The 144179-nt window shown below is 45.0% G+C and overlaps 1 protein-coding gene across 1 annotated transcript; it reads right to left on the reverse strand.

Moving 5' to 3' along the window:
• Positions 1 to 47642: 47642 nt before the first annotated feature.
• Positions 47643 to 110433, reverse strand: LOC117368155 (deoxyribonuclease-1-like). The gene is made up of 9 exons (XM_033961525.1): positions 110293 to 110433; positions 94162 to 94250; positions 89547 to 89630; positions 83903 to 84018; positions 72815 to 72927; positions 72587 to 72744; positions 66987 to 67083; positions 52555 to 52606; positions 47643 to 47993 (listed from the first exon to the last, which is right to left on the reverse strand). The coding sequence occupies exons 1-9, from the start codon at positions 110431 to 110433 to the stop codon at positions 47785 to 47787; spliced, it is 1059 nt and encodes a 352-aa protein (XP_033817416.1). The 3' UTR covers positions 47643 to 47784.
• Between the last annotated feature and the right edge of the window lie 33746 nt (positions 110434 to 144179).

Here is a 144179-nt window from a genome sequence, read left to right on the forward strand (position 1 = left end):
CTTTTTCAGTAGCAGGATCATTGATGTGGAATGCGTTTCCAGGTACTTTAAGAATGTTAAGGCACAAAGAAAATTTTAAGACATTTTTGAAAACACATTTGTGTGTACGAGCATTTTATGCAGTGTAGAGGCAATTATTGTATTTTTTAGATTGTGGAAGAAATTGGTTTTTGATTTATGTTTTTAGATTAGTTGGTACTTTTGTAGCCTGGGGTAAATAGTATGCACTGAAGTATGAATTGCATCTATTTGACCAGAGCTTCCAGTTTAGTGTTTTAAAATGATCAGTGCTGTCTGTGTATTGGTGTATGACGGTCAGCCCTAGCTTAGAGCTGCACAGTTTGGCAGGTGGAGTGAAATAATAGGTAGAATGAATAACAGCTAGGGACCAAGGGAGTTTGAATCAAGTTCTCCACGGGAACTACAAACTATCTGTCGACAGGCAGGCTCCTCTAAAACTACCAGGAACTCAGAACAGCAGTTTCCAGAAGCGTAAGTCAAATCTATACAGAAGCCCAGCCAGTTCATGGAACTTCCTAGAAGATGGGCTCAGTTTGTGACTCACTCCAGAGGACTTTTAAGGAATGGATTTGGGTGGCAGATTTGTCTTTTGATCAGAACCCACCAACTGATCAATGTAATTGGATTAGGAGATGTTTGGTTTTAGGAATAAACAGTAGATTTCATCAAGCCATCTCCATAATGGCCTATGGACTTCTCTTTTAGGAAACTATTGGAACATTTTTTAAACCCTACTAAGCTAAATGGTTTCACCACATTCTCTGGCAACAAATTCCAGAGTTTAATTATACATTGTGTGAAGAAATATTTTCTCTGGCTTGTTTTAAATTTACTACTTAGTAGATTCATCACATGTCACTAAAGTTCTATTATTTTTGGAAAGAATGAACTAGCGATTCACATCTACCCTACAGCAACCAGAACTGCACATAGTATTCGAGGTGCGGCCGTACCATAGAGCAATACAAGAGCATTACAGTAAAACCTTGGTTTGCGAGCATAATTCGTTCTGAAACCATGCTTGTAATCTAAAACACTCATATATCAAAGCGAATTTCCCCATAGGAAATAATAGAAACTTAGACGAATTTCCACAACACAAAAACTTTAATACAAAGTACTATACGTACTTGTATTGCAAGACCTCGCTCATTTAAAACAGTCACTACACTCCCATAGCGTCAGCGAGAGAAGAACCATCGGCTCAGTTGTGATGATGTGATGTGTGTATACTATATGTACTTGTATTGCAAGACATTGCTTGTTTATCATGTTAAAATTTAATAAAATGCTTTGCTTGTCTTGCAAAACGCTTGCATACCAACTTACTTGCAATCCAAGGTATTACTATATAACATTTTTAACTTTGTTTTCCATTCCTTTCCTGTTAATTCCTAACATTCTCTTTGCTTTCATAGCAGCCGCCGCACATATCCTCACCAGTGCCACCTAGATCCTTTTCCTGGGCAGTGACTCCTAACACAGAACCCAGCATCACATAGCTATAGTTCGGGATCCTCTTTCCCACATGCATCACTTTGCATTTGTTTACATTAAACGTCATCTGCCATTTTGACACCCAGTCTTCCAGTCTCACAATACCTCTTGCAATTTTTCACAATCCTCTTGCGATTTAACAACTTTAAACAACTTTGTGTCATCAGCAAATTTAATTATCTCACAAGTTATTACCATATCTAGATCATTGATAAATGTTAAAAAGCAGTGGTCCCAGCACAGACCCCCTAGGGAACCCCACTATTTAAAAATTATATATACAGGAAATAAGAGAGAAGAAAAAATCTTTTCAAAAATATCTCTCTTCTGGAATCTTTAAATAAACTTTATCTTGGAGAAATGGTGGTGAAAAGTCTTCTTCCCCACTTCGTCTCTGATATATCTTTAAAGTATATAATCAATCAAAAAGGGGAAGGAGCCTCAGATCCCCATGCGTTGTGTAGTATGTTAACTGAACAATCGCAATAGAAAGGGAAAACTCCTCACTGGCTCCACCCCCTTCCTGTCGTTGTTCTGTGCCAACTCTTTAGTATGTTGATAAGTTAGTATATCATGCTACTTCAAAACTTATACAGTCAATGACATGAAGGTAATACAAGGAACTTAGCTTAGGCAGGGTTCAAATAGAATTGCAGGCAGCTTATTAATTCTCCCGCTGTCTTGCCGGTCCCTGCTGATGGAAGCTAGCTGGCGTTTTGCTATGTAGCTGCGTCAGGACTATGGACTGCTGAAAAAAACAGAAACAGCAGGGTCAGAGTAGAAATAAAGAGAAGTATTGCCACCTCCAGTCCTCCAGCTCACCTCGGCGTTACTTGTCACACTCAAAGGCAAAAATGGCCGCCGCTATGAACTGCTTGCTTAAATAGCATTGGTTACAGCTGGTGTGAAGCTGACAGCTGATCTTACGCCGCCAGCTCACCATGATAGTTAGTGTTAGGAGCTCCACTATTTACCCCTTTCCATTGAGATTATTGACCATTTAAACCCACTCTCTGTTTTCTGTCTTCTAACCAGTTCTCAATCCATAAAAGGACACTACTTCCTATCCCATGATTTTCTAATTTCCTCAGAAGTCTTTCATGAGGTACTTTGTCAAATGCCTTTTGAAAATCCAAATACACAATGTCAACCGCCAGCAGCCTGGTTCCACTCTGGTTAAGATGGAGCCCATCTTTGCGGAATAGGCTCCACGTTCCCCAGTATGTCGCACAGTTCCTAACAAATCTAAAACCCTCCTTCCTGCACCATCGCCTCGTCCTCGCATCCAGAGCGCTGCCTGTCTTTTGGGACCTGCGCATGGCTGCCTTATTGGAGCCCATGGAGGGGAGGAACACAGTTGGAATCATTGGCAGACCTGAGTCCATCGGTCGTTCTTGGAACAAAAGAGCCCATGTTGTCTCAGCTCTCCTTTTTGCCACTGTATACAGGAAAATGAAACCTCGGAGTCCTTGAGCAACAATAGAACAAACTTAATATTGTTTCCTGGCCAAACATGGAAGATGTTGATGTTGAACAATTCTAGGTGTATGTTATCAATTATACAGATGCAGCTGGTGAGTATGAGTTTAATGAAATAGGGTGGCTTGCCTTATCCTTGTTGGCTCTCCCGTTCAGTAACGCAGCTGTGGAACGGACATTCTCTCAAATGAACCTCATAAAGACTAAACTCAGAAACAGAATGCAGCAATAACTATTTGAATCAATATTGAACATCCGTGTACTCATGTCTCGACACAACTTTTGCTGCAACAGTTTTGTGCCATCTGCATCAATGTTGTGCCGTTTTTCATCGGACATCGATAGTACCTCAGATAATGAGCTTGAAAATGTCGATTTTTAGCTTCATGTAGACAACAAGAAGGCAAGGAAGGCGTCTTTTCAACCAAATGTTCAAGTCTTTATTCAAAAAATGTTAGTCCCAACAAGGATCCCAGTTTCAACGTGTGATGTACGCCTTCCTCAGGGGACAAGAACATAAATAATGCAACACATGAAAAATACATTTAAAAACAAGTCAAGATATCAAAATTGCAATAAAACAATGGATTTTTAGCCTTAGCCAGTCACAGCTCTCCCTTTTACGTTAAGTGCTTGTTTTTATTGTGTTTTTCCTGAATATTTTGTATTTGAGTTTTAGTCTTTTGTAAACCATTATGGACTATTTGGGATATATGCAGTGTATAAATAAACATTTGTATTTTTATAAAGCATTTGTTTGATAAATTAGAGGGGTTTCCAATGACAATTGTTTGGGCTACTTTTTGGGCTACTCTGAGCACAAGTTGGGCTACTTTTGGGCTACTTATTGCCATTAGTTTGGCTGGAAATTTTTTTGCCATCTGGCAACCCTGGAGAGGGCAGAAGCCTCACACCACACTGGGAAGAAAAGCAGCTAGGAAGCAGACCTGTGCCTGTCCCAAGGCCTAGCCATCTGAAGGAATTGGGTGAGTTCAGATATCCTTTTAATCAGGCTAGAAACTATTCAGAAGCAGAAGCTTTGGAGAGTCATGCATATTTGTGTTCAGAGAGAAATTCTCATACAGAGGATGAGACAGAGCCCATGGACTGTACAGAGGTTTACCCTGAAGGCCCAGAAGCTGAGGAAATGATATGGGATCCAAATGTTTGAGAGAAAGAAAAGTGAAGTAGTTTGGTTGTAACAAGCTGCCAAAGCTAAGACTGCAGAAAGCTACAAATGTTAATCAGTGGGTCTGCTAACAGGCTTTGAAGAAGCAAGAAGCAGTAAGATGTATGAATGATTTAAAGTCAATGTAAAGCTAGAATTCCTGAACTGTGCCATGTCAAGTGAACTTGTGCATTGGTGACATCAGAAAAGGGGAATGAAATGCTATGCTTAATGAACTGAACCAGAGGTGCTTGTGATAATTGCTAACCCTTTTGAGAGAATTGGGGGGGATTGAATACTATCTCCGCTGGGCATTAGAGTTGCCAAAGCACAGTGGTCCAAATTAGGGTTACACAATGATTACGTGGTGAAAAAGTGAGAAACCTAAAATGGAAAAATAAACTGTTTGTTCTATGGGGAAAGGCTTGGGCCTAGCAGAGGTGTGGGCCTAATGTTGAAGCAATGTTTTGTTTGAAGAAGCTCCAATAAAGAAGCTGAACTGAGGTTATAAGCTGGAGGCTTATGGAAATTCCTGACTGAGATCAAAATGCTTTATTTTTGTTTTTGAGCACCAAGAAATTGTTGCCATGCTTTAGGCAAAATATTAAGCATTGGATGAATTATAATCCAGAAATAAACCAGTCCGCATGAAAAGCTGGACTTGTGTGAGAACATTGACCTTTTTATTATTATTATTATTATTAAATCTTTTTTTTATTGGTAAAGAGAATAACAACTCACAACCACAGAACACAGATAAGGATTGTAACATTTCCAACAACAGGCAAAAGAGGGACACCTCCCCCCCTCAAAGAGGACTGGACTCTGATGTCCTCTCAGGGAACAAAGAGACCCAAACACCCCCCCAACAGACCTGTACACCCATCCCCCCAAATCCCCCTACCCCCTACCCCCAACAGAAAAGGAATCCCAGGTCAGACAGGTGGAGCAGAATACAGTTGCAATCTGTTCAGAATTCGACTACGACTCCTCGGCGGCAAACTGTCCAAGTAAGGAGACCAAGTGTGAATAAAGTCTCTACTCTTGTGACGAGAGGAGCAAGCCAGCCTGGCCTCCCAGCACATCAGCTCATGAAGTTTGTTCCTCCAATACCAAAAGGAGGGAGGAACATCGGCCAGCCAATGGTTCAAAATACACTTCTTCCCCAAAATATAACATTTGCTCAAAAACAATTTTTCAGCAGAAGAAAAAACAGAGAATACAGTGAAGTGAGCAAACAGCATGTGAAAAACAGAAAGAGGGACAGGAACCTGAAGAAGGCCCTGAAGGAAGGAGGCCAGAGCCCCCCCAAAACCCTGAATACTCTCACAACTCCAAAAGCCATGAAAGTAAGAATTCACTTCAGTGAGACAGGTGAGACAATACTAGGTATCCACACAGCCCATATAGAAGGCCCGGCTCTGGGAGGTATAGGCCCGCAACAGGGTTCTGTAATGGCACTCATGCAGCTCCGCATTATATACTAAGGCCGGAACCTGGCGGAGAGCGCGGAGCAACCAGTCCGCCCCAAGCTCCCTCCCCAAATCCCTCCGCCAAGCCTCCAAGTCAGAGGAAAAATCATGAGGAGGCCCCAGGGCTGCAAGCCGCCGTTGAAAAAAAGAAACCGAGATCTGAGGTTCCAGAACCTCCCCCCCCCTCCATAAAAATAATCACGCTCGAAGGAGACGTCAGTATACAGAGCGGTACCCAAAGCCCAATCTCGAATATGCCGCAATAGACAAGCCCAGTTATACAACATGATATTCGGCACTCCAAAGCCTCCCCGGTCCCACGAGCCCACCATGAAGCGCCACCGCATTTTAGGCTTCCGGCCCCCCCCAACAAAACCGCGAGAGCAAAGAATAAAAAGTCCGAATGTCCCATTGCAAAAGACACAGTGGAAGCGTCTGCAGAACGTACAACCATTTAGGAAATAGTACCATCCGAAAGAGATGCACTCTCCCCATCAAGGAGAGCGGCAAATCACACCAAGCAGCCAGAACTGAGCCCATAGAAGACAAGAGGCGCGTAACGTTCAACCTGTAAAGTTCCCGCACATCCATAGAAAGCCGGATTCCCAAATAGCGAAAGGAAGACTCCGCCCATTTCAACGGAAAAGTCCCTCCCCAAGACTCCCGGAGCCTCGCCGAAGAGGCCAACGCCTCAGATTTAGTCAGATTCAGTGCAAACCCCAAAAAGTCCCCGATCAGTCAGAAAAACCAAAATATCATCAGCAAAAGCTGCCACCTTAAAATGAGTGGCACCCAGTTGAAGGCCACAGATGTCCGCATTAGATTGCAGCTCCCGAATCAACGGATCCAAATAAAGAGCAAAAAGCAGCGGCGATAGAGGGCAGCCCTGGTGGGTACCCCTCCGAATTGGAAAGGGGGCCGAAAAGCCCCCGTTCACTGAGATCTGCGCCGCCGGATCACTATACAGCGCCTGAAAAGCATTAAAAAAGAAAGGCCAAACCCGTACGCACGAAGCACAGCAAAGAGGAACCCCCACCCCACTCGGTCAAAGGCCTTTTCAGCATCGAAACTAATAAGTAGGGTGGGGGTGCCCTCCACGCCAGCTCTTTCCAAAGCCAGCAGGATACGACGAAGATTTTTAGACACCGGGCGAGCACGCACAAATCCCACCTGCTGGTCAGACACCAGAGAAGGCAGTACCCGGGCCAAACGGTTGGCCAGCACTTTAGCCATCAATTTTGTCTCAAAATTCAACAAGGAAATGGGTCAATAGGATTCTGGCAAAACCGGATCCCGACCCGGCTTCGGGAGAACGATAATCTGCGCAAGGTTCAAATAATGGGGCAAAAAACCCTTAGCCACGCTCAAATTAAAGATCTCAGACAAAACCGGGGCAATCTCGGAAACGAGCAACTTATAAAACTCCCCACGGAAACCATCGGGCCCCAGCGCCTTGCCCAATGGGCTCGCACGAATCATACATTCCACCTCCTCAGCAGTAAGAGGGCACTCCAACATATCCGAGTCACTGATCGACAGGCGGGGCAGATCCAAACTGTCCAAATAGACCTTATCATCAAGGAGGTCTGGGCCAGGCGAATCATACAAAGCGGCAAAAAAGTCACGCAAAATACGGCTAACATCCTCAGGCTTATGATGGAGAACGCCCCGAGAATCTCGCAACGCCGCCACACCGGACGCCCCACGATGAGAGCGGGCCAACCGAGCCAACAGCCGGCTACTCTTATTGGCAAACCGAAATAATTGGAACCGATAATGATCCCGATGCAGAAGTTCATTCAATTCCTGCTGCGCCTCTAAAAGCTGCGCCCGGAGCCCCAAAGAAGCACTACCAGCACAGCGTCTCCGCAAAATCAAAACCCGACGCTCCAACGCCAAAACTGCCCGATGACGCAGTTTAGTTTCGTGGGCCGCAAACGCCAGGATCTCCCCGCGTCACACAACCTTCGTCGTTTCCCAATAAAGAATGGGATCCTCTCTATGCTCCTTATTGGTACATTTAAAATCCCCCCACTTACGCAACAGAAAATCATGAAAACAAGCATTCCGGTACAAATGACAAGGGAATATTCACTGGGTGTCACCCCCTCTAGAGGGCCCCCACTGCCAATCCAGGCCCACCCACGCGTGATCGGATATCTCAATGGGGCCAAGCACTACTTCCTGAACCACAGGAAGCAAATCCCTGGACAAAAGAATCAGGTCAATCCGAGAAAGCGTACCATGGACCCTAGATAGGTGAGAATAATCCCGTTCCACCGGATGCAAAACCCGCCAAACATCCAACAAATCAAGGGAAGAAGCCAAAAGCTGAGCCCCCGTACAAGTCTTGAGGGCCTCCCTACCCGCTGAGGAAGAGTGATCCAGCCGCGGATCCGGAACCTCATTAAAATCCCTCCCAAGCAACAAGGGAATATCACCAAATTGTAACAAGAGAGTACGCAGTTTCCTAAAAAAATTTGGCAGAGGGATTATTAGGAGCGTAAAGGTTGCATAAAAGCAGGGGCCTATTGTTAAGAGTAACCGAAGCAATCAAATAACGGCCCTCAGGATCCTTTAGAACCCTATGCAGTGGAAGGCCCTTACGAAAGAGAATCACGACTCCACCCTTCCCCCCCAGAGCCGGAGCCTCCAGATGTTCACCTACCCACCATGTACAGAGGTCAACCGAGTTTCCTGTAGAAAGGCCAAGGAAGCTCGCCTCCGATTTAGCTGCTGTAAAATTTTTAAACGTTTAAGTGGAGAATGAATACCCCCCACATTCCAAGAGATCAGTTTATATTCCAGGAAAAACAAGATAGAGAGAAAATAGCAAGTACAATAGAACCCATTGAGCAGAACCAGAAGAGTGTCCCAGCCACCACCCCCCCAGCCATATCAACCACCAAGGAGCCCTCCATACCCCCACCAGTCTGAACTCAGGAATACCCCAACCCCCTGAGAACCCACCCCTCCCCCTCCCAAAAACCTCCCACCCTCCCCACCCATCCCTTTTCCCCACTACCCACCGTCCACACCACAACCCAATGGTTGCCACTTCCAGAAAGCAAGATACGCCCACCACAAGAGCTCAAGGATACCCAGAAACCATCCCCCCCCCACAATCTAACTCCAAAGAAGGAGCAGCTCTCCCAAGAAGAACCACCCAGAGCCCCTAGCGGAGGAAGGCCACAGTCATTCAACACTCGGCCCACCCACACCCACCCACCAATTCTCCAAACCAAAATGAACCCCCAACCAACAACCCACCGGAACCACACGCGCACTCCCCCCTTTCACACCAGAAATTATCAAAAGCACCCCAACAACACATAGCTCACGCCCCAAAGGAGGCTAAAGCAAGTCCAATAAAAGTCCAAATATATGCAGAGAAGACGGGCCTCGGGGTCATCCCCGGAGGCACAGGTCCCAAAGGCCAGAGCTCGAGGGGATCCCCAACAAAGCATCAGCGAGGTCAACAGAGCCTAGGAGGAGGCAGCAGGGAGCTGCTCATCCACAAAGCTTTGAGCGGCCTCAGGAGAGTCAAAATGGTGAGCTGTACCCGAGTACATCACCCGCAGGTGTGCCGGGTACTGCAAAGAAAAGGAGATATGGCGACGAACCAGAGCAGAGCAAAGCGGATTGAACTTGTGGCGAGCCTGGGAAACCTCTGCAGAGTAGTCTTGAAAACAGAGGATGGAGGTATTGTTATATTGCAGCTTCTTCCCCTGCCGCAAAGCTCAGAGTACCTCCATCTTATGCCGGTAGTTCAAAATCCGGCAGATCACCACACGTGGACATTCCGCGCCGTCTCTCCGCCGCCCCAAGCGATGGGCTCGTTCAATATGCAGGGGACCCAATTTTTGCGGGAGAGCCAGAGACTCCGTCAGCCAGTGCTCCAAGACATCCCCCAGATCACTCTCCGCAATAGTTTCGGCCAGGCCGATGAACCGCAAGTTGTTCCGGCGGGACCGGTTTTCAAGGTCCTCCACCTTGGCCCCAAGCGCTGCCAGGGAGGTAGCCTGCACCCCCTGCTCCTGAGCCAGCCGGTGAACTGAGTCCTCTGCACTGCTGACCCGCTGCTGGGTGTCCCGGACCTCGGAAGTGAGCACAGCAAAACGCTGGTCTAAAGAGTCCAACTTATCGAGAATCCTTTGAAGTTTGGCGCTGAGCGTTCCCTCCAGTGCGGCCTGCACCTCCGCCGACACCTCCGCGATCCAATGCGAACTCGGGGACTCCGGCAAGGCAGGAGCCGCGGGCGCCGCCATCTTGGAGTCCAGCTGCTTCCCCCTCTCACGGCTCTTCGCCAGCATCTTAGCGGCCATCCCTCTGCCACTCGCGCTAAGACCGGCCCGAGATCCGACAGCAAAAGTCCCACAGCAGGGGGAGCGGTTTCCGGGCAAAATCACCAATTAAATAAAGGATCTGTGGCGGGTGTATCGGAGCTGCAAAGCACCCAACTTCACAGCCCCATGCTTCCGCCGGAAGTCTCTTGACCTTTTTATTTTTCATGTCTTCACCCCTCCAACAGACGTTCAGTCTTTCGCATGTGTCTGCGCTGGGTGATATGACCCACTATTAGGTCACCCATGCCAGCCACAACTGACATAACTCCGCCCACACACAGCCCACAAACCAGTTGGTTTCGGCACGAGCAGTTATAAGTGATATTCAGAGGCACTGTCCAGCTATGTGCCACAGAATATCCTGGTTAGTCTCAGACAAGCAATTTAAACAGCCAAGAGCCTCACCTGACTGTTGAGATCGCTTTGAATATCGACCCCTGTATATTTACATGTGCAAGGATCATGTAAAGGTAGATGCTTAGATTATAGAATTGTTCATGTACACAGTGGCGTACTTAGCATATGTAAAGGATAAGATGATAAACACTTTCAATATAGTGTAAACTGTAGTATCCTAAGGTAAAGTGTAAGACAGCGTAGGCTACACACCCAATTAAAAAATGACGGAAAAAGCCTCAGAACAGGCCCTCCCACCTCTACCGAAGTGGTTTACAATGGTGGTCAAGCGATAACCTCATTGGCAAAAAACCTTCAAAATGTATTGGAAACTTGAGTCTTAAGCTGTGCTTCACTCATAAATAACTGATAGAAGAAAATATTCAACTTATCTTCTGCTGATCGGTAACACCAACGGTGGCCAGCGTTTCACAAATAAGCTGCCTCAGGGTGTATCCCGACCGATCAGACTTCTCTCAAACAGGGACGCCAAACCGTCTCACTCATCTGTGACACCCGGGGCCCATCATTTTTTTGACACCCCCCTCATCTATATGAAAAACATGATTTTTAGTAACAATCCACATATCGCACAAGAAGAGTGTACCTACCATGTTTCCCTGAAAATAAGACATTGTCTTATATTCATTTGGGGCCCAAAAAAGGCACTAGATCTTATTTTCGGGTTGGGCTTATTTTTTTTCATCTCTCCCTTCTTCTCCTTCACCCCAATTCTTCCTCTTTCCTTTCCCCCACATGTGCAACATCTTTCCTCCCCTCTCACCCATCCCCGTGTGCCTTCCCTCTGCAGCATCTTTCTATCCCTCCATCCGTCCCATTCCCCTGTGTAGCAGAACCCATTGCCCAGCTTCCATCCTTCCCTCCCTCCCATCCCTCATGCAGCAGAACCCTTGCGCAACCACCACCGCCCCTGCCGTGCAGCCAAACCGCCGAACCCCCGCTGACCCTCCATCCTTTCCTCCCAACCAATCCCTGCCAACCACGACCATAAATACCTTCCGGCAGAGGAGCGTCAGGCCATCAGAACTCACAGGCTGCTCCGCGGCCTTCTCGCTGGGGCCTTCTGTGTGCTACGTTACTAATGATGTCATCAGTACACAGAAGGCCCCAGCGAGAAGGCCGCGAAGCAGCCTGTGAGTGCAGCTGGCCCGACATTCCTCTGCTGGAAGGTATTTATGGTTGCGGTCGGCGGGGATCGGTTGGGAGGGAAGGATGAAGGGTCAGCGGGGGTTTGGCGGTTCGGCTGCGCAGCGGGGGTGGGTCGGGGGAAGCGCGGCTGCCTACAACTAGGGCTTATTTTCGGGGTAGGTCTTATTTTCAGGGAAACACACTAGGAAAAGGCAACATCTGATATACTGCAGTGAGCAGTAGAATATCAATACACCCACTGTAAAACTAAACAAGCCAGATTAGTACAGATTGATCCTGCACAGTCAATGCTAACAGAGAACCATGTCTTTCGTACACACAGAACACACCTTCGCCAAGTATGGAATATGTAATCACAAATTACCCCCCTCCCTTTTTTTTACAAAATTGTAGCGCGGTTTATAGCACTGGCCACAGCGTAACAGCTTTCAAGCTCATACAATTTCTATGAGCGTCAGAGCTAATATCTCTGTGGCTGGCAATAAAAAAGCTTGCTTCTTCCCCCTCTCTCCTCCCCCCTTCCATAAAGTAAGGGCCGTTTTGAGTCCAAAAGGGGTGGAGAGCTGACAAATATGTTCCTACTTTGGGCCATGACACCAATAACGTTTCTCGTCATTCATTCCTACCAGAACATCTGGCCCTGATCATACATGCAGAACACAGATCAACCCTAGGCAAAAACAGGACCACAAATTAGAAGTCCTAATATACACAAATGAAATCCTAATGCCAGACACTGCATGCATGTCATACAACACCAGAGAAATAGAAACAAATGCATAGACAGCAGATGTCAATTCTCAAAGCCAAAATATTTCAATCTTTAAGCTGAAAATAAAATCATTTTTCCTACCTTTGTTGTCCATCGTTCTCCTTCCTTTTCTCCCTTTTTGTGGTTTGTTATCTCCTCTTCTCTCCTTCTCCTATTGCCTGGTATTTCTGTTCTCCCCTTCCCTGCCTCAGAGGTCTGGCATCTTTCTTTTTACCCTCTCCATCCCCTTAGTCCAGCATTTCTCTAATGCCCCCCCCTAAGCTCTCCCCCATCCCCCCCCCATTCCTAATCTGGCACTTTGCAATTAATAACCACCCCCCCTGGCCCTCCTTTTACTTTAAAAAAAAAAAAGCAAACAAACCCAGTTAGTCCAAGCCCAGCATTTTCTAACTTCTCTCCTGTCTGGTCCGGCCTCAGCAGTGATTCAGCGACATTGCCCATGGCTCCCCTTCCTGATATCCATTTGCCGCAGTCCACCTGGGTGGAAACAGGAAGTTGCATCATCGGCAGACGCAGAAAGCAGGATGGTCAGCTGCGGGCAACGTAGCTGAATCACTGCCAAGGCCGGCAGTGTTTTCAGTATGACGGAAGGTAAAGGGACATCAGACCGGACAGGAGATAAGGGCTGTCAGAAGGGGAAGTTTCCGGATCATGACTCCAAGGCCAGGATCACCCCCCCTCGTGCTTGCACCCGGGGCGGTCCGCCCTTGGTATGCCACTTCATGTACATGTGCCTGCTCTCCTGTCTCATACTGTATATCCATACAGCCTGGATGAGTTTTATGCCCCTTGCTCCTCTATAAGTGCCTTTAGAGGGGAATTCATCAATGGGAGCTACCGTGTTATATGTTAAAGATGCCCATTATATTCCTATAGGTGTCTTTAGTATTTAGCACGCGGTAATTATTAGTTCATGCTAACACAGTAGCACCCATAGTAAATGAAATGACGGCAGATAAAAGATCTGCATGCTCCAAAAATTAATTTAATTTAAATGGTCCTTTATCTTAGATATTTATGGGCCAGAACCCCAGAGCCCTGCCCATCAAAGCTCACTCCAGCCCATCTTAACCATCCCAGCCATCGAAGCCCTCCCTAGCCCGTCCTCACAGACCGTGCAAGCCTGCCCAGTACAGGCCTTAGTTCCTTCAATATGTACCCATTATTTTCTGATTAGGGATCCTCTGTGCTCATCCCACGCTTGTTTGAACCCATTGATGAATTCCCCCCTTAGTGTCTTTGTGGGCAATTCTATTAAAACAGGTGCTAATATTTATTAGAATTCTAGTATAGACACGTGTGTGTATAGATATGCCAAATTCACACCTAAACAATTTTCAGTAAATATACACCTATCTTGCAGAACCCGTAATTGCAAAGGAGACAGGCACTTTGGTGAGGCATACGCACATGTACTCTTATAAACAGTTGGACGTAGGTTGACCTGGGGGGTCTTCTATTTTGCCCTCAGTCCCACCCAGCAGCAAATGGAACCAATCACTTAGCTAGCAGGTATCCCCAGGCCCCGCCAGTCACAAAACAACAGCGGTCATTAACTCCCCCACTCTTTTTTTTACAAAAACGCAGAAGACATTTTTAGCACCGGTCAGCAAGCTGAACGCTCTGCACTGATCCAATGCTCAAAGGAACTCTATGACTGTCAGAGCAGCGCAGAGCATTCAGCGCACTGGCTGGCGCTAAAAACTTCTTCTGCGCTTTTGTAAAATAGGGTGGGGATAAGTTTGCATTAGAAACTATGTAATCTGCCATTGCACATGGCTCGAATACAGGGGTGCCCACACTTTTTGGGCTTGCGAGCTACTTTTAAAATGACCAAGTCAAAATGATCTACCAACAATAAATTTTTTTTTAAAAACCCACAAAGCACACTGAAAGGCAGAGAAAATGTTAATTATCATTCATATTCTGGTTTTTTTTCAAAGAGGTCAAGGCAGATGACTCTATGCAATGTCACCTCAGTAACAACCATACAAAAATAGACACATAAACCCCCCTCCCTTTCTACTAAACTGCGATAGCAGTTTTTAGTGCAGGGAGCTGCGATGAATGCCCCATGCTGCTCATAGGCTCCCTGCGCTAAAAAACACTTTTGCGGTTTAGTAAAAGGGAGCCATAGTGCAAAATATAGACAGCAGATATAAATTCTCAAAATGGACACATTTTGATCACTAAATTGAAAATAAAATCATTTTTCCTACCTTTGTTATCTGATTTCATGAGTGTCTGGTTGCACTTTCTTCTTCTGACTGTGCATCCAATATTTCTTCCCTTCTTTCAGCCTCCTGTATGTTTCCTCTTCTGAGTCCAGACCTCATTTTCTCCCCCAACTTTTTCTTTCTTTCTCCCTGCCTCCTTCTTTCTTTCTGTCTCCCTGCCTCCCTTTCTTTCTCTCTCTCTCTCCATGCCCCCTTTCTTTCTGTCTCCTTTCTTTCTTTGTCTCCCTGACCCCCCCTTCTTTCTGTCTCCCTGCCTACCCCCTTTCTTTCTTTCTCCCTGCCCTCCCCCAAGCCACTAGGTTTGCTGCCGCCGCCATCGAGAAACAGGCCTCCAAGCCACTAGGTTTGCCGCTGCCATCGGGGAACAGGACCCCAAGCCACCTCCACCCCAAGCTCTCCCTGCAGAAGCATCGCACTGACCAGCATTCCGCTCCCCAACGTCAATTCTGACGTCAGAAAGAAAGTTCCGGGTCAGCCAGACAGCAATTGGCTGGCCCAGAACTTCCTCTCTGATGTCAGAATTGACGTCAGAGAGAGGAATGCTGGTTGGTCCGACGCTTCTGCAGAGAGAGCTTGGTGTGGTGGTGGGGGACATCGGGGAGAGGAAGGCTGATCGGCCCGGTAGATTTGGACAACAACACGAGTCTATCACGAGATAGTCACATTGCCTTCCCGATCTACCGGTTGATCGTGATCGACGTATTGGGCACCCCCTACTCTAATACACAACTTTCTGCATCGGCCTCTCTATTCCCAGCTGGCTCAAGGGGATCCCTTGTAGAGAGTGCCAAATCTTCCTGTTTCTGTTTCTACAGTGAAGATACCTCCACTTAATCTCTATCCAACTTATTGCAAATGATGCAAAATGCGGCAGTCAGGCTAATTTTCAGGTTGAAGAAATACGATCATGTAACACCTTCCTATCGAGTGCTGCACTGGTTACTGATGGAGGCACATGTAAAGTTTAAGTTTGTTTTTGTTTTAAAGTTTTATTTGGTTTAGCTCCTAAATACATAACTGAGCTTTTCTCTTTTGCAACCAACAGACATAAGAGAAGCTCACATCTGAATTTTGTTTTTCCACCGGTTAGAGGATGTAAACTTAAAAAACATCATCAACATCTTTTTTCATATCAGGCAACATTATGGGGCAAAGATTTAGAACAATTGCTTCTGCTTACTGATACTTATGGGGAATTTAGGTGACATCTAAAAACATATCTGTTTTTGAAGTACTTAGGTAGCTGATTTGTAAAAATTTTTATGTAATACTCAGATCTTTTTAGGGGTTTTAGTTATTGGCTTCTAACTTTTTAGTTTTATTCAATTTTATTGTATTTTTAATTATTGTAAACCGCATAGAACTTTATGGTCTTGCAGTATATAAACTGTTTTATTATTATTTGTCTTTACTGGAGGTTTATAGAGTCAGATCTTAATATAACCTCAACCCAATATAAATTAAACTAAACCTTAAGTTTATATACCACATCCTCTCCATAATTATAGAGCTCAGCATGGTTTACAAGAGCTTAATATAGGAAGGAACAGCATAATGGGCTTGGAGGATGATTATAGGGGGGGGGAGAGAGCATTACATTTTTGTGAATAGCCTAGTTTTCAGGTTCTTTCGGAATAGTTGGAAGGAGCCCAGATTCTGTAGTGGGGCAGTAAGATTATTCCAAAGCTCTGTGATTCTGAAGAAGAGAGAATTTCCCAATTTTCCCGCATAGAGGATACCTTTTGGCGAGGGGAAGGATAGTTTAAGTTTTTAGGTGGACCTGGTGGTATCAGAACTCGAGGAGTTCCAAGATAGTGGAATTAGGGGAGGGAGGATGCCGTGTAGGATATTAAAAGCTAGGCAGGCACATTTAAAATGAACCCTGGAAATTACTGGAAGCCAGTGAAGTTTAGACAGAAGTGGGGGAAACATGGTCAAATTTGCTTTTTGTGAAGATCAACTTGGCCGCGGTGTTCTGAATTAGCTGAAGTCTTTGAAGACTTTTTTTTGTTAACAACTACCGAAAACACTACCATACCAGGATTGTGTTTTTGATAGTGATCTGTAGATCATACCAGAGTATGTGAACGTTCCATTTCCCCTCTCTAAGATAACCCAGAGCGCCTCCTCTATTCTCTAAACCTTCTGCATTTCTATTTATTTTTCACATAAGAACATAAGAATTGCCGCTGCTGGGTCAGACCAGTGGTCCATCGTGCCCAGCAGTCCGCTCACGCAGCGGCCCTCTGGTCCAAGACCGAGACTAGCCCTATCAGCGTATGTCCTTGTTCAGCAGGAACTTGTCTAACTTTGTCTTGAATCTCTGGAGGGTGTTTTCCCCTATGACAGACTCCGGAAGAGCGTTCCAGAACTTCCTTACATTCGTACAGAATCGATCCCCTTTCAACTTTAGAGGGTGCCCTCTCGTTCTCCCTTCCTTGGAGAGGGTGAACAACCCGTCCTTATCTACTAAGTCTATTCCCTTCAGTACTTTGAATGTTTCGATCATGTCCCCTCTCAATCTCCTCTGTTCGAGGGAGAAGAGGCCCAGTTTCTCTAATCTTTCGCTGTACACTGTACGGCAGCTCCTCCAACCCCAGCATGAGGTGCTCCTCCGCCCCCTCCCCCACCCACTTGGCTTGTTAGCTTAGTATGACTAAATCCCAATTGCAGAGTTCATTACCCCGGATCTGCTCCTGCCCTGTTAATATACTGGAATTGCTAACAGTGTTGCAAGATGCTTTGAGCATTACTCTATTAAGATTTACAAACTGAGGGTTTTATTAGTTAGTAATTTGATCATTTGTATACACAGCGTTCCAAATATTTGCTTTTTCCCTTCTCACTATGCAAAGATAGTTCTGAGTAAGTATGGACCATTCTGTACTCTAACATCATCTAGGAAGGCCAATGTTTATGTCATCTATCTGGCCAAGACTTGGGGCATTCTCTGCTGCTGGCCCCCTTCTTTGGAACTCTCTCTCCCCCTTGAGATTTGTGAAGAAATTGCTTTTAACATTTTCCAAAAATGCTGAAACTAAAGCACATTTCTTCAAGTAGGTTTTTAGGATGGGTAGATATATTTTGTGGGTTGTCTGTGCTTGTTTTAACAACACGTTTTTCTGTATTTTTCTGTTTATTTTGGTAATCACTGAGAGCAATGCATTCAGGCTAGCATAAATAAAATTAGCCAAAATAAATAATGAAATTTCTCCATTCATCCTCTTGCTGACTTTTCTTTCTTGGTAGGCTTTCCGCGTTCTTGTGCCTCCAGACTTAACTCATTTGTTATGGATGCCAGGTTTATTTAACCAGACACCCCCACCCCCCCTCATTTGCTACCAAACCACTTGTTAGTTTATTTTTTGTTAATGTATGATCTGAACAATTTACCCAGGAACATGATTCTCCTCTTAGACAGATGCAAGGTCATCCCTTCAATAAGGATTTTGTCTCTCCAGATTAATTCCCAAGAAATCAAACTCCCTTTCCTCACGCAAACTCTTTAACCATGCTCTGAGGCGAGCAGGATAAAAAAGTGTGCTAGTCATGTTAATCCACATTTAAAGGTTAATGAATAGAAATAAAATAAAAAGAAAATGGTACCTTTCTTATTGGACTAACATTTCATTTTATGACTAGTTTTCAAAGTTTCAAGTTTTATTAAAATTTGATTGAACGCTTATTAGTAATAATAATAATAATAACTTTATTTTTCTATACCGCCACAATCTTGCGACTTCTAGGCGGTTTACATTCAAGAGAGCTGGACATTCAGCGAGTTACAATATGCAGAAAGTTAGAGGAAATACAGAGTACATCAACTTTAAGAATGCGAAAGTATAAAGTGTACAGTACGCTAAGATATTTTCGAGAGGACCTGTTAGGAAAAGGTCACGAATTGCAAACATACATCGAAAAATTACAATATACAGTTTAGGAGTTTTCAGAGGGGCATATTAGAATTTATGTCCCGAATTGCAAAATGCGGTTTGATTAGGATGTCAGAGGGGGGGGGGGGGAAGGGAACGAGAAAAGAGAGAAGTGTTCGGTGAGGAAAATATTTAGGTGATATATTTGTCGAATAAGGCAGTTTTTATGAGTTTTCTAAAAGCGTTGTAGGTCAGTCTAGCTTTATTAATGTAGTTGTCGAGCCAGTGTTGTTGTTTGTTTGCTTGGTATGCGAAAGTTCTATCTAGAAAAGTTTTGTATTTACAATTGGTAATGCTTGGGTGTGCAAAAAGATAGCGGTTTCTGGTTTGTCTGATAGGGCTGTAGAATATGAAGTGAGGTAGCAAGTACGTGGGAGTTAGTCCCCAAATTAGTTTGAAACATATGCAGGAGAACTTGAAAATTATTCGTGCCTCTACTGACAGCCAGTGCAGTAATTTGTAGTAGGGGGTGACATGGTCGCACTTTTTTAATCCAAATATCAAGCGGACCGCTGTGTTCTGAATAATTCTGAGTTTTCTCAATGTTTTTTTAGGTATACCCATATAAACGATATTGCAATAGTCCAGAGTAGAAAGCACTAGTGATTGCACTGATAATGGGTCAAAGTATTTTTTGATGGTTTTTAATTTCCATAATATCAAGAAACATTTTTTACCACCATATTCGTGTGTTCGACCATTGTCAGGTGTGTGTCCAATGTGACTCCCAGTATTTTTATTGTATTAGTAATCGGATAATCGTGGTCTTTTATACATAACGTTGTGTTGGTATTTCTAAGCGATGTAGAAATAAAAAAGGGACACAGTAATAATATAAATATAGGGCTCCTTTTACTAAGGTGCGTTAGGGCCTTAATGCGTGGAATAGCGTGTGCTAAATTGCCGCACGTACTAGACCTTAACGCCAGCATTGAGCAAATCATTTGCACGCAAACTCCGACTCAAAATCGATTGAGTCGGGGCAGAGTCTTGACAGTAGTGACAGGAAAAGCAGCCTCCTGTCACTGTTGTCAGGGCTTCTGCTTGCTTTTTAAATTTTTTTTTTTAATCGGGCAGAAATTTTGCGTGTTTTACACATGCAAAATATCAGCCCAATTTAAAAAAAAAAATTGAAACCCCCTCCCTCTAAGTCACAAATTCTGTAATTCACTGTTTTGTACAGTCTCTTACTTATATAATCCGCATCAATCTGGAAGGTTTTGTGGTCTATAAATATACTGTAATGTAAAATAATGTAATTTGCTATTTAAAAGGAAGTACAATTTTTCTATGTTTACAGTATATACTGGTTCTTTCCTTTGTATAAATGTCCTATTGCCTTGTTGTTCCAGTTTTTAAGTTAAACCCAGTACCTTTCAGTAAAATTATTGTGAATTATACACCAGCCTCTCCAATTTTTTTGTGTGCAATTGACAGAGAAATTGTCCAAGCAGCCTGTTTATATTTATCTATCTTGATTCAGTCAGTGGATCAGTGTCCCAGAACCCTGTTTTCCAGGTATGGGAGGAAGTGTTCTTGCCTATTCACACTCCTTCTGTACCTGACTGCATCTTCTGGCCTACCTCCTGCAATCATAAATTGGCACAGGGAACCATAGGAGGCCAGGGGTTACATATGGAATAGAGAGGATTCAAGCAGTCTGAAGAGACTCAGCAGTGGTGATTTTAGTAGAGTTACCATATGGCTCCAGAAAAAGGAGGACGGATTGAGACATCTGGGTTTTTCTTCTGTTGAAAGCAATGGAAGTAAAATCCGGATGTCTCAATCCGTCCTCCTTTTTCTGGAGCCATATGGTAACCCTAAACCTTAGGACTTTGAAGTCTCCCTCCTCCCTCCTCACATGACCTTGGGATCCTAAAGAAAAGTTGATGATGTAGCCCCAGAATCCATCTCCCCAGTTGGGGTTTACTGGAGGTCTTACATTTGCTTGCTTGCAATTCAAACTCAAACTCAATTCTGATAAAACAAAGTTTTTCGTTGCATCACCCAGTAAAATTCTTGAACCCTCCATTAGTATAAATTCAACATCACATATAATCCATCCAAAGATTAAAATATTAGGAGGTTTTAGATCAGCAACTTACTATGAAAACTCAGATAGATGCAGTAGTACGTAAAATCTATTATACCTTATGGAGACTACGAACAATCAGATCTTATTTTGAATTTACTGCCTTTAGTTCAATCATTATTACTGAGTCTTCTTGACTATTGTAACATTGTCTATTTGACAATCACCAAGAAAGAACTTGTGAGACTTGTATTAATCCAGAACATAGTGGTTAGACTGATCTATGGTTTGAAGAAATATGACCATGTCACATCGTTCTATTGTGAACTGCACTGGCTGCCTATGGAGGCACTGGTGTTATTTAGGCTGTGTTGTTTCTGATATAAGGCTTTATATGGTACAGCCCCCCTTTACTTGGTAAATAGATTCTCTATAGCTTCATACAAACACAGTAGAAAAACCCATGCCCTGTTTAACTTTCCTTCTGTACAGGGTTGCAGAAGCAAGAAATTTCTTAATCATATCTTAGCGTTACAGGCGGCTTTTCAAGATAAAGAATTTCGAACACTGTTGCTCACAGCTTGCTCTTATAAATATTTTAGAACACAGCTGAAGACCTCTCTTTTTTCCAAACACTTGATTAACTAACTTATTCTATTCCCTGGATCACGTTTACTGTTAATAATCTTTTGTAAACCGCGTTGAACTTATGGTTGCACGGTTAACAAGTACAATGTAATGTTAATCCATGGCAAGGACTGGGGGAGGGATGTGCCATCCGTGATTTTCACTCAGGGTTCATTTGCTCTGCAGCTGCCCCTAAGGTCATGAAGCACACAAGAAATCTTTGGGTACACCGTGGATGGACTGTATCTTGGAAGTCTCTTGTGAATGGAATCCTTGGTTGGTGTGATTTTTTTTTTTTCTTTCCTTGAACTGGGTTGAGGGCAGAGCCAGGAGGCTGGCTGGCTAGAAAGCACATAATCCACACTTTCAGCGGTTAGTTCTTTCCATCTACTCACAGTAAAATATACTTAAAACTACAAAGGTTTTACTTTAAACTGGAATAGTTCAACACAGGGTCACTTTTATCAGCATAAATGTTTACAGTATTATTTATTTATTTAGTCAGATTTCTAGCCCGTCCTCCAAGAAAAGCCCAGAACAGGTTACAATTTCACATACCGCAGATGTATAGAATAACAGCCTAGAAGAATGAAGAGCTGTAGTAGAAATTCCTATGGACATGTTTTGGGCACTGAGCTCAGTAGCATGGCAAATGATGGGCAACAAGGATGCAAATTCACATATATGATATGCAGAACAACCGATTAAGGGGAGAACAGCAACAGAGGGATAATAATTATGAACTACAAGTAGAAATGAATACAGTCAAACCTTGGCCTACGAGCATAATTCGTTCCAGAAGCATGCTTGTAATCCAAAGCACTTGTATATCAAAGCAAATTTCCCCATAGGAAATAATGGAAATGCAGTCGATTCGTTCCACAATCCAAAAACTTTAATACAAAATACTATACGTTCTTGTATTGCAAGACCTTGCTCATTTAGAACTGTCACTACACTCCTGCAGCGTCAGAGAAAGAAGAACCATCGTCTCAGTTGTGATGTGTGTATACTGTATGTACTTGTATTGCAAGACATTCCTTGTATATCAAGTTACAATTTAATGAAATGTTTTGCTTGCCTTGCAAAACACTTGCAATACAAGGTTTTACTGTACATGGTTTGGGGGCTCAGCACAGTAGCGTGGTAAACGATAGGCCCTAAAGGGATAGCAGCTAGAAATACACTACATTCAAAGTACAGGACAATTTTAGGCATTCTTAGTGGTACATGTAGTAGGGAGATAAGATCTTGCATAGTTTAGCACCGAGTGAGCTACTAGGGGCTTAGTTTCACCTGTAAGTCAAGTGGAGGGCACATTTAGTGAGGCAGGAAAAAATTTGCTGGGGTAGAAAATAGAGGTTTGGGGTATGTTCAAGAGACTCGGGTAAAAAGGTGGGTTTTTATTGCTTTCCTGAAGTTTAGTAGGCCTGTCAGTGATCTGATGGTTGGTGGGCTTGAGGTCCATAATTTGGGTAGGAAGTATGAGTAGGAGTGTTTGCAGGCACTTTCCAGAAGGAGGGTTGGTGCCAGTGGGGTGGACAATCTACTCTCTGCATGTGATCGTAGGGGTCAGTTGGGAGTGTAGACTGTTAGTTTTTTTGCCATGTAGGATGGGACCATTTTGTCAAAGAGTTTGAAAGGTAGTGTAAGAGCTTTAAAGATGCAACATTTCCGGATGGATAGCCAGTGTACAGCAGCCAGAGCTGGAGAGACAGGGTCGCGAATAGACAGGTTCTTCAAAAGGCGAACGGCTACATTTTGTATACGTTGCAATCTTTATCCCAGGACAAGCAGGCAGCATATTCTTTACGCATGGGTGACGTCACCGACGGAGCCCTCGGTACGGACCTTTTTAACTAGAAGTTTCTAGTTGGCCGCACCGCGCGTGCGCGAGTGCCTTCCCGCCCGACGGAGGAGTGCGTGGTCCCCAGTTTCTTCGTTTCCGCGGAGCGAAGAAGACGTGTATTTTTCAACTCCGTTGAAATTCTCTTTTTGCCTTCCCGCTCGCGTTAATTTTTCGTTTTATTCACCTTCGGGTGCTTTTTTTTCTTTCTGTTTAAAAAAAAAAAAAAAAAAACTTTTCTTTTTTGCTTTATTTTTTCGTTCCTGCCCCAGCGGGGCCTGTTGTCACGATCCAGGCCTCGGGGTTCGATTTTGCGGAGGCCGTCTTCCCATTCATGCCCCCGCAGGCCGGTTTTAAGAAGTGCCAGCGGTGTGCACGCCCGATCTCCCTCACTGACCCACACAATTGGTGCTTACAGTGCTTGGGACCAGAGCATCGGGCGGACTCCTGCACCCGCTGTGCCACTCTTAAGAAACGCACTTTGAAGAATCGTCAAATCCAACAAAATCTGCTTTTCGGCACCGGCCCGACTATGGATTCGACCTCTTCACCTGCGGCACCGTCGAAATCGGCACCGACCACTTCGACGACGCCTGAAGCGACTTCGGCGCCCCCGGCGCCAGGTAAGCCGGCTAAGAAGCCTTCCACCCTTGAGCGCCCTCCCACCTCGGTGGCGACACCAGTCCTTTCGGCTCCACACCGCCCCAAAAAACGCTCCGCTCCGATATCGGTGAGTGCCTCGTCATCGGCCTCCTCATCACCGGAGCGTAGAGCGGCACCCATGGAACCAAAGAAGAAAAAAGTGGTTTCGGTGCCTCCCCTGGATGACCGCATTGCGGCCATCCTCCAGGACAAGTTGCAGGAACAACTCCAACAGCAACTTCAGCAGCTCTTACCCTCTATCTTGGCACCGCTGCTCTCGGTACCAGACCGGCCCGAGCCCCGCACCGTCCAGCCGGTATCCACTCCATCGGTACCTCTGGACTCCTCCATGCCTATTCTCTCGGCACCACATCTCCATACCCATGCCGAGACTATCGCCTTGACGACGACCGATCCTCCTCGGGACCGAGCAGGGCACCGGTCTTCCCGCGACCCTGACCAGCACCGTTCTTCCCGGGACCGAGACAGACACAGGTCTTCATCCCCCGGTAACGTCTCGGTACGCTCAGGCAAGTCTTTGTCTAAAACTCACCATACCGAGCCTTCCACTCCGGTCTCTCGACACGCACACACCGATGTCAGAGATCCGGACCTATGGGAAGAATCCCCTCCCGGTACCGAGGAGGATGCATCGTCGTCGGACGAAGAGCCTTCGGCCCCCGATACCACATCTAAACCTGAACAGTCTTCCTTCTCTAAATTCCTCAGGGAGTTGTCGGGGGCCTTATCTTTGCCTCTGGAATCTGACTCTAAGAAGTCACAAGCTTTCCTGGAGGCATTGGATTTCGATCAACCTCCCAAAGAGTTCCTAAAGTTGCCCATGCATGATATCCTGCGGGAAACTTTTTATAAAAATTGGGAGAACCCGCTGACTGTCCCTGGGGCCCCCCGTAAACTGGACAGCCTCTATAGGGTTATACCAATCCCAGGATTTGATAAACCCCAACTGCCTCATGAGTCTCTCCTGGTGGAGTCCACTTTAAAAAAGACTCAGGGCTCTAGTGTTTATGCCTCCACCCCTCCTGGCAGAGAGGGCAAAACAATGGACAAGTTTGGCAAGCGACTCTATCAGAATGCCATGCTTGCCAACAGAGCTAACAACTACTCATTCCATTTTTCATTCTACCTGAAACATCTGGTCATGCAACTCTCCGCCATGCAGAAGTACCTGCCAGAACACAAAGTTCCTCTTTTTCAACAGCAGATCTCCAGCCTGCTCCAACTAAGAAAATTCATGGTGCGCTCTATCTATGACTCTTTTGAGCTCACCTCCCGTGCATCTGCCATCGCTGTAGCTATGCGCCGCCTGGCCTGGCTCAGGGTCTCTGATTTAGATGTCAACCATCAAGACCGACTTGCCAACGCCCCATGTCTTGGGGATGAGTTATTCGGAGAGTCCCTGGATACCACCACGCAGAAACTCTCAGCCCATGAGACCAGATGGGACACTCTCATAAAGCCTAAGAAAAAGGCTCCACCTGCTCGCCCTTACAGACCACAGACCTCATATCAGCGCAGGTTTTCTGCTAGGCCGCTCAATCCACCTTCACAGCAACCTAGGCGAGCACGCCAGCACCAGCACAACCAGGCTCGTACCCAGTCAAATCATCCTGCCAAGCCTCTTCCTCCTGCCAAACCATCTCAGCCCTTTTGACTCCTCTCTCCAGGGCTTAGCCAGTCATCCACCCTCATTGCCTCTTCCACAGCCAATCGGAGGCAGGCTCCACATTTTCCTCAGCCGTTGGGAGGTCATCACATCGGACCAGTGGGTCCTCAACATCATCCGCCACGGCTACTCTCTCAACTTCCAGACTCTTCCACAAGACAATCCTCCCGTAGAGTCTGCTTCTCATTCAGCTCAAACCCCCCTCCTCCTGAGGGAGGTCCAATCCCTCCTTCTTCTCAATGCCATCGAAGAAGTGCCTCCGGAACAAAGAGGCCGGGGATTCTACTCCCGTTACTTCCTAGTTCCAAAGAAGACAGGAGACCTCCGTCCCATTCTCGATCTCAGGGACCTCAACAAGTGTCTCGTCAGGGAGAAATTCAGAATGCTCTCCCTGGCCACGCTTTACCCTCTTCTCTCTCAACACGACTGGCTATGTTCCCTGGACCTCAAAGAGGCCTACACTCACATTCCAATCCATCCAACTTCACGTCGCTACCTGCGATTCCAGGTGCACCATCGCCATTATCAGTACAAAGTGCTGCCTTTTGGCCTCGCTTCCTCACCCAGGGTGTTCACCAAATGCCTCATTGTGGTGGCGGCCTTCCTCAGGTCTCACAACCTCCAGGTGTTCCCCTACTTGGACGATTGGTTAGTGAAAGCACCTACGTCTCCACTTGTGCTACAAGCCACTCATCATACCATCTCTCTCCTCCATCTTCTGGGGTTCGAGATCAACTACCCCAAGTCGCATCTGCTTCCCACACAGCGCCTTCAGTTCATTGGAGCAGTGCTCGACACCACACTGATGAGGGCGTTCCTCCCCTCCGATCGTCAACGGACTCTGCTCCACCTTTGTCGTCAGGTGCTCCTTCATCACTCCATTTCTGCCAGACAGATGATGGTCCTCCTGGGCCACATGGCCTCGACGGTGCATGTGCTTCCCCTGGCACGACTCCACCTCAGGACACCCCAATGGACTCTAGCCAACCATTGGTCACAGACCTCGAATCTTCTTTCTCATCCCATCTCTGTAACATCGTCTCTTCAGCGATCTCTACAATGGTGGTTGAACTCCTCAAATCTTTCCAGGGGTCTTCTCTTTCACCTGCCCCCTCATTCCATGATCATCACCACGGATGCCTCCCCTTATGCATGGGGAGCCCACCTAAGAGATCTACGCACCCAAGGTCTTTGGACCCCACAGGAGCGTCGACATCACATCAATTTCCTCGAACTGAGAGCTATGTTCTACGCTCTCAAGGCCTTCCAGCACCTTCTCTGCCCTCAGGTTCTTCTTCTATGCACAGACAACCAAGTCGCCATGTACTACATAAACAAACAAGGCGGGACCGGGTCTCGCCTCCTTTGTCAGGAGGCTCTCCGCATTTGGACCTGGGCCACGGCCCGCAGTCTCTTCCTCAAGGCTGTCTATATCCAGGGCGAACAGAACTCCCTGGCCGACAATCTCAGCCGCATCCTTCAGCCTCACGAGTGGACTTTGGACCCTCCCACGCTCCACTCCATCTTTGCTCGCTGGGGCACTCCGCAGGTGGACCTCTTTGCAGCTCCTCACAACTATCAGCTGCCCCAGTTCTGCTCCAGACTCTTCTCTCCTCATCGTCTGGCCCCGGATGCATTCCTGCTCGACTGGACGGATCGGTTCCTCTATGCCTTTCCTCCACTACCTCTGATGTTGCGGACTTTGTCCAAACTCCACAGGGACAGGGCCACCATGATTCTCATCGCTCCTCGGTGGCCTCGCCAACACTGGTTTCCTCTCCTGCTTCAGCTCAGCGTCAGGGATCCCATCCCTCTTCCTGTGTTTCCTACTCTACTTACGCAACAGCGTCAGTCTCTACTGCATCCCAATCTGTCTTCGCTCCACCTGACAGCTTGGTTTCTCTCGGGCTGACCTCTCCAGGAAATCTGTCTCAGCCTGTACGTCTCATTTTGGACGCCTCCAGGAAACCGGCCACACTCCAATGTTACCATCAGAAGTGGACCAGGTTCTCCTCTTGGTGCCTCCGTCATCATCACAACCCCACCTCTTTAGCGGTGGAGACTGTTCTGGACTACTTGCTCTCCCTGTCCAACGCAGGCCTCAAGTCTACCTCTATCAGAGTCCATCTCAGTGCCATCACGGCATTTCATGAGCCTATCCTAGGGAAACCTCTCACGGCTCATCCTCTAGTTTCCCGCTTTATGAGGGGCCTCTTCAATGTCAAACCACCTCTGAAGCCTCCTCCGGTCGTCTGGGACCTGAATGTGGTTTTATCAGCCCTCATGAAGCCTCCTTTTGAGCCTCTTGCCTCAACTTCGCTCAAACTTCTGACATGGAAGGTGCTTTTCCTCATTGCCATCACCTCTGCCAGGAGGGTTAGTGAGCTGCATGCACTGGTCGCAGACCCACCGTTCACTGTTTTTCACCATGACAAGGTGGTTCTGCGTACCCATCCTAAGTTCCTTCCCAAGGTAGTCTCGGCTTTTCACCTCAACCAGTCTATTGTGTTGCCTGTTTTTTTCCCGAAACCTCATTCACATCCTGGGGAACAGGCATTGCACACTCTTGATTGCAAGCGTGCCCTGGCTTACTATCTGGATCGTACAAGGGCTCACCGCTTGTCCCCTCAGCTCTTCCTGACCTTCGACCCTAATCGTCTGGGTCGACCGGTCTCTAAACGGACGCTATCCAACTGGCTTGCAGCTTGCATCGCGTTCTGTTATGCTCGGGCCGGTCTGTCACTGGACGGTGCTGTCACTGCCCACAGGGTGAGAGCTATGGCCGCTTCTGTTGCTTTCCTCCGTTCCACACCCATTGAGGAAATCTGCAAGGCGGCCACCTGGTCCTCAGTTCACACATTCACTACTCACTACTGTCTGGATGCTTTCTCCAGACGGGATGGGCACTTCGGCCAATCTGTACTTCAGAATTTATTTTCCTAATGGCCAACCATCCCTCCTCCCTCTTTGTTAGCTTGGAGGTCACCCATGCGTAAAGAATATGCTGCCTGCTTGTCCTGGGATAAAGCACAGTTACTTACCGTAACAGGTGTTATCCAGGGACAGCAGGCAGATATTCTTACGTCCCACCCACCTCCCCGGGTTGGCTTCTTAGCTGGCTTATCCTAACTGGGGACCACGCACTCCTCCGTCGGGCGGGAAGGCACTCGCGCACGCGCGGTGCGGCCAACTAGAAACTTCTAGTTAAAAAGGTCCGTACCGAGGGCTCCGTCGGTGACGTCACCCATGCGTAAAGAATATCTGCCTGCTGTCCCTGGATAACACCTGTTACGGTAAGTAACTGTGCTTTATAGGATCGTTGCAGATAGACCAACTAGCAGCGCGTTGCAGTAATCCATGTGTGATAAGACATAGGCGTAGAGCAGTTGGGTGAATTCTCCTTCTGAGAAGTATGGACGAATTTTCCGTAGTTGGCGCAGGTAGTAATAGTAAGTTGATACTACCTGTGAGACATGACTTGTTAGCGATAGGTCTGCATCTAGGGTGACTCCAAGGCTGCGTACTTGATCCATAGCTTTGAGGGTCGTATTATCCCAGGAGAAGACTGAGCGAGGGTGGGGTGCAGTTTTTCTTGCAAATCCAGAGTAGTTTGGTTTTGGATGTATTTAGTTGAAGCCTATTTGTTGCCATCCAGTCTTTGATTTCGGAAAGGCAGCCTTGTAGATTTTTTATTTGGGTGTCCCGGTTCGTACCTAGTGGGGGTAGAGTTGAATATCATTAGTTTACTGTGTTGAGTTATTAAACATGTTTGGAATATGTATTATCTATACCTAATGATTACAGCAATAGGCTGAGAAACAGGGAAATCAGGGTTAAAATCCTACTGCCGATCCTTGAGATCTTGGACAAGTCACTTAATTCTCTATGTATAAACAGAATGAAAGCCCACCCAGAACAAGAAAATACCTATTGTGCCTGAAATATAACTTGCCTTGAACTACCACTGAGGCAGATGTGACCTAAATCCAAATCCAAAATCCAGTGCCAGGCATTAGTGTGAAGTAATACAAAACACTACAAATGTCACTGAGGACCTATAGAGCAATCCTACTATACCATAATAGCTCTAACCTCCTGGTGTCACACAACCAGGGCCTACCTAGGAAAAGGCAGCACCATAAACATTCCAGTGAGAAGTAGATCATCAATACTCCTGCTGGAAAACTATACAAGCTGGATTAGTATAGAATGATCCTGAACAGACAGGCAATGCTAACAGAAAACCATGTCTCTTTCACATATCCAGAACACAGACAGACCCTTATCCAGTATAGAATGTTACATAAACTTAAAATAGAAATATGTACACACAAATTAAATAGAAATCACATGAAGTCAGACTGTGCACACAGAGAAAAACCAGAGATATAATGAGGCATGTTCCCCTGTACTGTCAAAATATAAAACCAGCAGACATAAATTTCAAAAAATGGCATATTCCAATCGGTACACTACAAATTAACATAAATATACAGTAATAAAAACTGGAAAATAAGGCTACCTTTTTATTGGACTAACTAAATACATTTTTTAATTAACTTTCAGATTAGCTATGCTCCTGCATGCCAAAATCTGCTCTTATGGTATCCTCTCCTGACCTGAAGAAGCAGGTTTTAGTTTCTGAAAGATAATTGAAAAATATCTTTTATATTGGACTAATTTTAATATATCACCTTATCTTCCATCTTGTGTTTTATTCAAGTTTATTAATACAGCTACCAAATTACTTTATTCTAAATTAAAAATAAAATTATTTTTTCTACCAATGTTGTCCAGCCATTTAGTTTTTCTAATTTTGTTGGTTTCAGTCTCTGGTTTCTGTTTTCTGTCATTTTTTCTTAACTATCTTTCCAGGGTTTCCTGTTCATTTGTCATTTTTCTCTCTCTACCTTTTTCTTTCAGTTTTCTTCAATTTATTTTTCTGTCTCTCTGTCCAGATTTAATTCATTCTTACTATCCTCCTTTCTTCTTTTTTACTGTCTACCTGCAGTATTCCATCTCTTCCTCCCCCTTATTCCCCTTCTTCTTATTCTTCAGGTCTTATTCTGTCCTCTCCACCCTTTTATCAACATCTCCTTTTTGTCTCCCACACTTCCATCCAATATCTTCATCTCTTTTCCCATCTTTCAATCCCGCCTCTCCCTTTTTTTCTCTTCCCACTCTTCTATTCAGCATTTCTCTATCTCTACCCCTTCCCATCCACTGTCTTCTCTCTCCCCCATCCTTCCATTCAGTGTCTTTCTTTCCCCACCCTTCCATCCAGTGTCTCCATGCCTCTCTCTCTCTCTCTCTCTCTCTCTCTGACCCCCTCTTTCATCCAGCATCTCTTCTCTAATTTCTCCCTCAGTCCATTCAGCATCTCATACCTATCTCCTCTGCTCTGGGATCTTATATTCCTCATGCCTGTGGTTACTACTATAGAAATATAGAAACATAGAAGATGACGGCAGAAAAGGGCTACAGCCCATCAAGTCTGCCCACTCTGCTTACCCACCCCCTGTCTATGCCCTAATGACCCAATTTCCTTATCTTGATCCTTGTAGGGATCCCACTGGGTATCCCATTTATTCTTAAAGTCTGGCACGCTGTCTGCCTCGATCACCTGCACTGGAAGCTTGTTCCAATGATCAACCACTCTCTCTGTGAAGAAATACTTTCTGGTGTCGCCATGAAATTTTCCGCCCCTGAGTTTGAGCGGGTGCCCTCTTGTGGCCGAGGGTCCCTTGAGAAAGAAAATATCATCTTCCACTTCGACACGTCCCGTGAGGTACTTAAATGTTTCGATCATGTCTCCCCTCTCCCTACGTTCCTCAAAAGTGTAGAGCTGCAATTTGTTCAGTCTTTCTTCGTACGAGAGACCCTTGAGCCCCGAGATCATCCTGGTGGCCATCCGCTGAACCGATTCAATTCTGCGCACATCTTTACTGTAATGTGGCCTCCAGAATTGCACACAGTACTCCAGATGAGGTCTCACCATGGCCCTGTACAACGGCATTATGACTTCAGGCTTTCGGCTGACGAAACTTCTATTGATACAACCCAATATCTGCCTTGCCTTAGATGAAGCCTTCTCCACTTGATTGGCAGTTTTCATGTCTGCACTGATGATTACTCCTAAATCTCGTTCTGCTGAAGTCCTAGTTAAAGTTTCTCCATTCAAGAAGTACGTCCTGCATGGATTTCCGCTTCCGAGGTGCATGACCTTATATTTCTTAGCATTGAAGCCTAGCTGCCAGGTTGAGGACCAACTTTCCAATGTAAGCAGGTCCTGCGTCATATAATTCTGTAAAGTGTAGTTACTTACCTGTAACGTAGGTTCTCCGTGGACAGCAGGATAGTCAGCCACATATGGGTGTTGTCCCAACACCTCCCAATTTGCGGATAAGCTCTCCAATAGCTCAGAGAGATTTTTTTTTTTTTTTTTCTCTGAGCATGTGCAGTGCCCGGGCCCCACTGGGCATGCCCGAGCCCTACCCATTTCCCCCTGCTTCCCCCTAATCCCCAGGATGTTCCTAGCTGTGGCCGGGTCGGCCGTATGGGGAGGCGGGTGGGTTGTGTGGCTGACTATCCTGCTGTCCACGGAGAACCTACGTTACAGGTAAGTAACTACACTTTCTCCTAGGACAAGCAGGATGAGTCAGCCACATATGGGTGACTCCCTAGCCGAGGGATGTACCGACTGGACCTGCGCCTTAGCGCTTTGTGCATCCCTCGCCTGGCTGTGGAGGCCGAGCCGGGCAGGGTAATCAGGCAAAGCAGGTAAGGTTGTGGAAACAAGGTTTTAGATAAAGTGCTGTGTTAACTGAGCAATAATACTCACAGAACAGTGAACTGGTCAATGACAATCAATGAACAGTGAGAGACCAACTGGTCCAAAGTGACAATTCTTAACTGGTCAATAGTGACAATTCGTACTTGCATATGAGAATTCATACTTGCCTATTCCACCTTCAGACTAGACAGGATTGCTGGAAGACCTACTTAACTCACAGAACAGCGAAACTGGTCAATGACAATCAATGAACAGTGAGAAAACCAACTGGTCAACAGTGACAATTCTTAACTGGTCAATAGTGACAATTCGTACTTGCATATGAGAATTCATACTTGCCTATTCCACCTTCAGACTAGACAGGATTGCTGGAAGACCTACTTAACTCACAGAACAGTGAAATTGGTCAATGACAATCAATGAACAGTGAGAAACCAACTGGTCAACAGTGACAAATCGTACTTGCATGTGAGAATTCATACTTGCCTATTACACATTCAGTCTAGAAGGAGTGCTGGAAGACCTACTTAATCAATATCTATAACACCCTACTTGAACAGTGTTTGTCGATATTTATAACACCCTACTTGATCAGTGTTTGTCAAGGCTGTGCTAGTGGTTGCTGTCCCTCCTGGGAGGGAACCTGTGCTTGGTGAAGGTGTGCATGGAGGACCATGTGGCTGCATCGCAGATGTCCCCTATTGGTGTGTGGTGCAGATGTGCTGTTGTGTTGGCTATGGTTCTGCGCTGGTGGGCGTTGGCTCCCACCTGCGGTTGATGCTGCGCTTTTCTATAGGTGAAGGGGATGCACTCTTATATCCAGCGCGCGCGCCTGCATTTGGTGGCCGGAAGTCCCGGTCTGTTTTGGTCGTAGGAGACGAACAATTGAGGCTTGTCTAATCTGCTGCATAGTCAGGGCCCGCACACAGTCCAGGAGGTGTTGCTGAGGTGGCAGTGTGCCTCCCTGTGGGGAGATGTAGAGTGCCAGGAGGCCCGTTGAAGCCGCCTTCGGCAAGAATCGGGGATGGGTACTGGGTACCACCCTGTTCTCATGAGGGAGTGTGTCGGTAGACACGATGATCAGGGTTTTCCCAGCCAGGAATACGGGATCTGCCTCCCCCAAAGGTTTGAAGGGGTCGAGGTGAGATGATGCGGCACCAAGTTGAGGTCCCATCCGGGCGGTGGTGGTCTGACCGGTGGGTGCAGATTGGACAGTCCCTTCATGAAATTTTGTGATTACTGGATGCCTCGACACTGGTTTGCTGTCTAGGCCAGCGTGGTATGCCGTGATTGCACTTAGGTGGACCTTGATGGAAGTGGGTTTTAGGTCCCCCTGAGATAAGCTCAGTATGTACTGCAGGATGTCCGGTATGGGGGCAGTTGTAGGGGTCTCGTTGCGTGTCTGTGCACTGGTAGCGGAACCTTCTCCCTTTCAACCCATAGCGTTTTCTGGTTGAAGGTCTTCTGGCTGCCATAAGAGTGTGCTCCACGTCTTGTGGTAGGTTCATCCTCTCATCATCCATGCGGTCAGGGCTAAGGAACGCAGGTCGTGGTGGAGGGGGTAATGAGAACTGCACTGATCTGGAGCGGGGAGAGGTGGGTGAACCGCTATCCCTTGCCAGAACGGGAACCATGGTTGCAGGAGCCCGATCAGGGCAATCATGATCACCGTTGCTCTGTCCTGAAGAATCTTCTGCAGGACTTAGGGTGTTCAAACTCAGAGACAGACCGTCGGGGCTGAGATGGCGATGGGTTGATCTCTTTGCGCAGAAGGTCGAGTATTTTTAGTTCGGTTCGGTTGCAAACAGGTCGATGCTCGGTGTGCTCCAGGTGCTGAAGATCTTCTTAATCGCCGCTGGGTTGAGACACCACTCATCGGGATCCAGCTGGTGGCTGAGTCTTTCTGCCAGGTCGTTCTGCTCCCACAGGAGGTAAGTTGCCTGGATGGTGCATTGAATGGAATTGGAGAACTCCCACATGTGGCAAGCTTCCTTGCATAGCGAGGTTGACCCTGTCCCTCCCTGTTTGCTGATATAGTGCGAGGCCACCTGGTTTTCTGTTTGGGTGAGGACTGCCCTGCCTGTTTGAAGGTTTCGAGGGCATTCCCTAAGGCCCTGAGCTCCAGTGGGTGGGTGGTCAGAGGTTGGGTACACTGGTCTCAGTGATGTCTGAGGTGCCCTTTCAGGGATCACATGAGTAGTCTGGTGTGCTGCACAACAAAGACCAGAGCGTGCTGACGATGAGCTGCTGGCAGGGAAGCACTGGGCCAGGGATGTCATGGCGTCGATCTGGTAGTCCCGTAGGACGGCCTTGGTCTGCGTGGTGTCGATGACTGCCCAGATGAACGATATCCCCTGGGTGGGTATCAGGTTGGGCTTCATGTAGTTGATGAGGAACCCCAGTTCTTGGAGGAGGGTTATGGTGGTTAACGGGGCTGCCAGCTGTCGAGATAAGATATGACGCGCACCCCTTGAAGGCGAGGATGTGCCACTGCCACGCACTTTGTGAACGCTCTTGGAGCCGTTGAGAGTCCAAGGGGCAGGACCTTGTACTGGAGGCGTCTGTCTTGGCTTTAGAAGCGACGATGCCTCCTGTGGGCTGGGTGCATGGGATACTAGCCAATACTCGGGCTGTAACAGGGCCAAGACTGTACCCAGAGAGTGCATCTGGACCTTGTGTATGTATCTGTTGAGCTTACAGAGATCCAGGGACGAGCGTTGTCCTTGTCCATGGTGACGCGGGGGTTCCCGGAGTAGAAACCCCTTGGTGATCTCCTCTGTTCGTCACCGCATCTATTGATTCTGCCGAAGCAGGTCCTCTCCTTGCTGCAGGAAAGTTGGGTTGTCAGATGGAGGGTGCCCCGCCCACTTGGGGGGGGGGGGCGGGAGTGGAGACGAATTCGGAATCCCTGCTTGATGATGCTGAGGGCCCATTGGTCGATGGTGATCCTGGGCCAAGTCTTCGCAGACAATCTGATCCTGCTGGGCCGGAGGGTGGTCAAGGTTCTATTTTTGTCTTGGGGAGAGGGCTGCCCTTGGATGCCCCTGCCCCTCGGGCGGTGCTTGTTTGCGTAACAGTTATGTTACTGTTGCGAGTGCTGGGGCACAGACTGCTGTCAGTGTGGACTGGCTCAGTTGTGAGCTGGAGTCTCTATTTTATTTTATTTATTTATTTCCTCTCACTGGCCTCCTGATAAAGCCGCATCTGGAACTGGAGCGCAGCAATTCGTGCGCTCAGCATTGCGCCCTCGAAGGTCTTTTTCCCCGTGGAAACCAGGGTTTTTCAGGTCCTTCCCTGACGGGGGTTGGAGGGGGGGGGGGGGTCGTGCTGCCCTGTTTCTCTTAAGCTACCGCAATGTCCATGTATGGCTGCTGCGGGTTGTCGAATCCCTGGGCTGGAAAGATCTGGTACTTCAATCCCAGTCTCCTTGATGTTGGTTGCCCTGAGGAGGGAGTCAGCCAAATCTTGTCTCTGCAGTCCAGGAGGTTCTTGTGGACTGGAATCGCCACTGCCTGCGTGAAGTACTGGTACTGGTAGTTCAGGCCTTGTAGTACTCTGTCTTGGATACTTGTTGTCCCCCCATGTGGATTTTTTTAGTAAATATTTATTTATTTTTGTGGGTGGTGACTCGGGGCGTGGCTGGAGGCTGGTGTGTAGCTTGTTCCTCCGTTGCTTGGGTGCATGGCCTGCCGCTGAACCGCGCCATGTTGTTGTGCGTGGCTCCCTCTAAAGGGGGGCATTGTGGGGAGTGTAGCCCGCTGAGAGAGGAGTGGGTCAGCAGGAGGATTAACTGTGGCTGCTGGTCCCACCCCTGGTGGTTCGCAGGTTCATGTGCTGCTCCACTTGACTGGTTGGGTGGCTCCATGTACCCCACCACCCTTCTCTGTCCTTCTTGAGAGGGGGGGAGAGCCTGCAGAGAGGGGGCAGGATGCACCCCTTCATCTGTGCCAGTGCTCCTGGCTGCGTTTCCCACTGTGCCTGGAGGCAGAGAAAGAGGAGTGATAATGCCTCTTGAGTGGGCTTCTGCTGCTGTACTGCCTATTGTATATTAAACTGTACAGCGCTGCATATGCCTTTCAGTGCTATAGAAATCATGAATAGTACAGAGTCCCTCATGCTAGCTGGAAAAACACTCTGCCTAGGTTTTATGAAGAGCAAACAGCTTTTAGACTGAGGAGTTTCAAACCCCCACCCTTGGAGAGGCATGGTCTGACATGCCGCATCTCTGAAGATATCAGCACCCTGCTGAGAAAGGCAGACTCCTCGTTCCCAACCTGAGAGGGGGAGGGGGGAGGGGTGGGAAAGGTGTGAATTGTAGACTCTGCAGGACCCCAAGAGGGAAAGAAACATCGAGTTGGTTTTTTTTTTTTTTTTTTTTCAGCATGTCCTTTATAAGCTGAACTCTGGGGCAGCATGTCTCCTACTGGGGGGAGAGGTCTGCAGGTCCCCTCCAAGGGAAAGAAGCATGGGAGATTCTTTCTCCTTAAATTCAGATTGGGAGGAGGGTGGGGCAGAGCCCTCGGGGCTGCAACAGATTATCAGAGGTTTTCCCAAAAACAAGCAGATAGGACTTACCTTTGAACCCCAATCGGCTCCCTTCAGAGGCCGGCTGTAAGAGGCAGCATGCCGTCTGGAGGGTGAAAGCCCCGATCTGTTGCTTGCAGAGGCTGTGGATTTACGCAGCAGCATGCAAGACTCCTATCGGCTGCCCTGCAGAGGATGGCTGCGTGGCAACATGCAAGGATTCCTGGAGAAATCTCTCGGTCTGGCGAGACTCCTATCGGCTGCCCTGCAGAGGTTGGTTCTAAGCGGCAACATGCAGGGACTCCGGGAGATATTTCTCTACCGGGCCAAGTGCAGGCGGGGGGATTAGCTGAGCCAGGGCATCCTGGAGGCTCCTTGCCACTGTAGCATGTGGATCCCCCGCTGCTGCATTCTGATGAGGATGGCTGCTGGAGGAAGATTCTCGGGCCTCACTTCTCTTCATGCCCTGCGGAGGCTGGCTGTCAGCAGCAACATGCAAGAACTCCTGGAGAGATCTCTCGGTCTGGTGAGACTCCTATCGGCTTCCTGCAGGGGCCGACGGCTAGCGACAGCATGCAGGACTTCCGGGAGAGATTTCTCGACCGGGCAAGTTGCAGTCGGGGGGGTTGACTGAGCCAGGACGTCCTGGAGGCTCCTCACCGGATTCGTCTGTGGATCCCCCGCTGCTACGCTCCGATGAGGATGGCTGCTGGAGGGAGATTCTCGGGCCTCACTTCTCTTCATGAAGTCTCTCAGTGCCCTCTTCCTTAGCTTGCGTGCACGTGGTGACATGTGCGCACAATGCAAGCCACACGGAAACCTCGAGCGCCGGATCCAATCAGTGGGCGCACAATTCGTGAGGATCCAGTGTGTTCATCCTCCTCCTGCATCCCAGTTGTTTCTTTAGATGATTCAGGCATCTTCAAGTTGATGAGTAGAAAAGTTGTAATGGAGAGCTGTAGAAAATCCGACCGATGGGAACGGGCGGAAACTAAAGACTGGGGATTAGGGGGAAGCAGGGGGAAATGGGTAGGGCTCGGGCATGCCCAGTGGGGCCCGGGCACTGCACATGCTCAGAAAAAAAAAAAAAAAAAATCTCTCTGAGCTATTGGAGAGCTTATCCGCAAATTGGGAGGTGTTGGGACAACACCCATATGTGGCTGACTCATCCTGCTTGTCCTAGGAGAAACTGCATTCACTTACTATATTACATAGTTTGGCGTCATCGGCGAATAGTGTTATTTTACCTTGAAGCCCTTGAGTCAGATCCCCTATGAATATGTTGAAAAGGAATGGACCCAGGACCGAGCCCTGCGGCACTCCACTGGTCACCTCCTAACCAACCACAAAACAAGAAGCAGGCGCAGGGCTACAGTATCTATGCACACACTGTTGGCATTGCCAGTTCCCTGCTCTAAAACAAGAAGTTGATATCAGAGAGGGCAGGAGACTAGCATAGCTGACAATGCATGCATGGATGCTACAGCCCCAATTCTGCTTGTTGTTATTTTGCCACTGCTGCTGCTGGTCAGGAAAACAGCAACAGCAGGGGTTGTAGGAAAAGGGAGGTGGGGAAGCTAGTCTCTCATAGTAGGTGCTTATGCCTGCCTCCTACTTCTTCAGCAGCAGGGCCTGGGGAACCCTGTTTGTAGCTGGTCCTGGGTTTAAAAAGGTTTGGAAAAGCTCCTAAAGGAAATGCCCATTAAAGTACATTTGGGGGGATAATCAACATGAAATCTTTTTTTTTTTTTTTTTTTAATTCTTTATTCATTTTCAACATTTTCAATAAGTGCAACATGGAATCTAGCTATCCATTTTTTTTTTAGATTTTGCCAGATACTTGTGACCTGAATTGGCCATTGTTGGAAAAAGGATACTGGGCTTGATGGTCCTTTTGATCTGACTCATTGTGCCAGTTCTTATGTGCTTATACTGTGCTGCTGTTTTGGTCTGTCTGAACATGTAAGATCTCCTTCAATTGCATGTATTTCAAATACAATGTGTGCCACCGGTGGCATGGTTGGGACTCACTGGTCCTCAAATCCCATGTGCCCAACTGCTTACACGATCACTGGGACCTCCAAATGCTACAGCAGCAGAAGCAACGCTAAAAGGCTGTCGCTTTGACTGGTGGGGTCTGTCAGTGGCAGAGGAAAGACCCTGCCGGCCAGAGAGGCAGCCTTTAGCACTGTCTTTGGAGGACTTGGCAGCCAGATAAGCAGCTGGGTGTGCGGTGGGGGATGGGGGAAAGAAAGCGGAAGGAAAGGAGTGTTCAGCTGCAGGTAGCCTTTACTATTGGGCAGTCCTGGATATTTTGCTGGTCTTCCTCAATGGTAGCTATGCCCCTGCGTGCCAACTTGTAGCTTGCTGACTCAGCTTCTTCTTTCAACACTGCAACAAGTGAATAAGTGGAAGGTAGAGGTCCAGTACTATTTTTAATTTTTTTTAAGGAAATTTGCACTGATCAGGGTCTCTCTCTGGATACGCTCAGGGGGAAGGGGTGTCTGTACACTAAATTTCTGGATATATTGGATGATCTATGAGTACTTTGGGGGTTTCTGGGTACACTGTGGATCACTGGGTAAATTAGAAGATTGGAGTTTTCTGGATCAATTGTAGGTCTCTAAGAGTCCCAGGATATAGTGAGTGAGTTTGTGCCTGTACTGCAAAGCTCTAATAAAAAGCCCTGGAGAAATTTTGAATTCTTTGCAGGTTGTGACTCTTTGTATTGGAACAGTATAAGAGTTACCAAGCGATGATACAGCACCATGTACAGGCTGTGGTTACAGATGGAGCATTTTCATTCTTCCTTCCCCAGCATCTTTTAATTCTAGTCAAAGCCCCCTCCAGCTAGCTATCACAGATTGCCCTCATCCTCTTTGAACACCTCTGCCTGTCTCTCTGCAGCAGGGACTCATCAGTCTCCCTTTCTCCCCCCCCCCCCCCCCCCCGAATACCTCAAAAGAAAGGATGAAGAAACTACATTCCTTTTTTTCTTCTCTCTTCCTTTCCTCCCACCCTCCCTTTTCCTGTTTTCCTGACCCAGACATGTTGAATAATAAAAAGAAAAACATTAAGCTTATTGTTTTGTGATACTGAGCTTACAGTGTCTGCAGTCTGGTTCAAATTAAGTCCTCTTCCTTTTTTGTAAATGTTTTTCTATGTATATATATCATGTTTTTTCCCCTAGATCCTGGTCATCCCCTGCCAGATAGATCCAAACTTGAACTGCAGTATTTCGACACAGCCATTTCCTGCCCTTCCCCATTCAATGCTGCTGACCTGACACGAGACCCTGGCTTCATTCCATGCCTCAGGGGAGAATAGGGGGAGGGACAGCTCCAGCAGGGGTCAGACACATAACACCTTGTGTCAAGCATTCTGGGAAAGACTAAATGTTCCTGAACAGACCCCTACCAGATACCTGGATAAAGAAGGGCTTGAGAAAGGTGGCCCCATATTTTTCATGAACCTTCAGAGTCTTGCCAGAGAGGTTTCAGTAATTTTGTAGGCGTTTTGGATACAGTATAATGCAGATTCTTATATACAGATTCTTATATACAAAACATACTGGTTCAAATACAATAGAGAAACACTTGGTAGGCAAGAGCCTGGCAAAATGTAGAGGAGACTCTATACAATGCAGTGACCATAAAGGATCTGAAACTGTTCCTGCATAATATATGGGGCTGAAATACTGGATAAGAAATTGGCAAAATACAACAACACACATCAAGGATGATCATGAAGTCCACACTAATCAAAATGTCCGAATCTGAAGTCCCCCTAGTGCTTTATAATGGAAGTGGTTGATTAAATCAGCACAGAAAGCTACTGTATATATCTACTTATCTGTATGTGTGTATATACCCATAGCAAAGGCACCAGCTCAAAGCTTCCAAGTTACCCTGTTACAAGAGGGAGATTTTTAGGCCAGCCCTGAATTGCTGTCAGCCTCATCCTGATGCATTATGGGACATGTAGCACTGATTTCAATGGGTAGAACCAGGGACTGCAAATACGTATCGCACTGCCTTGGGATGTTAAGTTCAAAATCTGGAGTGAACAAAAAATCTCCCTCCTGGAATAGGATAACCTGGCAGCCCTGACTGAAAGAGGTCAATGAAAGGTAAAGGATTGCCATCTGGTTCCCTATCATAAGGAAATAGATAGACCCAGTTCTGGTTGTATCCTAGTGGTTGCAAGCACTTGTACTTCTGTTTTCTTAAGTCCATTTATACACATGGTAAAATCAGAACTGCATCAGCCTATTCATTATGGCATGGAGCCAGGTGCCAGTAGGGTTACCTTATTTGTGAGGACAGAAAAGAGAACACATGACCAAGCCCCTGCCCACATCCTGCCCCTGCCTCCCACCAGTTCCACCCCACCACCTTTCACTCATTTCCTTAGTCCTCCTTTTTACCCTCTGTACTCTTTTAGCCCTCAACTACCCTCCACTGCATCTCATCACCCTATCAGTCTCAGCTTCACCCCTATCTCTCCTTTTTTCCTTTGCTTTCAAGGCCATTCTTCTATCCCTGTTCCCATATTCTGCCCCGTGTCCAGCTTCTCTTCCTTCTTTCCCCTTTCTCCTGTAACATCACACTAGGACCAATCTCTCTCTTTTCTCCCCTGCCCCCTCCCCCGTGGTACTATAGCTCTCTCCCCCTCCCTGGATCCACCATCTTTCTCAATTCCCCTCCCCCTCCATCCCAACATCTGCCTCTCTCTCCCTCTTCATCCTCTATTCCTAAGGTGACCATACATCCCATATTTAGCTCACCTGTCCCGTTGTCCCGATGCACAGCTTCGGGACACCAAAATGTCCCATTTTCAGAAGGAGTGGGGTAGGCGAGCTAAAAATGGGCCACTGCTACCTATTTGTCCAAGCCACCGCCGCACTACCATCATCTTTGTGCAGCGACTGCACAAGCTCCTCTCCCCCCTCCCCCAACATCAATTCTGACGTTGGAGAGGAAGTTCCGGGCCAGCCAGGCAGTTATTGGCTGGCCCGGAACTTCCTCTCCGATGTCAGAATTGACGTCGGGGGGGGGGGGGGGTAGGAAAGAGAGGAGACTTGTGCAGTCACTGCACGAAGATGATGTTAGTGCGGCGGTGGCTTGGACAAATATGCGGCAGCGGTGGCTTGGGCCGGGCCAGGAGAGAGAATGAAAGACGGGGAGGGGGTGGGAGAAAGAAAGACAGAAAGCGTGTGATGAGCTTATGGATGGCGACATTATAGTGTTTCAGAAAGATGACCCAGAAAATGATAACAGTGAACTACCAACAGCAAAGGAATAGTTCAGAGACCTGTATCATTGTGCTAATGTCATTTTCTGTGATAAAACTCTTCCTAATAATCCTGGGTTTGTTGTTACATTGTCAAATAGAATGAATTACTTTCCAAGTTGCAAAGACAGTTGCACAAAGACTTAATACAGATGCAATGTTACTACAGTTTTTCAAGTCCCAAGGTTACAAAGATGGACCAGGTAACCCTCTCAGACATAATTATTAAGGTACACTAAGAGATCTACTACAGTTTTTCAAACCTAGACAACCCAAGAAACTACTACCAACAGCTCAGAATGAAAATTACAGATTTTGAGAAGTTTTAAATGCATATGGCTAAACAGCCAGTTTAGGGAAGAGGACATAACGCTATACAGTATCCAGACAAACATGGATGTGTACGGGACTTGTTAGAAGAATGTAAAAAAACTGTAGAACTCTCTGAGAAGGGGTCAGGAAAATTAAGGCTACTAGAAATTGTAAGCTACAAAATAATTGGAGTGCATCAAGAAGATGAACTGTTGTAGAGTGTTTATCCCCTGCAACAAGCCAGACCTTTTGAATAGAGGAAATACCTTTGGATCAGGTAGACATAAAGAAAATGAAATGCTTATTACAGTGGCACATTTCCACAAAGAGGGATTTGGGACGTTTGGAATTGGATACACCAAGCTGAACGTTTCAGAGAGGGGATGAAGTGGATTCAAGTGATGCAAGACATCCATGAAAAAAAATTTGAGAAGTTTAAGTTTGCCATTATAATGATGGGTTGACACCAATACATTAGTGAAGATGAATATGAAGTGAATTTGAAAGACTTTGAGCCCCAGCCTGGTAATGTCTCATCCCAGATCTTGGCTAGGACTGGACCATTTCAATAAAGCCCCAAAGAGAAATCGCTACACTTACCTTGAGAAAGCAATTAAAATCCATAACTGATTTGCATAACCAGTTTATTCAAGGCAAGGGACAAATAAGTGTGTGTGTGCACCTTTTAACAACAGTAGAACTTTGGTACAAGTGCACTATATCTGAAGTCTTCGGCAAGAGGATTTCCTGCTGATGTTAATTTTATTTTGTTGAGGCTGTTCAGTTTGGCTTCTCTGTATCTACTGACTGCCCTTTTTAAGCATTGAAGGTGTTTTTATAAAGCTTGGATGCCAATGAGAGATTTTATGATAAGCATAATGCGGGGCAACTCTCAGCATAAGGAGGGAAACGTTTAGTAAAACAATGGACATTGGCACAAAAATATGTAGTGCGTTTGTAGATGACATAAGATGGCTTGCTGCTCATCCTTGTGTGGTTATCCTCACCATCACTTCAGCTAGTAAGGCTTATGTTTACATTCACAACAGATTTCTTTCCTTCAGTTATACTTTAAATGACCTTTGTGTGCATTTGTAAATGCAAAACTCTTACAACATCAATAAATAGCAATCTCTGAAAAAAAAAGAAAAAGAAAGACAGAGAGAGATGAAATAAAGAAAGGATGCACAGTCAGAAGGAAGTGCAACCAGAGTCTCATGAAATCACCAGACAACAAAGGTAGGACAAATAATTTTATTTTCAATTTAGTGATCAAAATGTGTCAGTTTTGAGAATTTATATCTACTGCCTATATTTTGCACTATATTTGTCTATTTTTCTATAGTTACTGAGGTGACATTGCATATTTTAAAGTCATCTGCCTTGACATCTTTGAAAAAAACCCAAAACTTGTAAATGATAATTAACATTTTCTCTGCCTACAGTGTGCTTTTTAAAAATTTTATGGTTTACCATTATGAATTAATAAGATATTGTGTGTATATGAAAACTGAATGGAAGAAATTGGGGGTGGGCTGGGGTGGGGTTAGAGAAGGATTGGGGCGGGACTGAAAATTAATAGATGTCCTGTTCTGATGAAAAAAATAAATGGTCACGTTATCTATTCCCCAAAAGCTCCCTCATGGTAGCATCTTTCCCCCCCCCCCCCCCCAGCCATGAGTGCTTCTCTCTCTCTCTCTTTGAATCCAAACCCCACCCCCTCAGGTGCTTCTCTCTTCTTCCAACTCCCCTTCCCACGGGTGCTTCTTTTTTTCACCCTCTTGCCAAACCACCCCCGCTTCCCATGGGTACTTTCTGTTTCAGAGCCCCCGCAGGATTCCTGTGGCATGGCCTCTCTCTCCATCCACCCATCCTGGAGTTGGGTATGACTTTCCCTTATCTACCTCCGTGCTGCAGTTCAATCCTTCAGGCCACCGGCAGCTCAGCTAGATGAACCTGTTGCCTTCAGCCTGCTCCAGAAGCCTTCTCTCTGCTACAATTGATTTCCTGTTCCTGTGTAGGCGAATGCTGCAAAGAGAAGACTTCCGGGGAAGGCCAATGGCAGTAGGGTCACCTCGCTGAGCTGCCAGTGGCCTGGAGATGATTGAACTTGCAGCGCCGAGAAGGTTGAGTAGGGGTAGAGCCACTGGATTCTGGGGTGTAAACTAGACCTGCCAAACTGGGTGGGCTTGTGTGCTGGCTAAACCCACACAGACTCCCCCACTTTTTTAAAAACCCATTCAGACACCCAGACTATCCTCTAAAAAGAGGACATGTCCTGATTTTCCTAGATGTATGGTAACCATAGGTGGCAGGCCTATCTTTGGTTCTGAAAAGCAAGCAGAGAAGGGGACTCACAGGTAGGGTTACCATACCTATACCATACCTATACAGGAAGACGGACTCCACCTCAGCAGAGAAGGAATGAGGCTACTTGCAAGCAACATCAAGAGAGAAGTTGAGAAGTTTTTAAACTAGGAAGAAGGGGAAAGCCGACAGTCGACCGAGAGAGAGAGAGTCGATGGTTCAGGAACCAGTATACCTGGAGGATACCGTACAAGAAGATAGAGGGAAAGACTCACTGGATCACAGGCAAGACAGATCGAAAAGGACACAAGAGGGAAGGAAATGCAAGAAAGGAACAGGCCGCAAACTCAAGTGTATGTGCACAAACACAAGGAGCCTTAGGAATAAGATGGGTGAATTAGAAGCTATGGCACAAAAAGATAACATTGACATCATAGGCATCACAGAAACATGGTGGACTGAGGAAAACGTCTGGGACACTGTGCTACTGGGATACAAACTATACCACAGAGACAGAGTGGTCCAAAAAGGTGGGGGCATTGCCATATACGTCAAAGAAGGAATTGAATCTACCGGAGAGAACACGCCACAACTGACAGATAAGTTAGAGTCTCTATGGGTTAAAATTCCAGCAACAAATAGCCTGGAAACGAAGATCGGCATCTACTACCGACCCCCCAGAGCAGTCCGAAGAAATTGATGGAGAAATGACAGACGAGATTAAACGCAACTGCAAGGGAGGCAACGCAGTTATCATGGGTAACTTCAATTATCCAGGGATAGACTGGAACCTAGGCACCTCCGGCAGCATTAGGGAGACCAAGTTCTTGGATGCTGTAGGCAATTGCTTCCTGGAACAACTTGTCAAGGAAAATACTAGAGGAAATGCAATTCTGGACTTAATTCTAAATGGCCTACGAGGACCGGCCCAAGATGTAGAAGTAGAAGGGACCCTGGGAAATAGCGATCACAATATGATCTGCTTCGATCTGGATGCAGGGGAGAAACATCAGTCCAAAACGACAGCCACGGCACTGAACTTCCGAAAAGGGAATTACGAAGGGATGAAACTCATGGTAGGGAAGAAGATTAAGAAGAGGATAAGCACTGTAAAAACAAGGGATCCAAGAGGAAAAAGAACAAAGAACCGGCATGGCTCACTGTAGAGGTGAAGGAAGCGATCAGAGACAAGAAAACTTTGTTCAAGGAATGGAAAAGGTCAAAAATGGATGAAAACTGGAACAAGCACAAACAACATCAACGCAGGTGCCATAAGGTGGTATAAGGGGCCAAAAGGGACTACAAGGAAAAAATAACCAAGGAGGCGAAGAACTTCAAGCCGTTCTTTCGATATATTAAGGGGAAACGACCTGCGAAGGAAGCAGTGAGACCGTTGGATGACCATGGAATAAAGAGAGCGCTAAAGGAGGACAAAGCAATCGCTGACAAACTGAACACATTTTTTGCGTCTGTATTTACCAAAGAAGATTTACACAGCATACCGGAACCCATCAGGCTATATCCTGGAAACAAAGACGGAAAGCTGACAGGATTGACGGTCAGTCTAGAGGAGGTATGTGGACAGATTGATAGGCTTAAGAGCGATAAATCCCCGGGACCAGATGGCATCCATCCGAGGGTCATCATGGAACTGAAAGGGACTATAGCTGAACTGCTTCAACTAATAGCCAATCTGTCGATCAAATCGGGAAAGATTCCGGAAGACTGGAAGGTGGCGAATGTTATGCTGATATTCAAGAAAGATTCAAGGGGTTGATCCGGGAAACTACAGACCGGTGAGTCTGACTTCGGTACCGGGAAATATGGTAGAGTTGCTGATAAAGGACCGCATCATTGATCACCTTGACGGACACGGGCTGATGAGGACCAGTCAGCGCGGTTTTAGCAAAGGCAGGTCGTGTTTGACGAACTTGCTGTACTTCTTTGAGGGAGTAAACAGACAGATAGACAAGGGCCACCTGGTAGACATTGTGTATCTGAATTTTCAGAAGGCGTTTGACAAGATTCCTCATAGGAAACAGCGAGTGGGGGTAAATGGACAATACTCGGACTGGAAGAACGTCACCAGTGGGGTGCCGCAGGGCTCGTTGCTTGGACCCTTGCTCTTCAACATCTTTATAAACGATCTGGACATTGGTACGATGAGTGAGGTGATTAAATTTGCGGACGATACGAAGTTATTCAGAGTAGTGAAGACGCAGGGGGATTGCGAAGATCTGCAGCGTGACATAATCAGGCTCGAGGAATGGTCATCAACATGGCAGATGAGGTTCAACGTGGATAAGTGTAAAGTGATGCATGTAGGTAACAAAAATCTCATGCACGAACACAGGATGTCTGGGGTGGTACTTGGAGAGACCTCCCAGGAAAGAGACTTGGGAAGTTCTGATTGACAAGTCGATGAAGCTGTCCCCGCAATGTGCGGTAGCGGCGAAAAGTGCGAACAGAATGCTAGGAATGATAAAGAAGGGGATCACGAACAGATCGGAGAGGGTTATCATGCCGCTGTACCAGGCCATGGTGCGCCCTCATCTGGAATACTACACGGTACTACTCAAAAGAGTCCAGAGAAGAGCGACTAAGATGGTACAGCGAAAGATTAGAGAAACTGGGCCTCTTCTCCCTCGAACAGAGGAGATTGAGAGGGGACATGATCGAAACATTCAAGGTACTGAAGGGAATAGACATAGTAGATAAGGGCAGGTTGTTCATACTCTCCAAGGTAGGGAGAACAAGAAGGCACCCCTTAAAATTGAAAGGGAATAGATTCCGTACGAACATAAGGAAGTTCTTCTTCACCCAGAGAGTGGTAGAAAACTGGAACGCACTGCCAGAGTCTATCATAGGGGAAAACACCCTCCAAGGATTCAAGACAAAGTTAGACAAGTTCCTGCTGAACCAGGGCTAGTCTCAGTTAGGACTAGTCTCAGTTAGGGCGCTGGTCTTTGACCAGAGGGCCGCCACGTGTGCGGGCTGCTGGGCACGATGGACCCCGGGTCTGACCCAGCAGCAGCAATTCTTATGTTCTCATGTCTGCAGAAAAGCAATGGAAGTAAAACCCAGATGCCTCAATCTGTCTTCCTTTTTCTAGAGTCGTATGGTAACCCTATGACAGGCAACATAAAAGGGTTGATGCTTGGTACATACATTTTAATGATTTCAGAACAAATGCAGTCGGGGTAGAAAGTGATATTTCTGATGGGTAGCAGTTTTAACAGTAGGATTTGTAGTCAAGGCAGCAGCTGGAGTATTTGCTGCAGGAGGCATTGCAGTGACAGGGGTAGTCAGGGGAGAAGGCACCACAGCGTCCCCTGCAGGATGTCAAGTTCACACCTGAACAGTCACAGTCCACTCTGTTAGTACTTCCACCCTTTATACCGAGGGATGGGCTGGTCCTGAATACTTCCCCTGAATATTGAGCTGAGGATAGAAAGCAAAAAGAAAGAGAACAAGTGAAAAAAAACCAACTCTACATTTCTGCTTATGACTGAACACAGCTCTTCAGCTCTATCACTGACTCTGTATGTGATCTTGGAGGAGTCATTTTATCTTTCTGGATCTCAGCTCTAATCAGCGGCACTATCACTGTTTCTCTGTGCGTGACCACAGGGGAGGCTCTCTAGTTTCCTGTGAATTAGTTCTGACTCCAGCAGAGTCACCAAAACTGGCGCATGCACCGGATTAGCACGCACTACCTGAAAAACTACCACCTGCTCAAGAGGAGGCGTTAGCGGCTAGCTCACGCGGCATTTTAGCGCGCATTAAGGCCCTAACGCACCTTTGTAAAAGGAGCCCTATCTGTATTTTTATCAAGTTTCTTATAAGTGAGAGCAGGAATGGCCCAGAAGGTTGCAACTTTTTCATTCTCCCCAAATTGCCTGGGTCCCTGATCCCAGTGTTTTTCTGGCCTTCAGTCTTAACATGTTTACAGAGGTTCCAAAGGAAGGGAGATGCTACATTATTATACCTCTCTATATACAAACCTTCTGACCACAGAACATCACATCCAAAAATGAGATGTATGACCATTTCCAGTTCAGCACTATCAAATCTGTATTTGTCTGTTTTACTCCTTTATTCAGTACTGACTGTGAACCATCTTGTCTATTCCTCTATCATGTGCCCTAATCAATATTTATTTAATTCGTTTTCTATCTCATTGTCCCCAAAGAGCTCAGATCTTACCTTTAAGTTTAAATTCTCCCTAACTACTTCTGGGGCTGATGTACAAAGGTACCACAGGTGAAAGCATATGGCCACAAGATATAGAGAAGTTTTTCACACTACACAAATCTGCACATAGGACACTGGCGCAAAGCATATCAAAAATTAAGTGTAATGAGGCCATTAGCTATTCTGTCCCAATATAGAGAAGTATGCAGAAAACTTTAAGGGGAGCACAACACTACCAGGTCAGAGGAGGCGTAGAAAGGTTGGTTCATTCTTCTAGGGTTTGAAAGGATTTAATGCTAGTGGTTTTCTTTTTCCTGCTATTCTAACAGGGCCTACAACTTTTAGGAAAGAATGGGAGGCGACAGCACTGCACACTGACCCAAACAGAAAAAAACGATCTTTTTGTATCAATTGTAATGTGCATAAATATCAGCCTCGCAAACATTTTATGTGCAAGAAATTTTTGCGAGGCTGATATTTATCCCTAAAAGAACATTCTAGCACCTGTGCAGAGGTGCGCTGACACTTTCGTTTTGCTAACTGCGCTTGGTGCAGAACCTCGTGTGAATCTAGCAGGCTTTCCCTATGTAACACACAAGTTATGTGCACTTTGAATTTCCATAATTAGCTCATAGCATCAGCATGGGACAGTTTCTCAGTAAGTTTGCAGCAGAAGCCATTTGCTCAGCCAGGGTGCGTGGCTCTACCACACAGCTTTCTACAACAGCCAATCTGTTGGATTTTGATTTTCTTGTTGTAAGGTTCCACCACCAGTCTCTAGGGGACTTAGTGAACTTCTGATCACCTTCCAGTTTGTGTCAGTGGGTATTACCAGGCAAGCTGTTATGTCTGTTCACACAGCATGGCTGCTGTTTCCTGCCAGAGGCCATCTTGTTCCTGTATGAACTCCTTAAAAAAACCCAGTCACTGTTTAGTTTCCTTGCCAGAAGTTAGTCTGCACTACATACTTGATGCTGTCTTGTGGTTTGGCTGCCTACTTCTCGCCAGATCTTACTTTTCTCATTAGATACTTCTTGATCCTGCTGGACCTCAACCTTACTCCTGCCTTGCTCATAAATGGTGAGTGCCTTGCTCTTGTGTCTCCATTGAGGATCCTCTACTTTCTGGTTCTCTCTTCAGATTCTATGTTTAGGTAGCAAAGACCCAGCAGCTACTAGCACCAAAGGGTTCAGTCCAAAAGAAAGGTGGTTACTACAGGTGGAAGACCTCACCAAATATTCTCCTGAACTTAGGATGCCATACCTGTAGGGAACCTGTTCATGGGCGTAGCAGTCTCACACTCATTATCTAGTAATTATTCATCTTACATGCAAAGTTCCTCTATAAGATGTCCTCCTCCTCCTCTTCCCATGATAAGCAAGACCTGCACTTGGATGATATGAATATAAAATACATAGAAACATGATGGCAGTTAAAGGCCAAATGGCCCATCCAGTCTGCCCATCCACAGCATCCACTATCTCCTCCTCTCACCTGCATTGTGAAGTCATAGAGCTTTATGGTAATAGAAACATAGATCAATATATATAAATGGGAGTAACTAACTAATATGCTGTGATAATATTACAAAATATCTATCCAAATCACAGTTATACACATAAATATTTTTTAATTTATTATCTAGTGCTCATCCCCACAACCTATTGTTCAAATGTGAAGTGAACCATACCATCATTGAATCTATAATGTCTGTTCCACCACATTCAAGATCTAATTCACAAGCCAGAAAATAAATGTCCACTTATCTGCTTGCAATGGTGTCGATAGTTGGTCACGAGACAGGCAGCTATGTTGAAAGTGCTAATGCTCTTAATTAAAACATTCCTAACACCGTTCCCCCGACTCGAGTGTCGCAACTGTGTGCTTCTTCAGGAGGGGAAATTCTTTCCACCGCTACAAATCACAAGGCTTTTCATACTGAGCAACCTGAGCTACAGGGAACGACTCTCTAGTTTCCTGTGAATTAGCTTGCTCAGTATGGAAAGCCTTGTGATTTGTAGCCATGGAAAGAATTTCCCTTCCTGAGGAAGAAGCAGTTGTGAAATTCGAGTCGGGGGGATCGACTTGTGTTTCATGGTGTTAGGAATGTTTTAATTAAGAGAATTAGCACTTTCAACATAGCTGCCTGTCTCGTGAAGAACTATCAACACCATTACAAGCAGATAAGTGGACATTTATTTTCTGGCTTGTGAATAAGATCTTGAATGTGGTGGAATAGACATTATAGATGCAATGATGGTCAGCCTATGTATGGTTCATTTCACATTTGAACAATTAATAGGTTGTGGGGCTGAGCACTATATAATAATTTAAAAAATATTTAATAGAAACATGATGGCAGATAAAGATCAAATAGCCCATCCAGTCTGCCCATCCAAAGTAACCATTATCTCTTCCTCTCTCTAAGAGATCCCACGTGCCTGTCCCACAAATTCTTGAATTTAAACACAGTCTTTGTCTACACTACCTCTTCTGGGAGACTGTTCCAGACATCTACCACCCTTTCTGTAAAAAAGTATTTCCTCAGATTACTCCTGAGCCTATCACCTCTTAACTTAAAACGCATACTTGTTCCTGATTCGTCTTGCTATACATAGGACACAGACTGTAGAAGTCCATCCTGCATCAGCCATCTTGCCCCAATGCCATCAAAGCAACTCCAGCCCATCTCGATCTGTCTTGCTATATGCGGGACAAAGACCATAGAAGTCCAACTGGCATCAGCTTCACTTCCCCACTGCTCGGGCTGCATTTATGCATCACTCCTGTACATCATAAACACAATTATAGTTGTTGAACTGATAATCTTATGAGTTTTGTGTCAATACTATCCTCTTTCTACATATTTAGGGATCCTTTGTGCCTAGGTGTCATCGACTCATGCTCAAGTACTAACAACTTGATGAATTACAAATCTAAAAAGAAATTGGTTTAATCCTAGTCTGGTAGGGTCCTCCAAAGTCATTCCCATGGTTGCTTTTAACGTGTCCAGCCATCTGATTGCAGGTTGCCCTCTCTGCCTGGTTCCTTCAATCTTCTCAAATATGATGTCCTTCTCCAATGACCTTTCTCATCTGACAGTATGACCAGTTTGATCTCTTCCAGAATCGATTTGTTAGTTCTTCTGGTGGTCTAAGGCACACATAAAATCTTTCTCTGTAGCGCTTCAAGATATCATCCCCGTCTTCTCAACAAGTACACCGGAAGAAGATGTTTAGTTCCACCTTTGAGTTCCTAGGACCACACATCTGGAACAGTATACCTGCATGTCTGCAGCAACTCACCACATACTGTCATTTCAGGAAAAAGCTAGACATACCTTTTCCCCTTGTAGCTACGAAACGCTGTTTGAGGACTTCATTCCCGTCCCATCTATTGTTCACCCTTATGTAAACCGCTTAGTTCTAAGCAGTTTATAAATTTTTAAAATAAATAAATAAAATAAGCCTGAGCTATCAATTTGCTTATCTCTAACCTGTGAGTATATCTACTATATTTACTCAATATAGTATATTTCAGAAAATTATAAGAACTTCCTGTGTGTGCATTAATGTGCTAAGGTTTAGCTTTCTGTAGAATATAGCACCTGTCTGCTTAGAGAATCTTAGACTGAGGCAGCAAGCTATATGAGAACAGATTACAAGCTGCATCCTTTTTTCCTATGCCGCATAGGGGAGGAGGGGGGCTGCATTTCTTACAGGATGGAGAAAGTAAAAAAGCTTGTGTTGCATACAACAGCATACAGAAATTGTGAAACTCAGAACAGGAAAAACAGATGAAAACTTACGGTCTAGGTGCAACTCCAGCTCTACAGGGTAATGATCAGAAATGGCTTTGGCCTGAAAGACAGAAATGATTACTTAGCTCTCTATAATGCAGTCCTAGAGCCCAAGATTCCATGCACTGCTCCTTCCACTCCTCAGGGAGACTGGTATGTCTGGAGCTGTATTACTTTTCTGCCCTACCTGATTCACAGGTCCACACTTTCATTTTTTTTAAAATATATATTACTGGACATTCATGCTGGTGTACCCTTTGCCCCAAAGAGTGAACTCTGTAAGGAAACAGTTTATTTATATATATATATATATATATATATATATATATATATATATATATATAATTTTTATTGAGAATGGCACAACGGCCCAGACAGGCAAGTACAAGCAATAAAATAACAGTAACAGGACAGGAAAAAAACCAAGAATGGGACAGGGAGACCAAGCAAGGATGCACAGCACTGGCAGGCCAGTAAAAGCAAATCAATGTCCAGCAGAAAGAATAATACAAAAGTGTAGGCCAACCCAGCCCCACAAAACCCATGGAAACACAAAGCCAGGCCAGGCTATCGGCCAAAACATTTTATGGGAAAAGAGCCCCCACGCAAACGTACAGACACCCAAGAACCAGACATGCCAAAGCTCCCAACAAACACCCAAAAATCACGTTGCATTCAACACAACAAACAACTCATTCACACCATCCCCATCAAAGCCAACCCCCCCACCCGCCCCCAGAGTACAGGCAGAGTTGTCTAGCCAACGCGGAAACCTAAAAAAGAAGAAAAGGATAGATGAAAGGAGGGTCTCAGGGAGTGATTAGGTGGCTAAGAAGTCCAACAAGCCCTCCCAAAGAGCAAGATAATGGCGCATGTCCTGTCTGAGTAGTAACGAATGAGCGGATCTCAAATTGTGCCATCTCCCGCATTTTGGCCCGCAACTGGGGGAGGGTCCTCAGAGGCCCAATTCATCAAAATTAATTTTTTCATCACCAGAATAGTGTATAGAAATTTACGCTGAGGAGGAGAGAAGCCCTGCTCCTGCAGCGAACTCTGAAATCCCAGAAAGGTGCCACAGTCCCACTCGATAGAGTAGTGAAGAACAGTGTCAAGGAGGCCCAGTAGTTCAACCCAAACAGTGAGCGCTGTGCACTCAAGAAAAGAGTGAAGATAGGTACCAGGCCTACCTTTACACTTAAGACAAAGATCACTGCTCCACAACCCAATCTGTGCCCCTCTGGACCTGGTGATGTAGGTTCTATGTAGAATCTTGTACTGCATCTCCTGATAATCAGCTGATTTTGAAAAAAGATAAAGGGTCCGGAAACAGTCCAAAAACTGGGGATTAGAGATACTTTGGCCCAAATCCCCCTCCCAACACTCCCACAATTTGCACATGCCAGGAACTTTGGAGGACAGCCGCAGAGCACTGTACCAGTGGGACAATCAGTTGAGCACCGGTGGAGTAGCCGCAAAGATCTGGTCCAGGGGACCTGCATCCCAACCCCTTGCACAAGCCTGCTGAGTAGATGACCAATAATGTCGAAGTTGAAGGAATAAGAACAAATACTTATGTGGGAAGGTCCATTGCGTCTGAACCTGCTGAAATGAGGGGAAAGAATCCCCTGATAAGGCCAACAATTGCTCCATTCATCTACAGCCCCGAGAGGTCCAGTCCTGAAATATCGACTGCCCCCAACCCGGCAGGAATCCCGCGTTACCCTCAAACAGCAGAAAGGGAGAGACCGCCGTCAGCAGTCCCTGGCGGTGGCGCCACCACTGCCAAGCTCTCCAAAATGGAAGCAGGAACCTCGAACGGCCCCCCGTGCAGACAGCCAAGTCCGACTGGGCGTGGAGAAAATTAAAAAACTGAAAAGGTTGACTCCAACTCTCAGCCCACCCTGAAGGAAAGAAGCGCACAGAACCCGTATACCCCTCGTGGTTCCAGCGGAAGAGAGCAGCAACATTGTAAAGGCGGATATCCGGGACATTCAACCCGCCAGCCCCCTTAGCTAGGGCCAACTTAGCCATGGCGACTCGAGGGGCCCTGGACCACCAAATAAACCGCGATATTTGGGATTTAAAATGAAGTTCGTCACTGCGGCGAAGCCAGACCAGCACCGTCTGGAGAGGATACAGTAGTTTGGGGAGTAAGATCATTTTTACCAGAGCCACACGGCCCAGGAGTCCCAGAGAGAGATCCTGCCATCCCTGACACAACCTCCCAATGGCATCCAGGTGACGAAGAACATTCATGGAATAGAAGGTGGCAGGGCTAGTGCTCAGGTAAATACCCAGATAATGAACTGGGGCAGTTGAATGCGGGATAGGAAGCAAAGCATGCCACGGTTCTACGAGGCCATCCGCCAGCAGCAAAAGTTCGGATTTACTACAATTAACTTGCAGGCCCAAGAGCAACCCAAAATCCTTGACGAGTGCTAGCGCTGTCACCAGATGAACGGGGGCCTGGTCCAAATAAAGTAGAATATCATCCGCAAATAAGCTAATTTTGCATTCTCATCCCACCACCCAAACACTAGGAGCTTTTCAGAGGCTCAATAGCCAAGAGAAACAGTAAGGGAGAAAGCGGGCAACCTGGCGGGTGCCACATTGCAGCTCGAACGCATCCATCAGACTCCCATTGATGAGCAATCTGGCCCGAGGGTGAGTGTACAATACCCTAATCCAGGCAAAGAAACCCCCTGAGAAACCAAAGCCCTCCAGTTCCAAGAATAAATACTCCCAGGAAACACTGTCAAAGGCCTTTTCCATGTCTAAGCCCGCTACAGCAGATTGACCCCCCCCATACCCTATGCTCATGGATGGCCCCCAGCACTTGCAGCAAGTTCATTGAAGCGTATCGACCGGGGACAAAGCCCACCTGGTCCGGGTGGATCAGACTGGGCAGAAATTGATTAAGATGCCGAGCCAACGTCATGGCTAGTATTTTGACATCCTGATCCAACAGAGAAATAGGTCAGAAGGACCCCACCAATTCAGGATCCTTCCCCGGTTTCGGGAGCAAAACAATATGAGCCAAGTTTTCCGGGAGCTGACCAGAATTGTCTACAACTGCATTACACATCTAGCTGAGAGGGCTTGCCACCAAGTCCCACAAGATCCGATAATATTCCGGCCCTAAGCCATCCGGTCCTGGCGCCTTAGTCAGAGAAAGAGAACTGATCATGGTGGACATCTCGTCCACAGTGATAGGTGCACTCAAAGCCACTGCCTGAGGCTCAGTCAGTTGAGGCAGCCCCACATCTGCAAAAAAAGCAGCCATGACTTCCTTATCCAAAGGTCGGCGCCCGTACAATGACTGATAATATTGAACAAACTGCGAAGCTATATTACGTTCTCCCTCATGTCAAACACCCTGAGAGTCCTTAATAGGGGTGATGATCTGGCGTTTCTTGTGTGGACAGATCAGGTTGGCCATCAGTTTCCCTGTTTTGCTGCCCCAACGATAAAGCTGATATCTCTGAAAGTAGAGGGAGCATTCCGCTCATTTAAGAATCTCCTCAAGCTGACTCCTAACTCTCCGCAGCTCCACCCGATCCGCATCCGACAATGTGGTAATATGGGACCATCAGAGGGTGTGAAGCCTCCCAGACAGTTGCAGAAGCACCCCCTCCTGCTTCCTCCGTTGACTAGCAGGTAGAAACATAGAAACAGAAAAGGGCCGGTGGCCCAAGTCTGCCCACTTATGAATCCTCCTTCCCTTGAGAAACTATCATTTTAAGCATTACTCTGTACCAACCCCATCTGCCTGTCCCATCGTCTCTTGAAGTCGAGCACACTACTGGCCTCGACCACCTGTTGTGGAAGACCATTCTATTGATCAATCACCCTTTCGGTGAAGAAGTATTTCCTGGTGTCACTATGAAATCTTCCCCCTTTAAGTTTTAGCGGATGCCCTCTTGTCGCCGTGGGACCCTTAAGAAAAAAGATTTCTTCCTCCACTTCAATGCGGCCTGTGATGTATTTGAATGTTTCTATCATGTCTCCCCTTTCTCTGTGCTCCTCGAGAGAATATAAGTGCAATCTGGTCAGACGTTCTTCATATGGGATATCTTTAAGTCCTGAGACCATTCTAATGGCCATTCTCTGGATCGACTCCAATCTCTTCACATCCTTTTGATAATGTGGCCTCCAAAACTGGACACAGTACTCGAGGTGAGGTCTCACCATGGATCTGTATAACGGCAGTATGACTTCAGGCTTTCGGCTGATAAAGCTCCTTCTGATGCAACCCAGCATTTGTCTAGCCTTTGCTGAAGCTTTCTCCACTTGAGTGGCAGGCGATGATATGCCCACGAAGTACCACCTTAGAGGCATACTAATAAGTGACAGGGCCCACATCAGGCTTGGCATTCGTGAGGTGATAGTCCATCCAGCGCACCCTCAAGAAGATACGAAATTCAGGATCTTGAAACAAGTAAGGCAGCAGTCTCCAAGAAGAAGTCCGACCCTTGGGGGCCCTGCTCAACCAAAGTCCCACCGGTGCATGATCAGAAATGGTGCTCTCGTAAATCTTGGAAAAGAGATGCCAATACAGGAGAATGTAGTCCAGCCTGGCATACACCTTATGAGCATGGGAGTAAAAGGTAAAATCAGAATCATAAGGGTGCAAGGTGCACCAGACATCGACCAAGTCCAGATGCTGGGCTAAAAAGCCCACCCCTCTGTTATCATGATCCCTAGTGTGTGCCCTGGGTGGTTTTCACTCCTGGGTCTGCCATGATATTAAGATCCCCAGGATATATAGCCGATAATGTAAGGGTAGGAGTGGAGCCCTTCTCTCCCGCATCCTGTTAGGCAAGCTGCATCACGTGAATCCTAGGAAACAGTTCTATAACTGAGTGCCTCCATTTAGGCACCTCAAGGCCCTGCAGTAAGAACTATTCTATAAGGGACCCTTGGCATCTAGATTCCTTTAAACAACAACACTGGCTGACAGTCTCTCACTGTGACATCACAATCACCTCCTCTGAACCATTAGTCGCTGCATGAATCTCTGCTTCTTAAAAGGCCTGGTTAGTAGGAAGTAGGTCACAGAAACTCCTAGAACGCTATACCATCTCTTATGCTCGCAGATTAAAGATATATAATACACCATCTATTAGTACCTAGGTGGCAGCATTAGTTTGATAGAGTGGACAGGTCATACACCGTTAACTTTGTTTACATCCCTGACCCTGAAGAAAGTGTTGAAATGCGTGAGCGAGGAGTGTTGCTGCATAATGAGCATGGACCATGAGACACCAGCGCACTCATAAAGCTGCAGCTGCCAATTAAGCTGCTAGCTTTCACTCAAGGTGTGAAAAATAACAAAAACATGGAAATGACGCATAACGCAAGGTTCACCAAAATATTTAATTTTATTGTTTTTATTTTCCTATCATGGACATCAAAAGGCTAGTTGTGTTAGCGGGAGGTCGTTATAGTTGCCAAAATGCTGGCCTTCTGATAATGAACTCAACTCGATACTTCGAAACTCTCCATTATATACCTTTAGTTCAGTATGACATCATTGGCTGTAGGCCAATCAAAAACAGAGGTGGTGTTTAAAGTTAGACAAAGAAAATTCCTTTACATGTTTAAAAGTTTCAGAAATCATATTTATTTTGTTTACATTCATTTCTGAATATACATTAACATTTTATAACATATCCATATTCAAGAGAATCTGCATTTGTTAAAAGGGTGCTGAAATATTCTCAGCCTGCTTTGAACAACTAACAGTTTCATGTTACACCTAAAAAAAGTGTTGAAAACTGGTCAGCCTTAGAGGAAAAGGAGAAGGAGGGGCTGTTTCCCCCTCTCCCTGAGCTGACAGCTTCAAATTTCACTGATCCTTACACAGAAGCCTTTCTAACTTAACCATTTCCAGATGCTGTGCTCAGGATTTTTTCTTAGTATTCTTTTTATATAAAACATTTCACTTTAAGTACAAATTCTTTCACAATCCATTCAGCACTTGCTTGGGGCCCCACATCCATTCATACTATGTATTTCATTCATATTTAATACCTGTTATATCTCAGTTTGGGATACGTAATCTAATATGCTCTTCCTACCCAGCCTAAGGCACATCTGGTATCAATTAGAGCCACGAGGCTAGAAGCTGACCCTGAACAAAGACTAGGGGTATAGGCTGAACACAAAATGGAGTTTAACCAAGCAGAAAATTCAGAAAGACAGAGAACAAAATGGAGTCCATGTATATCCTAATTTCCTTTATGATCTAGCCTAATAGCAAAGTACATAAAAAGAATATTATTATGCTTTTTCTTAATATTAATCTGTAGTGTGTTTTTCTGGTTTTGGCTACATCCATATTCAGATTTTTATACACCAATTTTTCGTACGCTTAACTAACACATATGCTTGTATCTAACTAGAATTACCCAGAATCATACGTAAAGCAGGCCATTTTTGTAGAAAAATTCCACAAAATACTGCACTATCATGTCCTGATGTCCATTCCATTACCGTCCCATAGACATCACCCCCTACTGGCCACGAGCCACTACTCCTCAATAAACAAGCTAAGTCTTAAAGAGATTATGAAATATAAGTTATATAAATAAGAGATTGGTAAAATAGCAAGATAACAAATTAACAGAATCGATGAAGATTGTGGCTAGTCTGAGTTATATTACTCTTTTGGCGATCTGAGAATCCTAGGGACTAATAGATGATGTATTATATATCTTTAGTCTGCCAACATAAGAGATATTATAGCGTTCAAGGAGTATATGTGACCTACTTATATGTATTATTAATTGAGTAGCCAAAATGAAGCCAAGTGGTTACTATGAAAGCATGTTCCCTGAAATATAATGAAAACAAATAAATCTCCCAAGCCCCAAGGAAACTGAGATTAGGGGGAGAGACTGCCTGTAGTGCCGAGGAAAAACCACTTCACCTAGACTATATTTATGAATTTTTTTAGAGAGCCCTCAGTCACACAGCCCTCCTCCGGACCCCCGGAGGTAACGGCTGCCACTGGCTTACACCCAGAAAGGTGTCAACTGTGAAACATCCCCGGGCTCTCTGTGAGTTTTAGTGCTAAATAACACAAAGGTGCTAAAGAGTGCAAACAAAATCAAAACACACTCACTACAGGTAGTCTCTACCCCTGATCCAGGGGGGCTAACAAGAAAGTTCAAGTGTCCAATTTCGACCAAATAATGCCAAAAGAAGGTACTTAGCTTCTCTGAAAAAAGCAGCCAGCAGGTCACCAAACGTCCTACGGGACTCCGTTTCGGGGGAGCACTCCCCCTTCTTCAGGAACAACTGACGCTGAGCAGAAGCCTCGGAATCATCAGGCTACAGCAGTTTGGCAGTAGTAGCCATAGGACGTTTGGTGACCCGCTGGCTGCTTTTTTCAGAGAAGCTAAGTACCTTCTTTTGGCATTATTTAGTCGAAATTGGACACTTGAACTTTCTTGTTAGCCCCTCTGGATCAGGGGTAGAGACTATCTGTAGTGAGTGTGTTTTGATTTTGTTTGCACTCTTTAGCACCTTTGTGTTATTTAGCACTAAAACTCACAGAGAGCCCGGGGATGTTTCACAGTAGAGAATGACACGGTGAAAAAAATTGGTCCCCGTCACCGCCCCGTCCCCGTCTCACCATCCTCTGCACCGCCCCGTCACCGCCATTCCCTTCACCGCCCCGTCACCGCCACTGCCACCCCATTCACCGCCCCGTCACCGCCACTGCAACCCCATTCACCGCCCCGTCACCGTCACCGCTGCATACATAAAAGCCTCAAACGGGTACGATTTTATATACTTTTCTTTATTTACGTATAAAGGAAACATTCTTTAAAACTTTAAAACTTTAAAACTTAGTTAAATATTAGTTAATAACTATACAAAAACAAACACGACATGTACTTTTAATGCTTACAATGTTAGCCTACATGGTAAGTAGACGCGGCCGCTGTACCTAATCGTGGCAAAGATCTCCCTGCCGTGATTAGCATAGTGACCGCGGCTACGGCTGCAAGTCTCCCCTTCCCCCAGCGATCACGACAGGAGGGCACCCAACCCCTCCTGTATGCTTCTCCTCTGATCCTCCTTCCCTCAACCAAGCATCTCTCTCTCTCCCTCCATGAGTCCAACTTTTCACTCTCTGCGCTCTCCCCCTTCCCCAGTGTAACATTTCTCCTTCCCTCCTTTCTGTCCTCCCCATCCATCTTGCCCTCTCCATGAGTCCAACACTTTCTGCCTCCTGCACACTTTCTCTCTCTGTCCTTGCCTCTTCCCTCAGTGGTATCCCTCCTTCGCACCCCACAACCCAACATGCTTTCTCCCCATGCACCATCTCACCTTCCCCTCCAGTGTGTAGCACCTTTCCTTTCCCTCCTTTTCTGCCAGGTTCAGCAGTACCTCTTCTCCCTTCCTTTTACTTCCCCCTTGTCCAGCAGTACCCCTTCTCCCTTCCCTGTTCCCATTGTCCAGCAGTACCCCTTCCCTCCTGTCCAACAGTATCCTTTCTCCCTTCCTTCTTCCCCTCCTCCCCTTGTCCAGCAGTACCTGGTGTACACTGGGCAGGAAGAGAAGCTCCGGCATCAGCGTCAGCTGACTAGCAACTTCCTGCAGCTGCATCTTTTGCTGGGACTCCTGTCTTCGTGTATCCGGCAGATATGCGAAGGCAGGTGTCCCATACGATGGGGGGTTGCTAGTCAGCTGACGCCGGAGATTCCCTTCTTTCCCAGTGTGCAAGATTGCGCCAGCGTCAGCTGATTTGCAACTGCCTGCTGCCGTCGCGTATGCCGGGACTTCTGCCTTCGCGTATCCGGCAGATACACGAAGGCAGGAGTCCCAGCATACGCGACGGCAGCAGGCAGTTGCTCAGATTTCGGGATCAGGTTGCCCAGTTGCAGTTGCCCAGATTGCAAGTTCGGGTACTAGACTGTGTATTCCTGTAGACCCCCCCAACGGCCCTCCCGACAATCGCAGCAGAAGGGTACCCAACCCCTCCTGCCGGTCCTCCCAATGGCCTCCCCTAAGATCGCCGGCAGGAGGGTACCCAACCCCTCCTGCTGGACCCCCCCCCAACGAACCCTCCCACCCCGGAACCCCCTTAGTCTTACTTTCCAAGTTGGACCGGACGGCTCCTCACACGTATGGCCAGCAGGCTTGCCTCCGTCCAAATGAGGCGGGCCCGCCCCTACCCTGCCCAACCCACAGGATCCTAGGGCCTGATTGGTCTAGGCACCTAAAGCCACTCCCGCTATAGGAGGGGCCTTAGGTGCTTGGGCCAATCAGGCCCTAGGATCCTGTGGGTTAGGCAGGGGAGGGGAGGGGCGGGCCCGCCTCATTTGGACGGAGGCAGGCCTGCTGGCCAGACGAGCGAGGAGCTGTCCGGTCCAACTTGGAAAGTAAGACTAAGGGTGGTGTTTCGGGATGGCGGGGTTTGTTGAGGGAGGGTCCGGCAGGAGGGGTTGGGCACCCTCCTATTGGCGATATAGGGGGCCGTTGGGGGGGCCGGCAGGAGGGGTTGGGCACCCTCCTATCAGTGATCATAGGGGGGCTGTTGGGGAGCTGGCAGGAGGGGTTGGATATCCTCCTGCCGCGATCGTTGGGGAGGGCTGGTTCTGTCGGCATGAAGGGCTGAGCACCTTCCTGCCGGCGATCGTCGGGGGGGGGGGGGCGGGTTCTATTGGCAGGAAGGGTTGATCTGACAAATGCAAGTTGGATCGAGAGTAAATGCGGCAACGTGCGAGTTGGATCGAAAGTTGGAGGAGACAGACAACATGGCGGAGACATCTAACACCCGGTCACGAACACGGTGAAACACAGGTAAATAGCGGTTCCTAGAAGGGGGGACATTGGCCTGCGGGGACAAATCTATTCACCGTTTTTGCGGGCGGTGAAAGGATTTGTCCCCGCGTCTGCGGCGATTTGCTAATGAGGTCACCATAACCCGCAGCCAAACCGCAGCCACGCAGCGGTTAGCTGCGGGGATCGCTCCCCGTGTCATTCTCTATTTCACAGTTGACACCTTTCTGGGTGTAAGCCAGTGGCAGCCGTTACCTCCGGGGGTCCGGAGGAGGGCTGTGTGACTGAGGGCTCTCTAAAAAAATTCATAAATATAGTCTAGGTGAAGTGGTTTTTCCTCGGCACTACAGGCAGTCTCTCCCCCTGATCTCAGTTTCCTTCTTGGGGCTTGGGAGATTTCTTTGTTTTCAATCTATCTCAGCTCCCATTTTTCGGGTTTTGTTAGTACCCTGAAATATTACATTACATTTACATTACATTTGTGATTTCTATTCCGCCTGTGCCTTGCGGTTCTAAGCGGATTACAATTAAAAGAGATCAGGACATTACCGAGAGAATTACATTACAACGATTTAAGTAAATTACATGTTGTGGTATAGAAATACAAGTATAAGATATCTGGATTTATCGATAGAATAACTTGACAGGGTTCAAGTAGTTACAAGGTTCAGTGGGGAAAACAATATAGGCAACTGAAGAAAGATACCTAACTTTGCAGGAATCAGTTAAGTGGATACCTAAGGGAGATGCTTATTTAGGAGAAGGTTAAATGGATACCTAAGGGAGATGCTTATTTAGGAGTTTGGATATTTTTGGTAATGAGGTTCAATACAATAACATGCTTCACTTTATATCTTATTGTTCATGATCACTGATTAGAAATCTTATCATAGACTGCATTGAATCCTTGTCGAAACATGTAGTATAAAAGAAGATGTATGGTATGGTTAAACATTATTAGCAAAATCTGGTCTTAACTTGCCTAACATCCAGCCAAACTTATGCCAACCATGGAGTTGGCCTGTGAATAGGCACCTAGATGCAGCAGGGATGCATGTAACTTATGGTATTGTGTAACTATGCCCAGGCAGAAAACTGGCATTTGTGTGTATATGTTTGCACATAAGTGCTAATATGTCATTTTAAATATTTACTTGCATAATGCGTTTGCCTAGTTTATAAAATTGCTCTTTAAGTGGGCACCTGAGACCATGGGAAAAAGGAGACTTGCCCAAGGTCATGTCAGTAGCAGAGATGGAATTTGAACACTGACTTCCAATTGCACTAACCACTAGGCTAGAACCTGCAGATAAATAGAGGAATGAGAAAATGGTAAATGGGAAGAGAAAGTGACATCATCTTAGCATATGGCAGCCTAAGAGTGGAGCACAGGGTCTACCCCTGTTATTTCTCAGTGTACCTCATTTAAAAATTGCTAGTGGCATGTAGGAGAGATGCCTTAATTTGCATAGGTATTGGCAGAATGATGGCAGCACGGAAGCGCCAAATGGACATCAAATCATACACTAGAACTAGTTACTCTTTGGTGGCCCAACCAGAGACAAAGATGGTGGTGACTGATGGAGAGATTGCAAGAGCTGCAGAGCTACACACCTCTGAGCTCTCTATGCTGCAAGAAGAAATCAATTCTAGTTTTAGGATCGGAAATCCAATTTCTCCACATTACATGGTGAGATCCAAGAACCTATGGAGGACCTCAAAAGGGATCTATGTGATATTGGCCATTGGGTAGATGACACTGAGGCATTAGTGGCAGAGCATGGATAGAATATCAATCACCTCCTTGGAGCATCAACAGGAGATTTCTCTGCAGCTGGAGGACCTTGAAAATCAGTGTTGGTGCTGTAACCTCCATTTTAGGGGTGTCCCTAAGACAGTGGTGGATGCCTGATGCTTGGAGATAGTTCAGCAGTTATGCAACTCGGTGCTCCAGGATGAGAGCACTGTTTCAGGGTTACATGCTATATATTTGGAGTGAGTTCATAAAGTCGCTGGCCCAAAAGCAAACAATCATCCAAGATATATTGTTGCTTATTTTCATCATTATCAGGAAAAGGAGTGTGTCTTCCAGGTGGTATGTTGCTGGCTAGTAAGAGTGAAATGGGTATACAGTACTGCTGCCTGATTCAGGAAAAAAAATTTGATTCGATTTTCCTGCTCAATTGGGTGTTTTGTTTGGTTTTTTAAACATCCTGGTGGGTTTATTTTATAACCTCTTCACCCTTTTTATAGCCTCTTCATCCCCTTTGCCTTCTCCTAACCACATTGACACTTTGGTGTAAACAAACAGAAAAGATTTTTCCTCTCTCTATTAAATCCTAGCTCACATTTGCGGTCTAACACCAGCTCTGGCAGGATACACGTTTCAAATCTGACATATTGTAATCACAAAACAGAAAATAAAATTATTTTTTCTACCTTTTGTTATCTGGTCCTTATTCAAATATTGTTGGTCCCAGGCTCTGGTTGTCTTCTGATAACTTGCTTGCCAGGGTCTCTTTCTTTCTCCATGCTAACCATCCATCTTCCATCTCTGTCCTCCCCTTCCCTCCCCTGGAGGTCTGGCATCTTTCCTTTTTTTCGTCTTCATCCACAGATCCACTGTTTCTCAACTACCCTTTCATCCAGCATCTCTCCCTCCTTCCCTACCACCCCAGGGTCCACCATCTCTCCCTTTCTTTTCCCAACTACCCTCCTATCAAGTATCTCTATCCCCCCTCCACACCATCCCTAGTGTCCAACTTCTCTCCCTTTCGGTTCCTTCCCTCCCTAAATCCCATTGCCCATCATCTCTCTCCCTCTCCTCTATTTTTAGACCCATTATTTCTTCCCCCCCCAAAGTCTGGTATATGCACGTCTCTTTAAACCCCCCTTCCCTCCCTCTGTGTACTTCTACACCTGGGCCCATTCCCCTGAAGGTCTGTCCCCCCACTGAAGGTCTGTCTCCCCTCTGAAGGCCTGCCTGCCCCCAAGGCTTGCTTATCCCCCCTGAAGGCTTGCACCCCATCCCTGAATGCCTGCACCCAAGGCCTGCCTGTCCCCCCTGAATGCCTGCATCCAAAGCCTGCCTGTCCCCCCTAAAGACCTGCATCCAAGGCCTGCCTGTCCCCCCCTGAAGGCCTGCCTGTCCCCCCCTGAAGGCCTGCATCCAAGGCCTGCCTGTCCCTCCTGAAGGCTTGTACAACTCCCCCCCCCCCCCCCGGAAGGCCTGCACCCCCTCCCCCTCGGAAGGCCTGCGTGTTCCCCTGGCCTCAATTTACCTCATTTCATCAGCCTGCATAAGATCGCTAGTGTTAGCGATCATTGCAAGCTGCCATCTGGTCTTCCGAGCTGCCTTCTCTCTGCCGCGGTCCCGCCCCCCTCCTCTGATGTCTAAGTCCAAAATGATGCCTAAGTCCAAAATGCGGACTTAAATGAAAAATCAAAGGCACCTACCAGTCCTACAATATAGTTCTAGAATCGCGCTTCCAGAGGCGCTTTATAGTGCCTAATGCAACTGTAAGTGTGGCTAACATCAGAAGTGGCATTAAGTGCCTTATAGCGCCTATGTAGCTGTGATTCACCTCAAAGTTAGATGCTGGAAATGTAGGCCTTGAAAGCCTTGGCATACATTTTCGGTGCCTACCTTTGCCAGAGGTGCAATTCTCTAACTGGTGTCATTGGCGGCCGCTTTTAAGGTAGCTGCTGACAGCGGCACTGTTTAGAGAGCCTATGGGGCTCCTTTTCAAAAAAGATAGACGTCTAAAAGATAGCATAAACTGTCACTTGGACATCTTACTAGTCAAAACATCCAAGTGGGCATTTTCGAAACTAACGTTTTAGACATCTTTCTGGCTATTTTGTCTCAAGTGCATCTAAAGGGGGCGTGTTAGAAGTGTATTTTAGCTGGATTAGGATGGGTTTAGCACTTGGATGTTTTACAGAGATAATCAAATATTTTATAAAATGTCCAGGGCACAAATTGGATGTTTTGGGCTAGACCTATTTTTTAAATGAATAAGGGCAAAAAAGATATCCAAATTGACCAGATGACTGCTGGAGGGATGAAAATATGGCCCCCCCGTATACTCCCCCAGTCACTGACCTCCTCCCAAATATCTTCATGAAATAGTGCATGTCTGTCGCTATGGCCAGTCCTAGTAGATCTGCAAGCAGGTCTCGGGAGTAGCCTGGTGGGCAGTGCAGTGGACTGCAGAGAAGGAGACCCAAGCCCATATGCCACCCTAACTAGTACATTTGTGGTGGAACGTGTGAACCCACCAAACCCCCACTGTACTGCCATACTGCAGGCATAAGGGCTGGTTCTTAAAAAGGCCTGGCTACTGAGATACAAAGAGAATAGGACATTGGGATCACTGAGGATGATCACATGACTCATTCAGAAGGTCTCTTCTATGAAGAGCTTACAGGCAAAGTATGACCTAAAGGACCAACTAAGTGGGCAATGTAATACCATACATTGAATCTAGAGTATCCTGAAATCTCCTCCATGCTTCACTGGGTGCTGGGTAATCTCTCATAGCAAGGCACCTATCCCCTCTTTACCTTGAGAATGGTTAGAGAGGAAAGGGAGAAAATCTGATTCATAGCAGTCCTGGCTTATATAGATGCTCCAAATATCTCACCATATCATAGGAGAGGCTGAAGGCATCCTGGAAGTTAAACGCCATGGCTGTGTTTGGTAGAACTGCAGTCAGTAGTCCTGTGCCGCTGGCCACAAACCTAACGGGAGGAAGAAAGGGAGAAGGTGAATGCAAGGTCCTGCAGGGAAAGGAAAAAGAGGTCCAAGAGCAGGGACACAGCAGAGGGAGAGGCGGAAATATAGAGTGGGGGAGAAGGGAAAAGGCATGGGTGTAGTTTAGGGGTGAGGAGGAGCAATCCTCCACAAATGCTGTTGACCAAGGGCCTTTCTCCTACCAATATGGTCCAGGAATCTTCCCCTTTTCCATGCTCCCCTCAAACATCACTGCAGCAGTGACAGCATCAGCATTAAAAAGACTAGTTAAGGGGCCATGGAAACTTGGTTTGCAGACTCTGCTGGCCCCACTTCCAAGGCAGCAAGATAGGTAGGTCACAGGGATGAGGCTGGCAGAGCCTTGCAGAATGCCTGAAGACCAAGAGCCTGTGGACTGTGCTATCACAGCTGCACTGAAAGAGACACAACAGGAAGCAAGGTTTGAGAGAAGGGAAAAGAGGAAGATGCCTGGAGCATAGATAGTAAAGGGGAGAGAAGGGGACATAATGGAACGATAAGATGGAGAATGGAAGAGAAGGGGAGATGTTGAACCACAGGGGAAAGTTAAAGGAGAGACAGGGAGATAGTAAACCAAAAATTGAGAGGTAAAATGAGAGAAAGAGACAAGGAGGCTAATACTGGCAGATGGTAGAGATAAAGATGGGGGCATCGTGTTAAAGGAAGAGTCTGATTTTGGATCTGGAAGAAGGGGGCTAGGGACTGACTCTAGAACATGCTGGGAATGGGAGAAGAGGCATATGCTGGAGCTGGGAATTGATTTGAGAGAAGAGGTATAATGCTGGGGCTGAGAAAGGGAACTGGAGGTTGATGCAAGAGCTGAGGCTGGGAGGAGGCAGCAGATATTAGGTAGGTGAGAAAGAAAAAGAGGACCAAAACTATATAGGAGGAAATGGAGGGGTAGAGGGATATATGCTGGAGGCAGGCACAGATCAGAAGATGGAGTGCTGTATATAGAAGAGATGGGGCAATAGTTGCTAAGAATAGGGAACAAGCAGGGGCAATGGATGCTGGGGTACAAGGACAAAGGCAGATGGCTATGAAGAAGTGAGAGGAAGAGAAAGGACACAGTTCCGTGTGTACAGGAGAGTATCCCCTTCCCCCCAGTTCTCATCAACATCACCCTTCCTATCACTACCTGCTCCATAGAAAGCTCTGTTGGGTAATGCATAAAATAACTTTGACTCTTCCCCCCTCCCTGGAGAAATTCCTCCCTATGCTACTGGACAGGTATTTGAAGGAGGTGAGAAAATGTGGACAAAGGAAAACAAAAAGGGGAATGGGTATCTGGATAAGGAGATAAGACTGAAAGTGGAGAGGGATGAGTGATAGGATAACTTAGGAGTGCGAAAAGAGGAGATACCAAAGCATAGAGGAGATACCAGAGCATAGAGGGGGAGGGAGAGATAGAAGGAAAGGAGAGGAGAGAGATGACAGGGCATGGGGGGAGGGAAGGGAAGGAGGTAGAGATGTTAGAATGGGAAGAAAGAAAAGAGAGAGATGCTAGGGGAGGAAGTGGAGATAAAGAGAGAGAGGGTAAAGCTGGTATGAATCATGTACAAAGGAGAGAAACGGCACAAGGTAGACAGTTTATGGAAGGGTCATAGAGGGATGATGTCATATGGAAGAGGAAGAAAGTAGACACCAGATGGAAAGAGGAGTGAGAGAGGGCAGATGCTGCATGAAAGGGAGAGAGAGGACAGATGCTGGATGGAAAGAAGACAGTGAAGATGATTAAAGCAGAAATGACAAAAGATAGAAAAAAAATTGAGGTGTTTTTTTTTTGAGGGGGGTTATGCCTTAGAATAAAGTAGTATTGATACACGTTTATAAGTAGAAATACAAAATGGAAATAAAGTAATCTTTTTATTGGACTAATTTTTTACTAACTTTTGGAAACCAAAACCCGCTTCCTCAGGTTAGAACAGGATACCGTAAAAGCAGTATACTGTACTGACCTGAAGGAGGTTTTAGCTTCTAAAAGCTAATTGAAATATGTATTAGTCTAATAATATTGTATTTTCTTATTTTCTATTTTTTTTTTTATTTCTATTTGTTAATTTGTAAAGTAGTGATTGTTATTTGTCAATTTTTTCACATTTACATCTACTATCTTTATATTTTTGCACAGTATTTGGGGACATGTGTCACTTTCTGTGGTATTGAATTGTATGCAGAGCAGTGGTTTGCCAAGTGGAGGGGTGCGTCCACATCGGGTGCAGACCATAAGGGGGTGCTCCAGAGGTCGGCATCAGTGTTATGATCTGGAAACTTCCTCTTCCAGCAGCGATAGCCTCAGCCTTTACAACTCACTGCTCAGCCGGTGTTGGGCCTTCCTTTCTGCTGGGTCCTGCTTTCACAGAAGCAGGAAGTAGGCAGGACCTGGCACAGTAGCAAGTTGTGAAGGCTACTAAAAATTAGAGAAAGAGAGGTACCCATTAGGGGGGTAGAGAAATACTGCACTGTGTACCCAATTGGAGGGAGGGAGAGGTAAGGAAGAAAGTCCTCCACCTGGGGGGAGAGATAAAGAATCGAGAGGAGAGAGTGATGCCAGACCATGAGGAAAGGAGAGGAGAGAGATGCCAGGACATGGTGGGAGGGAAGGGAATGGGACTGAGATGCCAGACCATTGGGAAAGGAGGGAATGGAAGGAGAGGAAATGCCAGAGTATGGAGGGGAAGGGATAGATGGAAGGGAAGGAGAGGAGAAAGATGCCAGGGCATGGGTGGAGAGAAGGAGACTGAGATGCCAGACCATTGGAAAGGAGAGGAGGGAGGAAAAGGAAAAATGAGATGCCAGAGTAAGGAGGGAGAGATGGAAAGAGAAGAAAGATCCCAGTGCATGGGGGAAGGGAAGCAGATGCCAGACCATGGGGTGAGTTGGGGTGGGAAGGAAAGGAGAAGAGAGAGATGCCAGAGCATGGGAGAGGGAGTGGAGACAGAGAAAAATGGAAGGGACAGAGAAAGAGGGTGGATGCTGGATGGAATGGAGAGTGGTGAGAAGATGAGTAAAGCAGAAAACAGAGATGATAAAATATAGAAAAAAGATTTTTTTTTTGTTGCTTTGGAATAAAGTAGTATTATAGCTGTACTGATAAATGTTTATAAGTAGAAAATGGAAATAAATTAATCTTTTTATTGTACTAATTTTAATGCATTTTGTACATAATTTTGGAGACCAAAATCCCCTTCCTCAGACAGTGGCGTACCAAGGGTGGGTGGGGATGGTACTTAAAATATATATTTTTATCTGGGGGTTGTTAAAAAATGATCTGCCCCCAGGTGTCACATACCCTAGGTACGCAACTGGTATCAGGGGCCATGCAGGGTTTTAATATCAGGGAGAACGACCTGGAAAACAGTTCCACCACTTGTTTTCAAACTCCAGAGCAGCAGTTTGCTCCAGTATTTTCATGGAGCAGGAGGGAATGGAGTAAGCTTGGAGCAGAAAAGAAAACAGTCACTTTACTCCCTAATTCAGGCCCTCTTTTCCTGTTGCTGCTTTACCTGGCTCACCTGTTCCCTTTCCCAGCTCCATTGTTCCACTTCCTTTTTTATCTACAAATTAAGCCCTGAGGCCAGGCCTAGCAGTAGTAGTGGAGGCACTGGTAGGGAGAGCTCTCAGTGACACAACAATTCTGCATTCACAAGGCTACTGTGTGGGAGACAGGGCCTTTGAGCAGGACAGATTATGGTTACCATAAGTCCATGAAAACCCAAACACGTCATTTTTTTAGATGATATGTCTAGGTGTCCAGATGGGGTTGGTTTTTTTTTTTTTTAATGGGGGAGTCTGTCCAGGTTTAGTCAGCTGTCCCGACTCCCCCACCTACCTCCTCCCTGACTGCTATAATTCAATCTTCGGGCAGCCAGCAGCAGCCACCAGGTGAGCTTGCTGCCACTGGCCTGCCCCAGAAGCTGCCTCTCTGCAGGTCCTGCCTACGTGGGAACAGGAAGTCGCTGAAGAGAGGTGGCTTCTGGGGCAAGTCAGCGGCAGCAGGCTCACCTCATTGCTGCTACCGGCTGTCCGAAGATTAAATTACAGTGGCTGGAGAGGAGATAGGTGGGAGAGTAGGGAGCTAGAGAGAGAGGTCAAGCGGGAAGCAACATTGGAGGTCAAAGTAGGGAGGACTGAAGAATCAACATTGGGAGGGGAAGGGGTTGGAGAAACAGTATGGAGTAGGTTAGTGCTGGATGGGAGGGGAGAGACAGAAACAGCAGGAAAGAAGGTTGGAAGGAGAGGGGGGTATGCACAGGAGGAGTTGGGGGTTGGAAAGAGAGAGAGAGAGAAAGAAGCACCTGTTGGAAAGGAGTGAGTGAGTGAGAGAGAGAGAAGCACTAAAAGAGTACAGAGGATGGGAAAGGGGACCAAGGAAATCGGTGAAAGTTAGTGGGGGGGGGGGGGCTGTGGGTGGAGTGTGGGCGCGGTCATGTGCCCTCTTTTTTGTCTTCCCAAATATAGTAACCCTGGGCAAGAGTTGCTTAAAGCTTTCTCCTTTCTTTTTAGGCTCACATGCTCTTTGATTTCTAGACTGACTCAAAAGGTTTCTGGCCCTCCATTTGGCTCAGCACCCATAGCAGTTGCCTTCCTTGCCAACCCCTTGCAACATCTCTCTCTCTCTCTGTACACATGTACTGATTGTATCAGGCAAGCCAATCTGAACCTTAAATTACTGCAAACTGAAATTTGAGGAAAAACACATGATGTAATTAAATCCATGTTTTCATCCATCAGCCCTAATGTAAATATAAACCACCTGCAGAGCAAACAACCAGCTTTGGACAAGAGATAGGGATGCAGTCTCTTCCTCAGCCCCCATCCTCTCCATAGAGTTTCCTAAATCTGAATCTATGTTTTTCCTTAGTCCTGGTGCCTATTACTATCTACTGCTCGTAGACACATCTCAACCTGGGACTGATCCCAAAACCCTCTCCTCACATGGACAGAGAGGAGGTCCACTGGTGTAAACAGTAGGGGGCATGAACCCTTATTCCAGCCATGGGAAGAGAGAGAGAAGGAAGGGTAAAGAGTAGCCGAGAGAGAGACGAGAGGAACATATGGGCAGATATATGATCCTCTCTGGGAAAACATGATTAAAGTCTCTAGTCATGTTTTCCCAGAGATGGTCACATAAAGAGAGAGAAGGAGGAAGGAGTCAAAGACATTGTGGAGATGAGGACAGGTGAACCAGGGAGGGGATTACTCAATGCAGTGTCAGCTTCAAGGTAGATCTGTGATTATCAATCTTGTCCTGGAGGCATCTCTAATCAGCTAGGTTTTCAAGATATTTATAAAGAATATACTTGAGAAAGATTTGCTTAAGTTAGAGACTCATTATATGCAAATCTATCTCATGTGTGTTCATTGTGGCTATCCTGAAAACATGGCTGGTTAAATGTACCTCTAGGACAGGGTGGAGAGCTGCTGATGTACTTGACTATCCTTAATAATATGATTAATAATCCCTCATACCTGTCATAGGCACAGTGAGTGTTTGTGCTCACTGTGGTATCTTCCTTATCTCCAATCAGCCATTGGTGGCTCTCTGACTGCCGCAGGCGTATCCGAGGCCAGTCCTTGCTGGTGACATAACTGCAGGCAGCATTGAAATCCCCAAGGATCAAGATATCCTGCCAAAAGAGACCTCATTAAGAGATGCATTTCACTCCCTCTATTCCCCCTCATCTTCCTCTTTATTACCTCCATGAGAAACTGCTGCTGTGCATCCTCCCAGGCATCAAAGAGGGCATCCACCTCACTCACTGCATAATCCGGACTAGTATGGATGGAGATCAATACGAAGCTCTTCAGATCTGGGGGGATAAGGAATAGACAGATGGCTTCAGGAGGAGCAGAAGAGAGAGACCATACACTCTTCCGACACCCCATAAGCTCTCAGTATCCTTTGCAGTGTCAGTACCTACTGGGCAAGGTTCCCTAGTGCTTCAATCATCTATGAAGCCACCCTGGAGGTTCTCAGTAAGGACCAGTGCTGTTGTGAGGAAAGGTGCTATTTACACAGGTGAGACCGCATCACGGTTGAAGACTGGATGCTTCAGTGAAAAAAGACTTCCAGGTCGATATTCAAAATGACCAGAACGGCTCCAGGCAGGTTAAATCACTTGTTCAGTGCATTTTGGGGGTGGAGTCAGCAGGTTACAGGTTTCATTTATTTCATATATCATTATCTCACTTAAAAGTAAGTAAAGCGGTTTACAATGAAAATATTTAAATAAAATATAAAAGAATTCCATCGTAAAAAGAAAACCCCATCACCAAAGCCTCCCCATAGTCATATGAACATAAGAATCGCCACTGCTGGGTCAGACCAATGGTCCATCCTGCCCAGCAGTCCGCTCACGTGGCGGCCCCAAAGTCAAGACCAGTGCTCCAAATGGGTCCAGTCTCACCAGTTTAGCATGAACTTGTCCAACTTTGTATTGAATCCCTGGAGGGTGTTTTCCCCTATAACAGACTCCGGAAGAGCGTTCCAGTTTTCTACCACTCTCTGGGTGAAGAAGAATTTCCTTATGTTTGTACGGAATCTGTCCCCTTTCAACTTTAGAGAGTGTCCTCTCATTCTCCCTACCTTGGAGAGGGTGAACAGATCTATGTGCATGTACTGCTTTTAATGCATATTCATTGGGGAAATCCCGAAAACCTGACTGGATTCGGCCTTCAAGGAGGGACTTTGGAAACCCCTGCTCTAATCTCTCGCTGTACAGCAACTACTGCAGCCCCTTAACCATTTTAGTCGCCCTTCTCTGGACCCTTTCGAGTAGTACCATATCCTTCTTCATGTACAGCGACCAGTGCTGGATACAATACTCCAGGAGAGAGCGCACCATGGCCCGGTACAGTGGCATGATAACCTTCTTGGATCTGTTCATGATCCCCTAGCATTCTGTTCGCCCCACTCCCCCCACACACACACACACACTATAACTCACATCCAAAAACCTGTTGAAATAAATAAACTTTAAGGGACTTTTTTAAATCTAGATAAAGAGATTTCAATTGTTAATGAAAAAGGAAGTCAATTTCATAAAACCAGTCGCACATTTTAAAAAAGCCATCTTTCTTGTACATTCCAACCTTGCATCATGTAAATTTGGAACTTGAGTTTGACTGGAATGCAAAGATCTAGATGGGCAGCATGGTTTCAACAATTTAAAAAGAGTTCCTGGTACTCCAGTATTCAAATTTTTAAAACCAATTAAAATCAACTTGAACTAAACCCATTAAGTGGCCAGTTAAGTGCTGATAGTCAGCATTTAACTGGCCAAGATAGCCACATAAATAGGACCACATAAAAGTCAGTCCTATTTTTATGCAGTGCCCCAAGACCAGTTAAGTGCTGAATATGCTGTAGCTGGCTCCATTGAGCTGAAAATTCAATGCAGAAGCCCAGACATGGCCCAACATTGAATTTCTGGGCAGTGGCCTACCTAGGGTATGTGGCACCCGGGGCCCATCATTTTTTGACATCCCCCCCCCATCTATATGAAAAATATGATTTTTAGTAACAATCCACATATCGCACAACAAGAGTGTACCTAGGAAAAGGCAGCATCTTAAACACTGCAGTGAGCACTAGAACACCAACACATACATTGTAAAACTAAAAAAGCCAGATCCCGCCCAGTCAATTGATCCTGTAGTCAATGCCAACTGAAAACTATGTTCTTTTCATACACACAGAATAGAGATACACCCTCGCCCAATATGGAATAATCACAAACTAAAAATAGAAATATGTAGACAAAGGTTAAACTGAACCGCCAAGAAACCAGACACTGGATACAATGCAACACCACAAAAACAGTAACACATGTCCTCTAATACAGTGCAAAATATAAAGACAGTAGATGTAAATTTGAAAAAGCTGATACATAACAATCACCACTTTACAAATTAACAAATAAAAATAAAACAAATAATGAGAAATAAAAAAATACCATTTTATTGGACTAATCCCCGTAAGCTCGGTCTCCATCCCCGCAAACCACCTGATTCCATCCACACAAGCCTTGAATTGTTTATATTTTATTTAAACTTTTTTATTCACCAACATGAATGATATACACAGAACCGAGAGAACACAATCATTTTCACAGTACAATGCCTCAATACGGTATATCATGGTAGCACCCAACTAGAAATCCCAGATAATAGTGAGAGTCCAGGCCTGTACTCTGATAGCCTGGAGCCCTCCAAAACCAAACTAGAAACAACCCCCCAACCGCTCCAACCCAACACCCCCACCCCCAAACCCCCTCCCTCAACCCACTGGCAATACGGGGACAACTGGCTTCCGCAAGCGATTGACCACCTGGCTCTTTATCATAGGGGGCAAAGTATCCAAATAAGAAGCCCAAACGGACAGAAAAAGCTTGCTCCGAGATCCAGAAAACCGAGCGGACATGGACTCCCAGACCATTAAAAGATGCAATTTATTGCGCCAATACCAGATGGTGGGCGGGGAGTCCTGAAGCCAATGAGCAAGAATACATTTCTTTCCCACAATATAACCCTTACGAATGAGCAGGCTATCACCTGCAGAAAGTCCGCCCAAATAGCCCTCCGCCAAAAAAATAGTCCCTTCCACCGATGAGGGGAGCCGATAACCCACCAAAGATTCCAAATAACATCGGACCTCCATCCAAAAGGCAGAAATAGATGCACACAACCACACCCCATGAGCCAAAGAATTAGCAACCTGGTGACATTTCAGACAAATAGCCGTAGGAGCACATCCGAAATAAAAAGCCCGCTGCTGAGAGACATATCCCCGATGTAAAACCCGAAAGTGACATTCCTGGAGCTCGGCGCTCTGCACCACCCGAGGTATCTGGCGCACCAGAGGAGCCAAGGACGCCACCCGCGGGCGACATCCCAGGTCCCGGGCCCAAGATGTCAAAAGCCGCTGATAATCCCGCCGTGGCTGCAAAGCCACCAATCTACGATGAAATTGAGAGATAGAAAGCCAATCCCACTGAGCATCGAAGAAAAAGTCATGTAAAGTGATAGCAAAAGACTGGGTCAATGAGTCCCTGGGCAAGGAGGCTGCATAATGCGAGAGCTGCATATAAGCAAACTGATCCGTCGCACCCAAAGACCAGGACGCCTGGAGAGTCAAAAAAGGAACAGCGCTACCATCCGTCTGTAGAAACTGCTCCAAAGTTCGGAGCCCCTTCCTCGCCCACCGTTTGAAAACAACATTTTCCTGTCCCGGACTGAATGCCGCATTGCCCACTATGGGCAGCAGAACACAACTAAAAGGCGAGTGACCCCACAACTGAGAAACACATCTCCAAGCCCGACGAAGCGGCTCCACCAAGCAACTACGGGCCCCAGGCCCCAACCGCACCTTCCCATCCCATTGGATAAGATAAGGCAGAGCCCACGGAAAAAAGTAGTCAACCTCCAGCTCCCGATCGGTATGCTGAGAGCTAAGAAAAAGCCAATCCCGGACATGCCGAAGCAAGCAGGCCAAATTATACAGACGTATCGAGGGAAGACCCAATCCTCCCTGTGCCCAGGACCCCTGAAGAAAAGAGCGATGCATTTTACCTTTCTTACCCCCCCAGCAAAATGAAATCACCAGTCTCTGAAGACCCAGGATATCTTTTTTCAAAAGAAAGAAAGGAAGCGTTTGCAAGACAAATAACCATTTCGGGAAGATAATCATGCGAAAAAGATGAACACGGCCCATCAAGGACAGAGGAAGATTCAACCAGCGCCGTAAAAGCCCCTTAGTTTCCTGCAACAAACGATCAACATTCAAACGGTAGAGCGCGGAGACATCCATAGACAACAAAATACCAAGGTACCTAAAAGAGGGTCCTGCCCAGCGCAAAGGAAACTCCGGCCCCCACTCCACCCGCAACGAGTCCGGAGACGCCATAGCCTCCGACTTCTGCTTATTTAAACGGAAACCAGAAAAATCCCCATACTCACGAAAACACTCCAAAAGAGCGGGGAGGGAGGCCCGAGGATCCGTCAAATAGACCAAGAGGTCATCGGCAAAAGCCGCCGGTTTAAAGTGATGAGCCCCCACGACCATTCCCATGATGTCCGGGTTACCCTGCACATCCCGAATGAGAGGATCCAGAGTCAGGACAAATAACAAAGGTGAAAGGGGGCATCCCTGGCGAGTACCCCTACAAATTGGAAAGGGATCAGAAAGGGTATCATTGGCCCACACCCGGGCCACTGGGTTTGCATAAAGCGTCCGCACCGCCTGAATGAACCATGGGCCTAGACCGTACACTCGCAGGACCTCAAACATAAAGCCCCAATCCACCTGGTCAAAGGCCTTCTCGGCGTCAAAGCTGATTATCAAAGAAGGCACCAGATCCTGTGCAGTCCGCTCCAACGCCGCCAAAATACGGCGTACATTTTTAGCAATCGCGCGGCCCTTCACAAAGCCCACTTGCTGATCAGAAATAAGACTCGGGAGTACCAAGGCAAGACGGGTGGCCAAAACTTTAGCAAAAAGCTTAGCCTCAAAATTCAACAAAGAGATCGGTCTGTACGACTCGGGTCTATTCGAATCCTTCCCAGGTTTCAACAGAACAATAATCTGAGCTACATTCAAGTGGCGAGGAAGCTCCCCCAATCCGACCGCCTCGTTAAACACCGAAGCCAACAAAGGCGCCACCTCAGCTCGCAAGATCTTATAAAACTCACTACGTAGCCCATCCGGGCCAGGAGACTTACCCAAAGCGCTAGCCTGGATCTCCCGCTCAATCTCCCCTGCAGTAAACTCCGCCTCCAACTGCACCCGAGAGGAAGCGGAAATAGTCGGGAGATCCCGACCAGCCAAATATACCCCCCCATCTAGCAGAGGGTCAGAGGGAGCAGCATACAGGTTCTCAAAGAAATCCCGCAACTCCCTGTTGATGTCTCCATCAGTATGCACTATCTCCGAGTTCCGCGTCTGCAGAGCAGCAATACGCGAACTACCCCGCTGCTGTCGAGCCAGCTTTGCAAGAAATTTACTACTCTTATTCGCAAAACGATAAAGATGATACCTATAATGCTCCATAGACCGACGAGCGTGTTGGTGTAACAGAGAATTAAGCGCACACTGAGCCTCCAGCAATCTAGCCCTATCCGGGAGTGCCTGGGTAATGCCGTAGCGTCGACGGAGAGAAGAAACCAGTCTCTCCAGCCGAAGCAGCTCTCGCTTGCGCACTTTACGCTGAAAACTAGCATATGAAATAATCTCACCCCGAAGGTCCGCCTTTGCCGTCTCCCAAGCCAACGAAGGAGTACCAAAATGAGCTGCATTTGTGTCCTGAAAAGAGCGCCACCGGGCTACCAGATGTTCATGAAATTTACTATCACGATAAAGGTGGCAAGGAAAGCGCCAACCACGAGGGGTCCCCGGCGTTCGAGATAACTGCCATACCAATGCCACCCAAGCATGGTCCGATACCTCTATAGGCCCCAGCGTAGACTCCACAATCTCTGCAAACAAAGAGCGGGAGCAGAGAATATAGTCTATACGAGATAAGGAAGCATGGGCCCGAGAAACGTGAGTAAAATCCTTCTCCAAGGGATGCAAGACCCTCCAGGCGTCCACCAAGTCAAGGGAAGCACAAAGAATCGCAATTCCAGTAGCAGATTTCCGAGATTCCCTCCCCACCCCAGACGATCTATCCCAAAGAGGATCCGCCACCTCATTGAAATCACCCCCCACCAACAGGGGAACATCTCCATAGACCGACAAAAGGTCTGCTAAATGATGAAAAAAACCCACGCCCGGGCTATTGGGAGCATAAAGGTTGCAGAGAATATAAGGTTTAGAGTTCAAATTAACCGAGGCTATCACATACCTACCCTCCGGGTCCCTAATGACAGTCCGTACCACCAAATGAAGATGTTTACCCACCAAAATAGCCACTCCAGCCTTCTTACCCAACGCAGGGGAATCCAGGACATCCCCCACCCACCAGGTTCGCAGTTTGGCATGCTCCGCAGCAGTCAAATGCGTCTCCTGCAAAAAGGCCACGTCCGCCCGGCTCCTCCGCAGCTGTCGAAGCACCTTCTGTCGCTTTATTGGGGAATGAATGCCCCCCACGTTCCAAGATAATAACTTAAGGGACATAAAAATGAAACAAAAATACCCAACAAGGAATCAAAAAATTCAAAAGCCAAGGAAGAGGCGTCCCAGCAAGCCCCCCTCCTAAGGCCACAGCCATGCGGAAGCCAGTGCCAACAGTCACCCCGAAACAAGAACAACAACCCTCCCCACCCCACCCTCCCCTCCCCCCCAAAACCAACCCACCCACCACCCACCACCCACCCCAACCCAACCCCCAAACCCAACCAGACCAGTCCTACCCCACTAGACTCCTCCCATCCCATCCACCCCAACCCTTCCGGTCCCCACAGGAACCCAATCACTACAGACGCCCCCTCCACAGAAACCCCCCCCCAAAATAGCAAAAGGAACTAGACAAACCCCAAAGAGCGACCTTGCAGAATTAGAACCCATCTCCCAATCTCAAGACATCCTCATATAAGGCCTCACTGGCCCAGGAAGGGCCCCCGACCCAAAGGAACCCAATCCCAGACCCCATCCACCCCCATATATCCCTTGAGGATGGTTACCCCAAACCCCAAATCACATATTCAACAGGAACCACACAACCCCCACTCTAACTCCCCTCCCCCCCTCCTCACCCATCGCATCATACACACCTCCAACCGCTCGTCCCCAAGCACGCACCACGCCCCAGGCAACAAGCTCAACAACACCCGCTCCAGAGGGTGAATCAAGGCCACCGTCCATCCAAAACAGCCTAGGCCGCCTAGGAGTAGAGAGAGGCCCTGGGCACCCTCAATAATCAAGAAAGCCCCACAAAACCAAGGGCACTGAGACAACTTATAGCAAAAAGCACAGAGGCTGAGCAGCACCCCCGTCAAGGACAGAAGTCCAACCAAGGTCCCAGCAAAATCCAAGAAAGAGTCCCAAGGTGTAGGCGAGCCAGAAGAATGAGGAGCTTCGAAGACAGAAATCCAGCAAAAGTCCAGGGACTCCGCAACATCTGGAAGCACAAGATCCGAGCAGTGCCTCCCTCAAAGACAGAGCCGCACCGGGCCATCCAAGGACCTAACAGAAATCCAAGGAGGAGACCAGAGTTGCACCCAAGCCAGAAGAAAGCGTGTCTCTGAAGACCGGCATCCATCAAGCCGGACCAGCAGTAGAGGAGATCACACCAGCGGCACTAGTAGAAGGCAGGTCCACATTCCACGCATCCAACATGTTTTGCGCCTCCGCTACGGTAGAACAAAACTGAGTAGTGCCATTGTGATGAACCCGCAACCTCGCAGGGTAGAGGAGGGCGAAGCGAACATGGCGGGCCGCCAATGTAGAACACACCGAAGCAAACGCCCGCCGTTGCTGAGCCACTTTTGTAGAATAGTCCTGAAAACAGAGCACCCTGCCGTTTTGATAGGTGAGAGCGCGCTCGCCCCGAGCCGCCTGAAGAATAGACTGTTTGTGAGCATAGTTCAAGATCTTTGCTATTACCACCCGTGGCCGGGCCTGATGAGCTGAGCTGAGACCCAGGCGATGCGCCCTCTCGATACGAAGCGGGCCGAGATCCGCAGGAAAGGTAACGGAGGCAGCTAACCAGGCTTCCAGCGTGCCTCTCAAGTCCCGCTCCGCCACAGCTTCTGGAAAGCTGATAAAACGCAAATTGGACCGGCGTGATCTATTTTCCAGGTCCTCAATGCGATCCTCGAGAGCAGAGATAAGGCGCTGATGTGTTGTCTGGGCATCCTCCACGTGCTGCAGTCTATCCTCCACATCGCTCACCCGCTGCCGGAACGCCGCCGTCTCCTGGCCCATAGCATCCAGCGAAGCCTGGACCACAGCCAGCTTGTGATCCAATGGCAGGAGCTTCTGTTCCAACACGAGCTCCATCGCCGCCGTAACTCCGGCCGTGATTTCAGCTATCCAAGCCGGCCCCCCCGTAGCTGCTCCAGGACTCGGCGGCACCGCCATCTTGATTTCCCCTTGCTTGCCGCGGTCCTTTTCTCTGCGGGCCGACTTCAGCGACATACCACCGCAAAAGCGGCCCGAAACTCGCTCACAGAGTCCGGAGGGGGGGAGATATCGGAGGGTCCGGTCCAAAGGCTCAATAGCCGGAGAATGCCCAAAAAAGGGGGAGGGGAAGCTGCGTAGGGTCGCGGGAGAGAGAGACACAGACTAGCGTCCGTCCCGCTGCACAGCGTCACGGATCCAAGACTGCTCTATGGAAAGACGCTTATATTCTGTGATCCTAGCTCTCTGGGACCAAGCACGGTCTCTCTCAGAAGTACACTGGAAAATCCTTAACAGCGAGTCCAACCCCAGTGTATCACCCGTCTCCACGTGGCTCCTGTTATTTTTCTTTGTATTTTTCTTTATTATTTTGATGTAGTTGCAAACCTCCCTTCTCCTAATTACCCCGCGGTTCATGGACGGAAATGCTTCCTTACAGTCAGCTGCAGATAGGATCCCGTAGCTGTTCCAGGACACGGCAGCGCCGCCATCTTGACCACCCCCTGCTTGCCGCGGTCCGTTTCTTTGCGGGCCGATTTCTGCTACATGCTACGGCGAAATCGGCCCGAAACTCGCCCACCGTGTCCGGAGGAGGGGAGGTATCGGAGGGTCCGGTCCGGCGCCTCAAAATCCGGAGAGTGCCCGAAGAGGGAGGGGAATCTGCGGAGGGCCGCGGGAGAGACACAGACTAGCGTCTGTCCCGCTGCATGGCGTCACGTGATCGAATTGTTTATATTAAAGTATAAAAAGAACCAATATTCTGTACAATTGTCAATATATAAATCAGCGTCTTCTCCCCACTCTCTCTTCCCCATTTCCCTTCAGCGTCCTCAGCCCACTCTCTCTCCACATTCCTTCAGCGCACGCACATAAGCACATAAGCATTGCCTCTGCTGAGTCAGACCATAGGTCCATCACACCCAGCAGTCCGCTCCCGCGGTGGCCTCCCAGGTCAATGACTGTAGTGATCTATTTCTCTACTACTCTATTAATTTACAGCCTTCTGTACTGTATAGTAACCCTCTAATTGTACCCATGGATCCCCTTTTCCTTCATGAACTCGTCCAATCTCCTTTTGAACCCCAAAGTCGTACTCTGCTCTACCACCTCCTCTGGAAGCGTATTCCATAAAAACAAGCAAGAAATTTTATATCATTTTCATTCTATTCATTCATAGAAATTAAAGTCTAAATAATGCCAGTCACATAACAAAACATGATTTTACAAAAATAATTCCCTGCAGTCAAGCCTGCAAGGATTACTAGATGTCTTTCAGCAGCTCCCCTCCCTCCCTCCCCATTACCTTCGTGGCCAAGTCAAAATGATCTACCAACAATAAAATTTTAAAAACTCAAAGCACATTGTACGCAGAGAAAATGTTAATTATCATTTATATTCCGCGGGTTTTCAAAGAGGTCAAGGCAGATGTCTTTATGCAATGTCACCTCAGTAACAACTTTACAAAAGTAGATAAATATACCCCCTCCCTTTTTATTAAACCGCGATAGCATTTTTTAGCGCAGGGAGCTGCGCTGAATGCCCCACGCTGCTCTCGACGCTCCCTGCACTAAAAACTGCTATTGCAGTTTAGTAAAAGGGGCCCATAGTGCAAAATATAGACAGCATATATAAATTCTCAAAACTGACACATTTTGATCACTAAATTGAAAATAAAATCATTTTTCCTATCTTTGTTTGGTAATTTCATCAGTCTCTGGTTGCATCTTTATTCTTCTGACTGTGCATCCAATATTTCTTCCCTTCTTCCAGCCTCCTGTATGCTTCCTCTCCTCCAGACCTCATTCCCTCCCCCATCTTTTTCTTTGTTTCATCCTGTCCCCTTCTTTCTTTCTCTCTCCATGCCCCTTTTCTTTCTGTATGTCTGTCTTTCTCTCTCTCTCCGTGCCCCATTTCTTTCTTTCACCCTGCTCCCTTCTTTCTTTCTCTCTCCATGCCCCCTTTCTTTCTCTATGTCTGTCTTTCTCTCTCTTTCCCCATGCCCCATTTTTTTTCTTTCTTTCACCCTGCCCCCTTTCTTTCTGGATCCCTGACCCCCCTTGCTTTCTTTCTGGCTTCCTGGCTCCCCCCTCCTTTCTTTCTTTCTCTCTTCCCTCCCCCATGCCACCGCCGCTACCACAACCATGCTGCCACCACCGCCGGGGAAAGGCTGCCACTGGCCATTGGAAACAGGCCGGCGCCAAATTCGCCCTCCTTCTTTTCCCGCGGGCCGACCAACTCTGGCTGCCCGACGTCAATTCTAATGTCGGAGAGGACGTTCCGGGCCAGCCAGGCAGCAATTGGCTGGCCCAGAACGTCCTCTCCGACATCAGAATTGACGTTGGACGGCTAGAGTTGTTCGGCTCGGAGAAGAGAAGCAGGGAGGGAGAATTCGGCGCCGGCTTCTTTCTGATGACGGCAATGGCAGCCTTTCTCCGGCGGCAGCCTAATCCCCGGTAAGTGGCCAGCTGTACACCCCCTCGGGCCTTGCACCTGGGGCGGACCGTCCCCCCCCCCCCCCGCCCTCTCCTTGGTACGCCACTGTTTCTGGGCATACCACCTGCAGTGGTCAGCAAAATGCTCTCAATGCAGCCTCTTTATCTATAAGGGAGAGAGTACACAGTTGTGTGTGTATGATAGGGTGCTACGTATGATGAGAGAAGGGTGGGAGAGTACCTTTGTGTAAATAAGGGGTGGGTGCTGTAGCTGGTTAACCCCTGGCAGAGATGTACCTGTGATGAGAGACTGGAACTGTGCCACGAAGGGTTCCCGGATGAAAGAGTCTGTGCCACAATTCTCACAGCCATCGTCATAGTGGTACCACCTTGTGGGTTTCACAATGTCCTCTCTGCATTTGTAGAAGCAAAGATGGGCATACAGGAGTAGGATGGTATAGAAAACAGAACAGAATTAGTCTCTTAAACAGTACTACTTCCCATTTCTAAGTCTGTGTTAGAGATAGCCCCCTACCTGCAGAACCTCAAAGATCAAGCCCTTACCTTAAGCCACAGATGAAAAAGAGAAAAGCATTTTCTAGCTGGGATTAGGACCTACAGTCTTCATCTAAGGCAGTGTCTCTCAAACTGTGAGCCCTGAAGAGATTTCAGGTGTGCCATGAGAGATTCCAGAATTTTACTTTATTTAAAAAAATTCCCTTCTTAAGTATACACTAGAAAAGATGACATGTACATTGCGTACGCAAGATTCTGTCAATGTTATGAAAGTCTGTTTGCATAAGGATACAGCCTCCCAGACAAGTATCATTCTTTGACGTGACTAGTCCTTGAAAACTAACAGCAAGTAATTTTATTTTTTATGCAGTAGTTATAAGAACATAAGAATTGCCGCTGCTGAGTCAGACCAGTGGTCCATCATGCCCAGCAGTCTGCTCCCTCGGCAGCCCCTAGGTCAAAGACCAGTGCCCTAACTAAGACTAGCCTCACCTGCATACGTTCCGGTTCAGCAGGAACTTGTCTAACTTTGTCTTAAATCCCTGGAGGGTGTTTTCCCCTATAACAGCCTCCAGAAGAGCATTCCAGTTTTCCACCACTCTGGGTGAAGAAGAACTTCCTTACATTTGTACGGAACCTATCCCCTTTTAACTTTAGAGAGTGCCCTCTCATTCTCCCCACCTTGGAGAGGGTGAACAACCTGTCTTTATCTACTAAGTCTATTCCCTTCAGTATCTTGAATGTTTCTATCATGTCCCCTTTCAGTCTCATCTTTTCAAGGGAGAAGAGGCCCAGTTTCTCGAATCTCTCGCTATATGGCAACTCCTCCAGCTCCTTAACCATTTTAGTTGCTCTTCTCTGGACCCTTTTGAGTACTGTGTCCTTCTTCATGTACGGTGACTAGTGCTGGACGCAGTATTCCAGTTGAGGACAGACCGTGGCCCGGTACAGCGGCATGATAAACTTCTCCAATCTGTTCGTGATCCCCTTCTTAATCATTCCTAGCATTTTGTTCGCCCTTTTCGCCACCGCTGTGCATTACGCAGATGGCTTCATTGACTTGTAGACCAGCACTCCCAAGTCTCTTTCCTGGGGGATCTCTCCAAGTACTGCCCCGGACATCCTGTATTCGTGTATAAGATTTTTGTTACTGACATGCATCACCTCACACTTATCCATGTTGAACCTCATTTGCCATGTTGTTGCCCATTTCTCGAGCGTGTTTATGTCACGTTGCAGATCTTCGCAATCCTCCTGCATCTTCACTACTCTGAATAACTTTGTATCATCTGCAAATTTAATCACCTCACTCGTCGTACCAATTTCCAGATCGTTTATAAATATGTTGAAGAGCATGGGTCCAAGCACCAAACCCTGCGGCACTCCACTGGTGATGCTTTTCCAGTCTGAGTATTGTCCATTTACCCCCACTCTTTGTTTCCTATCCGCCAGCCAGTTTTTAATCCACGTGAGTATTTCACCCTCAATTCCATGGCTCGCAATTTTTTGAAGTAGTTGTTCATGTGGAACCTTGTTGAACGCCTTCTGAAAATCCAGATATACAATGTCGACCGTGTCGCCTTTGTCTATCTGCCTGTTTATTCCCTCGAAGAAGTGCAGCAAGTTCGTCAAACAAGATCTTCCTTTGTTGAAGTGCTGGCTGGTCCTCATCAGATTGTGTCCATCAAGGTGCTCAATGATGCAGTCCTTTATCAGCACCTCTACCATCTTTCCCGGTACCAAGGTCAGACTCACCAGTCTGTAGTTTCCCGGATCACCCCTCGAACCTTTCATTAAGATCGGCGTAACATTTGCCACCTTCCAGTCTTCCAGAATCCTTCCCCATTTGATCGACAGATTGGCTATTAATTGAAGCAGTTCAGCTATAGCCCCTTTCAGTTCCTTGATTACTCTCGGATGGATGCCATCCGGTCCCGGGGATTTATCATTTTTAAGCCTATCAATCTGCCTGCATATCTATTCTAGACTGACCGTCAACCCTGTCAGTTTCCCGTCTTCGTTTCCTGCGTATAGCCTGACGGCTTCCGGTTTGTTGTGTATATCCTCTTCGGTAAACACAGACGCAAAAAATGTGTTCAGTTTGTCGGCAATGGCTTTGTCCTCCTTTAACACTCCCTTTATTCCATGGTCATCCAACGGCCCCACCACTTCCTTCGAGGGTCGTTTCCCCTTATCCTAACTTGAGCAACAAAGCAATCAAGGCTTTGTTACTGTTTGGATCTTCTTATCTTTGCAAACTTGTATTTTCAGCTCTGACAGAAAATAAATTGAAAAAAAGAGAATGACTGCATCTCCCAGGTGGTCTCCACTTCCTTCTACTAACTCTATCAACTGAGAAGGATCAAACCCTATATCTCCAAACTGGACCTAACTCAGTTCCTCTACACCTATGTTCTCTCCAGGATGGATTACTTCAACTCAGTGGCGTATCTAGCCTATGTGACACCCAGGGCCCATCATTTTTTGACCCCGCCCCATCTGTATGAAAAACATTATTTTTAGTAACAATCCACACGTCACACAAGAGTGTACCTAGGAAAAGGCAGCATCTTACATACTGTAGTGAGCAGTACAACATCAATACACCCATTGTAAAAGTAAACAAGCCAGACTAGTACAGATCAATCCTACACCGTCAATCCTAACAGAAAACTGTGTCTTTCAAACACACAGAAAACACTTTTGTCTAATATGGAATATGTAATCACAAACTAACTCCTCCCCCTTTTAGAAAACTGTAGTGTGATTTTTAGCCATGGTGGTAACAGCTCAGACTCTCATAGAATTATGAGCATCAGAGCTGTTACCACCACGGCTGGTGCTAAAAAACGCTCTACAGTTTTGTAAAAGGGGGGATAAAATAGAAATACGTAGACAAAGGTTAAATTGAACCACCAAGAAGCTGGACTCAGCATATAATGCAACACCACAGAAACAGCAATGTATCTCCCCTAAAGCAAAAAAATAAATAGATTTTTTTTTTCTACCTTGCCTTCTTCTCTGGTTTCTGCTTTCTTCATCTTGTCACTCTCTTCCTTTCATCCACTGTCTACCCTCTCTCTGCCCCTTTTATAAGGCATCTTCTCTCCTTCTATTCCCCTTCCAGAAAATTTGTGCCTTCCCCTTCCATTTATCCCTTCACCCCCATTGGTCTGGCATCCATCTTCTTCCCTTCCCTCCTCCAATGGTCTGGCATCTCTCCTCTCCTCTCCTCTTCTTCCCTTCCCTCTCCCACACCCTCATGGTCTGGCATTTCACTCTCTCCTCTCCCTTCCCCCCCACTTCCATCAGCATCTGCCCCCTTACTTTCCCACTAAGAACATAAGTAGTGCCTCTGCTGGATCAGACCAGGGGTCCATCCTGCCCAGCAGTCCGCTCATGCGGTGGCCCATCAGGTCCAGGACCTGTATAATGATCTCTATCTATACCCTTCTATCCCTTTCTTCTTCAGGAATTCATCCAATCCCTTCTTGAACCCTGATACCATACCCTGTCCTATCACGCCCTCTGGAAGTGCATTCCAGGCATCCACCACCCTTTGGGTGAAGAAGAACTTCCTAGCATTGGTTCTGAATCTGTCCCCTCTTAATTTATTCAAATGCCATCTCGTTCCATCCAGTATCCTTCCCCCTTATTTATCTCTCCCCTTTCCCTGCACACTAATTCCATGAGCATCTGCCCCCTTTCTTTCCCTCCAACCCAATTCCATCCAGTATTCTTCCCCCTTATGTCTCTCTCTCCTTTCCTGCACACCAATTTCATCAGCAAATGCCCCCTTTCTTTCCTTCCACCACCCTTCTATGCTTCTCTCTCCCTCAAAACCAGCAAGGTCCCGCAATTACTGCTTCTGCTGCCTCTGCTCCGGAAGAGGTAAGTGACGTCAGAGGGGGTGGGCCGGCAGACACAGGGAATTGCGGCAAAGTCCCATGATGACTGCGGCTGCCGGTCCACCCCGTCCGACGTCACTTACGTCTTCCGGAGTAGAGGCGGCAGATGGCAGTCATTGTGGGACCTTCCTGCACTTCAGCATGGCTGCTGACTCTGCTTCGGAATAAGTATGGCAGCCACACTGAGGTGCAGGTGCCATTTAGAGCAGCGCAGGAGGTTCCAGACCTGGCCAGCTGGCTGCGCACCCATAGGGCTGGGACCCAGGGCAGTCCACACACCCCACCCTGCCCGTGGTATGCCACTGCTGCAACTCCATCTTTAATGGAGTAGCCAAAAAGGAACTCAAACGCCTCCAGTGAGTCCATAACGCAGCAATCCGGCTCCTATATAACCACAACTATCACGACCCCATCTCCCCAGTCCTCCACACAGAACACTGGCTACCAATCAACAAACGCTGCACATTCAAGGCTCTTGTAATAGCGCATAAAAGATTCCGCACCACCACCCCAGCCTACATAAGTTCCAAGCTAAACCTGTACGCCCCTACCCACCCCCTCCACTCTAGAGTAGAGAGACAACTGTGCATCCCCCCAAGAAGGTCTCTCCTGATGGAAACCGCCCACAAATGCTCCTACAGCCACTTCATCCCACAACTTTGGAACCAACTCTCCCCACAAATCAGATCCCAGAACTCACTAATGACTTTCTGAAGATCTGTGAAGACCTTTCTCTTCAACTAAAGGTCCAGCCGCAAACAATCCCCTCTAAATTCTCTCCCGCCAACAACCACTAGTTGGTGACCCTCTGGTCCAATCTACTGTATTACCTCCCCAAGAATTTCCTATGAATATTCCCCACCCAAGCTGTCCTTAAGTTACTGTACTGTCCACCCTTATTATTATGCTACTGTATTGTATGGTATTATATTATATTGTATTGTATTGCCAAATGTACTGTCCAATGTAACATACTGTGAATGTTAGCTTGTAACTTGTTCTGAGCTCCCGGGAAGACGGGATAGAAATCGAATTAGATAAATAAATGATGAAATGCATGTTTGCTTGTTGACTATCGAGCCACGTTTTGAGTTAATTTGCACTGAAAAACAAGTACATCCATTGCATTGATTAGCAATTTCATTTTATCTACTTTAGTTCCACTATTGTTAAAATTACCCTTGCATAGCTTAAAGAACTTTAAATAAATAACTCTCAATTTTAATTATTTTGCTAGTTTCACAATTTTATAATTTCAGTTATAATGTTCTGCGAAAAAATGTTAGCTCTGTTTAGTGTGCCGGAGCTAAAAATTTTGAGAGACACTGGTCTAAAGATAGAGACCACGCAAGCTACAGACCAAGTAGCAGCTGCTTCTTGGTGTGGTATTCTTGCCTCTTCCCTCTCTTACTAAGGGACAGGACCCCCACTGCTTAGGCCCTTACTCATAAAGATGCTGGGAAAGGAGTGGGAATCCCTGGACCATCCCTTTCTTTATCTTCTTGCCGGCTACTGACCTGTAGATGTAGACATATTTCTCACGGTAGGAGCTTCGACCGAGGTGGTCAGAGATGAGAAGATTATAGTGTAATCCAGTGGCACTGGAAATGAGACACAATGTGCTGATTAACTGTATGGCATGAGGTACCAAGGCTGATCTAGTAGTTTGTCTCTCAAGACCTCCCTCAAGCCCATTTCTTGCTCAACTGCAGTAAAAAGAAATGTAATTGTAGTAGCTATGTTTTCCATATGCTTATCACCTCCGCCCTGCACCCCAACAGGCTTTCATACTTTTTTCCTTTCTTCTTATCCTGACTGTGGGGCTATATGCTTAGGGTTATCAGACATCCAGGAAAATCCAGACATGTCCTCTTTTTAGAGGACTGTCCAGGTACCCAGACGGACTTTCCAAAACCCGGCAGTTTGTCCGGGTTTTGGAAAGCCATGACAAGCTCAGGCTGCATCTGGAGGGCCTCTGAGCATGCGCGGATAACGTCACACACATTTGTGCATGCTAGAGGCCCTCCAGATGCAGCCCAAAGGTCGAGGAAGAAGAGACGAGGCTTTGTGGAGGCAGGGCTGGGACAGAATGGGGCAGGGTAGAACTGGGTGTGGATGGGGACGTAACGGGATAGGGCCATGTGTCCGGGGTTTTGTTCTCAAAATATGGTAACCCAATGGTAACCCAAAATATGCTGTTCCCCTGTGCTTAACTGGGCAAGTTAGGACTGCTGCTTATGTGGTTCTACTTCTCCAGTTAACTATGAAGGCACCGGTATTGAATATTGCCAGTGCCTGCATTACCTCTGGGTCTGTCCTGACTCTGCCTCCAACCACCCCCTCAACTGCCTAGTTTTGACATGGCTGGTTTTTAAAATCAATGTTCAGCAGCCAGGCCTGGTTAAATGCTGCTGAATTTCTGCAGCCAGCCAGCTCAGCAGGGTTTAACCAGGCAGGACCTTCTCTTGCCTGGTTAAACCCTTTTGAATTTCAGGCCCTTTATCTTTTATCTGTTGATGTGACCAGCGGTTGAAGTAGTAAGTAAGTGACTGGCCAGTATCTCTTCATAGGTAGTTTCAAGTTTATTAGAATTTGAGATCCTGCAAATCAAACAATGTCTAAGTAGTATACAATGATTAATAATCTAAAAAGAAGAAAAATGTAAAGTATAAAAATAACAGAACAGAATATTAGGGAAAAAAGGGTAAAACTACAATTTATTTTAGAAAAGAAGGGAATGGATAACACATAGGGGTAGGTCAGAGTGCTCTGGCCAGTAATTTAAAACTCTCTGAATTGTAAAGATATGAGATTAGAAGCATTTAAAAATAAGCATCGGTAAATAAAAAAGTTTTAAGATCTTTTTAAAAAATACTAAGTGAGGTTTGAAGACTAAGATGGATAGGAAGCAAATTCCATAGTCCAGGTTCTTGAACAGAAAAAAATAGAATTACGGGTGGAATCTAGAAAAATCTCTCTAACAATCAAACGATTTTCATTAAGAGATTTAAAGTTTCGAGAAGGGGCATAGGGTGTTAAATATTTACCGAGAAAAAGAGGAACATCAGTTGGACAAAATTTGAAAACTAATAATAGAATTTCAGAGGTTATACGATGTGATACAGGTAGACAATGAGCCAACTTTAATAATGGTGGAGTCATTTGATTTCCTTTAACTGTTTCCTTCATATAATGAATTAAATTAAATAATCTACATAACTGATAATGAGAGTGTGAACCAATACATTAATAGCTGAAGGCAATAAAAGAGGATTTATAGAACCTACTTCCACTACTGGGCCAAACACTAACCCCAAAAGCCTTACCCGCTTTAAGAACAATAAGATAAGGGGATGTGACAGTAGCAAGGAAGAAGACAGACCACATTGCCCCTCGGGGAAGCACCCAGGACAGCTGTCCTGCTCATCCCACCCTAATCGCTCTATTAGTAATGCCCATATAAGCCTTGTCGTACACTTACCCTCTCTATCCTATGGGCACCACATAAAGAGACATCATACCTACAGAATAACATGGGGACAAATTAGTCCCCATCCCGTCCCCGCAAGTATTGTCTCTGGCCCTGCCCCATTCCCATAAACTCTGCCTTAACTGCATAAGCCACGCACACTTATGATTTTAAAGTGTTTGAAGCTTGTGCAGATGAGGACGGAGCTTGCAGGAAGGGGGCAGAGACAAGAAAAGAATTCACCGTGATGGGAAAATGAATTCCCGCGGGGATGGGGAAAAATTTGTCTCCATGTCATTCTCTAATTACAACATCCTGCTCTGTTGGATACAAGCAGTACCTACATGGTTTGTATTAAGGTTGCAAACTGGCTTCTGATTCACCCTGACAGCACTGATCTGATCCAGATCTTGGGGAAAGGGAGGGTTACCCCACTGCATGTAGGGACCTGAAGTTCTGATTTCCCACTTACATCCCCTTAGAAAAGTGCTTCTCAGCTCTGTCCAGGAGGAACACTTAGGCAGTTGGATTTTTCAGCATTACCCCTGTGAATGTATATGAGAAGCACTTCCTTAGAATCACAAGACAAGTCCCTCCATGCAGCGGGTAAACCCAGAATTGTATTAAGTACCAGGCAAATCTGGAGCCAACAGGCAGCCCTATCAGGAAGCATATGTTCTAGTTTTGTAGAGAGAGATATTAGAACAGCTGCTATCTGGTTTTTCAGCTAAAAGGGACAGGAATTTGAACTTTTATACACTCAAAGCGGTTTACGTACAAGTACTTCAAGTATTTTCCTTATCTGTTCCAGTGGGTTCGCAATCTATCTAATAAAAGTGTCCTTTCCTGGATAGCAAAATAGCTGTGTTAAAGAACAGGGATGGGATTTGATATACCACCTTTCTGTGGTTACAATCAACGTGGTATATATATTATATATGGGTACTTATTTTATACCTGTGGCAATGAAGGGTTAAGTGACTTGCTCAGACTCGCAAGGAGCTGCAGTGGGAATCAAACCAAGTTCCCCTGGCCCTGCACTAACCACTAGGCTACTCTTTATCTTTTAAGCACTCTTGGGCAGGAAAGTACCTGTATATAACTCACTCGAACTCAGATTTGGAAGACAAGTACCATAATTGGCTCCAAAATACAAATCCAAATTCTGGGCTTAACTCTTGAGAAAGACAAAGCCATTTCCTAGGGTTACCAGATTTTCCGTTTGGAAAATCCAGACTCCCAGTCCCGCCCCCAATCCCATCCCAGCCACACACCCCGCTGCCTGCTCTCGTCGGGCAAGAGGTCATCTGCCTCCTGCCCAACGCAATGTGGAGGAAAACTTTTCAAAACCCAGACAAAGTGCCGTCCGGACCCAGACTTCCCTAACCATTCCTGATTAACTAACTTTCCTTACATGATGCGCCTCTGAAACCCATTTCAAAATGGAAGAAGCAAAGAAATCCCACAATGCACTAGGAAATTTCCTACCATGCTCCCTTAAATTAGCCACTTCTGAATTCAGTGCTAACCAGTCATTTTCAGTGGAAATAACCAGTTGATTTAAAAATGATCTGATTGTATGCTAACTGTGACCCGCTGTATATGTCAAACCAAGATGATCCAAGACTTGTGCATATGTAAATTCTCAATCTGTCTATCTACACATTATGTATGTTAGCTTTGTAACCCGTTCTGGCATGTTGGGGAGGACGGGATATAAAACGAACCAAATAAATAAATAAATTAGATCCAGAAACCAGGATAGGTTCAAAAGTCACATCAAGAAGCTAGATTAGTCAAATCAATTTCTCCTCTCTCTCTCTCTTGGAGAATTTTCACACACATTGGAAACAGCATCAGGACAGATGTAGCATTCAGGAAGGGTGAAGGGAGCTCAGTACTTAACGTTTATTGTTTATTTAACTTTGCTACCTTAGTTGCAGCACAAGTCAAGGCAGTTTACAATTATATAAAATCAATAAGAAAAAAACTCCATGAGAATAATCATTTGAGGCATAGATATGCACACACATACCATATATTCCAATTGCAGTGTCTTTCCCCCTGCTTTTATTATTTTTCTATCTTTAACTAGTGATTGGGATAAAAGCAGCTTTGAAAGTTTTAATGGCTGTCCAGAATTTTCCATAGGAATTTTCCGAGCGTAAATTTAAAGGTGGTGCATTCCAAATGGATGGGGGCGATAAGAAAGAAAGTGCTATTTCTGGTTGATTCCTAGCTAGTCTATGCAGGGCCTGGGAGAACAAGTCTATGGATAATCAGAGACTAAAGATATTACGTAGGGACATATGGCTTGGTGAGTGAGGCTAGATAATTGGGCATGTTGTCAACCAGCAGCCGATGTAGCTGCTTAAACAGAGGAGTAATATGGTCTTTACATGATGCCCAGCATAAGTAGGGTTATATATTTTACTGTAGTAAAATCCAGGCCCTTAGATCTGCCCCCAGGCCAGCCCAGTTCCATCTATCCCCGCCCCATTATACCCTCAATCCCGCCCTAACCCCGCCTCCCGATGCCTGCTCTCATTGGGCAGGAGGATGTGCAGCAGTATTTTGTAGTCATTTAAGATTGACTTTTAAGATACCTGCACTTAACGACATCACAATAGTCAAGTTGAGAACTTACAAATACAGGAACTTACTTGTTCAGCTCCCTCACCAGACTGATGATTGCAGTGTCATCAGAACTCATCACTTCCTGCACACTGATGAGTTCATATCGCCTCAGAATCTGCAAAGGAATGGAGGCAGCTCAAGAGAAGGATTCACCAGCCCCATATCATCAGACACTGCTTTGAACAAGTCCGCAATTGTTAGGGTTTCCGGCTTAGCTCATCCTGATCTAGGTCTGGTTTATATCATGCAAGTGGGCAGAACCAGAATTGAATCCAGGTTGACCCTCCTAAGTCGGTTTTTCCTCATTGTATTAATGAATCTAAAGCAATATTCTTCTTGGAACTACAAGGTAGCTATTAGACCAGGCTGCAGTGATCGGATCAACCTAGCAGCTGGGTCGGTCTGGCAGGCTGCAAGTTCCATAATAACTAGAAGATCAAGGGCTCCCTTTATTAAGATTCACTAACAGATTTAGCATGCGCTAAATGTTTAAGAAGCACATAGGAATAAAATGGGCTTCTTGGCACTTAGCGCACACTAGGTCTGTTGGCACTCCTTAGTAAAAGGAGCCCCAGTGGAGATGCAGATAATTTTTTTTAAATTCATTTGTTACAATTACATAACAAAAAATATAAGAATATCAACTTCAAACATAGTATACAACTGCTCGCAGATAATTATCACACAACTAGGTCTGTCTAACAGGCTCCACAAGAGTCATGGGAGCCAGCTGTTTGAGCAATAGCCACACTAGATTATGTTTATTAAAATTCTTGCTATAAATAAGAACAAAGCGGTTTACAAAATAATATAATAAAGTAATAAAAGAATTCCATTCAGATAGGAAAGCTCCATCGGACATAGCAGGAACATTCATATGCAGACAATACCGAGGAATTCAGACTGTCAAGTACAAAGAGAAGTCTAGCTTAAAATAATGTGATTTTAAACTCCTTTTAAACCTGACCAAAGATTCTTCTTTTCTCAATTCTATCAGCAAGTTATTCCACAAGACTAGATAGACAGAGCTTTTTAGTTAAGCCCTGGGAAAGGTGAGTACCGAAGGAAACTATGGGAGGATGTGAAGGGCAATTCTATTACTTGGTGTCCGCATTTGTGTGCCAACCTGAGCACATAAATATACAGAATACCAGCGCTTTTGTGGGTAAATGTACACTTAAATGCTTATGTGGCAGCAAAGCCACTAGTTCTGTTCTGAAAGTGCCCACAGCTTATAGAATACTCTGTTTCCTGCACACATGCCATTTTTTTTTAACTGCAGTTTTGCTAGATCTATGGCTGGTATAATTGTGGGCACTTAAATTTTAGGTGTGCCGAGGTCCAGTTACATCTGTATGCTATAACAGAAAGTGGGCACCCAAGTGCCATTATAAAATAAGCTCTCTATGCATGGCATTGCTGCACCTACAGGAGCCCCCCCCCACTTACAGAACTGCCCCCCTCTGTGTCCTCATTCACCCCAGACAGTGAAGTACAAAAGAGAGAGAGCCTGCTGGGACAGACAGGGAAAAATGCTTGAGTTATGAATAAATTCATATAAACCGTTCTGAGCTCCCCTGGGAGAATGGAATAGAAATTGAACAAATAAATAAATGAAAGTATTATGCTGAATAGGGAGAGATATCCTGCAAGTAGTCAGTTTCTATGACTGGCAGATGGGATGGATCCATAGCAATGCAGACAAAATATCTGAGTAGACTGCATGGGGTCATTTTCTGCCATCATCTATTGTGCTGTCCATAGAAGCAATGTGTGTATACAGGGTGGAGAAGGCAGGAGATGCAGGATTAATGATAACATCAAGGCCAGATCAATCTGTCCTTGATCACCCGGAGCCATATCACAAGATGTAAGTGAAGAGGTGTCACCACACTGAGGCCAGGATTTTCAAAAACCTGTGTTAAAAAGCGACGGTCTGCTAATGCAGCTGTTTCAATACCGAATCTAAAACCCCGAGACATTCTTTAAAAATTGTGCATGCAAATAAGATCGGTGGACAACAGCGAAGATTTCCTACAGTTGCATGTGCCCATCAATAATAATAATAATAATAATTTTATTCTTATATACCGCCAAAGCTATGGAAGTTCGAGGCGGTTTACAGCAAGAAGCGCTGGACAATCAGCGAAGAGGTTACAATCAAAGTCAACAGTACAGTCTTACATAATGAAAGAATTGGAAAGCTATATAGTTCTTAGCAGAACTGTGTAGATTCTTAGTTTACAAATCGATTGAACAAACTCGTTTTTATCAATTTTCTGAAATTGAAATAGGATGAGGAGAGCCTGATAAAGTTACGAAGCCAATCGTTCCATTTGCCTGCCTGGAAGGCAAGAGTTCTGTCCAAGAATCTTTTGTATTGGCAGGCTTTAATTGTCGGATAGGTGAACAGATGTATTCTTCATGTGGGCCTAAAAGAACTTGCCAGATTAAAATGGGAAACTAGGTAAGTGGGGGCCAGACCAAATATTGATTTATAACACAGACAAGAGAACTTAAACAGGATTTGCGCCTCCAGGGGCAGCCAATGGAGTTTTTGATAATAGGGGCTTATGTGTTCCCATTTCTTCAGCCCAAAAATTAGTCGAATTAGTCAAATTTTGAATGACTCTGAGTCTTAGAATGGGTTTTTGTTTTGTTTTGAAGGATCCCAAGTAAATGATTTTGTAATAATCGAACAAGCTTAGGATAGAATATTGAACCAGTAAGCGGAAGGATGTTGCATCAAAGTATTTTTTGATGGTTCTGAGTTTCCATAGTACAGAAAAGCATTTTTTAACCACTAAATCTGTGTGAGCATTTAGAGTGAGGTGGCGGTCCAGGGTGACTCCCAGGATTTTAATGGAGTGGTCAATAGGGAAGTCCCGACCATTCAAGATCGCTGTGTCTTTGATTTTGTCGTTAGGGCTTGCAAGGAAAAATTTTGTTTTGTCAGTGTTGAGCTTCAATTTGAATTCGGTCATCCATAGTTCGATTTGCTTTAGAATGGATGATAGATGAATCTTAGTCTCGGGGGTCAGAGTAGTAAGGGGAATAACAATGATGATATCGTCAGCATAGATATAAAATTTAACTTTTAAGCTTTGTAGTAAGTTCCCCAATGAGGCAAGGTAGATGTTGAACAATGTAGGGGAAAGAGGAGAGCCTTGCGGGACTCCGCAAGTGTTTACCCAACTAAAGGATTTTTTATTGTCACTATAGACTTGATATGACCATTTGCTCAAAAAACCCCGAAACCATCGTGCCCGGCAGTCCGCTCACGCAGCGGCCCCTCAAGTCCATGACTTGATAGTGCTCATAACCTAAAACTCTCATACCCTTTTCGCTTAATGTCCTGTAAAATAACCCTCTATCTGTACCCTGCAATCCCCTTCGCTTCCAGGAAGTCATCCAGTCCCTTTTTGAACCCCAGTATTGTACTTTGTCCTATCACCTCACTTGGAAGTGCGTTCCAGGTGTCCACCACCCTCTGAGTGAAGAAGAACTTCCTTGCATTCGTTTTGAATCTGTCCCCTCTCAGTTTTTCTGAATGACCTCTTGTTTTTGTTGTCCCCGCTAGTCTAAAGAATCTGCCCCTCTCCACCTTCTCTATACCTTTCATGATTTTATAAGTCTGTATCATGTCTCCTCTCAGTCTCCGCTTTTCCAGGGTAAAGAGCCCCAGTTTGTCTAACCTTTCGGCATATGAAAGGTTCTCCATTCACTTTATCATCCTTGTTGCTCTCCTCTGGACCTTCTCAAGTATTGCCATGTCTTTCTTAAGGTACGGTGACCAGTATTGGACGCAGTATTCCAGATGTGGGCATACCATCGCTTGATACAATGGCAGGATAACTTCCTTCGTTCTGGTAGTGATACCTTTTTTGATAATGCCCAACATTCTGTTCGCTTTCTTTGAGGCCGCTGCACATTGCGCCGCTGGCTTCATTGTTGTATCCAGCAATACCCCCAGGTCTTTTTCTAGGTTGCCTTTCCCCAGCACCCTCCCTTCCATCGTATAGCTGTACATGGGGTTCCCTTTCCCTATGTGCAAAACCTTACATTTCTCCACATTGAAGCTCATCTGCCATCTTTTTGCCCACTCACTCAGTTTGTTCAGGTCGCTCTGCAGTTCTTTGCATTCCTCAACAGCTCTGACCCTGCTGGCAAGTTTTGTGTCGTCCGCGAACTTGATAACTTCGCACTTCATCCCCGTTTCCAGATCGTTAATGAATATATTGAACAACAGCGGTCCCAGCACTGACCCCTGCGGGACACCACTCGTGACCCTTTTCCAGTCAGAGTAGTGTCCTTTTACTCCTACTCTCTGCTTCCTGTCCGCCAGCCAATTTTGGATCCATCTGTGGACGTCCCCTTCCACCCCGTGGCTCCACAGTTTCTTCAGCAGGCACTCATGGGGTACCTTGTCGAAGGCTTTTTGGAAATCCAAATATACGATGTCTATGGGGTCAGAGCCCTAGGACCTTTTCTGATGCATCCGGGGAGGGGCCTGAGGCTCTGATTGGCCCAAGTTGTTTAAGGCCCCTTCCACAGGAAGGGCTTTAAACACCCTGGGCCAATCAAAGCCTCAGGCCCCTCCCCGATGCAAGGGGAATAAAACCCAGTTTAGACAACACAGCAGCAGTTGTGGTGAGGATGTCCATTTCCATGTTCAGGTAAGGGGGAGGGGTGCGGCGGAGATGTGGGTGGGGGGTCACTACTAGTCACAGAGGGTAGTTTAGTGCAGCAGGAGAGAGTGAGTATCTCTCTTGCTGCTGGGGGGTGGGGGAGGGGGTCATGGCCAGGATGTTAGGGAAGGGGTGTTGTGATGCAGCGGAGAGAATGGCCATCTCTCCCGCTGCATTACAACACAGATGGGTTTTCTAGCAGTCTCTGACACTGACCGGCACCCCTGGACCAGTCGCTTTTTTTGTCGCCAAAAGCCGATACCGATTTTTGAAAACGGCTCAGCATTATTTAGACTCCACCGGAGGGCTCATTTCAATGTTGAAGAGCCTATTTGCATGTTAGTGTCGGAGATTGCTAGAAACCTCGCTAAAGATGGAGGTAATCCGTTTTGATAATCTGCCACAAAACTGCATAAAGGCTAAACCACCGGAAAACAGTTTAGCAACAGCATTAAACTTTTGAGAATCTTGCCCTGAGTTTATATCATCAGCTGGTAACAGGTCATCAAGGTAAACTGTCACAGTTCTGCTGTTACTCCCATTTCATCTCTAGAATTCTTGTCTCTGCTTTGCATAGACAAATCAGATGTGCAAGTCCAGATACCCAGTGGAGTAACCCTAGAACTGGATAAATCCAACCTGGACAGATAGCCCATTGCTAATAGCACTTGCATGAGAGACAGTGTGTTTCACTACATCAGAAAGTGGGAAGTGGATAATCCCCCATCCCTTACGAGGGGCCGCTGAAAAGTTCTCATCCCAACCAACATAGTTGGGGCAGTCTCCATCAAGGGCTATACACTTAGTCCAGTGATTTTCCACTTTTTACATTCCGTCAGAAAAATATGGAATGACAAAAGTGGGAAATTGCTGGACTAAGTGTATAGCCCTCGATGGAGACTGCCTCAACTTTGTTGGTTGGGCTGAGAACTTTTCAGCTACCCTTATACATGAGAAACAGTGCAGTGCTCTTTAGATAGTGGCTGTATGATTAGGGTTACCAGATGTCTGGGTTTCACCAGATATATCCTCTTTATGAGTGCTCTGTCGAGCGTCTAGGCAGCTTTTTTATTTTTCCAATTTTACCTGGATTTCAGCGACAGCATTTGTGGGCCTGCTTTGCTGAAGTGCGCACTATGACTATCAGAGAGGGCAGAGGACTGGCACAGCCAATAGTGCACTTCTCAGTAGCAAGACTTTTTTTTTTTTTAACATTTCTTGAGAATTTTTGGATAGGAAGCTTCATTGTGCTGATCTTGCACTCCTGAAGAGCATGCTAATTCTCCCAAGTCATATATGCTAGGCTAGGGGATTTCCTGTTTCCACACTATTTCCTATGGTTCTAAGGGGCTGAGTTCTTCTTCAACTTTGCAAAGAGGAACTAGTATATCAGGGTAAGATTCTGGTCATTCCCACCCCACATATGCAGGGGGGGGTATAAAAGCTCATATTGAAAGGATTTTGCAATTCGCTGAGGTGATGCAAGAAAAGGAACCTGTTGTTCGTTTTGCAGGATTGAAATATCCTGATGAGGCTAAGCAGAGACTGCTAGCTTTAGGAGCAGCTCTGAATTTTCTGTTTGCATTTTAGATTACTTGTGGGAGCAATATATTTTTTTTAAATTCCTTCTGTGCATATTTGGTTTCTTGAGTCTTTTCTTGTGATCTGCCTTAATGGCTTTTCCTGTCGCTGGCTCTTTAAGAACTGACACAGCCAGCAGCTAGTAAAGTAATTGAGCAGTTGCTAAAAGAGGTGAAACAGGCAGAGAGGCCTGCATCTTACCTATCTGTCCTATTTATTTATTTATTCAGCATTTGATGTACTATTATTAGGAAAAAAACACCCAGGGGTGGGTTAGGGGTCATATACTCTCTTTTTTGCCACCAGTGATCACATCTGCAGGCTGAACCAATTGAATTACTAGATGGCAGTAGCAGGTAGCACTGCTTGATTAGACTGAGTGAGAGTATAAATCAGGGGTGCCACACATTTTTGGCTTGCGAGCTACTTTTAAAATGACCAAGTCAAAATGATCTACCAACAATAAAATTTTTTAAAAACACAAAGCACACTGTACACAGAGAAAATGTTAATTATCATTTGTATTCGGGGTTTTTTTCAGAGGTCAAGGCAGATGACTTTAAAATATGCAATGTCACCTCAGTAACAACTATACAAAAATAGACAAATATACCCCCTCCCCTTTTACTAAGCCACGATAGCGTTTTTTAGCGCAGGGAGCTGTGCTGAATGCCCCACACTGCTCCCGATGCTCATAGGCTCCCTGAGCTAAAAACCGCTATTGCGGTTTAGCAAAAGTGACCATAGTGCAAAATATAGACAGCAGATATAAATTTTTCAAAATGGACACATTTTGACACTAAATTGAAAATAAAATCATTTTTCCTACTTTTTCGTCTGGTGATTTCATGAGTCTCTGGTTGCATTTCCTTCTGATTGTGCATCCAATATTTCTTTCTTTCTGCCTTTCTTTCTTTCTGCCCCCCTTTTCTTTCTGCCTCTTTCTTTCTCTCTCCCCCCCACCCCCCTCTTTATTTCTGTCTTTCTTTCTCTCTCTCCCCTGCCTGCCTGTCTTGATTTCTCTCTCTCCCTGCCCACCCCCCAAAGCCACCACACCGATTTCTCCCTGCTTCCCCAAGCCAGGCGTGGCGTGTACAAGCGCCGGGCCCACAAGCCTCCCCCCTCCACCCCCAACATCAATTCTGACGTCGGAGAGGAAGTTCCAGGCCAGTCAGGCAGTGATTAGCTGGCCCAGAATTTCCTCTCCGACATCAGAATTGACGTCAGAGGTGAAGGCTTCTGGACCCAGTGTTTATATGCACCTAGACTGGTTCGGGGAGGCAGGAAGAACAAGATCGCAAAGGCAACACGATTGACTCGCGTTGTCTTTGCGATCTACTGATCGATCATTTGGGTACCCCTGGTATAAAGCATCAGGAGGAGTTTTCTTCCATTGCTTTCTTAGGATGCATGAGGAATTCTTCCCCCTTAGATTTGTTCAAGGTTAGCACCCCTTTCCTCACTGTGAAACAATTCATGTGAATGTCACTGATGTAAGTACATTTGAGGCATCTAGTTTTAAACTTTGTGAATCTCAATGTGCCAGATTATGCTGGGCTTGGATTATCAAAGACTTTCACTGACACTTGGCCTGGAATAGATGAATCAAGTCAATACTATGTTGAAGCCAAATAGGGTAATGAGAACACCTAGTGGCTAAGAACAGAAATGAATGCAAGTACTGTATCTTATGCTGTTAAACTCTCTCCAAACATGATCACATTTTGCCAGGGATAGTATATAATTCAGAGATGCCAAGTTACCCAGTTCCAGACTGGAGATTATTGGTCAGTCCTAGTTTTGAACTCAGATTCCAAAGTAATGTGGGATCTTGCAGTATCTGATCCTAGCCATTAAAATCAGTTCTACAAGTTCCATAATGCAACAGGATATGGCAGGGGGCGGCAAACCACAGCTTTTTTTACCACATGGCTGTGGCTCTTCTCTTGCTTCAACGGGTTAGTGTAGTGATCCTACAGCTGCCTGCCGCTAATCCAGAAGCCTGTCCTCTGCCACCTCTCACCCTCTGTCAGAGCTTCTTGTTTCTGCCCGGGTGGAATGCGACAGAGGAGAGACTTCCGGGTTATCGGCTGGCAGCTGTAGGAATCGCCGCTGACCAATTGAAACAAGAAAGAGCATAATAATTGTGAATGGTGTTGGGGGAAAGGAAATATGTTGCAGGAGGGATGAGAGAGGGCGAAATGGACATAAGGGTGAAGGGGAAGGAGAGATGGTGCATGGGGAGAGAAGGAGAAATATACATGAAACAACTGCAGAAATACAATGTTAAAAGTCTCATTAAATTTATTTTCTGTAGGTACTTGAAGTTTTTTTCTGTAGGTACTTGAAGTATTTTCTGTAGGTACTTGAAGTTTTGTCCACACCAGCAATGTGGGAAGCCGAGATGTCCTGAAGATGAGCCTCCGCCCATTCCATGAGCAGAGAGGTCTCCAGCGTCACCAGATGACTCTTAGTGCCCCCCTGACGACTGACATAGGCCACTACTGTGGCATTGTCTGAGAGAACTTGAACTGATTTGCCCTCCAGCAAGGACTGGAATTCCTCCAACGCTAGCCGAACGACTCTGGTCTCCAGAATATTGATCGACCAGGACACCTCCACTGGTGTCCAGCTACCCTGAGCCGAGCAACTGAGACATCAAACTCCCCAACAGAGGAGACTGGCGTCTGTGAGAAGCACCATTCACTGGGGCTGATCGAGACTCACTCCCTGAACCAGATTGGAAGACTGGAGCCATTAGTGGAGGCTGCACCGAACTAAGCCCCTGAGCAGGACTGGAGAGTCCAGATGTTGAATCTGTGGTGACCACTGCCAAAGAAGCGAATATTGAAGAGGACGCATGTGAGTCTGAGCTCACCAGACCACCTCCAAGGAGACCGCCATGGGTCCCAAGACCTGCAGAAAGTCCTGCACCAGCGGACATTGGCAACCCATCTGAGAGTGAATCTGCATCTGCAATTTGCACACTCTGGCCTCTGGAAGGAAAACTCTCCCTAAGCTGGTGTCGAAAATCATGCCGAGATATTCCAAGTGCTGAGACAGAGTCAACCAACTCTTGGCTAGGTTGACCACCCAGCCCAGGGACTGGAGAAACTCCACAACCCGAGCCTTGACCCTGGAACTCTCCTACAATGACTTCACTCAAATCAACCAATCGTCCAGATAGGGGTGCACCAGAATGCCCTCTTTGCACACGATAGCTGCCACCACAACCATAATCTTGGTAAAGGTGCGAAGCGCCATAGCTAGACCAAAGGGAAGCGCACAAACCAGATAATGCTCTCAGAAAATCGCAAAGCGTAATAAGCATTGATGAGAGGCCTGAATGGAAACATGCAGATAGGCCTCTGTCAGGTCGAGAGAATTCATAAATTCCCCAGACTGGACAGCAAGAATTACTGATTTCAGGGTTTCCATGCCAAAAGATGTAACCCTGAGAGCTCTGTTGACACCTTTGAGATCCAAAGTGAGCCGAAAAGATCTCTCTTGGGCACTACAAAGTAAATGGAGTACCTGCTGATGCAAATCTCCTGAGGAGGCACTGAGACTATCACTTTTACGGCCAGCAACCTGAGTGTCTGCCATAAAGCCTTTCTATTCCAAGTTGCCCAGCAAGGAGAGGAAACGGTTTGGCAAAGGACGTGAAAACTCCAGAGCATAACCGTCCCAAATCACCTCCAGGACCCACTGATACTTTGTGATGTTGGCCCATCCCCAGTAAAACTCCCATAACCAGCCTCCGACTAGAACAAGTCATTGGGCTGGACAGGCGATGGAGAAGCCACCGGAGAAGTCACTACACCCCCAGGGGGCCCCCCCCCCCGAAAGGACTGCATGTGTTGGAATAAATGAAGGAAAGGAAAGAAGGAAAAGATGTCACACTCCGGCTAGGGCGATGCCTGCGAAACTCATTCAAATGTTCCTGGGCAGAACCACCTCAAGATGCCTGATGAGGTTGGTCCTCTGGCAACCGAGGCACCTTAGAGTCATTCAAGGCCTGAACTAGCTTATCCAACTCCTCCCCGAAGATAAAGGAGCCCCAAACTGAGCTTAGCTTTAGATGCCACATCCGCCGAACAACCCCAAAGCCACAGGTTACGGCAGGCAGCTACACCCAGAGCCATGGACTTGGCTGAGGCACGCAAAAGATCATACATGGCATCAGAGAGATAAGAAGCTCCCAGCTCAATCTTAGTTACTTCCTGATCCCACTAAGGACCAGTCAGCTGACTCTCGGTCAAGAACTTTCTCAGACCACTGGAAATAAGCCCGGGCTACCAGACCACCACAAATCGCCGCCTAGACAGCCAGGGCAGCCAAATCAAAACTCATTTATGTAGAGCTTCCATCTTACATTCTTGAGGGTCTCTCAGGACCAAGCCGCCTTCCACCAGCACGGTATGTCTTTGCACAATAGCTGAGACCACCGCATCCACGACCAGAGACTTAAAGATTTCTCTGTCACCATCTGGAAGGGGGTAAAGTCTGGCTATGGACGGCGCAATGTGAAAAGGCATGTCCGGAGCTTTCCACTGAGCGTGCACTACATCCCGAATATCCCGATGCATAGGGAAAGAGCAGGATGCTGATCAGATCCCTCTAAGAAGAGGATCCACAGCTTCCTCTTCCAAATGTAAAACAGAAGATACTTGAAGTATGAGCTCCTGCAACTTTTCCCAATGAAAAATGCGCACAACAGACGCAACCTCGCCAAATAGTGCCCCTGAAAAATCTCCATCCAGAACATCCAAACCCCCTAATAGATCTGAAAAGTCCTCCCCAAGATCCAAATCCTCATCCATAGAAAAATGAATCAGCCAAAAAGGAATCCTCATCCCAAGACATCTGCAGCCGCTTGGGCGATGGCTGAGGGGGCTGGAAAGAGGCAGCTATAGCAGGAGACTGAACGGAGTGGCTGTGGAAGGGAAAAAAACCTCAGATGACTCCGCAACCTCCAGAACCAAAGCAGGACCCCCAGCCACCTGTAAATAAGCCTTGTACATGGCCAGTATAAAATCAGGGCTAAACAACTCCGACGGCAAGCCAGAAATCATAGTAGGAGCAGAAGACACATTTAAGACCTGTTCCTATCGTTCCAAGACAAGAGGAAGGTCGCCTGAGGCCATGGGCAAAATGGACGTGCTTCCCACCAAAACTGAGGGAAACGTCGTCGCTAAACTGTCACCTGAAAGCAAACATGGCACCGATGCCAAAATCAACCCCACCGCTACAGAAACACTGCTAGCAGTCCCAGCCGCAGCAACAAGGGAATCCCCAGCCACCCTGGTGGTCCGCAATGCTAAATCTGTCGAGGAAAGCTGCCAAGGAAACCCTGGCACGGGCAGCAGATGAGGCCTGGATATCACCAGCACCTCCCGTCAACGAGCAGTGCATGTGTGAAGGGGAGCCTGACACACCGACACTTGAAATCGGGTCCCCCTCGAGGCGGACGGAACATTTTGTGCACCCGCCAGCTGCATCCACCGCACAGCACCCACATAAAACACACTTTTGTTGCTTCTTTGAAGCACTCATACTGAATGCACCGAAAACCCATACACAACAATGCCATACAAAAACTACAGCCTCAGGACCTCTTTATACTCCGTTTATTTCTCGTGTCTTTTTTTTTTTATATAATAAACTTCTCACAGCTCACCAGCTGTCTCAAGTTAGAGCAGACCCTACAAGGCATACTAAACTGTAGTCTGTGCCAGTATAGGTGGCCAGATGTACAGTTGAGGCTCCTCTAAACACAGAAAACCTGGGAGGAGTTAAGATGGTGGTGGTTTAGGCAGCAGCGTGTATACCTCTGAACTTGCCTTTTGCTTCTTATTAGAAAAGTTCCTGATGCCGCATACCAAGAGGAAGGGTGCTGTCCACTCTGACCCCTCCATGGCTAAGACATCCATCCCGAATCAGCGACTGATTCTCAAGTTCGTTCCTGCTGCTACTGAACCCCAAGGAGCTGGAGGGTTTTCGGAGCTGTCTCCGGTGGGAGGAGCAGCCAGCGACGCCGAGATTGAGGTTTCCCTCTCCCCTCCAGTAACTGTTCCACCACTTCACCCTGCTCTGCTAGCGGCACATTCGGGAGACCCATGTTCGGAGGAAGCATCAGGGGAAACCGCGTTTGAAGGGGCTATAGTCGCGAGAGCACAGAGAGAGCAGGGAATTCTGGGAGCCGGCAGGACAGCTGGCTCAGGAAGAGGAAAACCTGAGGTGGTGACTCTCAAGAGCATATGGGAAGCTCTCAAGAGATTGAACCTAATGGTGGCTGGATCTTCACAGGAATTGGCTACTCTTGTGAGTACTATTGAATGTTTGGGGAAATCACTAGCCAACACCAAGAAAGAATTTACTTTGGAAATTAAAAAGATTAATGATAAAGTTGGAAAATTACAACAATTAAGTAATGAGATTGTGAAAGACAAAACTTTTCTATCCATGAAGACTGAATAATTACAAAACCATAATAGGAGGCTTAATTTACGTCTATTGAATTTTCCAAAATCTCTTGGAGTGACACCCTTTGAAATGTATAAAAAATATTTGATTGAAGTTTTGAAATTTTCCACTGAAGCTATTACCCCTTTAAATCATATATATTATTTGCCGAATAAGAAACAACCTGGTGCCACCCCTGAAGATGAAGATTTAAATTTGCCTGAAACTTTAAATGTTACTGAATTATTGGAATCTATGTTATCTTCAGACACAGAGTGTTTGAACAAGATTTTAACGCTATCTTGAACAGTTTCTGCAATTCCCAAATTTTGTTTTATGGGAAAAAGGTTTTGATTTTCCCTGATGTCACCAGGAATACACAAGAACGGAGGAAATTGTTTCTGGCAAAGAGGTCAGAGACATTATCTTTGGGGTGCAACATTCTTACTGGCATACCCATGTAAACGTTTAATTAAGTGTCTATGTGCGAAATATGTTTTCTTTATGCCAGAACAACTCCAAGCCTTCCTGGATATGAAGAAGCTAGCAACTGGGACAGTTTAATAAGATTTATAACAGTTTAAAGTAAGATGGGTCCTTGACTGCTAAAGCCTTTTCTTAATGTAGAGAGTATTTTCTTTTTCTTTTTTTTTTCTATAAGTTGCTCTTCACTTTTGGCACTCCTCCTCCTACAATCGTGGTCTAAGAAACAATTAATCAATAAAACATAACTAATTTAATCTATTTGTTTCCTATATAGATTTTTCTATCTGTATTACCTTAAACAAGAGTAATCTTGTGAAATTATTGGCTCCTTTTACAAAGCCGCATCTGCGGCTTTATTGCAAGCAACTTTTTATCACGCGCTAACCCCCGCGCTAGCCGAAAAACTACCGCTTGCTCAAGAGGAGGCGGTAGCGGCTAGCGTGGCCAGCAGTTTAGCGCGTGCTATTACACGCATTAAACCGCTAACGCGACTTCGTAAAAGGAGCCCTATGTAAAAATTAATAAAGAAATAATTATAAACACAGAAAACCTGAGGAGACTGAGAAAAGACTGAAGAGGGACTGCACAGCCCACGGGTACTGTAGCCAAAAGTTTACAAAGGTGCGCTAGCGTTTTTAGCGCACACACCGGATTAGCATGTGCTATAGCGCGCGCTACCCAAAAAACTACCACCTGCTCAAGATGAGGCGGTAGCAGCTAGCATGCGCGGCATTTTAGCGTGCGCTATTCTGCGCGTTAAGGCCCTAACACACCTTTGTAAAAGGAGCCCTTAGTGTCTCAGTCGCCACCTTCTGGCAGAGGAGTATAAACCCATCCGTTTGTGTGCCAGTCTGGAGGGAAGCTAAAGAAGAAGGGTGTTAGAGAGTTTCTCAGAGAGGGAATGATAAAACATTCATGGGTGCTTTACAAGCAAGTGGAAGTTAGGAGTTAAAAGCAATCAGTTGGCTTTTAATCTAGATTTGAAAGTTACAAGGGACGGAGGTTGATGTACAGATTCAGGCAGTCTGTTCCAGGCGTAAGGTGCAGCAAGAGAGAAGGGACATAGCCTGGAGTTGACAGTAGAGGAGAAAGGTACAGATAGGAGAGACTTACCCAAAGAGCGGAGTTCCCAAGGAAGAGTGTAAGGAGAGATAAGAGAGGAGAGATATTGCGGAGCTGCAGAGTGAATGCACTTGCAAATCAATAAGAGGAGTTTGACTTTGAACTATATGTGGAAGTGGATAGAGAGCCAATGAAGTGTTTCAAGTTTCAAGATTTTTTATTTTTGATATACCATCTATCAAAATAAGTGTCTAAATGGTGTACAATATAAAAAGATTGTAGAAAACAATTAAAATAGGTAAATAAAAGCAATATTTTATCAAATATTAAAAATACTAGATGAATTCACATTGACGTTCATGGAACAAAAGGGAAGTTGGGGAGGGAAAGGTTGTTTAAAATACATCAAAGTAAAATTAATTTATTTTGTTTGTAAATCTTTATTCATTTTCATATCTTACAACAACTGTATAATAATCAATCAGAAAAATTTTTAAACAAATCACTTGACAATCTTACTTATAATCATTAAAGTATAAAATAATCCCTTCCCACCCACCCCATCTATTAATAATAATTCAATTAGCAATTATCATATTTCCCAATCCCACCCCACCTATATCTTATATAAAACATTCAACATATTACTGGAAACTGGAAAGATTATACTAAACTTAATTATACCTTTTGGTGGAATTCAGTATGCCATATTTATAAAATGGAGAGGGTGCTTGCTATACAGCAAGGAAATTATCACAATTTTAAAAAGATTTGGGGGCCATTGATTACATATTCTAAGTAAAATGAATTTAAAAAAGGAAGGTAAATGGGGAGTGGCAAAACATTAGGAGAGCAACTCTGGTAGAATATAAGTCATGCAGAAGAATTTTGAACAGATCAAAGGGAACAGATACAGTTAAGTGGAAGGCCTGTGAGAAGCATGTAGGAGTGCGAGAGGTGATAAGGATGAGGCTTTTGGTAGTATGCTCAGAGAGGAAAGGTCAGAATTTGGTGATGATATAGAGAAAGTAATGACAGGTTTTGGCGGTCTGTTGGTATTTGTGCAGAGAAAGAGAGAAAGGTGTCAAAGATGACCCTGAAGTTGCAAGCTGAATGAAAGTGTTATCCACTGAGATACAGAATGGGGGGAAGGTGAGGTAAGTTTAGGTGGAAGGATAAGTAGCTCAGTCTTGGTTATGTTCAGTTTTAAGTGGCAGTGAGACATCCAGGCAGCAATATTGAACAGGCAGGCTGAAAGTTGGGCCTGGATTCCTTTCCTATAGAAATGTCTGGTGTAGAGAGGTAGCTCTAGGAGTCGTTGGCATAGAGATGATACTTAAAACCATGGGAGGAGATCAGAACACCAAGGGAATGAGTATAGATGGAGAAATGAAGAGGTCCCAGGACAGAGCTTTGGGGTACCTTGACTGATAGTAGGGTAGCAGTAGAGGAGGATCCACCACTGCATACACTAAAGCTGCGATGTTAGAGATAAGAACCAAGAAAGAACAGAGCACTGAAATCCAAGTAAGGACAGCGTATCACGGAGAAGTGTCAAAAGCAGCAGATAGATTGAGAAGGATGAGCATAGAACAGAGGCCTTTGGATTTGGAAACTTTAGCAAGGGCAGTTTCTATAGAGTGCAGGGGGTGAAAGCCTGATTGAAGTGGGTCAAGAATAGCTATGGATGATAGAAAGTCAAGACATCATCGATGAACAGAGTGTTCAAGTAGCTTGGATAAGAAAGGGAGAAGGGAGATGGGGCAATAGTTGGACTTGGAGGGGCAGGTAGGGTCCAGTGAAGGTTTTTTGAGAATCTAAAATAATGCATGTATTCTCAGTACCCTTCTCTTGCACCAAAGCTTGCATTCTTACCTGAATGAGTATATCTCGCACATTCACATCTGTGATCTTGGAGTTACTGAACCTCTGGATGTTGAAAGATGCAATCTTGAAGGCAGAGCTGGCCGGGAGAAGGCAGCCAATCAGAACCAGCAAGCAGCAGGTGGTGGTCATTGTGGCTCTTTTGGCTGTCAATAGAAGAGAAATGAGTGAACCTGGAGATGGGGAGTGACTGTCCCCTGGGCACTTATTTGTTCGGAGAGGCTTTGCAGCCTGTGTCCTCTTCCTGCTGCAGAAAAATCCATCTGAGTAGGTCTCTTTGCAGAACACATGCCATTACTTGCGAGTTAACACGATGACACTGGATATGCTATGTCAAAGGGTTGAGCTCCTTGCAACAATGCAGGTAGTGTATAGACACTATCCTGCCTTGCTGCAGGGCACCTGCTCTTTCTGCTGAAGGCCAACGATATGATCAGGTGCTGCATCAGTATACAGTGTGGCAGCTGTATTAGTCCACTTTCCAAGGTAATATAAAGAAATAAGTTTCCAAGTTTATTATATAATTTGATTAATCGCCTATTCAAAGTTCTAGGCGATGTACAAATTGTTAAAATATCTAAAATATAGGTAACAAATCACACAAACATACAGCTTAACAAATTAAATTGAAAATACGGATATTCTTATACAAAGTTTAAATCATTTAAGTTAAATAATTTATACATACAACATCAAAACAAAAGGAAAAATTATTTAGGGGTTAAAATCAATGTTAAATTCAATATATTAAGATAAAAACATTAGGAGGGGAGAAAAAAAACCAGAGGAAATAAAGTGATTCCTTTTTTATTGGACTAACTCAATGCATTTGGTAAAGAACCAAACTCCCCACACAAATCCATGAAGAAAAGAATGGTTTATGGTTTACGGTGCTTATGAAAATCTAATTATATATAAATTTCTCATATGATCATATCTATATATTCTTATTATAATTATGTGTGTGCCAGTGGATTAGAGCGATTGTACAGCAAGTTGTTTTATGGAGTTATTTTTCACGAATATTATCACATATTTTTCACAAACTGAGATTGGGGAAACACTATTCCAGAACTTTAGAAATAGAGAATTTTTGGAAAAGCTTGAAAACTGGACCTAAATGAGTTACAACAAACAGATAAGTGAATTTTATTATTCTATTGAAAAAGTGACTTATTTTGCTCACTTATTAGTCTCATGATTGTTATGCATTTGGTGAGGATTAAGGAGAACAGAGTGGAGCAATGATGGTTCTCCGAATCACTGGGCTCTATTTCTTGTGACCGGCCTGTGTTGGAGTACTGAGCACACTCACATGACAGAGAATTTCGATTGATATTGCTTGGAGCCTGTTCTTATAAACATTTCAGAACTCAACTGAAAACTTATCTCTTTTCAAAATACTTGGTCAAATAATTGCTTTCTGTCATTCTTAAATTGTCTTCAGTTTATAATCTTTTGTAAACCGCGTAGAACTTATGGTTACGCGGTTAAGAAGTACGATGTTATGTTTATGTTATTTATAATCCACCGTTTACAAGGCGAAGTACAACACACATAACAGAGCTTCACAAACATTTCAAACATCTTACAAAAGTAAAAAATCTACATCGCATTCTACATAAAATTCTAAATAAAATACAAGCCTTAGATCAGGGAATGGATCAATTAGTTTCCATTGATATAGATTTGACTGGATTTCTTGAGGATTCACAAGATACAATACAATCTAGATCCACTGTCTTAGTATCATGCTTAAATGAGAGTGATAAGGTTTTGATCATGAAATTATACTTTAAGAATAAGGATGCATTGTTTTATGGTGCTAAAATTCAAATAGTTCCAGATGTGGCCAGAGCTACTCAGCTCAGAAGAAAGGCTTCTTTAGCCTTGAAATCTAGAACTGTGGAGTCTGGAGCTATTTTTTTTTTTTTTTTTTAATTCCTCTGTGAATTTTTGAGTAAACTGGCAGATAGACAAAGGCGACCCAGTCAACATTGTATATCTGGATTTTCAGAAGGCGTTCGACAAGGTTCCACATGAACGACTACTTTGAAAAATTGCAAGCCATGGAATCAAGGATGAAATGCTCATGTGGATTAAAAACTGGCTGGCAGATAGGAAACAGAGAGTGGGAGTAAATGGACAATACTCGGACTGGAAAAGCATCAGAAGTGGAGTGCCGCAGGGCTCAATGCTTGGACCTGTGCTCTTCAACATATTTATAAACGATCTGGAAATTGGTACGACAAGTGAGGTGATTAAATGTGCAGACGATACTAAGTCATTCAGAGTAGTGAAGACACAGGAGGATTGCGAAGATCTGCAACATAACATAAACACGCTTGAGAAATGGGCCACGACATGGCAAATGAGGTTCAATGTGAAAAAGTGTAAGGTGATGCATGTCGGTAACAAAAATCTTATACACGAATACAGGATGTCCGGGGCATTACTTGGAGAGACCCACCAGGAAAGAGACTTGGGAGTGCTGGTCAACAGGTCGAGGGAGCCATCTGTGCAATGTACTGCGGCGGCAAATAGGATGCTAGGAATGATTAAGAAGGGGATCACGAACAGATCGGAGAAGGTTATCATGCCACTGTACTGGGTCATGATACGCCCTCACCTGGAATACTGCGTCCAGCACTGGTCGCCGTACATGAAGAATGACACGGTACTACTCGAAAGGGTCCAGAGAAGAGCGACTAAAATGGTTAAGGGGCTGGAGGAGTTGCTGTACAGTGAGAGATTAGAGAAACTGGACCTCTTCTCCCTTGAAAAGAGGAGACTGAGAGGGGACATGATAGAAACATTCAAGATACTGAAGGGAATAGACTTAGTAGATAAAGACAGGTTGTTCAACCTCTCCAAGGTAGGGAGAATGAGTGGACACTCTCTAAAGTTAAAAGGGGATAGATTCTGTACAAACGTAAGGAAGTTCTTCTTCACCCAGAGAGTGGTGGAAAACTGGAACGCTCTTCCGGAGGCTGTTATAGGGGAAAACACCCTTCAGGGATTCAAGACAAAGTTAGACAAATTCCTGCTGAACCGGAACGTATGCAGGTAGGGTTGGTCTCAGTTAGGGCACTGGTCTTTGACCTGGGGCCACTGCGTGAGCAGACTGCTGGGCATGATGGACCACTGGTCTGACTCAGCAGTGGCAATTCTTATAAGTTTTTTTTGGTGGAGATCCAATTCAATTAGACCAATTCCTTAAATCAGATGGGAAATAACTTCGTTTTGATTTTCTTGAGGATTTTTATATGAGGAATTTATCGTAGATAACGTCTATTATGCAAGGATAGATTTTATCCTTTTATTTTCCTGTATTTTTCTTGTAATACTGATGTACCTCCCTCCCAATGATGAAGGCTCGATGGGTTTTTGTTGTTGCCCGAATTATGGACATTTTAGGATTATGTATATTGCTTTCTTGGATTCCCATATCTTGTATATTTGTTTTAGTAGGAAAAGAAGCCCAGATCTCTGTTAAGTCCTGTCTGGTAGATGTCAAAATATTTTATCTTCCTATCCCTGAAATGCTTTCATGTTTTCCTTATATATACTGATATTTGTCAACATTTGCTTATTTCTGATCTGAAAAAGAAGGGTTATCTTCAAAAGCTCATCATAAAATGCATTGAGTTAGTCCAATAAAAAAGGTTATTTCTTTTGTTTTTTGTTTTATTTCTTTATATTACCTTGCAAAGTGGACTAACACGGCCACAATACCATTTCACTCATGTTTGCAGTTTAAAATTCCTTGCTGGGGTCAGGAGTCCTCTGTGTCATGGATAAGGAATTTTCGCTGTTGGTGTTATATTTTTGTATATATGTTTTGTATATTGTGGCAAGTCCGGCACTGCTTCCAACTTGCCCCATCGTAAAAGCAGGGAGAACAATATTTCAGGTAGTAGTAAATTCCATCAGAGGAATTTCCCTAGCTATGAGGCTGCCTATCCCAGTACAGAAACCTTAGAACAGTGTTTTTCAACCTTTTTACGCCTGTGGACCGGCAGAAATAAAAGAATTATTTTGTGGACCGGCAAACTACTAGGACTAAAATTTAAAAAACCCCGTTTCCGCCTCATCTCCGCGAACTCGGTCACCTCAGTAACTATAGAAAAATAGACAAATATAGTGCAAAATATAAACAGCAGATATAAATTCTCAAAACTGACACGTTTTGTTCACTAAATTGAAAATAAAATCATTTTTTCTACCTTTGCTGTCTGGTGATTTCATGAGTCTCTGGTTGCATTTCCTTCTTACTGTGTATCCTTTCTTTCATTTCTTTCTTTCTGCACTCAGGCCCAAGAATTGTCCCTTTCTATTCCCTCCCTCTTTCCTTTCTATGTCCTTAGTGCCCCCAGTGCCTCCTTCCCATGTCTTTAGTGCCCCCAGTGCCTCCTTCCCATGTCCTTAGTGCCCCTTCCTGTCTTTAGTGCCCCCAGTGCCTCCTTCCCATGTCTTTAGTGCCCCCAGTGCCTCCTTCCCATGTCCTTAGTGCCCCTCAGTGATCGACCGGGGTTGCCTGAGCAATCGATCGGTCGATCGCGATCGACGTATTGGGCACCCCTGCTCTACACATATCTCTCTCTGGTATAATCCATTTTTCTTAATAAATAATACATTAATTTATTAGCCTGAATGGGCTCAACTTGGGATCTGGTACTTAGCTGATATCTGTACCCCATCTTTACAACTTCTGACTTTTTCAGATTTACAATCAAGTTTGCTCTCCCAGCTTTGGCCTTCTACCAGTGGCTTCAACTTACTAGTGTAATCAATAAATCGAATGTCTTACATACTAGGGTTATAGGAGTTCCTATCTTGGTCCCTTATTTTCCAAACTATTGGCCGCAGGTCATATAGCTTCACAAATATCTAAGATGTTCATAAAATCCCAATTTGATACTAATACTTCCTTACAAAAATCATGGGAGCTAGATTTGGGTTCAGAATACAAGACAGACAATGGTCATTTGGTCTAAAATAATTAGAACCATTCCCTCTGCTAACTCGATACAATCCATGTTTCTTTTCCATCATAAAATAACCTGGACACCTCAAAAACTACAATCAATGTTGGAATTGCAAGTCACTTTCAGGTACTTTACTGCATATGTTTGTTGAATGCCCCTGTTTGAAAAATGTTTGGACCAATGTTTGATCTACTATCCAACTAATTTTTAAATTTCAGTCCGACTTCTCTCCTAGTGTAATTGTGTTGAAATCAGAGGCTCCTTCTATCAATATCCCTGCATCTCACCATGTTTTATTTGATACACTTCTCATCATTGCTTTGAGACTTATATTATCCAATTGGAAATCATTTGACTCGCTTAATGTACATTTTTGGTTCCAATCTGTATTACTACAACATAAACATGAAATGTTGACCTCTGCTACTTTGCCTCTAACCACCAAGGTCGACATGAAATGGGCCATCTTTAAAGGCTACCTGGATTCTCTTTAAAGCCTATCTAGTTTTTCATATAGTACTGCTTACCTATCTTCTGCTTCCTTCTACTTTCTCTTCTCTATGGCCTCTGGGGGACCTTTCCTCCTTTTTTCTCCCTTGATCTAGGACTTCCCCTATCCTTCCACCCCTTAGTAGTCTTTCCTCCCTCCTTTTTTCTTTCCTTTCTCTCCCTTTTTTGATCTCTCCCTCTGTCTTATTCGGTTGTAGTATAAATCAAGAAAAAAAATATTTTCTCACATATATTTGACTTTACTATGTTGTAATGGAAATTTTTCTACTAGAATTGTTATAAGGGTATTATGTTGATATTGATTTGTTTTTCCCTTTTGTATTTTGATAAAATTTTCAATAAAATTTCATGGGAAAAAAAATCATTTGTGTGGAACACTGTCAAAGGCCTTGCTAAAAATCTAAGTACACCACATCTAGCGCACTCCCTCTATCCCATTCTCTGGTCACCCAGTCAAAGAAATTGATCAGATTAGTCTGACAAGACCAACCTCTAGTGAATCCATGTTGCCTCTGGTCCTGTAATCCACTGGATTCTAGAAACTTCACCATTCTCTGTTTTATAAGCATTTCCATTAATTTGCTTACCACAGAAATCAGACCTACCGGCCTGTAATTCCCTACTTCTTCCTTACTTCCACTTTTGTGTAAAGGGACCACATCTGCCCTTCACCCTTCTCTAGTCCTCTGGTACCACTCCCAACTCTAAAGAAGCATTGAAAAGTCAGCCAGCGGAGCCACCAGAACTTCCCTAAGTTCCTTCAGCATCCTCGGATGTATACCATCCGGCCCCATCGCTTTGTCTACTTTAATTTAGCTAGCTCCTCATGAACACAACCCTATGAAAATTGATCAAGGTCAACCACTCCTCCATCCCTATTCGCATTTGTCTTCTGTGGTCCCGCTCCCAGCGCTTCAGCCATGAACACAGAAATATGACATTGGCATTGCATTTCCTATGTTGCTGTGGACTCCGGGAGGATGCCACTGATCTCCTGCGGTCTGAATATTGGGGAGATAAAGTCTAAATAACCAGAAACCTAAAAGCCACACAAACCCTTTTGTGCATCAGAGGCTGAAATAACGTGCATGCTGGACTAGCTACAACCAGTCTAAATTGAACCTTATTGGCATTGTAAGCTTTGAACACTGGGGCTTTAGTGCTAGAAAAGAGATGTTCTGTGATCCCAAGTAGAACTGCTCCTTTAACTTTCTCCTGCAGTCATCAAAGAGATGTAATATTTCTTATTAAGAAAACTGTATGACTGAGACATGCCTGGTGAGGGAATAGAAAGAAATGTTGATTGTTGAAAAAGATATCTTACCTTCTTTAAAGTCAACAGGCACAGACTACAGACTAGAGGAAAAGTCTCTGCAGAATCTACTACCAGTAAAGAGGTGGAACTTTTATACAACTTGTGTGCAGCAGATGAGAAAAAATCCACTCATTCCACCTGGCCCTGGGGATAGCTGACGTGTTCTTTTATGCTCCGTCTCTTGTTATCAGTTGGGCAGCTGCAGAGCGATAATGATTCACTTAATACTGAGGACAGTGTGTGAATGACTTCATCTGCTGCCTCTGTCTTCAAGGATTCCCTATTAGTGGAGTCCACTGAAAGCTGTGATACTTTTTTAGTAGAAGGGCACAAGTAGTATCCAATAAGATGGCTTGGGTCTTAGGCCCGGATGCACTAAACTCAGCATGTGTCTAATGATCATCACTAAACCAGTTTAAACGATGAGCTTTTCCATGCATTCGTTGCAGCCTCTGACTCTGCTATGCAAACGAGTTCATTAGTATTAAAATGAACTCATCAATATTAAAACGAGCACTCCGACCAAGACCCTAACATCGCTTAGGGATGCACAAAATCTAGAACCGACTTCTAATGACGCAAAATTACCGACAGTTTATTTATTTAAAAAAATTATCAACCACCTATTCCTAAGTGGCTTTACAAAAGTAACATTCACAGAATGGAACAAACAAGACTTATACAAACATTTCACATTACAGGTCAATCCATGTACACAATGGGCTCACGGATCTTCATAATGCACTCATCCTAAAACCAGCATTAAGCAAAGACATCTTTTATTAAAATGCTTCTATAAAAAGTATAGTCTTAAGCATTTTTTTTTGAACTTCTGAATATAAGATAAGGCTCTTTGTGGTCTAGTTAATTTGTTCCACAGGGTTACTCCCATGATGGAAATAGCAGAAGTTCTCGTATTTTCATAATGTATTTTTGAAAAGTCCATCAATGACAATCATATCACACATTTCACAGCGTTACTCCCATGATGGAAAAATCAAACCCTGGACCCAAGTCAAAGTGCCATTGCTAACTTACCTTTTATTGCCAAACTAACCGAAAAAATTGTCTTCCATCAAATCTCAGACTTTTTCGAACAAACATTCTTCATCCAAACCAAACTGGATTTTGCCCAAACTTTTCAATGGAATTGTCCCTGCTAGGTCTTACCACTTCCATCTACTATTATCACGACCATAGGAAATCTGTTCTTCTGATTTCCCTCGACTTATCAGCTGCCTTTGACACGATTTACTCTTAAACCATCTAGAAAATAGCGGAATAACTGACTCAGCCCTCCTCTTGTTTTCCTCTTACTTCGAAGACCAAAACTTTCAAGTTCATTCAAAAGGAGCTACTTCCCCTCCTATTTTCCAATCCTATCATGTCCACAAGGGTCAATCCTTTCCCCCCAATTATTCAATGTCTTTTTAGCCCCTTTTTTAACTCTCGCACAATTCAGGCTTCACTCCCTTCACTTATGCTGATGATATTCAGCTCCTTCACCCGATTGATCCTTCCAATCCCAATGACATTCCAGAAATCAATATCAAATTGGACAAGATAAGCACATGGCTTAAAAGCAACAGACTCACTAAATATAGCTAAATCTAGAGGGATCCTATTCCCAATCAAAAATAACGACTCTCTAGCAAGACAAATATCTATCCATTCTGTTCCTTTACAAATCGAGTCCAAACTCAAACTTTTAGGAATCACCTTTGACAAATATCTCACTTATCATGATCAAATTAGTACTTTGACTAAAAACTGCTTCTACAAACTTCGCCTAATCCGCTCCATAACCTCAGTTCTAGAACCTTCCTCCATTCAAATCCTTATTCACTCTAATCATCTCACATATTGACTACTGCAACTCACTCAATCATGGAATAACCCAAAAAGAAACTCACTGAATACAACTAATTCAAAATACAGCAATTAAACTCATCTGCAAAAAGAAAAGATATGACCATGTTATTCCCTTGTTTCGAGAATCCCATTTGTTACCAGTTTCTTATAGAACAATTTACAAAATTCTTCTCTTAGCCTTTAAGATCAAGACTTCTCATCAGCCAGCCTTCCTAGATAAATATCTTACTCCACATACTCCATCCAGGGCCCTCAGGTCCACTAACCAGAATCTACTAACAGTCTCCCCTATTAAGGATATCTACTATACTAGAAATACGATTTTCTCTGTTGTTGCGCCCGTCCTTTGGAATGCAATGGCATCAAACCTTCAATCTGAAAATTCCTTAAACAAGTTTAAGACACTCCTTAAGACATTCCTTTTCAAAGAAGCTTATCAAAACTCCAACTGAATCCCCAAATAAACATGGGAAAACAAAAACGCTTCTAGGAAGCAATACCCTGTCCTTTCCTTCCATTTTACCCTCCCCTTCTTCCCTTATTTTTATTTTTATTTATACAATGTAATTTACAAATCTTCCACTCCCCTCTTTTTCCTTTGTTTCGTATCCTCTGTAATCAAGCCTTTGTCTTGACTCTCTTCCCCCTACTTCCATAGAGATTTTATTTTCTCCTAAACTTAGATTTAACTTTTATTAAACTATTTTTTATTTTTATCTTTTTACTATTGTAAACCGACCAGATACACGTGAGGGTCGGTATATCAAAATACTAATAAACTTGAAACTTGATTAACTTGAAACTAGCAGAAATTCTCGTATTTTCATAATGTATTTTTGAAAAGTCCATCAATGACAATCGTATCGCACCCTCCGACCATAAAGTCATATATGCATTCTGCCATATATGTATTTTATGTGCGCCTCTCTTGCCTCAGCCACAGACCCCTAGACCTCCCAACCCCCCCAATGAAGATGCGCAGGAGGGATGCCCACTCCCTCCTGCCTCAGAAACCCTGAAGCCCCCACAATCCTGACTCCACCCCCCTCACACACACACACAGATCATTAGTAGGAGGGATGCCCACTCCCCCAGGATGATTGCCACTGCCATTTTTAGAGATCTGCTTGATGGTGCAGTTTCTTTTTTCCTTTATTTTTTATTGAAACTTTAATATAACAAGCAAGCAAAATAAACTTGCAAGAGGATTGAAAATTAAAACATTAAGTCACAAGGACTAGTCCGGGTTGATACATGTTTAAAGGAAATATAGAAAATTAAATTATTTAGTCCACAAATAAGATCCAAGAAAAAGGTAAATAAAAAGTAATAGGGTAAATTATACATCTCATTTAGACAGATTAGAAGGCATGGTCTCTCCCCCAGAAAGCCAGTTCATTATAGTGCGGACATAGCCATTGAACCAATAGTCACTCCTCCCCTTTCTCTAGCTACAATAAATTCTAGCAATTGCTTTGGTTCATAGAATAAGAAATTTTTCCATTGAAATGAAACACAGCATTTAACAGGAAACTTTAAAATAAATGACGCCTCCAAGGCAATAGCCCTTGGGCGGTAAAGGAGGAAATCTTTTCTTTTCTTCTGTGTCTCTTTAGATATAACAGGAAAAATTCTTATTGTTGAGCCAAGGAAAGAATTCTTCATGTGCCGAAAGTAAGAATGAAAAACTAAATCCGACAGAGCAGTTTCAATGTTACAAGTAAGAGCCAATTGTTAGAGTTCTTTTTAATGATTCTGAAGATTGGGAATTGTGGAAAATATAATTGTTCTATGATCCATTCACAGCAGACTTCCCTGAGGAAGAAAGTGAAACATTGACCATGCTGGCAGTGGATCTGTGTGGACAATTAAGCCAAGTGTAAGTTTCATATTGCTTGAAGTAGTACAATTGTTTTTGGAAAAATAATGGAAGTGTTGCTGAAAGAAAGGATAGTGTACTTCCTTGAATCTAATGGGTTACAGGATCCGAGGTAACATGGCTTTACAAATGGTAAATCGTGCCAAACGAACCTGATTTAATTTTTTGATTGGGTGACCAGAGAGCTGGATCGAGGACATATGCTAGATGTAATTTACTTAGATTTCAGCAAAGCCTTTGATAAGGTTCCTCTTAGGAGGCTGTTGAACAAACCTGAAGGGCTGAAATTAGGACCCAAAGTGGTGTCGGACAGATGCCAGAGGGTAGTGGTTAATGGAAGTCGCTCAGAGGAAGGAAAGGTGAATAGTGGAGTCCCTCAGGGTTCAGTGCTGGGGCCGATCCTGTTCAATATGTTTGTGACATTGCTGAAGGGTTAGAAGGAAAAGTGTGCCTTTTTGCAGATGATACCAAGATTTGTAACAGAGTAGACACCAAAGAGGGAGTGGAAAATATGAAAAAGGATCTGCAAAAGTTAGAGGAATGGTCTAATGCCTGGCAACTAAAATTCAATGCAGAGTAATGCATTTGGGGATTAATAATCGGAAGGAACCGTATATGCTGGGAGGTGAGAAGCTGATATGCACGGACGGGGAGAGGGACCTTGGGGTGATAGTGTCCGAAGATCTAAAGGCGAAAAAACAGTATGACAAGGCGGTGGCTTCTGCCAGAAGGATGCTGGGCTGTATAAAGAGAGGCGTAGCCAGTAGAAGGAAGAAGGTGTTGATGCCCCTGTACAGGTCATTGGTGAGGCCCCACTTGGAGTATTGTGTTCAGTTTTGGAGACCGTATCTGGTGAAGGACGTAAGAAGACTTGAAGCGGTCCAGAGGAGGGCAACGAAAATGATAGGAGGCTTTTGCCAGAAGACGTATGAGGAGAGACTGGAAGCCCTGAATATGTATACCCTAGAGGAAAGGAGGGACAGGGGAGATATGATTCAGACGTTCAAATACTTGAAGGGTATTAACGTAGAACAAAATCTTTTCCAGAGAAAGGAAAATGGTAAAATCAGAAGACATAATTTGAGGTTGAGGGGTGGTAGATTCAAGAGCAATGTTAGGAAATTCTACTTTACGGAGAGGGTGGTGGATGCCTGGAATGCGCTCCCGAGAGAGGTGGTGGAGAGGAAAAAGGTGATGAACACAGCGGATCTAGAATCAGAAAATAATATTAAATGTTAAACTAAGGCCAGTATTGGGCAGACTTGCACAGTCTGTATATGGCCGTTTGGGGGAGGATGGGCTGGAGAGGGCTTCAATGGCTGGGAGGGTGTAGATGGGCTGGAGTAGGGTTTGACGGATATTTCGGCAGTTGGAACCCAAGCACAGTACCGGGTAGAGCTTTGGATTCTTGCCCAGAAATAGCTAAGAAGAAAAAATTTAAAAAATAATTTAAATTGAATCAGGTTGGGCATCTACTATGTTACCATTTGGCAGCCCTTTTTTTTTTTTTCAATAAACTTTATTGCAAAAGAACATCATACAAAACGATCAGACATAAATTTTCCAGTTTTCTACCCCACTATCTTACCCACAGACAACCCACAACTCTACCCTCCTCAATCCTCCCATCAAGCAGTTACAAGAAGTAAAAAACCAAGCCAATATAAATTATATTGCTCTCCAAGTTAAATAAGTATCCCAAATCTTAGAATAAATACTCAAGATATTATGTCGTAGAGCTGTTAATTTGGACATCAGCTGAAGGTAATCCAACCAACGACACAACTCACCTCAGGAATACCCAGGAATCTCCAATAAGAAGCTAAAGCTAAGCGAGCAGTCATAAACACACAAGCTGCAAATTTCCATTCATACTTTGTAAAACCTGGCACTCCCACATTCAGCAAACAACATTCCACACACACCACACAATGCTTCTTCAAGATACGCACCAATAAACTACCCACTAATTGCCAGTATTCTTTAACCAATGGACAACCCCACCAAATATGCAAAATATCCCCTCGCTCAAGTTCAAGTTTCAAGTTTATTATTTTTTCTTGATTAATCGCTTTCTCTAATTCAAAGCGATGTACAAATCAAATTTAGTTAAAAGAAAACACAGTTTCTCCAACAACCATCTATACCCCTCCCCAATATACGATGTAACCTAGCAGGAGTAAAATACCACATATAATAAATCTTATAACCATTCTCTATATAGTTAATAGAAAGGGTCGGGGTAAAGAGGCCCTTGTAAACCACCTCCCAATTAAGGGACCATCTACCATTTATAAGCACTCACTCTCACGCCACTCGATAAGGATCCCAAGGATCTTCTCTATATAATAAAGCCTGATAAACTCTAGAAACCCCTCCAGGTCCCGAACCAGCCTTAAAAGCCAGCTCCAGCCGTGTCATTACTAAATCATTGAACAGTATACTTTGTACATTCAAAAAACTTGTTTAGTACTTAGAACTCTGCTCAGAGACATGAAGGCTGATTACTCCGCCTCACCCACCAATCATTGCAGTGTTCCAGAAAATGGTTTGTATGAGGTTTTCAATAAATAAAGTGCTAGCCTTAACAGCTATGCTCACACTATGCACACTTCAATAATTTTTGTGTTTGAAAAGTGTAACTTAACTTTGAATAGTGACTGGTTCCGACGTGCACGTTTCGTTGCTGCGTCAGGGAACCGACAATACAGCTGATTTAAAGCTGGAGGTGAAGTCACATGAGCTTGAAAACCTGGTTCACTCAACAATACGTTTTTTTCTTAAATGTCTCGATAAAAAAAAAACGTATTGTTGAGTGTACCAGGTTTTCAAGCTCATGTGACTTCACCTCCAGCTTTAAATCAGCTGTATTGTCGGTTCCCTGACGCAGCAACGAAACGTGCACGTCGGAACCAGTCACTATTCAAAGTTAAGTTACACTTTTTAAACACAAAAATTATTGAAGTGTGCATAGTGTGAGCATAGCTGTTAAGGCTAGCACTTTATTTATTGAAAACCTCATACAAACCATTTTCTGGAACACTGCAATGATTGGTGGGTGAGGCGGAGTAATCAGCCTTCATGTCTCTGAGCAGAGTTCTAAGTACTAAACAAGTTTTTTGAATGTACAAAGTATACTGTTCAATGATTTAGTAGTGACTTTAATTTTTTCCTATTGACCTCTTTAGTCACTCTATAATACCAACGGTTTGAATTGGTTACCCCTATATATTTTTTATGACTTAGCTCCAGCCGTGTAGCACCCAACGAGATCTCCCAAAACGCCTCTTTCAAAATAAAGGACCGCAACCTAGTATATAGAAAAGAGTCCCTCGCCTCCAAATCATACTCAGCTTGCAAATCCTCAAATGTAACAAAATGCATATCATCCCAAATCTGTCCCAAAAACCATAAGCCCAAACGGACCCATCGCCCTGTGATCACCCCCTCTCGTGCTGCAGAAAAACCTGGCAATGCCGACAGGGCCATCTGACCAAAATAACTCCACTCTGGAAACATCTTCTTCCTAAGCTTATACCAAAGAGTTACAATCGTATGAAGAAAGGGATTGGGAGTCCGAAGCGCAGATCGCAAACGCTCCAAAGGCACCCAGGGTAATTTGCATAACGAAATCCAGGCAAAAAATATTGCTCTACATATACCCAGGGTTTATTATCAAAAGACACACATATTATAATCTCCTGTAACAACGCCGCATAATAATACAAACGAAAATTTGGGACTCCCATCCCTCCCCCTGCAATTTAGCTCGATATAACACACTACAGCGAACCCACGGTGGCCTCTTTCGCCATATGAAAGCAAAAACTTTTCGGGACAACCGTCGGAAAAAATCCTCAGGAATCGAAATAGGCAAAGCCATAAAAAGATATAATAATTTTGGCAAGATCATCATTTTAATAGCAGAAAAACGCTCCATCCAACTCAAAGAAATACCCTCCCAACGATCCAATTCTTCAAAAAGCTGATGCAATCGAGCAGGATAGTTCACCACATATAACTGACGATAATCTGCCGTCAAATTAACTCCCAAATACCTAATAAAATGAGGTGCCCAAGAAAACACAAATCGAGATTGCAAAAAACACACTTGGGAATCACTTAAAGTGACATTCAACAACTCAGATTTTGCCATATTCACTTTGAACCTAGAGAGTCCACCAAATTCTTCCAAAACACCCATAACCGCATGCAAAGAACTATACGGATGTCATAATAATAGCAAAACATCATCAGCATACAACAAGATTTTATAATGACGGGAGCCTTCAATGCCCTCAATATCAGGATGTAAACATATCCGACAAGCCAACGGTTCCATAGAGAGGGCGAACAATAAGGGCGACAACGCACAACCCTGTCTAGTCCCTCTCTCTAACTCTATTGCCGGCTGTAAAACTCCATTGATTTTAAAACAGGAGAGGGGATGATCATAAAGAAGGCAGAATCACTGATAATACTGCTGTCCAAATCCCATATACTCAAGCACCTTAAAAAGAAAAGGCCAACCCACCCTATCAAAAGCCTTCTCCACATCAAGCGATAACACTACTACCGGGTCCTCCACAATACGAGCATGCCACATCAAATGCAAAGCTAATTTAATATGATCAAATGTTTGTCGTTGCACAATAAAACCCGCTTGATCACAATGTACAAGTTTAGGCATATAAGTTTGTAATCTTACCGCTAATATTTGTGAAAATTTTATAATCTGTATTAAACAACAAAATCGAGCGATATGCCACACAACTCTCTGGATCTTTCCCCGGTTTATGTATCGTCGCTGCTGCCAACCGCCAAGACTTCGGTAGCGAATGATGCTCATCAAATGTATTAAACACTCGAACCAAAACAGGAATCAAAATCTTTTGAAACACTTTATAAAACTTATTAGTAAACCCATCCAAACCCAGAGAGGTATGCAAAGGGAGCGCCCCAAGTACTTCCTCAATCTCCAAAGCTGTTATCGGACGAGAGAGGTAAGACGACTTTTCCAAAGAAAGAACAGATGGAGGCAAACCGAGCAAATAAGAATCAATCCCTTCTACACTCACCGATCGATCGGCCTGATAAAGCGCCTTATAAAAAAAATTAAAAGCCTCCCCAATAGCCTGTGGGGTCATACAACGAACCCCAGACCCATCCACGATACTAGAAATATCATTCCTTGTTGCCTGTAATTTCAATTTATGGGCCAAAAGTCTGCTATTTCGATTATTGAATTCAATGCCTCAGCCATCTGGGCCAATTCCAAATCTTTCAACTCCAACCGTAAAGAGGCCAACCAATCTTTTTCCTCTGGAGAGAGCACCCGCCCACGAACCTCTCCTTCTAAATCCAATAATTCCTTGCACTTAATAGCAATCTCCTGATCCCTATCTTTTTTAAGAAATGCTTCCCGTGAAATCACCCGACCACGAATAACCGCTTTCAACGCCTCCCATAACAAAATAGGATCAATATCCTCAAGATCATTAAGCTCCAGATAGTCCCGTAACTTCTTCGCCAAATAGTCTACCTGTTGAGAGTCCACTAACAAAGCATCATTAAACCGCCAGGGTGCCGTCCGACGTAACCAAATCCCCCCCTGTACAACCAACAACACTGCTGCATGATCCGTAAACACCACAGTATGAATAGTACATGACAAAACCTTCTGATAAATCAAACTGTCCCCAAACCAATAATCAATCCGCGATTCAGAACCATGAACCGCAGAATAAAAAGTATATTCCCTACTATCCGGATGTAAAACACGCCATATATCAGAAAGCCCCCAGCACGAGATCAAAGTAGACAACCTCCCTCTATCACGACTCCCGGCTAAAGTACCCACGGCTGAGCTATCCAACAAGGGGTTCAAAGACATATTAAAATCCCCCCCAACTAATAATAACCCCTCCTGATGGGCCTCTAACACCCCTTCCAAAGTAGCGAAAAAATGTCCCTGCTCAGTATTAGGGGCATAAACGTTACATAAAGTATAAATCTGGTCATGCAAAGAAAAACAAATCAATAAATAACACCCCTCAGGATCCCGAATGATCTTTAAAATCTGAATCGGTAACCCCTTGGCAAACAAAATCGCCACCTCTCGAGTTTTCTTATTTTGATGATGATTTGTCACATGATAAATAATTGCATAACGTGGAGGCCTCAATAAATATTCCGCCTTAGACAAAAAATGAGTTTCTTCTAAGAGTACTATATGAGCCTGATGATACGCCAACTCTCTATATAACATATGACGTTTAACCGGAATATTGAGACCCCCGCACATTTAATGATAAGAAACGTAAATCCCCCATTACAACCCAAAATCACCCAGCCTATCAAAAAAACAATCCATCCCCCATAACTCCTCACAGCCTCCTAGCCATAAACCAAACAACCACACATCCAAACCCCCACCCATACCAATCCCCTCCCACCTCCAACCCCCAATTATTGCAGAAAGCATTACTATCATGCTCCCTACCAACCCGAGGAAGAGTCACTCTCCACAAACCCTCCCTCCAAAACAACACACAAATCCCCTGCATACACAACTTCCCTATCTCCCCACATCTCTTAACACACCAACAGGAAACGGCCCACCCAACCCATCATACCTCCCAAACCTCAACCAACACCATCAACCAAAAGCCCCCCACTAAAAAACCAAGAAAAAGTCCCCACAGTCAGTCAAGTGCCAAGAGCTTTCTCAGCTGGTTTCTGCTGCTGCGGGAGCTCCACAGATTGTCTCTTCAAACGCCCACCAATACGGCGAGCCCGCTGCCAATGAGAACGTGGTGGCAGGCTCACTCGTGAAGAACCTGCCAATGGCAGATCTGCCAAAGAATCCTTAGAAGACAAGAATTGAGTTCCCGGGAAGAGCTCAGAAGCCTCATCCAAAGTTTTAACAGTACGCAAAGTACCATTAAGGTAAAAAAGTAAAGCAAACGGATAGCGCCACCTGTAACGAATATTTTTCTCATTAAGTAAGTGCAGTAAAGGTTTCAATTCCGCTCTGCGATGTAAAGTCACTGCTGAGAGGTCTTGATAAATTTCCAGTGCAAAAGTATCCCACTTAAAATCCTCCATACCTCTAGCCTTATGATAAATCGCCTCCTTCACTTTAAAGTCCTTGAAGCAAACGATAATATCTCTTGGCTTATTACCTCTCGGCACTGCAGTGCTCTATGAGCGCGCTCTATTGCCACTGGTAACATAGGCCCATCACCTGGAGATCCATCAAACAACGTGGCCACAATCTTCTGCACCACCAACTCACAATCCTTATAATTCGGCACTTCCGGAAGCCCTCAAATCCTTAAATTGGCCCGGCGACTCCGGTTCTCAAGGTCTTCCAGCTTATCAAACACCGAAACTTGCTGAGAATGCAAGGCCGAGCATCAAGTATCCAGCCTCTCCAATGTAGTATGTTGTTCGTCTACCAAAGTCTCCAACTCACTCACTCATGATCCAATTTCCGCGATCTCACCACGTAGCTCCCCCGCTAGTTAGTAAAATCACCACGCAGTTCCACAAACATCGCCCGCACCTCCACTAGCAGGTCTACCTCCGACTCCATGCCAGCCACCACTGGGAGCGAAACCGGCATTTGTTCAGACTCCCGGTCCGGGTGCAACAGCACTGACACTGCAGCAGGCCCCGCCGGGCCAAACGCATAATCGCACAAAGTTTTACGGGTTGACTGAGCCATCTCCAGCGAAGAACCTCGAGCACAACATTCCCCACTCCAAAACACTGCCAAAAATAGGAAAAAAGCAAGTGTGGACGGGAGGTTTTAGCGAATTAAATCGGAGGGCATGCGGAGCTGAAAAGTCAAACGTCCATCTTAGACGGTGACGTCATTTCCTCCATCTTGGCAGCCCTTTTTGGATACCCTGACTCCACATGACCGCAGCCACATTTTACTTGGTTGTCGCTGATTTGAGCTTCTCTGGTTCTTTCCCTCACATTCCTAAGGTGGGAGGGAGTGGGGTTGCGTGAAGGGATTGAAAGCAAATCTACTTGTTGACAACTGTGTCATTATATTGCCTTTTGATTCTTGTATATGACGATTTTCTTCTGTGTTGCATTGTTCTATTTGCTTATATTATTGAAATTTAATAAATATGATTGGGAAAAAAAATATCACTGACCCTTGTGCAATTACACCTTATTCAAATGAATTGGGAAAATGGTAGATTATCCTGCAACTTCTGTGGATGACAGCTTATGTTTAATATAATCTAACAACGCATTCCTATCAGTGGATTTGGTACACAGATCTGTGATGAATTGGTCAGTCTCTTGAGTGATCCTCAAATCTAAATAACTAATGCTGGTCTCGGAATATATCATAAAAAAATTAAGGAGCTGATTGCAAGAATTCAACCACTTTTCAAAAGACATTAATTGTTCGGTAGACCCCTTCTATAGTAGAAGAACATCATCAATGTATCTAAGCCATTTATAAATACATGAGATGAAAGGAGAAGATTATAACCAAATTGCTTCAAAATGTATCATGTAGAAACTGGCAACAGAGGGGGCAAATGTGGCCCCCATGGCCCCACCAGATACCTGATGGTAAAAATCGCCATTAAATACAAAAAAAAATTATTTCATTGCTATCCTTGCCAATTCCATAAGAAAGGCTGATTGGGCAGTATAAGAAATCTTTAATAAATAAACTTGAAACTTGGTGCAATTCTTCTATCAAATGTTTCATGTATGATATCAAGAGCATCATCTTGAGGAATTACTGTATAGAGAGAGGCTACATCGAATGTGGCTAAAATAAATGGAAAATCATCCTGTGAAATTTCTGCCAATAAATTGATAAGATGCCCAGAGTCTCTCACATATGATGTTGATTTAGTGACTTCTGGACTCAAAAAACAATCAAGAAATCTTGACAAAGGCTCCAAAAGAGAGTTGTGGATGCTTGGGGGTGTTGTAAAGATCTTTATGTATTTTGGGAAGCATATACAATACAGGAGTGACGGGATGTAAATTATTCAAGAACCAGTAATCTCTATATGTTGGGGTTTTTTTAAGTTCAAATGGTTTTTATTGAAATTTTAATAAGAACCCTGTTTCAAGACTCATCTTAGTGAGAGTCAAAATTTTTTTCTGTTTACGTCGTGTAGGATCAAGTCTCAATTTGATGTATATAGACTCAGCTGTCAATTTTAGCTAGATATCGAGCTCTGTCCATGACAACTAAAGCTCCACCCTTATCTGTTTTCTTCACTACAATGGATGTATCATCTCTCAATGACTGAATGGCTTTTCTTTGGTTTAGAGCAGGAGTGTCCAACCTTTTGGCTTCGCTGGGCCGCATTGGCCAAAAAAATGTTTCTGGGGCTGCACAAACGTGCAAATGCTGCAGCAAGACAGAGGAGGGAGCCATCAAAATGGTAAACACCAAGGGGCAGCAGAGGAAAACACTGCATTGCCCTCAACTGGGGCCGCACAAAATACTTCACTGGGCCACAGGTTGGACATCCCTGGTTTAGAGTTAAATTGTGATACACTTTCTCCCTGGACACATTTGCTTTTTCAATATCATTGATGACATACTTTAAAAAAATACTCAAGGTGTTATCTAGAGATCCAGAAGGATACCAAGACGATGAGGAAGCAATTACTGTCCTGTCTTGTATTGCAGGTTTATCATCAAAAAATATTTTTATTTGTACATGTCTAATAAAGTTTTCTAATTCAATCAAAAATTGAAAAGAATTAAATGTAGTGGAAGGAACAAAAGAAAACCCATGAGATAATAAAGAAAGCTCATCAACAGAAAGGGTTATTTTGGATAGATCTTGTTCTTGGTCTGTTCCTTGAAGTGCCCCGTCCTGTTCTCCCTCTGGTGCTTCTCTGAGTGTGGGAGCGAGTTTAAAAAAAACCTGGTGGCCACTGCCCCTAGACCGGGGGTCGGCAACCCGCGGCTCCAGAGCCGCATGCGGCTCTTTTCCACCTCTGCTGCGGCTCCGGTAGTGTGTCACGCAGGAATGCAGCTTACAAGTCCGGCGTCGCGGCAGGAAATAGCTATGCTGAGCAGTGAGCTCAGCACTACACAGATGAAAGCCTTGCTTGCTGATTGGTCCGGCGGCCCCGCCCCGCCGTGCCGCCGGACCAATCAGCAAGCAAGGCTTTCATCTGTGTAGTGCTGAGCTCACTGCTCAGCATGGCTATTTCCCGCCGCGACGCCTGAAAAAGAAATCATCCTGGCCGGGGTCGGTGTCATGCTCCGGAGATCTACAGCCTTCCTATCTCCCTCTCCCTTCTACCTGCGGCTCTCTTCGGCAACTCAGCAGCAGCTTCTGACGTCGGGGCCTACCCTCTGCGAGTCCCGCTTGTTTCAACTTCCTTTTTCCACAAAGGCGGGACTCGTAGAGGGAAGGCCTCGATGTCGGCAGCTTGTCTTGATCACCGCTGCTGACAAGTTGCTGAAGAGAGCCGCGGAGCAGGGAGGTGTTGCCAGGTGCAGGTAGAAGGGAGAGGGCCAGATGCAGGACTCGTGGGTGAGGGAGGAGAAGAGAGAGAGAAAGAGAGAGGGGAGGGAAACAAAAGGAAATATTTCATACTGGGCTGGGCCGGAGTGGAGGGAGGGTGGAAAGATTCTGGCTACAGGGTGCAGTAACAAAGGAAAAGGGGGGAAAGCTGAAAATGGAGATAGTGACACAAAGAAGAGAAAGGGTAAGCAGGACCTTCTGAATAAGGATAGAGATACAGAGGGGACATGAAGAGGAGGTGAAATAGAGACATAGAAGTAATGCTGAAAAAGTGTGTGGGGGGAGATAAAGACATTGAAAGGGCAAATGGTGAACATGGCGTAAAGATAAGGACAGAGACAAATGAAGATTCTGAAAAAGTGGTGAGATAGGGATATAGGTGAGATGGACACAAAGAAGGGTGATGCTGGAAAATAGGTGGAATGGTAATTCTGACAGACACAGAAGGGAAATGCTGGATCAAGGAGAGATGGGGCTCAGGCTGGATGGAATGAGGAGAAATGCCTTGTTGGCCCGGAACTTCCTCTCCTACGTCAGAATTGACATCAGGGAGCAGAATGCTGGTCAGCGCGACGCTTCTGCAGGGAAAGCTTGGGACGGCGGTGGCTTGGGGGCTATTCCCCGATTGCGGTGGCAGCAAACCGAGTGGCTTGGGGGACGGCACGGAGACAGAAAGAAGGGGGAACAGGGAGACAGAAAGAAAAAGTTGGGGGAGAGAATGAGGTCTGGAGGAGAGGAAACATACAGGAGGCTGAAAGAAAGGAAGAAAGATTGGATGCACAGTCAGAAGAAGAAAGTGCAACCAGAGACTCATGAAATCACCAAATAGCAAAGGTAGGAAAAATGATTTTATTTTCAATTTAGTGATCCTGTATATAGCATTAAGATAAAAAAACAATATATGCAGTGTTAGATTTGTTTTATAATGGTTTTGCGGCTCCAAGTTTTTTTTTCTTTTCGAAAACGGGTCCAAGTGGCTCTTTATGTCTTAAAGGTTGCAGACCCCTGCCCTAGACGCAGAGCTATCGTAAGAACTTGCATCTGATTGACTTTGTGTGGTGTTAGTGCCTTGTTGTGTACTCTGTACTGTTCTTTTCATCCAAGTGTATACCTTGTTATTTTTATAATCAGATTCATCTCTTTAAATTTTTTTAATCTTATTTTTCTTAATAGATTCTTTAAATTTGTTCATATTTTCAATGAACTCTTTTAACTGCACCTCGAACTGATCTTGTGATTTTTTTTTTTTCATGTTTTTGATATCAGCGTTTATTTTTATCTTCTTATCATTGATAACTCTGTTACTGTTCTCTAGGATCAATAACATTAAATCCAGAGAACATTTGTTTAAGATCATGTTCCACTTTTCAAGGAATGAAAGTATCATCTTTAAAGATCTGTGGCTCTTTCATTATTCTAAGGCCGCTCAGGATACGCTCTAATTTACAGTACTCCACTAAAATGGTACTATTCCTTTCAAGATTGATGATAGTTTTCATTTGTGATATAATATTAGACCAGTTCTCTGGATTGAGAATGTTCAAAGAAGGAAGATTGGATTGTGATTGACCCTCCAGCAAAGATCCTGCACGATCACTAGTGAAACTGAATCCAGTTTTCCCACATTTCTGTGGCTATCTTAGTAATTCTAGTGAATTCATTAAAAACAATTAGATGGAAAGAAACCCAACTATAGCAAACAGCTCAAATATAAATGGTTTCAAATTTGATAAATGTTGTGTTCAAGCTCATTGACTATAAGAGAGGGAAAAGAATCTCAGAGACCTGCTCGGAACTGTGTTGAACAAGGAATAAATCCGAGTCTGACTGGTTCCAGATTTCAATCATAGATTCTTCAAAAACCTCTCTTATTTGTGTGTAAGTGCATTGAAAAACCGTATAAATATCAAACTCAAATTTAAATATAAATATAACAGTGCTTCTCCACTTGTGTGACCAACCCTTATTGATCCAAAGGCTATTTTTATCTATTCCAAAATATAGACTCATATAGGAATGAGAGTGTGGCGCAGTGGTTAAAGCTACAGCCTCAGCACCCTGAAGTTGTGGGTTCAAACCCACACTGCTCCTTGTGACCCTGGGCAAGTCACTTAGGCCCAAATTCTGTAACAGCGCCTAATGTTAGGCACCTATTTTGGAGGCGCCCAACTAGATAAACCCAATTAAGCAGCAATAATGGAAACTTAGGCGCCTATCAAGAAAGAGCGATTCTGTAACAAAGTGCCTTTAAAAATTTAGGCCGCCTTCAATAAAATAGGCGCTTTGCATGTTAGGCGTGGGCGTGGCTACGTGTTAGGTGCCTTATTACAGAATCGCATCTCTTAAGCATGCTTAAGGGCTCGCATGGTGGTCTAACCTTTAGTTGTGCCTAGAACTGGCCTATTTATTGGGCACCTCCAAAATAGGTACTGCTCAGCGCGATTCACTAAACAACAGCCAATTGTACTTGAATCACTCTGAACGGTGCCTATATTGGCGCCTAACGTTTGATATTTTCCGTTATGGCCCCTACACTATGGAACTCCATACCAAACTATATCAGAATTGAAAAAGACCTTCAATCTTTTAAGAAAATTTTAAAAACCTTTTTGTTTCAAGACGCCTTTGACACATAGCACGTCTCATATCAACCCCCTTACATTTAGTAATGACTATCACACTTTCCAATCCCCTTCATTACCTATTGTGTTTTCCCTTTTATGTTAATTTCAACAGATAAAGAGATTGTAACTTTTCCCTCCTTTCCTACACATTCATACTTATCTCTATCCCTACTGTCTAAATGTCAATTGTTTGTTTTTATGACTAATTTGTATAATATATATGTGAGACCACCATCTGGCGGTTTTTAACTTGTACATCGCTTAGAAATATTGTATAAGCGATTCATCAAATGCTAATAAAACTTGAAACTTGAAACTTTGGGTGCTTCTTATAGAATTTGCCCCTTAATCCACCCATTGCCCCAGGCACATTAGATAGATTGTGAGCCCACCGGAACAGGCAGGGAAAATGCTTGAGTACCTGAATAAATTCATGTAAACCAGGGGTGTCCAACCTTTTGGCTTCCCTGGGCCGCATTGGCCAAAAAAAATGTTTCTGGGGCCGCACAAATGAGCAAACCCTGCAGCAGACAGAGGAAGGAGCCGGCAAGACGGTAAACACCCAGGGGTAGCAGAAGAAAACACTGCATCGCCCTCGACCGGGGCCGCGCAAAATACTTCACGGGGCCGCATGCGGCCCTTGGGCCGCAGGTTGGACACCCCTGATGTAATCCATTCTGAGCTTCCTTGGGAGAACGGTATAGAAAATTGAATAAATAAACAAAATAAAATAAAATAAACTTATTTATCTTGCATGAAAATATCATGTAAATTTGAAATGTGAGTATCATGTTACAAAAAGACTACAAATAGAGACTAAAGGAATATTGAAATATGAAAACTTATCTTAATTCAGCCACATCCTCACGGGACCAGCTTCGCCAAACGGCTTCTTCAGGGGTCTGCAAATTGGCTGTGTTATTCAATATCATAAAGACTTGTTGTTAAATCTCTTTTTCAATACCATAGAGAACTGTTTCATCGATTACTCATGATATCCTATAAATAATCAAATAAAAAATGCTGTGAACATTTTATCAAAAATAATAAAGGATACAGTGTCTGTTGTGTGCAGTGCTTTGCCGGATAAGAGAAAATCAAAATTATTGATACATATGATTGCTAACATACAGACATTTTTTGTAATTTAAAATGAAATAAAACTGAAAAAATGCATACGTGTGTTATTTAAAGAAGGCGTTAAACTGACTAAAAACGCCAGCACATGTGTATTGAAAAACTTACTGACAAACAGTCTGCACCTAATGACAATTAAAAGCCATTCATACAATTGACATTTTTAGGAACTAGCGCTGAAATTAAATGACACTTACTGAAAGAAAACAGTTGTTGAGTTGAGATATCACTTGTATTAGCTTTTATTTTTACAAAGCTACGCTAGCGACTGCCCTGTGCTAACGGCCCCGAAGCCCATAGAGATTTAAAGGGCTTCGGGGCTGTTGCCGTGCGGCTTTGTAAAAGAGGCAGTATATAAATAGACCCACATTGTCACACTGCAAATAAGTGACAAAAATATGCATCTGAATCCTGAAAATAATCATTACAAATATAAATCAAAAATCCCGTTGGAACAAATGTAATGTACGTTTTAAGAGTATGTTCTTATGCTTGCCAATATAATTCCTAAAATGTTTCCTAAATTAAATAGATGTGTTCCCAATTGGAAAAACTAAAATAACTCTATATTCATCCAATGAATACTCTCAACTCCAGAACACACAAAACATATTGTTGTCATTGGCCCATAGGAGGGCCAATTAGGTCCTAGGTCCCTCCATGGTGCATCCCACAATGCACCAGGAAGGGGAGGGCTCGCCATTCAGACGAAGGTGGGCCTGCCGGCCAGAGGAAGGACCCAGCCAGCCATCAAAAAAAGGTTAGAGGGGAGTCGTGGGGGTTAGGGGTCCAGGGGCTGGGCTAGGCAATCCGACAGGAGGGTGGGGAGTGTCTTGCAGGAGGACTGTTCCTATTAAGATGGTCAACTTTATTAAATCATTTTACTCATAGATGCAAGATCCACAAAATATATATGCTATGAGTGGAGATATAACTTGTATTAGCTTAATACATATTTTCAAATCAAAAGCCTGTTACAGCCCCTCATACGCTGCATTAGTTGTTTAGCCGGGAGTTATTGGGTGATGAATCCTCACCGGCTTTCTTGATTCAAAACGCTATATATTTTTTTAGCAGTGAACTTAAATAGTATTTAACATGCTTTTAGGAATAAGTAATATTAAATTTGTAAACTTAGCTTATGCTTTCTTTAACCATGACCTAGGAGATATGGAGTTCAACATGTTTCGTGAATGCTTTATCAAGGAACTCCCTATAAATAAATAAATAAGACAAATAAACTATTTCATTTTTAAATGTTTCAACTTTTATCTCATCCCAAAAAGTGTAATACATTAGTTAAAATAAAGTCGCTATTAAAAATAGCCTTACCAGAGCCGTTATAGTCATCCGACTCTCCCTAGTGCTTAGAGCAAGATGGCCGCAGCGTTCTTTGAATTGTTTAAATAACTTTATCAATAAATGTTCATTCTCAGTATAAAATTAGTTAAATTAATTAAAGAGACAAAACATCCTACCCAATTCCTCGGGTTCTACCACCATAGGAGATCCCATCCCATTATTATACTAAAATGAAATTTATTAGAATAAACTGATCCATTCCACTTCAACATTTAAACCATTTATCCAAATTATCACCCTCCCGCCCTACTTGTAATTGATCAATAACTCGCCATCTGATATCTTCCACTGAATGTTGGACCATGGATGCCTGAGATTTATATTCAATATCCGAGATTTATGTTCGTTTAATCTTATATTGACCAGTCTACTTGTACGGCCAATATATATTAACTTGCAAGGACATTCAATCATATAAACCATTTGCTGGCTATTACAGTCAGTTCTATGCCTAGATCTAAATAACTTCCCATTTTTCGGTTCTCTCCATACATCCCCTTCTATGGTTTTCACACACTACTGGCACTGACCACATCTAATGTGGTACCCATCAGAATTCCTCACAGAAATTTGATCACCTTTCTGAAAACCCAATTTTTGGCCGATCGTTAACCCTCTGCTGTAAGCTATCATGGGAAATTGTTGAAGAGGCTGGTGTAACTTTAAAATATGCCAGTAAGACCTCATAATTTCAACCAATTTGTTAAATGTCTGAGAATAAGGTAGAACGCAAACAAGCTGCTCACCCTCTTGTTGATCATCTGAAGGTGTGCAATTCTCAAGTAATAAGAGGTTCCTCTGTGCATACCTCGCTCTCAAAAATGCTCTTTTGATGGATTTAACAAGATAACCCCTAGCCTGAAACCTCCATTGTAATTGATAAGACTGGGAGTAAAATTCTTCCATTGTAGAGAAGATACGACGTAACCGGAGGAACTGGCTGATTGGAAGATTAAACTTGAGTTTATAGGGGTGATGACTTGTGAAGTGCAGTAGTGTGTTTCTAGCCACTGATTTTCTATAAATGGATGTGTGGAACACCCCATGGATCCTTTGGATCTGAAGATCCAAAAACTCAATATCAGTCATATGGCTTGTCATAGAAAATTTAATCTGTCCATCCCTAGAGTTCAAATATTGGAAAAATTCACCCAGCTCTTCATAGGTGCCATTCCATAGGAAAAATATATCATCCAAGAATCTCGTCTATAGGGGAATCTTTTCCCAACAAGGTGCCGCATATACAAATGTCTCCTCAGATTGTGCCATGTACAATGTGGCCACCGAAGGTGCCAACATTGCCCCCAAGGCAACCCCCTGGATATGCTTGAGATTTCACCCTGATACTCAAAATAATTATCTTGAATGACCCATTTTGCCAGCTGTATTAAAAACTCAGTTGTAATATGTTGGGGATGGCATATCCGTCAGAGGGTCTGTGCGATAATATCTAATGCTTGTTCTTGAGGAATTTGGGTGTATAGAGAGGTGACATCCAAAGTCATCATGCATAGATGTTCATCCAGAACACTTATTGATTGTAGAATCCGTAAAAAATGTGAAGAATCCTTCAAAAAAGATCTCGCTTTTACTGCTTCTTCCCACAAGAAGAAATCTATGAATTTTGATAAGGGTTCCAAAATAGATTGGCGTGTATTGACTATTGGCCTCCCTGGTAGGTTAATTAATGATTTATGGATTTTCAGTACAAAGTGAATCTTCAGTATCCTCGGAAATTTTTTAAATAAAAATTGAAATTCTTTGGTAGTGAGCATCCCCTCCTCATAATGGTACGTTAACCATTCCAGTATCTTCACGCCCAGCGATGTTGTGGGGTCACTATCCAATCTCTCATAAGCAGTAAGGTCTTGCAAATGGCGCCTAGCTTCCTCCTCATAACTGGTTCTGTCCAACACCACCGTAGAGGCTGAAGCGGTATCCAAAAGCGCCCCAAGGCAGGATCCAGATAGAAGAGTTTAAGCAGGCAATTTGTCCGTAAAAGCGCGTGCCTCCTCCACCGTGGTAAGGAGCACATACTTCCCATTTTGCCAGACATGAAGCTTTGCCAGGAAAGTCAGAGCAAACTGGATGCCCTTTTTGTGAAGTGCGTTGCAGAAGGGAGACATCAGCTTCCTCTGAGCCGCCACCTGCACCAAGAAATCGTTGAACAGCACTCTCGAACCCTCATACTCCAGCACTCTTGCCTGTCAGTAAGCCTTAAGGATAGTCTCCTTATCCCACCAGCTGATAAAGCGGGCAATCGCGATGTGGGGTCAGTTTCCAGACTGGGCCCTCTCACAGTCAAATCGGGGACCAGTATTGGCCAAGCCAAGTTTTTCAGGCAACAAGGAGCTGAAGATAGAAAAGAGCTCTAAGTCCTTGACCGCTTCGGGTAAGCCAACCAACCGCAAATTATTTCTCCAGCTCCGATTCTCAAATTCATCAATGCAGTCTTGCATTTCTGCGCTCTGCTTTTTCAGATCCCGCACCTGGGTCTCCAATGCAGCGCACGTGTCTTCTTGAGTGGAAACATGCTGCTCGACCTCCGTGATCTGGCAGCTGTGAGAGTCAAATTTTTCATTCACCTCCTCCACTGCTGACTGCAGTTTGTTGAGGTGGTCAGCCAGCGCAGCCGAGACGGAATGAGTTATCTCCTGTATCCAGTCCCCCGCAGGTATGATAAAAGAAGCAGGTTCCGCCGCCATGTTGGTGGAGGGGGACTGAAATTTCTCTCGGGCTGGTCTTGCAGCCTTAATGGGCATACCCATTGCCGCTCAGTCACCCGTTCGCCCCCTGGAAGAAGCAGAAGTACTAACAGCCACTAGGGAGGTAAAGGAGGGAGGTCAAAAAGGTAAACGATCAGGAGAAAAAGCCTATTTTGCTAGGGTAGGAGCAGAGCTCTTCTCTCCCGCATTCTGTTAGGCAGGCTGCATCACGTGCCACACCCCCATACGGGTTTTTTTTTGAGAATGGACATTTTCCCTGCTGCTACTTTCAGCATTTAGGGGCTTAGGTAATGGGACCATTTATTTTTTTCATCAAAACGGGACATCTATTAATATTCAGTCCCGCCCCAATCCTGCCTTAGCCCCGCCCCCAATTTATTCCATTCATTTTCATGTACACACAATATCTTATTAATTTATAATGGTAAACATAAAATATTTAAAAAACCCAACAAAGCACACTGTACGCAGAGAAAATGGTAATTATCATTTACGAGTTTCAGGGTTTTTTCAAAGATGTCAAGGCAGATTACTTTAAAATATGCAATGTCACCTCAGTAACTATAGAAAAATAGACAAGTGTAGTGCAAAATATAGACAACAGATATAAATTCTCAAAACAGACACATTTTGATCACTAAATTGATATTAAAATCATTTTTCCTACCTTTGTTGTCTGATGATTTCATGAGTCTCTGGTTGCACTTCCTTCTGACTGTGGACCAATCTTTCTTTCTTTCTTTCTCTCTTTCTTTCTTTCTTTCTTTCTTTTGCATCCAACATTTCTTTCACAATCCAGCCCCATCCCCTTTGGGTCCAGTTCTCTCTCTCATTTCCCTCTGTTACCCTCCCCAGATCCAGTGTCAGTTCTCCTTTCTACCTTTGTTTCAGGTCTCCCTCTCTCTCCCCCTCTGTCTGAATCTCTCATAGTCCTGCATCTGCCTCCTGTCTTTCCCCTTTTGTCCAAGCCTTTTTCTCTGTAGTCTTTCTAATGTACTTACAACCCCCCCCCCCTTCTCTGCCTCTTTCTCTCCTTCTTTCCTTCCTCCCTCCTTCCTTCACAGCAGTTTTTAGCATATCTCTCTCCTCCTTTTTTCCCCTCAGATCTAGTATCTGTCTCCTCTCCTTCCCCCCTGCTCTGGCATCTCTCTCTCCACTCCCTTCCTCTTGTTCTTCCCTGGTCTTCCTTCTCAATTTATTTTCTGCCTCTTTCTAAATTCTTTTTTACTATTCAGTCCTTAATTTCCCTCTTTCACTGTGTCTACCTATAGCTTGCCACCTCTTTCCCTCAACCTTCAAATAACTAATTCTATCCTCTTCACTCAATACCCTTTTTTCTTTCTCCTCCCCACTTCCTTCCAGCATCTGCTCCCCATGTCCCTCATATTTCCATTCAGCGGCTGTCCCCCATATTTCCATTCAGTATCTGTTTCCCTCTCTCTACCCCTTCCATCTATTGTTCACCCTCTGTCTCGCCCCTTCCATTCACTGCCCTCTCTGCTCTTTCCATCCAGTGTCCGCCCTCTTTCTCTCTCTCTCTCTCTTCCATATGGCATCTTCTCTCTTTTTATGCTCCTTCCATAAACTATCTATCCTGTGCCTCTTCTCCCTTTTGTACATGATTGATTTCAGCTCTGTCACCTCTCCATTTTCTCTCTCTGTCACCACCCCCTCCCCTATGCTCTGGCATCTCTCTCTTCTCCTTTCTTTCCTTCCCACCCTACGGTCTGGCATCATCCCTTCCCTGATTCCCTAGCATCTCTCTCCTTTCCTTTTCTTCCATCTCTCTCTCCCCCTCTATGCTCTGACATCGCCTTCCTTTCCCCCTTCCTTTTCCCTTGGTCTGGCATACCTTCCTCCTACCCTCCACCATATCCTGGCATCTCTTCTTCCCTTGAAGCCATGGCATCTCCTTTCATTCCCTCCCTCATCTTCCTTCTCCCTCCTCCAGTTGGGTACAGCAACACTCTCCCCAATTCTCTCCTCCTCTGCTCCCTTTCCTCTTTCTGTCAGCCAAGGCCTGGTGTCCTGAACTTCATCTGGCAGCAGCAGCATTCACAATTCACTGCTGTTGCCAGCTTCAGCCCTTTTCTCTCTGTCAGGTCCTGTCTTCATAAAAACAGGAAGTAGGCAGGACCCGGTAGAGAGGAAGGCCTGAAGCCGGCAACAGCAGCGAATTGTAAACGCTGCTGCTGTCCGAAGAAGGTAATGGCTCCAGGCCTTGGAGCACCCGAGGCAGACCGCTTCTCCCCCCTCCCAGCCAAACTCCCGCTGACCTTTCTATCTCTCCCTCCCATGTAAACCCTGCCGACCCTCCCAGCGAGATGACCGAGCAACAAACCTCCCTCCAGCAGCATTGGCAGATGCAGCACACTAAACAGGCTGCTTTGCGGCTTTCTCCTGCTGGTGAGTCCCTCTATTGCGTCATTGATGATGTCATTAGTGATGCAGCAGAGGGACTCACTGGCAGGAGAAAGCCACGAAGCAGCCTGTTTAGCGTGCTGCGTCTGCCAACGCTGCTGGAGGGAGGTTTGTTGCTCGGTCATCTCGCTGGGAGGGTCAGCAGGGTTCGCATGGGAGGGAGAAATAGGAGGGTCAGCAGAGCCCAAGCAATGATGCTGCTGAATCCAGGCTGCGATCCCCTGTCCCGTTGTCCCCACTCATAGCTTCGGGACGCCCTCTCTGAAAACGGGACATTTCGGCGTCCCGAAGCTGTGACTGGGGACAACGGGACAGGGGATTTAAAAAAGGGACGGTCCCGTTCAAAACGGGACGTATGGTCACCTTAGGCTTAGGCCAAAAGGGGACTTAAGACTTTTTCTTATTATGCCTCTCTATGTGTATAAGTCGTGTTTGTTTTACTTTATGTAGGTTAACTTCTGTAATGCCGCATAGGAATAGACGGTTGATAAATCTTTAAAATAAACAAATAAATTCCTGTGTTTCCTAAATCTGTCTCTGTGTTTACTTAATCTAAGTGTAGAGATTCATCAGGCAGGCCTCTGATGTCATAGCAACAGTGAAGCTATCATGCACACTGTGTGGACTCCTCCCACTGGCAGGGTTAGAGAAATACTATTGGCTCTTTTGAAAGAGAGGTGGGTTTTTTTCCAGTTTGATAAACAGTGTGCAGGGAGCACAGACAGAGGCAGTTGGAGTGGAGTAGGGAGAAACAGTGTGTCCCTCTCTGGTTAATAGTTATGTATGAGCTGGCAGAGAATTTCTCTAAGCAGCAGGCTACTTCTGTGCATATAGCTCAGAGGATCAGCGTCCCAAAACCCTGAAAATACTGTGAAGAGGGACTTTCTGTTTGTCCTCTTTACTCTCCTTTTACTTGATAGTGTCCTGGCTTCCCTCCTGTGCATATAACCAGCCACAGGGTACTATAGGAGGCTAGGGGCTACACCAATATGCACCAGTAGGATGTTAATGTGATTTCCAAGTTAATAAGAAGCTGGTCATCACCAGGAATTACAATATTACATTAAAAATCAAAACACAAACATATAGAATAAGTTCATCTGTTAGAGTGAATGAGATATCTTGCGTATGTATAGGCAACTTAATCAGGTGCACTTGGAAGGTTTTTTTTTTTTAATCAAGCCTGTGGCACCCAAAATGATGGGAAATGTTTCTGTGTCTTTCTGCCAAGTTTTTAAAGTTTCAGGCTACGTTTCTTGGTGCATGAGGAGATCTTCACTTTCTCCGTACATAGACAGCAGGGGAATGCAGCCACACTTGAAGGTGAAGTCCGCTGACTGAGCCTATGTGCGGAGCTCTCCCATAGCTACCTACTGGGCATGTGCAGGAGCCACCACACTCACAACCCTTCCCCTTAGCCTGTCAGTTTTTTCTCTTACCGCTCCTGACATGCTGCGAGCTCTCCCCTCTCCTCACAGAAATATTTTCTCTCAGGTAAATTTCTCTTTACTTTTATCCCTAAAAAAAATAAAATAAAAAATTATATAGCTTTTGGAGGCTTCCGTTTTAAATTAGCATAGCTGTCTTCACTACCCCCCCCTTCCCCGCCCCAGAAAAGTGACATGAAGAAACTACACGAGTCCACAAGACTCACATAGATAGGATTTTAGATAGTGCTGGGGAGGAGCCAGCTGTCCTGGTGCAGGGAGGAGGGATTTAGATTTGTTAGGAACTGGGCAACCTTCTGGGAAAGGGGGAGCTTGTTCAGAAAGGACGGACTCCATCTTAACTGGGATGGAACCAGGCTGCTGGCGCTAACGTTTAAAAAGGAGATAAAGCAGCTTTTAAACTGAGATGTGGGAGAAAGCCGATGGTTCGATGTGAGGTATTCTTGGAGGATACTATTGAAACAGGATATTTAGGGAGTCCCATTAGAGAGGTTCCAATAATGATGAAAGAAAGCCAGGAGGGTTTAAGAGGAAGGAAGAGTAAAAAACTCAAATTTTCCCTGTCTTCCCAGCAGACTGTAGTTGCAAGGAAAACACACAGTTTGAAGTGTCTGTATACAAAAGCTAGAAGCCTAAAAAATAAAATAGGAGAGTTGGAGGGGCATAATCGAAAGGAACATCTAAGTCCATTTTCGTCCAAGTTGCAAGCCGTCCAAAGTAAAAAAAACAGCTTAGAACACATTTTCGAAAAATACATCCAAATTATTTTCCGTTTCGAAAATCGTCTAACTATACGTCCTGCCGATCTAGTTGTCCAAGCTGCTAAATCGTCCATCTTTATACCACATTTTCGTCCAACTTTATGTCCAAGGCAAAAACGCCTAGAAACAGACCTTTTGGAGGTGGGAGGGGTCTGCAAAGTGATGGACTGGACAAACAGACATGGCACCTAAATAGTGGGGTACCTTACAGGGCTCTGCTGTGAACTTCACAAAAAGGGTACCATGTCTTCATCTCACTACAGTTCCCTTATAGGTCATGGTGAGCCCCTCCAAACCACC

The sequence above is a fragment of the Geotrypetes seraphini genome, chromosome 1 (assembly GCF_902459505.1).
Source record: "Geotrypetes seraphini chromosome 1, aGeoSer1.1, whole genome shotgun sequence".
NCBI lineage: Eukaryota > Metazoa > Chordata > Amphibia > Gymnophiona > Dermophiidae > Geotrypetes > Geotrypetes seraphini.

Excerpts from the sequence above, each read along its gene's own strand:
- LOC117368155 (XM_033961525.1), bottom strand. The coding sequence starts at position 110,433 with ATGACCACCACCTGCTGCTTGCTGGTTCTGATTGGCTGCCTTCTCCCG. Across the intron at positions 84,019-89,546 it reads AAATATGTCTACATCTACAG|AGAGGACATTGTGAAACCCA; the intron begins GTCAGTAGCCGG and ends CTACAAATGCAG. Across the intron at positions 67,084-72,586 it reads ACTCACTGTGCCTATGACAG|GTTTGTGGCCAGCGGCACAG; the intron begins GTATGAGGGATT and ends TCCTCCCGTTAG.